The sequence below is a fragment of the Aythya ferina genome (assembly GCF_964211825.1).
Source record: "Aythya ferina genome assembly, chromosome: 1".
In the NCBI taxonomy this organism is placed as follows: Eukaryota; Metazoa; Chordata; class Aves; order Anseriformes; family Anatidae; genus Aythya; species Aythya ferina.
In genome coordinates, this window is record NC_140296.1 from 133,296,784 (window position 1) to 133,439,691 (window position 142,908).

At 41.6% G+C, this 142,908-nt stretch overlaps 2 protein-coding genes and 1 long non-coding RNA gene across 10 annotated transcripts; all 3 read left to right on the forward strand.

Moving 5' to 3' along the window:
* The first annotated feature begins 5,571 nt into the window (after window positions 1–5,571).
* PARVB (parvin beta) lies at window positions 5,572–85,198 on the forward strand. Of its 5 annotated transcripts, XM_084505779.1 has the most exons (14): window positions 5,685–5,917; window positions 21,371–21,429; window positions 34,192–34,281; window positions 36,962–37,032; window positions 47,428–47,530; window positions 53,454–53,594; window positions 54,451–54,566; window positions 61,839–61,897; window positions 65,056–65,075; window positions 69,785–69,846; window positions 72,568–72,636; window positions 74,978–75,079; window positions 78,330–78,402; window positions 81,526–85,198. In XM_084505779.1, exons 2-14 carry the CDS (start codon window positions 21,384–21,386, stop codon window positions 81,600–81,602), a joined length of 1,029 nt encoding a protein of 342 aa, XP_084361905.1. In that variant the 5' UTR covers window positions 5,685–5,917; window positions 21,371–21,383; the 3' UTR covers window positions 81,603–85,198. The 5 variants fall into 5 exon arrangements, with proteins under 5 accessions (XP_084361903.1, XP_084361904.1, XP_084361905.1 ...); XM_084505777.1 differs by lacking the exon at window positions 21,371–21,429 and having other exon boundaries at window positions 5,572–5,917; XM_084505780.1 differs by lacking the exons at window positions 5,685–5,917; window positions 21,371–21,429 and adding an exon at window positions 22,588–22,667.
* A 1,896-nt stretch (window positions 85,199–87,094) lies between these two features.
* Window positions 87,095–108,670, forward strand: PARVG (parvin gamma). Of its 2 annotated transcripts, XM_084505801.1 has the most exons (13): window positions 87,095–87,292; window positions 91,972–92,074; window positions 92,609–92,673; window positions 95,307–95,409; window positions 96,436–96,576; window positions 96,985–97,100; window positions 99,279–99,334; window positions 100,240–100,262; window positions 101,732–101,793; window positions 101,907–101,975; window positions 103,051–103,152; window positions 107,047–107,119; window positions 108,291–108,670. In XM_084505801.1, the coding sequence occupies exons 2-13, from the start codon at window positions 91,996–91,998 to the stop codon at window positions 108,368–108,370; spliced, it is 969 nt and encodes a 322-aa protein (XP_084361927.1). In that variant the 5' UTR covers window positions 87,095–87,292; window positions 91,972–91,995; the 3' UTR covers window positions 108,371–108,670. The 2 variants fall into 2 exon arrangements, with proteins under 2 accessions (XP_084361927.1, XP_084361928.1); XM_084505802.1 differs by lacking the exon at window positions 96,436–96,576 and having other exon boundaries at window positions 87,096–87,292.
* Window positions 108,671–127,388: 18,718 nt separating this feature from the next.
* Window positions 127,389–133,275, forward strand: LOC311429696. Of its 3 annotated transcripts, none has more exons than XR_014688350.1 (3): window positions 127,389–127,552; window positions 129,359–129,440; window positions 133,074–133,275. It is a non-coding gene; the product is annotated as an uncharacterized lncRNA (long non-coding RNA). The 3 variants fall into 3 exon arrangements; XR_014688351.1 differs by having other exon boundaries at window positions 127,389–127,542; XR_014688352.1 differs by having other exon boundaries at window positions 127,454–127,504.
* The last annotated feature ends 9,633 nt before the right edge of the window (window positions 133,276–142,908 follow it).

Sequence of the window (142,908 nt, forward strand, 5' to 3'; positions counted from 1 at the left end):
TTGAATGGAGTATCAAATGCTAAAGTAGAGGAAGCAACAACAACAACAAAAACCTATAAAAAAGACTATCAATGTTAAAATGAGCAAATGTCAATCCAGACTAAGTGTTCAGCAAAATGTTAAACCTAACAATTCTGGGATGAAATTAAAATAGATTTTTGAACTAGATTTGGTCTTTCCAGTGTAATTTTTTTTTGAAAGACGTGTTTTCTTAATGACTATACTCTCACAGAAATCTCCTGACAGAAGAGGGTACCAGAGAGAATTTTCTGGGTCATAAACTGCTGGTATCTCATTCTGTGTGGAAGGTTTCAATGAATAATGTAACTGGCTGCCTCAGTACTCCTCTTTACACAGAGCACAGACTTCAAATGGAAGGCCATTCAACTCATGCAGCAGCAGCTGTGCCACTCAGAATGGCTATCAGCCAGTTAAATTATTAAAGACTAACAAACACGTGATGAAAGTCCTCACATAAGCTCTTCATATCCTATTTAGAAGAGCACTGTTTGTTTGAACTTTGTTTTGTTTTCTTATTTTGAAGTGTAATACTGCTTTCTTTTGCCATAGACACTCTCTTCTTGTCTCAAACAATCCAGGGTCCTTTTATTTTACAATAGGTTGACATACTTTTCCTACTTAGGCTGTAAATTTAAACATTTCTGTTATAAACATATAGGATATCAAAGTGAGGTGAATTGATGTATTTGTGTGTTTTTCTTTAAATTATTGAAAGATATTTGCATATAAGTCTTTAAATTTCAAGTGCTGTACTTAGGTTGGTTAAGTTTTATATGCTGTTTGGACTGTGTGTATAGCTTGTGAACCAATTTTTGTGCTTTCTTGGTTGGAGTTTGTACTTACAGATTTTCAGATTACAATTTCATAAAAACATTCTGGTATGTGAAGTGATTGATTTTTTTTTTTTTTTTTTCTCTAAAGGTTGGATAAAAAGTTTTTTCCACAATGCAGTAAAGCTAAGTGTAATCTAAGACTTCAGTGTTAATTTTATGAAATGAAACAACCACTGTGGTAGTCCTGCTGTTAATTTAACATTTGTATGTGCTGCAGTGATGCTAGTATTTGTTTTATGGATTCAGGTTATTTTCTATGCACTGAAAATTGCATTTGTAAGCTATCTCACTTGGGCTATGCCTGTTGAATGCAGGTAAATTCCTTGCTAATTACATAATTTTGCAAAAATATATAATATCCTTAAATGAAATGGGCAACTTAATCAATGAATAACTTCGTGTACCTCTTCGGCATAAGTAAGGCTACCACTCTATTTCCCTCCCACCACTGTCTTTTTTTGTTTGGTTTGTTTTCCCTTCTGTTAACCCAAAATACTTATTTTAACATTAACTTACAAAGTGGAAAGAACTGCATGGACTCTTCTCTGTGGATGCAGTGTATGCCTGGTCTTTGTCCTGAGCCATCTGCTGCACAGGAGTTAATTTTACTGCCAGTGCTTGTATTGTAACACAAGTCTTATAGATCATAGATCTTTCACTCTGTGAAGATTTTGAGAGCATTCCCCAAAAAAGCTGGAGGAGCTGTGTTTAATAAATTATGCAACTCTTCAACACCCACAGTACTGACACTACCATTGCTAAACGATGCAAAAACACTTGACTGGCCAACTTGGTACTGAGGGATTTAGGCAGCTGCGGTTTTGGATAAGTACACTCAGAACTGTGTGAAAGATGCATCTATTCATACCGTAACTGAGTCTGACTGGCAAAAATGCATCTTGTTAATGACTCTAAGTCTTGAAATATTCACTGGAAAAATGTGTATTAACTGAATTGGTTGTAGTATTCTACACAGTAAAATACCTGAAATTTTTGGAATGTTAATCCATTTTTTCCACTAACAACTGAACAGGGTAAAACTCCTCTGCTATGGGCAATACACTGTTGTTTCAGGAAAACAAACTTATTTGTCCTTCCCAAGAAGCCATATCAATAAATAGTATTCATCAAAAGATCCTTCACAGGCAAACACAAGACAGGTTTTTCTTGCTGTGAGGTATAAAGATCAAGTGTTTGCTGGAAAGAGGATGTTTGATTAAGGCTGGGGCAGTGGGCTGTCTAATCAAGAACAACTTCCTCAGTTTTTAGTTTAGATTTACCATACATTACAAAATCAGAGTAGCATAGCATAAAGTTCACAGATTTTCAAAGGCAGGGTAGGGTTACCCATGAATTAAGACAAACACTTTTGTAACAAAGCATGACACAAGTGCCCTGGTGAAGCAGTAACCTTTAAAGAAAATATGAGCAGATTAGGGGAGAGGAGTATTGGTAGACACGTACATGGAGCCAGGATGTTGTGGACATGATCGTGTGGTCACTGCAATTTGTATCAGCTACGTGTTAAACATTGACTGCGGGCAGATCCTTATAAAATCCCTTTTGTATGCTCCATGCAACATTGATCACAGGATGCTTCCTCGTATCTTGCAATAAAAAAAAAAATAAAAATCAGAATTGAAAGCCACTGGCAGGTCTGGGACATGCCAAGGAAACTGGAAGAGAAGCTGAGGTTATAACCAATGTCTTAAGCAGGATTTCCACTTATTGAAATTACTTTCTGAAATCAAGAGGGAAAAAAAAAAAAACACTTTTGACAGGAATAAGAAAAAAAAATCTGTGTAAGTTTCAGGACCGACCAGTGCTTAAAGAAACAATTTAAATATGCCCTGTGTTTGTGCTCTGTTTGGACACCAATTTATCATGTTACTAGAATCACCTTCTGGTTGCTGTTCCTAGCTTGTACAGCTCTTCAACTTGGCAAAGTGTTTTTTTTTGTTGTTGTTTTGTTTTGTTTTTGTTTTTAATGCCAGGCAGTGCAACTCATATCCCAGGGCTGCACATGCCTCCTCACAACTGTTAAAACACTTTGTACCCTTCCAAGGCAGCTCACAGGCTGAGTGAGTTGTGTCAGTGATGGGTGCCTCGGGAATTTGCTGTGTGCAGAGCGTGGGGAAGAGGAGGCGGGCACCACTGGTCCACCCTGGGGGCTAGACCTGCTGGAAGCTGGAAATTGTGCAGAGCATACTGGTGGTGCACTGGTACATCAGGGGACACCTCACAATGCTCCCTGAAGACCTGGGAGGGAGCAGGGCCGCTGAACACAATAGGCCAAGTAGGCCTCATTTCTGTGCTCTTTGTAAAGACCATTGCTTCTCTTTACCCAAACAAAAACATAAAACAAAAATGTTTTATGACAGTTTTTGTGATGGAGTCTGTGATCAATCAGAGTGAATCTATACTGACTCACAGAAAGCTGACTCCACAATCAGTAAGATCGTAAAGTAGGTATGTTTATTCAGTGCTGGGCAGCAAGGGGGCAGTCCCACCAAAGTCGTGCGCACCTGACGTGGCAACTTGCCATGGTTATATGCAGTAAAGAGTTACATATGCATGAAGTTTCCCAATATGCATATACATATGCATAACTGGTCCCCGCTTAGTATTAAAATTAGCTACAAGAAGTCATTTTCATAAATTCCTCTTGTCTGTATTTGCTCAGTGCCTTGTGGTGGTGGGCATTGAGGGTCATGGGGATGAAGTAAGATGTCTTCATCAGGGTTGAACTTTTCACCTCATCTCTTTGCGCATGCTCTCTGAGGCCTTGGTCACAATCTGGGCCATAAGGTTGGTTTGATCTGGTTCTTGGGGTCTGAGGGGCTCCTGTTATCTTGAGGCCTTGTATGTTTAACATTCCTTATCTTGTCCCTTTGTAAGCAGTCTCCTTATCTCTGACCCCTTTGTTAAAGTCTGAACCATGATGGGCTCCTGTTACCTGGAGGCCTAAGTGCAGCACAGGCGCAGTACATTGCAATATAGCATTTATTCATTCGTAATCAATCGCTCTCTAATTTCTAATCCCAATGATTCAACACATTGTACTCATGTTTGGGCCAGAGGTGAGGGGTTGCCCTAATGTACAGTGGGACTCGCTGTGCTCCCTGAAGGTCTCAAGCATGGGGTGTTAACAACTTTGTTTTGCCTCATTTGTTTTTGGAGGAGTTGTACTTTCTTCAGAGAGACTTTGTTCAGGATTTCCTCAGAATTTTGTTTGTCAACAACCCATTTTTAAGCTCAGAGTTTCCAGGGCTCCTGAATGGAGAAGCTCAGCAGCCTGGCCAGAGAAGCTGAATGCAAGAAGCATTGCTTGCAGGAACAGCTACTGCTGTTAAAATCCGCAAAGCATATTATTTTGTGAGATATTTATTGTGTGTGGAAACACAGAATGTAATGTTAGTGTGGGAAAATTAGAGATGTGGCAGTATTGCTCAGAGAACTTTATTAATCTGAGGAGAAGCCCTGGCTCAAGCTATCTGCAACACAGGACATTGGCGACACATGGCCAGCGCTCCCAACTCCCAGTTGCTTTTGCCAGCGATGCACAGCAGTGCTGTGGGTGACTTTGTCCCTCGTGCTGGAGCAGTAGCTGGCTTGAGCAGAGGGACATTATAGCCTGGAAACCTAATCCATTACAGGCTAACATTCAAAGCAGGTCCTGCTCCAAACCTGTGACTACCCCTTGGTTTTGTGCGTTGCCAGTCTTTGTTTTTCACTCTCCTGTTGATTTGCAAAATGCAACAGCAGGAGTGGAGACCCTAAGGCAACCCATGGTTCAAATGCAGACAGAAAACCAATTAGACACAATGATGTGAGAAAGCATTGTGTTCTTCAATGTCATTAGCTATTGTATTAAATAATACTTTCCACACACAAAACAAAAACAACAACAAATATTTTTATACAAATGCAATATAGGTAATTAATGGTGTCTCTGTGTGTAGAAAACCATTCCAAGTAACAGCAGTTACAACAGAAATGCAAAACACTCAGTCTCCTTTCTTGAAAACACAAGGCAAAGTCAAGGATGCGTTGTGTAGTGCTGCTCCTGCGCCGATCAGGCAGGAAAATGTGTCCTGCAAGCTGCCCTAGGCTGGGTGTGTGGACTCTGTGTCAAGTCGCCTTGACTTGACAAGTTCTGTGCTGGAGTAAGGGCTGCTGACGGGGAGCTGTGGCAGGAGCATGGCCAAGGGCATGTGCATAACTTTAGGTACCCAGTAGTCTCATTAAAGTCAATGGGATCGCTTCAGGAGCTTAAAGTTAAGTATGCGCATCAGACTTTGCAGGATCAGAGCCTAACACTAGGAACTCTTTTAGGATGTTTCTAATGCGTATTCTACAGAGCCCTCATCACGCCATCTGGTGCCGTAATGAAAACTTCTTTGGGATCACAACTAACTGGTTTCGGCTGTTTCTCTGCCTATACGCTTTGCTTACGGTGGCGCCTCTCAGAGGAGCCCAGGGAGCCCCTCACACCCTGCACCAGGAGGGGAAGCCACAGCTGCAGTCCATTCACCCCCCCTTTTCTAACCCCTATCAGCACAGCTCTCCTCCTCAAATTTGAACATTCGAAACCTCAAATGTTATTATTTATTCATTTTTTATCCTCGAGGCTCTCCGGGTGCCCGGTACATCCCACCGGAGCGGCCGCCACCCGAGTCGCATGTCCATGTCGTCCCGCCCCCGCCGCCCGCGGCCTTCCCCGCCGTGGAAGAACGCTGTGTCCGGCGGCAGCGGCTCCCACCCCGCCCCCTGTCCTCCGCGCCTCCGAGGCTCGCACGCCCCCTGCTCCCCACCGCGGCCAGACGGGAGCTTTCCCCTTCCTCGCCTCTCGCAGGGCTTTGTTCGGCTCCGCGGGACGCTCCACACTCCCGCACAGGGCACGGCGGGGCTCGGGCCGGCTGCCTCGGTACTCCCTTTCCCAAGTCCCATGTCCTCTGCTCCCATCCGCTCGCCGACGCTGCGGCCCCACAGGATGAAAAAAGACGAGTCGTTCCTGGGCAAGATCGGCGGCACCCTGGCGAGGAAGAAGAAAGCCAAGGAGGGTGAGTTTGCCCGAGCGGGCGGGGGGGGCAAAAAGTGTATCCCACCGGAGCCCCCTCAGCAGCCCCCGAGCAGGGCAGACACCCTCTTTGTTCTCCGGCCGGGCAACGCCGTCCGGGGCAGTGGAGAGGAGGGCGAAAGAGCAGCTGGGTCCGCGGCGTGCCCGCCTGCCTGCTCACCCACCCGCCCTCAGGCCTGTGAGCGGGCGCTGCCCCGGCGGGGCGTGGAGCCTCAGCTGGACCTGAGCTGGGGCCGGGGTAGGCGCGAGGCGCGGAGGAGGAGCGGCCCCAACCGCCGCGGGCGGTTGCTGGGGGGCGGTTGGTCGCCGAAGTCCGGTCGGTCGGTCAGTCAGTCAGAGGGGCGCCCTCGGCCGCTGCCTGACTCGGCCGCTCGCTGTTGGGAGGGGAACCCGCTTTACTTCTGTAAAATAAACTTCTGATGACAATGTGGGAGTCTTTTTTTTTTTTTTTTTTTTTTTTTTTTTTTAATTTAGTTGAAGTGTGAGGATTGTAAAAGCTGCGAGGGAATGATTAAATCCACCTGTGTTTTGTGCCTGTTTTATCCATGACTTTTATGTTGGCACAGATATTTTGCACAGGGGATTTCCGTAACTGACTGACTAACTTAAGCAAAAAGGTGTCTCCCCCCCACACGACAGAATGAAGGTGTTCGCCTTCCCCTTTGGCATGGGGCTCCTGGAAGAAGCTCTGTCAGCCACAGTACCAGCTGATGCTGCACCCATCTTAGGGGCATGGAGCTTCATGGGGTGCATGCTGCTAGCTGCCCACAGCTGGCCTATCATCTAGATACTCCCACAACGTGTTTTCATAGCTGTCTGTTTACACCAGAGGCTGTGCTGAGATAGTACTACTTGCACTGAAACAACATGCCTCCCTATCTACACAAAAAAGTTGTCTTTGGCTTTCTGGCTGGTTAAAATTGGCCTTGGCTCTGTTGTGGTGCTAGACGTGTGTAGGGTAGGAAGCAATTCTAATTTCAGTCTCCTTTTGACTGGCTGTTGAGTGAGCATGCTTTGCCCATGTTGAGTCTATTAATTGCCTGTGATGTTTAGAAGGCAGATTTTAATACTTAAAATATTTGGCCTCAAAACCCATCTCAAGGAAATTGCTTCCCTTTCCTTCTCCTGGTTGTTCTGGTGTGGCTTACTGGTATTTCCTCCATTATGTATTTTAAATCAAGTTTCCGTGTTACGGTTCTGCTGAGGAGCAGCAGAAGCAGTCGTGCCTTTACCATGATGTCATTTACTTCTGAAGGAAGATGGTGGAGAAAACACATTTCTAGCAGGGGATGGCAACTGCGTGCTTGGGAAGAGTAGTTCATTCAAAGGTGACTTTTAAACCTAAACAGGTTGGAGGCGCCTCTTCAACAAGAATTGTCATTGTTGTGAGACCGTGTTTTTAAGGAGACTAGTCACGTGGTCAGAGTGCTGCAGTCACTCAGCTGGGGCCATTTTGCTGAGTTTGTGTATTATTTTTTTGTCAGATCCTGTGGCCACAGCTCCCCTTGCTGTAGGATGGCCTGTTGTAGTTGCTGCTTTTGTGTTCACTGCGGAACTGATGCTGTGGTGATATAGAAAGCATGGCTATGCTTTTGCCAGCATGATGTGAAGGAAATGGAAACGTGTGACTCAGCTTTTAATCTGAGTATTCCTTCCAGTTTGACAAGGGGAACAGAGAAAACACAGTCCCCACCCTGGGAGCTGTCTTTTGGTCATGATGTGCTTATGCACAGCACTATGGTGCTGTGGGCCATTGAAGCCCTTCATTTTAGAGGAAAATTGCTTACTACCCTTCTACTTTTTCCTCATTTGGAAGATTTAAGGCCCACGGAAGGTGTTCTTTGAGCTGTCTTGTGCATTGTGTCTTGTGCATTGGTGGCTCTCATGCAGGTCATTAAGACCGCAGCCCTGAAACTGGAGGGGACCCAGGGCTAAGCTGTGAAGAGGTGCTGAGGTGGGAATCAGTGTCAAGGGAGAGAGGCTCTTCAAGCCTTGTGCTAGGACTTGACGGGCCACCAGAACAAAGTACAGGGCTAGAAGCTAAATCTTGGTATGAGACTGTGAAACAGAAGCAAATTGGAAGTTCACCTAAGTGACAATGAGTTGATAGACCACATAAAAACAATATGGTCAACCTTTTCTGTGCTTGGGAACCACTTCACCCTTGGGGACTTCGGCCTCCCTTCAGGCAGTTTCTGCTCAGCTTCTCTGAGTGGACCAGCAGAGGTCAGAGTGATCTTCCAATACTGTAGACTGCCTTTTACACCAGCTAATCTCCACAATAAATAAAATGTTGTTTGCTGACTTGCCACAACCAAACTATCTTTGCCTCCTCTTCCCCTAATAGCATGAGAAGTAAGCAAGCCAGAGAGCTCTTAATAATTCTTGCTTTTGCTGGCCTGTCTTTTTTATCATAGTGTAAATACAAGCCTGTTATCACCATCTTGACTGTGTGTATATACAAGACCTTTAACTTGGTCCATGCAGCAGTTGCAATGCAGTTAAATTAATCCTTTTAGTCTTTGTGCACAACTCACCTGGGAGCTACATAGCTTAGAGATCTGTAGAATAATACTGATTTTTTTTTTCCTTCTATGAGTGTGTTTTTTTTTTTTATCATAGGTGGCAGCCATGTCATAAATAACCATAATATGTGGCTGCTGACCTATAAGCAACTAAGTGTAAATATTTTTTGGCAACCTTACATGCTGTGATCTATTTTTAGAGAGGTTGTGTTTAGAGAGGAATGTTCATTAGGCTTATCAAAACTACCACTGTAAGCTCATAACCTTGCTTTATGATGGGACAATAAATACAATTCCTAGGTATCGTGGAGATAGTAACTGTGGTGGTATTCAAAGTATTTACTGTGACATGTAAGCAACTTTGCTGTTACTCCTGCTTTAACAGTATGGCATGATATGATGCTTTGTAAGCAGGTGCCTGGAGATCAAGTGTGGTTAAGATTTCAAATTCTAAAGCATTTTGAGATTCAAAGTCTATACGTTGTTTAACTGTCCAAGGAAGTCTTTGAATTTGTACCTTGAACTTTTGCTTTATGCTGTTGAATGTTATATTCCTGTTTCTGAATTTTTATGGATGAACTGACTTACGTTCAAACCTGACTTAAAAGAAATAACAACCACAGATGTTTGTTGGGAAAAAACATTTTTAGTCTGATTTCCTATGGCCATGGTATATGTGATCTCACTGTCTGACTCCTTCCTTCCTCTTCCTTTCCAGGAATGTTTTTCACCCATCATTTGGCTAAAAATGGCCCTGAGAGAGAACTAGCATCAGGATTATTAAATGACTACAGGTTTTGTCAAAATGAGCAATGCGGTTAGAACAGAAAGACCTTAGTGGATCACCATTGCAGGAAAAACTGCAAATGAACTTGACCAACTTGACCTGTGTAAGATATGAGAGTTTATGTGGGAGTGAAGTGATCAGAAAAATGAAGTCTATGGGGAGACTGTGACAGTGAGCATTTCTGTATGTTGCAATCAGTCATGGCACACATCCTGGGGAAAGTGGGATGCATTAGTTCCAGTGCTCATGTGACCATGTGGTTTATTTCCCCCCAGCCCTCCCATATTAGGTTATATGGAAATGCGTATGAAGTCTAAGTTTGCCTGGTGTTACTGTGAAATGGTTCTGTCTTGGTATATCTTGGGCTTTCAAGACGTGCCAGATCTGCATTGTGATTAATAAAACTTCAGCACAGCTGTTCAGATGCTCCAAAATCTGCTTTAAATACCTTAGGAAACTGTTGAGGTCCTGGCAGGGCTCATAGCAAGGTACAGTTTTTAAACGTCTTTTCAGACCCTGTACTAGATGCTGTTTTGGATAATGCTCTATTTTATCTTGATCTATAAAAGGAACTTTAAAAAACTTCCCCTTTCCTGTCAGTCAAAGAGTGATGTCCTTGAACTGAAATAAAGGAGGTGTTTTGCTGTAAGTGTCACTTCTGGGTTACTTGCAGTGCTTTTTTTTTTTTTTTTTTTTTTTTTTTTTTTTTTTTTCTCCTCGTAACACACCGTAGGAAAGATTTGAGCAGCAGGTGTTTGGCTAAATAAGCCTTCTATTATTATCTGTGCACGTGTGTCTGTGTGTATATTTATATATAGTCTATATGGAGGAGTCATCCAGAGAAATACAAGAGACTCGATTGCTCAGTTGTTTTCTAGTGGAATGATGGAGGATGAGCACAGAGATTTGCAAAGTGCTCCAGAAGAGAGCAGTTTGTTGTGCTGCCTGATGAAATCAGTGGTGGTGGGGGAAAGGAGGGAAAGGAGCCCAAACTGACCACTACAGAAGGCGGCAGCTGCAGGATGACATACAGATTTTATGCATATCAGAGCAGGTTAAAGCACTGTAGTTAGGGTCTGTGCCTCAGTGTAACAGTCAGATGGTGCGGTCCTGCAAAGTTTCCTCCTGTGTTTGCCTGCAGGCATGCCAGCTTGGTACATAGGTTGGTGGGTGTTTCACTAGAGGGCAAATTCCTTTCTCCCACAGAAAGGCAGCAGTCCTTCCCTCTGCCTTGCAGCAAGAAAAGCTGGAGGGTGAGTAACTGTTGGGTTTCTTGGGCTAGCTCACGGTCAGCTGGCGAGCCAGTGACAAAGCTGGGGAAAGAAACTTTTTGTGAATCCTCTCTGGTGCCGTGGTAGTTAGGTAGAGATGCTGCATAATCTGCATCTGCGCTTCCCACAGGTCTACACAGGTTAAAGCCCATCTTCAAATTATTCAGATGGAACTGTTGTCCGCTCAATTTTGGCTTTCTTGAGGGAAGAACATGAGGAAATAGGCTCTACAACAGAATTAAATTGGAGCAAATGCTTTTTTTTTTTTTTAATCATTCCTATAAAATTGATGGAGCTGATTCTGCATGTAATTGTTCTCTGGAGGGAAAAGAGGTTCAGAAATAGGTTCCTCAGATCTACTTAATTGCCTTTATATGTGATAAGCGCATCTCAACTCAAAGGCATCCCCTTGAACACAACAGGATAGGAGAATCGGACTTAGCTTGGAAAACAGATCTCATCTTTCACTGGAAGAGGGTATACTGAAAATTATTAAAAGCTCTTTTTTTTAATGCTATCTGCTGTGTAGTCTCCAGAGATACATCAGTGTGAATGCTCTGCAAAAAATTAAACTTCTCTGTTTCAACATGCTGCAGCTGTGCTTTAGCCACTGCTTAGTGTCTGCTTGAGACTTCTCACAGACGTACTTTGCTTGAAAATCACCTAATCACCTAGGTTGGAAGAGACCTCCAAGATCACCGAGTCCTCTGACCTAACACTGACAAGTCCTCCACTAAACCGTATTGCTAAGCTCTAAATCTAAATGTCTTTTGAAGACCTCCAGGAATGGTGACTCAACCACTTCCCTGGGCAGCCCATTCCAATGCCTAACAACCCTTTCCATAAAGAAGTTCTTCCTAATATCCAACCTAAACCTCCCCTCGTGCTCCTTGTCCTGTCACCAGGCATGTGGGACAACAGACCAATGACCACCTTGCTACAGACTCCTCTAACGTATCTATAGAGTGTGATAAGGTCGCCCCTGAGCCTCCTCTTCTCCAGACTGTCTTCTCGCAGAAAATCCCAGCTCCTCCAGCTGCTCCTCATAAGACTTGTTCTCCAGGCCCCTCACCAGCTTCGTTGCCATTCTCTGGACTCACTTGGGCACCTCCATGTCCTTCTTGTAGCGAGGGGTCCAAAACTGAACACAGTACTCGAGGTGCAGCCTCACCAAAGCACAGCACAGGCGGACAATCACGTCTGTGGTCCTGCTGGCTACATGATTCCTGATACAAGCCAGGATGCTGTCGGCCTTCTTGGCTGCCTGAGCACACTGCTGGCTCATTTTCAGCCGACTATCAACCAATACTCCCAGATCCTTCTCTGCCAGGCAGCTTTCTAACCACTCATCTCCCAGCCTGTAGTGCTGCTTGGGGTTGTTGTGCCCCAGGTGCAGGACCCGACACTTGGCCTTGTTGAACTTCATACAGTTGGCCTCAGCCCATCGGTCCAGCCTATCCAGATCCTCCTGCAGAGCCTTCCTACCCTCAAGCAGATCGACACACGCACCTAACTTGGTGTCATCTGCAAACTTACTGGGGGTGCACTCCATCCCCTCACCCAGATCATCGATAAAGATATTAAAGAGGACTGGCCCTTGTACTGAGCCCTGGGAGACTCCACTAGTGACCGGCCTCCAACTAGATTTAACTCCATTCACCATGACTCTTTGGGCCCTGATATCCAGCCAGTTTCTAACCCAACAAAGAGCATGCCAGTCCAAGCCAAGAGCACCCAGTTTCTTGAGGAGAATGTTGTGGGAAACGGTGTCCAAAGCCTTACTGAATTCAAGGTAGACCAAATCCACAGCCTTTCCCTCATCCACTAAGCACGTCACTTTGTCATAGAAGGAGATCAGGTTTGTCAAGCAGGACCTGTCTTTCATAAACCCATGCTGACTGGGTCTGATCGTCTGGTTGCCCTGCAAGTGCCACATGATGACACTCAAGATAATCTGCTCCATGAGCTTCCCTGACACTGAGGTCAAACTAACAGGCCTATAGTTTCCTGGGTCTACTTTATGGCCCTTCTTGTAGATGGGCGTCACATTTGCTAGCCGCCAGTTGACCGGGACCTCCCCTGATAGCCAGGACTGCTGATAAATGATGGAAAGCGGCTTGGCCAGCTCCTCTTCCAGTTCTCTCAGCACCCGCGGGTGGATCCTACCTGGCCCCACTGAGTTGCATACATCTAAGTGCTGTAGCAGGTCGCCACCCATTTCCTTGTGGATTGTGAGGGCCACATTCTGCTCCCCATCTCCTTCCACCAGCTCAGGGTACTTTGTATCTAGAGAACAACTGGTCTTGCCACTAAAGACTGAGGCAAAGGAGGCATTAAGCACCTCAGCATTTTCCTCATCTCTCGTCGCAAAGGTTCCGCCTGCATCCAGTAAAGGATGGAGATTCTCCGTAGTCCTCCTTTTGGTGTTAATTAAAACATTTATAATGTTTTTTATAAATACATTATTTAGCATAATAAATACAAAAAAAAAACCATTATAAAAATGACATTTATATTATTATAAAATAAAAAAACATTTTATAATGTATTTATAAAAACATTTTCTGTTATCTTTAACAGCAGTAGCCGGATTGAGCTCCAGATGAGCTTTGGCCTTTCTAATTTTGTCCCCACGCATCCTTACAACATCCTTATAATCATTCTGAGTGGCCTGCCCTCTTTTCCAAAGATCATAAGCCCTCTTTTTTTTTTCTCCTAAGCTCTAGCCACAAGTCTCTGTTCAGCCAGGCTGGTCTTCTTCTGCGCCGGCTCGTCTTTGGGCACGTGGGAACAGACCACTCCTCAGCCATTAAGATTTCCTTCTTGAGAAGTGCCCAGCCTTCCTGGACTCCTCTGCCCTTCAGGACTACCTCCCAAGGGACTCTGCTAACCAGTGTCCTGAACTGCTCAAAGTCTGCCCTCCGGAAGTCCAAGACAGCAATTTTACTCATCCCCTTCCTGACTTCACCAAGAATAGAGAACTCCACCATTTTGTGGTCACTCTGCCCAAGACAGCTCCCGACCACCACATCTCCCACCAGTCCTTCTCTGTTTGTGGTTGTATTATTTTTGCCCAGTATTTGACGTAGTCACAAGTGTTTTTCACCATTGCAGATGGCATTTTGTGCTGGCTGTTCCCAGGCGTTCTTTATGAATGGGTGCTGGCGGAGTAATTGCTCCAAACTCTGACTGGACTTTGTCATTCATCTGGTGCCCAGAAAGCTCAGGATGGAATGTGCTGCTGATGTGGTGCCTGAGCTTTTGTCATGAAGCATGTCCATATTTCTTAATAGCAGTAAAGTGCCAAGTAACTTGCAGGATGTTGGCTAGTCTCATGGTGCTTCTCACCTACCAGGAAGCTTTGGGAGCAAATCAGCCTCTCGCAGATCCTTGGGGTACAAAGTGATAAAAGCTTCAACTGGCTGCTTCCTACTATCTCCTGACCTGATACTCAATATATGTTCAGGCTGTTCCCTTCAATAGATATGTGTTAGAGCTCGCCCCCACCTGAACTTACTCTCAGTGTCCATAGTATGGGGCAGTGAATCCCATGTTGGCTGGAGAGACAGAGTATGTGGCATTCTGGTTCTGTGGTTCTGGTTCACACAGGTAATTTTCTTGTAGCCGGAGAGGTTACTTGGCTGGGGAAGTGTATTTGTGCATCATAATGTGCTTGATGCTGAAGGTGAGATGAATGCCGGCTAAGCAAAACTACTTGCTTTTTAAGAGAGGAATTTGCATATAATTATTTTAAATAATTATAAATTTATATATATATGTCTGTTAATTAAATTATATACCTTTCTAGATATGTCTATATATCCATGGGAAGACTGTGCGCAGACATATGCAAATTCAAGTTGAACTTATTATCCTTTCTGCTATTAATTTAAACAGAGACTTAAATTTCCAGTCAGAACCTGTGCAGCCCAATTGCTGAGTTTTTCCTGAAGGGCTCATTTGTTCCTCTGACCAGGTCTGTCTTCAGTTTTGTCTTGCTGGAGCAGTGCCAGATTGGGCTCTAATACTGAGTTCTGTTCTGGCAAAAGTTTTACTGTAGATAGTTTATGTCAATGTCTCCACCAAAATAAGCTTAATGTGCACAAGAATAATCTTTTTTACAGTGTCATAAAAACACATTTTGCTCCTGTAACTGCATCAAGGCTGGGATCATTTGCCCAACACAGCTCTAGGCGTAGTCTCTCAGTGAGACGGTAGAGTTTTTAATTACAGTTGAAAATTTTTCTCCCTGACAGGATGCAGCAAGTGTATGCAAAATAGCTCTGTAGCTCTTCAGTCTCAATTGAAAAAAGTGACTTGCTTTTATTTAATACAACCAAACATTCTAAAATTGTTAATATTTAATGTTGAAATCATTAAAATGAGCATAATTGTAAGAACATTGGTATGCTTTATCATAAAGCCTTCGCAAGGTGCTTATAAAGACTTCTAGTTTTACGAAGCCAGATTCCAGAATTTCTTAAAAGTACTAATTCAGGGAACTGGACAGGTAGTTCTCTTTTCCTTAAAAACTAATTTACACTTAAAGGCAATGTTTCAGTGATACCTGTTTCTTTTCATTACTTCTAAAGGATTTGTGAATGTTAATATCTTGGGAGAGGCTTCTAGACGCAGACATCTGGCTGTTTCTGTTTCAAGGAGTGTGTGTGTGAGTCTTGTGAGACTTAGATGTGTGGAGGGCTACATGCAGACCTGACAGGAAGCGAGGCAGCTGCGAAGTTGTGACTTCATGCAAAGTCCATGCAGATGCTCTTTGCTGGACAGTGTGAATGGGCCATTCCTGGTCCTGTTGGTGAACCTGTGTGGGGAGATTAGGCTGTGTGCTGCAGTGCATGGCATCATACTGTCTTAAGTGTTTGTTTTTAAGAGTTGTGATACTTCAGAGCTCTGTATAAATACAAATGCATCCTACTGATTTGCATGCTGGCAATAGTCCAGAAGTCTTACTATTCTTAGGCATAACAGTGCTAAATGTCTTTTTGTGTACTTTAAGAACTGCTACAGGTCAGCAAATCAAAAAAAACAGATGAAGCTGGTGGAGTTTTTCAATGCAATGCATGGGTTTTGGATTAAACCTTGATGTTAGAAGATTTGGGAGATTATCTGGCAAGCTCTTTCCATTGCAGAAGCATGTCAGAACGACTTGTTGCTAAGGGATCCAAGGTTATGTGGCCTGCAGTCAGACCAGGGTAAGGCAGAGTCTTCTGTTTACAGGAATTGGTGTTCCAACAGTTACAGCTTTGCTGTTCAACTGAGATGAGAAATTTTTGTGTGTTCCTTATGTGTACAGGTGTTATCATCAGAGCTGAGGAGACTCTAGTTTGTAGCTGCAGAAGCAGCAGTTGTTGCTAGTACTTCAAAGCTGCTTACCAAGTGGCTTAGTTTTCAAAGGAAATTGTGTTCAGATTTCTTGGGTACCACTGGAAGTACTGGCCTGTCAACAGGTACCTCTGAGGTGTAGTTTCTGTCAGTGTTCCTGGGACATGATGTCTCAATGGATACATAAGAGAGTACTGACATACAGACATAAGACACTAACATAAAAGGAGGGGGAGTTTTCCACCTTTCATATAGCATAATGTTTTGTTGTTGCCCTAGGTGCTGCTGGTAATGCAGAAGGCTCTGTACTTTCCTTATAACCTTGCAGTCTTGCTCTATTTCCAGCATTTTCAGCCTTTCTGTGCTCTTATGCCAGTGAGCCAAAGTCTTTGCTGAAGCAGGATGCCAAGGGCCAGTCCTCAAGCTCTGTTCAGTTATTTCTGGAGACCTGAAGGCCAGCAAGAAAGAAAGAAGGGGAGGCTTGTCTCGCCAAAGGCTTTTTCTTATGCTGACCTCTGTTCATTGTAGCAAATGTCCATGTTCCTTGAACAAATGGGTACTTTAATGTAGAAGGCAGTGACTTAAAAGTCAACCACATGGCTCCAGAGAAAGATCTGATCTGCTGTCAACCTGTGCCAGTGCCTGGATGTGGCTGATGGTACTGGTCATCTGTGACGGTGTCCACTGAAAGATGCCTTACTGCCCTTCACTTGAGCTCTTTGGTATGGTGGCTTCAGTAGTTGCTCATCCTCTTTCTTGTACATTCTGTTTGCTCTGTGAAATTGAAATGTGCTGTACACGTGCATTGTCACTGATGAAGCTTAGTTTGACCCCCAGGGGCATTGCAAAATCAACTGACGCAGTCATCAGAGTTGTTGAATGTATCTTGTAAAGTATGCATCTCGGTGGCAGGTGTTCTCCTCAGTGTATGACACATACAGGGAATGGCCCTTGCTTTATGTACCGCTTGTGTGGCTGCGGCATACCTGCCTCAGGCAATGACCAGAGGTGATGTTTACACTTCTCCGCCTTGGCTGAGGGACAGGAGGTGGAGGGAAGTGTGGCATGTGCTGTAGTGCTGCTGTTTGCCAGGGGCCCTTCTGGGCTGTTCTCAGGAGCGCTGGCTTCCTGGGAGCTCTGCTGCAGGACAGGCCACCCAGTGACAGCACACACTGACCCCACCATTGCAGGCAGGGCTGTGGGCTGGGGAGCTAAACCAGCATGTCTCTTGGGGGTGATGGTGACCCCAGTTTATCTTTGGGAGCAGGCTGAGAGTGGAGGGGAAGTGGGAACAGGAACCTCTGTATTGCAGAACTTGCAGGTCAGTGGCCAAGTGATAGCTCTGGGGTGTATTCAGCCTACTCAGGTGTCAGCTTCCTGATTTGGACTCTTTCATTGGCCAAGTAGAACGCTGCAAGCCAAAATTCATAATTTCTGTTTTAGGTGCATGTATATATATAGATAGATATAGTTTAACTGGAGAAGTATTGTGGCTAATATATGTGGTTTTAGGGTTTTGTAGTTTGAATCCATATAAGTCTTGCTCTGAAAACCAGATGTGGAGAGAACATGCACACCTGGCAGAGTGTGCTGGCCTGGAGCTCTGGGCTCTTAAATCACTGTCACTTCCTTGTGGGGGAACATACACCCACAAAGAAGCTTCTAATTATAAATGCTGGACATGCAATTTGTTTCCATACACCAGCTGTGGACTTCTCTCCGGAGCCTTTAGACTCAGCGGCGCAGAACGTCATTCTGTATGTGGCATTGCCAGTGGCAATCAACAGGATGTTTGGGAATTCAGGTTTGCCTCTCAGTGATTGTTTCTCCAAGTTAAAAGGCTTCTTTATAATCCCTGAGATGTGTCTGGTGATCAAATATAGCTTGCATTTTGGTTGTAAAATAAGCAAACTGTTCTGGCTCCTGGAATTCCAGTTCCTTCTTTAGTCCTTCTTTCTCTGAGTAGCTGAACCATAATCATAGAATATATGATTATGCTATATATATATATATAAAGAAATAGTATATTTTCTATTATAGCTGCCATGTAGCCCTGCTACTTTTTTTTTTTTTTTTAGCTGAGGTGGTTGCATACACAGTCAGTGAGAGCTGGATGAGGAGAGTGATTCTGATGGCTACATGGAGCATGGTGTCTTTTTCACTGTCGTTAAATAGAAAAATGTGTAATCCTCAGAAAGTGTCTTTCCACTAGGTCTGTTTGGCAGATGTATGCATGTGTGTTATTAAACAGATGCAGACTCCTGTCACTTTTAAAATAGAGTGGTGTTATGTGGTCTCAGGCTTGCCTAGTCCAGCACGTGGACAGCGAGGCTTCGCAAGGTTGGCAATGTATTGATCAGAAATGGTAGAATAGGAGAAAGTACCAGGGCATCCAGGTTTGCTTGTGCTGCTTAATGTTCTTCTTTCAGGTACAGGGTTGAAAATTTGTTCCTCATAGCTATGGTTGGCCTTACTCCCTGTGTATTGCTCCCAGTATTGTTGCAGTGAATTGGTTCCACTGGAAAATCAGTCAGGACACAAGAATGCTAACACTGTAGATATGTCTTGGATCTGTACTGAATTTGGTGTATCAGGTATTTTCACTCTAATTAGGTGACCAAACAGGCACGTATAATGGAGACCCATCATTAGGAAATTGTATGTTAATTGGGTGCAGGATGTCGTGTTCAGAACAGGTGACTACACCTGGGAGAAAACCAGGCTGCTTCCTCTATAGCAGGTCTGACATTGTCTGTTTTACAAACTGATACTGTTTTTTGGCATATGAAAGTGGAGACTGGCCTTGAGTATACTTTGAAGGAGAAAGGTATGTATATTTGTTTCCATGAAGTGTCTGGGATAACTAGGTACTTGTGAGGTTTTCCTCTTACTGCTCACACAGATTCAGATTAATAGGTTCCCTCTTGACCATTTACAAGATTGTGCTGAGATTAGACCACTGTCTTGAAAATGCCCATTTTTACTGCAGTACTGCAGATGCAGTTGTATTAATGTAGCGAGGGGCCAAAGTTTAAATCATCACCTTGGATCCTAGGTATCATTCAGCTTAGTATTGTTTAATATAAAAAAATTACCTGTGGTGGCTGTTCTCTGCTGACATTAGTATTATGAGTGGTAAGAAGGCTAGGGAGCGATGTTTGACCAAGCCATGATTCTGACATATAAGGTGTTTGTTTTATACTCTCTTTCCAACTGTATATTTCTGTTTCCTTAATTCCTGACATTTACACATTACTAGAGAGCTCACAGGCACCAACATTTGCTGATACAGTTCAGGACCTGGCAAAGAGCCTTAATCCATCTGCTCTTTAACCAAGGGGGAATGAGCATGTATTTCTTTTTCGTAACTGTAATTTTTAGTGAGAGACTTTTCTTCCCATTAATGGTGTCACATGCCAGAATCCTGGCAGAAGCATCCTCGCTCATCTCCATTATTTAGTCAGCAAAGGTGAAGTTGATCCAGTGGTTGGTAAGGGGATTGTCTGAGAATGAAAGTGCAACTCCTTTGAAACTGTCTGAGCTGAGGAATTCCAGTTTTATGCTGAATGCACAGGAGATGAGCATCGCTGTCCCAGGGAGGCTGACCAATTTGCTGTGTCACAGCATAGCTAGTGAGATGGGGTGGTACTGGGAGTGGGAAAGATTTAATATCTATTATATTGGAAGAGTAAAAGTAGAACAACCGATTGCTGTGCAAGAGAATGGGCATAAAGGTGTCTGTCTGGGGAGCAGCTCTGCTGACAGGCTGTGGGGGTCTTGGTGGGCAGCAAGATGACCACAGGCCATCAGTGTGCCATTGCAACAAAGATTCCTATTAAACAGAAGCACAGCCAGTAGTTTGAGCAGGGTGGTTACCTCCCTGTACGCAGCACTCATTAGATTCCAGTTCACAGAATCACAGAATCACTAAGGTTGGAAAAGACCTCCAAGATCATCTGGTCCAACCATCCACCTACTACCAATGTCACCCACTAAACCATGTCCCTAAGCACCAGATCCAACCTTTCCTTAAACAACCCCAGGGATGGTGACTCCACCACCTCCCTAGGCAACCTGTTCCAATGCCTGACTACTCTTTCTGAAAAGAAATGTCTCCTAATTTCCAACCTAAACCTCCCCTGGCACAACTTGAGGCCATTCCCTCTAGTTCACTAATAATTCCACTAGTTACCTGTGAGAAGAGGCCTACCCCCAGCTCCCCACACCTTCATTTCAGGTAGTTGTAGAGAGCAATAAGGTCTCCCCTGAACCTCCTCTTCTCCAGACTAAACAACCCCAGTTCCCTCAGCTGATCCTCATAGGAGTTGTGTTCCAGGACCTTCACCAGCTTTGTAGTCCTTCTCTGGACACACTCCAGGGCCTTGATGTCCTTCTTATAGTGAGGGGCCCAAAGCTGAACACAGTACTCGAGGTGCAGCCTCACCAGAGCACAGCATAGGGAGACGATCACATTTGCTGGCTACATGATTCCTGATACAAGGCAGGATGCTGTTGCCCTTCTTGGCCACCTGAGCACACTGCCAGCTCATTTTCAGCCGAGCATCGACCAACACCCCCAGATCCTTTTCCTTTGCACAGCTTTCGAGTCACTCTGCCCCAAGCCTGTAGCGCGCTGATGGGGTTGTTGTGACCAAAGTGCAGGACCTGGCACTTGGCCGTGTTGAACATTGGCCTCTGTCCATCAATCCAACCTGTCCAGGTCCCTCTGCACAGCCTTCCTACCCTCTGGCAGATCGACACTACCCCCCAACTTGGTGTTGTCTGCAAAAGTTGACATACATGTACTGCCAGTTTTGGGCTCCTCAGTGCCGGGAAGACACGACTAAATTGGAATACATTCATCAGCGAGCTGCCAGGATGGATGGTGGCTGGAGCACTCCTCCTGTGAGGAGAGGCTGAGGGAGCTGGGCTTGTTCAACCTGGGAGAGGAAGGGATTTGGGGAGATCTTCTGTAAGCAGTCTGCTAGTACCTCTGAGGAGATCACTGGGAAGATGAAGCCAGCTGTTCATAGTGGAGGAAAGAGACAACAGGAATAAACTACTGCAAGTGAGGTTCAGACTGGATAAAGGGAGAAACTTTGTCTTGATGGGGGCTATGAAGCAATGGGACAGGATGCTCAGAGTTTGTTCAGTCTCTGTTCTTGGAGGTTTTAAGATGTTACATGATAAAGCTCTGAGCAGCTGAGTTTGATCTCAGAGCTGACTCTGTTTTGAGGAGTAGGGTCCGACTAAGACCTCCTGAGGTCCCTTCCACCCTGATTTTTTCCCTATGAACTTACGTGGCTCTCTGGGAAATTAGATCCTTCTAAGGCTGGAGTAAGTACATTTCTTGAACAGCATGACAGTGAAGAGCCTGTGGCATAGTGATTTCTGAGTGTGTGAATACAAGGATGTGCAAGGAACTGTTTTCTCATCATGGACTGTTGATTTTTTGCACTAGCATACTAGTAAGACTACATTTTTTTTTCTTTTTTCACTGTCTACCCTTTTAGTGGGAAGGAAAGCATGGGTTCTACTGGACTGCTGCTGTGGCTGCTTCTTTATGTGAAAGGTGAGTCAGAGAGGCTGTGTTGTTATAATTCTCTTTAGGACTGACAAGTAGATGAACTTGAAGGTTTCTAAGATGTTTGGCCCCACTGGCAGACCATGTTTTCTAGGTCATAGGACCTGATACTGGCTGTGCAGTCTTTAAATGATACCACAGAAAGCTAGAACTGCAGACTGTGTGAAATGTTTGCGTGCTGTTTAAATAAACAGATAATATAGCTATAGGTCCTTTGATACTAGGCAAAATGTGACATTATCTTGTGCCTTGGACTTGTTTTGATGTGATTCTTGGGCTGGCTGTTGTTTCACGATTTCGTTTTGTTATTCCTTATGGGCTGTGTTTGGGAGACTGGACTGGAATAGCAGTCAGAGGCCTGGGCTCCTCTTTCTGTGTGGTCTTCAGCATCTTGGTTAGAACGTGATAGTGTATTTCTTTAAGTATTTCTTACTTAACCCAGGCAGAGTTAAGCATCTGACTACTTCCATGGGAGACATTATTTTCACTGTGCTTTTCCCTCATGGACTGGCTTTTATCTGTCTCGGCTCTGAGATGCAAACTTTATTTTACTGTGAGGTTTGTAGCTCTTTTCACTGAAGCACTTGTCCTGGCAGGCTCCCTTGGTGCTGTAAGCAATGTGTAAAATAATTTTCCACATATGGCTGGTCTGGAAACCATTGAGAAAACTTATTTGTATTCTGCAGAGTCTGCTTGTTTAGTGAGATATTTCAGTTCATTTTCAGTACACATCTTTGGTACCCTGGATGTAGATAGGAAACAAAAGGTAGACGTGGGCAAGAGTAACCTTAGTATATAAATACTCTGAAAAGTTTGTATTGTTTTTTTAGGATAAAGTTTCAAGTCTCAAGTATTGCATATCTCTCTGTCGTTCCTGTGTGTTCTCTTGAACTGAAATCTAATATTCACTAGAACATCCTAAATATTTGTGTTGTAAATATATGAGTTTTTTTTTTAAATGTTTTCCTTATCTTTCTGGGTGATGTTTGGGCAACTCCATTAATTAGGCACATGCGCTTTTTGTGGTTTGCATTTATCTCAGCTTACTCTTCCTGTAGAATCATGTTGCACAAGCAAAAAAAAAGTACTTTTTTTTGAATTGCAAGTCACAGATGTATCCTCCTTTCCGTTTGCGAGAAGGCTGCTTGTTGAGCTCTGTACCATCAGCTGGAGAAGACTGCCTTTCTGTTGCTTCTCGTGTTCATCTGCCATCACTGCCTTCAGAAGTGAGTCTGTTCCTCTTTACTGCTTGTGACATGCTCAGAAGAAAAGGTGACAGCAAATGTTGTGTTTGTACAGTGAACTGCTTTTGGTGGTTGTCAATCTTTTGGTGCCTTTGGAAAGTAGGGTGATGGATGTGGGGAAAGCAGTAAGCTGAAGCATGTAAAACTGCTCAGGTCATTAGTTGACTGAATTGGTTTCATTCAGGTACCTGCAAATGAAGCCTCAAATTGTGAGGAGAAGGTGGAAAGAAGGCAGTGGAGGGATGGAAATGAGCTCAGGTGTAAAACATATTACCATGTGCAGTAGTGGTGACTTATTTGATACCAAGTGTTTGCTTCATAAAGTTTGGACGGTTTGATATGTATGGGGGATCAGAGAAAAGACTGTGGGTGGTGGTAAACTTCAGTGCTGTTTTCTCCCTGATTTTGTTATGCTAGAGAAATAAAGAACTGAATGAGTGGACTAGGCATCTTTATGCCAGAGTAATGCTTTCAGCTCTGCTGCTGCCTTTCTCTTGTCAATTGGCTTTGGCTGGACCCATCAGACTTGGATACCTTACGTAATGAGTTGATTCTGTTTTCTTCGAGTTGCTTTAGGTTAAGGAAGATTTTTGATGCTTGGTGCTCATTGAAATCAGTCTGCTTAGGTAGGGATCTCAGACCAAGTTCTAGATTGAATGTGTGTTTTCCTGCCTACTTGTGCCTGTTATATTTGGCTATAGGAGTACACAGAAGCCTTGAAGTACTAAGTGCTGAATAGTGGAATACACTATTTCATGGAGAATTGATAGCAGGAAATTTAAAATGCCTTGCAGGTTTTCCAGTGGGGGCATATTAAAGCCAGAAGTCCCCTTTGGTTCTTTCCTCTTCTCGTCAGACTTTGTTACTTGTATTCTCATCTGACAGATTTGATTTTGCATCTTTCTTTCAGGTGGAAGTTGTCTAGGCACTCGTGCAACGTGTGTGGGAGAACAAAATCCTCCAACATTGCTTCTTGGGAAGAAATGACCACTTGTATGTTGTGATGGAATTTTAACTAGGGGGACTGAGGAAGTGCATTTCCTACATTTTCAAGTAGAATTTGTGTGCAAAGGGAGTGTAGCTTTCCCTAGCCACTTTTAGGGTACAGTTACTACCTATGATATTTGAGGACGCAGCCATGTCAAAGAACGCTGGGCATCAAAGCAATCTTTTTACAATCTCAGCACAACACAAATGTCAAAGGTACATCCAGTTTATGTCCTGGAGTGTAGAAGCTGTCTAGTTTTGGTTTATATTCTGTTAGTGCTTAAGAGAGCCATGCAGTTGCTTTAGAAATAAAATACAGACTTGAGGGCTTGAGACCACCATCTCTTTACTGGAAAGATATTTTCATTTGTTAGCAAGACTGTGCAAAAACTAGTGCAAGAGGCAGGAAACAGGAAGGAAATCTCATGTAATGAGTGGATAGATGATATTTAACTTAAGGAGATCTGCTCCTACCCAAATGTTAGTTCCAGACTTCAGAAGTGCACATGTGATCACAATATTGAATTGTAGCAGTCAATATGCATCCTGAGAATACTGAAAGATACTACAAATAAAAATTCAGTTTGTTGTCCTTTCCTTGCTCAACTGCATGAAGGGGAGCATTGTTTCATTTTGGGCAGGGAAGACAAAATGTCAGAACTGTTTGCTGTGACCTGCTTGAAAATATACTTGAAAATACATAAATGTAATTGAAAATACATTCCTGTCCTTGAAAATATACTACTATCTGGCAAAAAGAAAGGTATTAAAACCTTGTGCTATTTTCAGAGCTCTGGGATGCTGCTGTACGGCCAATGCAGGGAGGGTGAAGCAGAGCTGACCAGGTCGGCATATCTGTTCAGTGTGCTACTGGGTGGCTTTTTTCATTCTTGAAAACCTGACCTCTGGAGCTGTAACTCTGTAAACACTTTTAAACACCATTCCTTTCTACAGTCTTACTTCTGCAACATTTTTTTTTTCTCAGCCACTAGTGTTTGCGCATCTGTACAGTGAAAATTAAATTACTATTTTTTTCTGTCTTAGCTGGTTGGTTTTCAGCCATGCTGTGCCTCCACACTGTGTCATGGCATGGCTTCCGTAAACAAAGAGGAAGGGGTGAGTGGCAGCTAGGGATGGAGGGGAAGTCTGGAGTGCCCGTTGGATGACAGCATGGATGCCTACCAAAGAAAACAGTTGCATAGCTATGGCTCAGGGCAGTAATTAAGGAAAAAGGAAGCAGGGGCTTACCGAAAAATAGTGAATCTTGACTTATTAGGTTTAGCTCTACAGCTTTCTATATGCTTCTGTCAAAGTCTGTGTCTTGCTTTTCTGCCTTGCAGAACTGATTTCTGAGGATTCCTGGTTAAGTTCTTACTGTGTGGGTGTTAGACCTGTTGCATGAGCTGAGCAGAAGGGGACTGAAATAGATGAGATGAGCTCTGGCCTTGTCCTGTGGCAGTTGTGAAGCTTGGGAGGATCGATTTGACTGCTTTGAAAACCTCAGCACTGTACCGATGCAATGGGCTCACCTTGGCTCATAGCCCTGCTGATTTTTGCCCATGAAGCTGTGGTCTGGCTCTAGCTTTGTAAATTGTTATCAGAGCCAGATTAATAGTGGGTCAGGGGGCCCTTCTCAGATACCTCAGCAGCAGTAGCAGTGGTGGCCAGCTCTGCTTTTTCTGTTCTGTTGCCCACGGAAGGGCAGGAGCTTCCATTCAGCCAGGTAGGGCAGTGAACTGAAGCAGAGTTGGTTCAGCAGGCAGCAGCTTGCTTATTGTAGGATTCTGCTTTCCTGCTGTGTTGAAGTGTGCTGTGCAATTAGGGCTAAAAATCTTTCTACTTAGTAATAACAGTTTCTTATTTTGTTTGGTTTGGTGTTTAGTTGCCAGCACTGGTGATGTTGAAAGCTCCTCATAGTTGCTGTGGTCTGCTTTGGTCTCTTTTCTCCCAGGCTATTTCTTCTCTCCCCCTTCTGCTTTAGCACACCCTTTTTCTTTTGAGGAGAGCTCATACACGTGAAGGGCTTACCCAGGACAGCTGCAGCAGTGTTAATATTATTTGACTCAGCACAGGTGTCACCCATCAAAAATGCAGATTTTCTTTTTTCACCACAATTAAAAACAGCAGCACTCATAGGTAAGGATTTTGATGGTAAAAAACTGAAAACAATATTTCATCCTCCAAATCAACACAAAGGCTCATTTTTTCATAAAAGTTTCTGGCTAGCTCAAATGTTACATGTGCTGCTGCCACCGTAGATACGTATTTTTCCACTGACAAAAATACAGGGGTGATCTTTGTTCTGTCAGTCACAAAATAGGCCACTCATCTTTGTAAGTTTAACATGTCCATATAAGCAAGTGTGGCTTGCTCTTTGCAACTAAAACAAAAAGATTACTACAGCTCTTTTCTGAAAACTGTCTTTAGCTGTAAATTTCTTCAAGTGACAGATCCTGGCCATTGTGAGTGCTTTCTTTGCTTGCTGAGGCATATCAATAATTTCCTTTATTACTTTTCTGGTTTGAGTGCAGTCCCTTGATACAGTGCCATTATGTGAATGAGATCAAATATTTGCCTTTGATCTACACAGGGATTGTTAATTCTCTATTGTAATTAATGGAGGCTTTGTCTTTCTCCTGCATTCTCCACCAAAAGATCTCAGAGCCTTTTGTAAATGTTAAGCAATTAGTAATGCAGCAGCAGACTGGTGAATTGCGTGTGCGGTTTGCCCCTAGAAAAGAGACGGTCTAAAGTGTGTCAGCGCACACCATGTTTGGGTCTGGTTTGACGTGTGCCAGTACAACCGTTTTTATTGGAAAATGCCAGTTTTTGCAAAACTTTTTTTTTTTTTTAAGCATTCCTAGAAAGCTTACAGTTTTGAAGACTTCTTTTTAAGAAGGGCATTCAGGTGTCAGGTAGAATTTTGTGCTTGTGGCTGCATGTGTTGGTATGTGATGAGCAAGGGGAGGAGCAGGCCCTTGCCCCACAGGGCACCATTGCCCTCTTGTCTCAGACCTCCCATGGGAAGTGGCAGCTCCAGGAGATGTTTGATCTTTTGTGTAAGGCTGGTCAGCTTCCTCAGGAGGAATTGTCTGGTGTCTACCTTTCACCTGAAGTGCATACAGATGGGGGTCATGCCACTGACCTGAGTTGGGTAGAAATGGAGTTTGACATTGTTATAAGTGAAGTCTCAACTCAATCTGAATTTAGTAATATTTATACTTATAAAAGGTATAAAACCTATAAAAGGTATAAAAGGCAAGTAAACAGTGCTGGGTGTGCGGGGAGTCTACGCTCCACCAACATGCACACGCGAACATCAAACATTCCAAATATACAGAATGCAAGTATGCCTATACATACTTGCATATACATACTAATCAGGAAAGGTAACAAACAATCCTTTAAGATCCATGACTTAACAGTCTCCATTTTCCATTCCTTTTCTTGATTATGGCATAAATGAAGTCTCAACTCAATCTGAATTTAGTAATATTTATAAAAGAAATATTCATAAAAAGTATAAAAGGCAAGTAAACAGCGCTCGGTATGCAGGGAGTCTACGCTCCACCAACACGCACACACGAACATCAAACATTCTAAACATATAGAACATCGCTTTTACATATTAAACCCGAGTACGCCTATATATACGTACAATCAGGAAAGGTAACAAACAATCCTTTAAGTTCCATAACTTACTAACTCGAGTACACCTAAACATATGTACAATCAGAAAAGGTAACAAACAATTCTTTAAGTTTCTCCATTTTCCATTCCTTTTCTTGTACAAACAAGTCTCCATTTTCCATTCCTTTTGAACAATATGTCTCGCTTTAAGTTGTCAAGCAACTCGGTCTTCAGGCCTTATGTATGCTGTTCTTCCCGGATCGAAGAAAACCATATCCATCTCCTTGTGAAGGCCAAGAGGCCTGGGTCAAAAGGCACGTCCAGGTCAACAGGGGGCGTAACAGCAAAGGCCTTCGATGGCTGTAGCAGCAGAGGGACTGATGGCATAGCAGTCGGATCAGTAAAGGAGCCCGCAGATCCCTCACTATCTGGAAAACCACACGTTTGTGATTGTGGCTCCACATGGCTCTTTAAGGCCTCAGAGATTGCTCGCCAGGTGCTGAGCAATCCCACTGCAACCTTGTCATTTTTAGTTGCAGAGTCCCACACCTTGACCTCAGTTTGGTCCCATATTTCAGGCTCATAAACTGTCCAGTTGTTAATAAGGAGAATAAGCTGTAAGGTTACCAGGACAGTCTTTGTTCCTAAGGACGTATGATTCCCCATAACATGCAACTGCTTACCAGCGAGAGGCAGTTGTGTGCACGGGTCCACTTCTTTCAGCTCGAGCTTCTCTCTGTGAGAAACACTCTGTAGCCAATAATTTAGGCTCAGGTGAAGTAGTAATTTATTCGCGATTGCAATGGCGGGTGCCCCACAAGCAGGAGAGAGCGCATCTACTAGTTCCAAAACACAGTTTATATACTTTTTGATGACGGGACCCTCCCCTGTGTCCCCACCGAGTTGAGTGGGTAATCCAGGTTCACAATCTATCTGATGCTTCACAAACAATGCATGGCCTTCAGTTGCCGGCCTGTTAAATTTCAAATTTCTTTTGACATTTTTACTGTTTGAAGTGGTAATGTTTCTTCACTTACCTGACTTGACTTAACACCGTGATTTTCACCTAATTGTCCTAAGGAGTCTGTTTGTCTGCATTTTACAAGGTCACCTGCTTAAGCTTTCTTATCACTGTAAGCATATCTCAGTACCACATTCCTTCCTTCTAAACAATGTAACTCTGCAAAAACAACATTTATATTCCCACATCTCCAGCTCCAGTGTGCCTGTTTCCAGCGACTTTCTGTACGAGCTTCTCTGAGCAGTTTGCTGAGTTTGTCCGAACTTATGTTCATAAGGCAATCAAAGTGCCTGTTCCTGTCCTGGTCTCCATTCTGCCAGCCTGTTCCTCCTCACTTCTTTTTCCTGCTTCTTTATTGATGTAACTTCATCGTGCTGCCTTTTTCTTTTTTTTTTTTTCTTTTTTATCTTGAGGGCAGGCTCCCCTCTTATACCCTTCTCTCCACAGCAGTTCTTTTCATAACAGCTTTTCATTGGTCAAACAACCTTGCATATAACAACAACAGCAAACACCCAGAAACATCCATACCTTAACGGCTGGAGAACAAGAAACCATCTGGAGAACAAGAAACCCTGAGACTGCATGGAGTCTCCTGAATCACCCTTCTTTGTTCCCTCTAAACTCTTTTATATTCCTGATGGCCTCGTCGTTAAGAGTCTAATGTTATTTCAATCACGGGGTTTTCCAACCCCCATGGCCACATTCCCAAATCTCCCTCTTCTTTATTAATATCAACCATTTTCTCGACACGAATTACCACTCCATGTATAACAAAGGAAAGCACCATATCCACAGTCCCATGATGAGCACTACAGCAGCTGCTGCTTTCTGTGGGGTGAGATTCAGCCCTGCAGTCAGAAATAACTAGAGCTAAAATTAAGTAGCATTTGGTTTTGTAAGAGGCAGAAGCTTGTGGTCAACTTTTTAGTAACAAAGCAGTGAACAGTAAAGATTTAAGAGGTGAGCTGCGCTATGTACTTTTTTTTTTTTTTTTTTTTAAATCATACTAATATTATTAAGAGTGAAGGTAGAAAGGATCCAATAAGTTGACAATGGCTTGCTCTTTCTTATAAAAAGGAGAAAGCAGGGACTTTTCTTCTTGTCACAGTGCTCCTGCTGACTTTAAAGATCATTTATTTCCCTACTTGTGAGAAATACTCAACAGCCTTGGTGGTGCTTCCAGCTTTCTGCAGCTAATTGCTGCAGTTTGCCTGTACTCCATGCACCGAGGCAGCCTACCTGGTTTAAAGATGTCATACTGTGTAGCATGTGTGTATACGATCTGCTCATTATATTTATTAATTTTTTGGAAAGGCCACAATAACTGCCACTGTGACTAAACCATGTTGATTGCCAATACTGCCAGGAGCCTGTTAAAACATTGGAGAGCTTCCAGGAACCGTTGCTGCTTTCCAGGGGACTGGTCAAGAAGTGACCTTTTAGATGTGAATTTAAATTTCTGATTTAGGGAGAAGATCAAGGCTGTTGCTGAATACCTTGGCCAGTTGCCCATCCCACCTTGCACTTGGATGTTGCTAGTGCTGGCTGCCACGGTCCTGAGGTGGTTCAGAGGACTGGCGCTGCCTCCTAAGTGAGGATCAGCTCAGAGAGGGGATCCCAAGCCAGAAATGAGGCAGGCTGTAACAGACGTCTGGGAGAAGTCCCTGTTATTTCTGCCAGAGGTCTTTCCAAGGCCGTGGTTACACCTGGCCCACCCTGTGCAGGTTCATGGCAGAGTCATTAGACTGTCTGCAAGTGTTAAAGTGTTAAAGCTGTGACCATTCAGCAGGGCCTTGTGGTGGGTCATGGTGGGTTGAGGTCCATCTGCAGGCAGGAGAGCTCTCCCGGGTTGCTGGGGCTGCTCGCAGGAAATGTGCTGGCACTGAGACATCTGCTGGTGGAGTGATCAAACCAGCCTGGAGCAACAGATCCGCATCGACTGGAACCGGTCTGGACTAAGTGATTGCTGTCCCAGCCTGTACTCAAACTACCTCTGCTGTCTTCCCCTGCTGCAGCTTCCCTGACTGACCTATGAAATAGAATTATGGGGCATTGTAGAAAGATGTTTTACTCAGATCTCATTTAGAGAGCATACAAAGAATTGCTCCAGAACAACAGGAGAAAATGTTTCTTGCAGGAAAGGGCAGAGGAAAAGAAGAATTCCTGCAAACAGGCAGGTGGAGAGCAGGCAAGGCGCAGCAATGTGTCATGGGGGACTTAACGTGGCTGAAACCTGGTATGCAAGCCGAGCTCTGATCTCGCAGTAAAATGCCGTTTTGCATAGATGGATCCTTCCCTGTAAGCGTCCAGTGTAAGCCTTACAGCTAAAATCACTGTGGCTGTTACGAAGTAGGAGAAGTTGGTGTTTGCCAAACTAGGTGTATTGGCATCAGTCTAATCATTTGGAGTACATCATCTGGGTTTGTGAAGCATGGGCTGAAACACATTCTTTGATGTGTTGCATTAAAGCATCATTCAGGTTCTTTTCAGAAATGTACCTCTTGCTCCATCCTGGCTAAGTTTTTGTTTGTTTGTTTGTTTATCAGTTTCCATTTGCTTATATTTGGATTCTCTGTTTTTTCTCCCAATGATGTGGGGCACTTTCCTTTTACTGCTCTTGTTTCTTTGTCTGTTCGACAGAGATAAGTGAGTACTGGGGGCAGCGAGCAGGGAAAAGGTCCTTAGCATTTCTTCAAATGCATTATGGAAAGGTTCTGGAGTTTGACAGGTACTGAGAATACCTGGGCAGATTTATACTCCTGAGCATGACTGCTTTTCTGCATGCTGACTGTTGCTGTGTGAACCAACGTGTCCTTGGGGCAGGCTGTCAGGGTGGGGAACCTGGCCATGCTTTGGTCAGAGGATGAAGGGGGCTTTCACTATCCTCACAAAATGCTGTCTTGAAAGGACTTGTCTCTGTCCTTGCCCTGAGGCAGGCAGCAGCAGGCCAAGCCAAGCACGTGGTCATCTGCAGAAGTGACGGGGATAGGAAGGATCCTGGCTGGCAGCAGCGCTCTGCTTGCTCCCTCCTCTGTGGCTCCTGCCCCAGCCTGACAGCTGGGAGGCCATCTGAGTGTCTCCTCCCATGTCAGTGTCACCCTGCCTGAATTAAGCTGGGGCTGGCAGCATCGAGGTGTCAGCCCCTCATCCAGTTGCTGTTGCCCCTTCAGCACGCAGACTGCCCACGCAATTCATCTGCAGATGTGTGTGATGGACCTCCAGGTGCTGGGGGGCTGAAATGGCAGGGCTCCTGTGTAAACGTCACAAAAAAGGAGGTATTACAGATCATGTTTCCAGCAAGAACCTCTTCATAAGCTTAGGACATGGCGTATGGGCTCTCTGTGGCTAGAGCTTTCTGGGCAGCAAGCACTGGAAGGCTTTCTACCAAAGCGGCTTTGCTTTGCTGTTAGCAGTAGGGCAGGATGCTCTGCTCTTGTTCTAGACAAGTCTTGCTGGATCTGAAGGCAAGTATAAGGGTTTTACGTGGCTCTTCATGTCGTGAGTGACTGGAGGGAGGGGGCTTAGGGCACACATCCGTCTTGATGTTTTCTTTTGGTTTAGTAAATTGCTCAGAAACAAGGTATTTGTGTTAGGAAGAGTGTGGAGATCATTTTGATATTAAAAATAAGGGGGGAAAATGTATCATCTTAAATGAACATTTGGGAATAAAAACAGTTTAACTGCATTTAAAATTAGTCTGGCTTGAAATGTATGCAGTATTTTATTTATGTAGCATGCACTGAAGACAATACCGTGCATTCACTGCCCTGAGGAGCTCAGCAGCTCTCTTCTGCATTTGCAAAACATTAGGTACACCAATGCTCTGACCTTACCAAACACTAGGCATTCCCAGAATGACAGAAGTGCTTTAATAATGAAAAGGAAGTTACATCTATAAGGAATGATAATTTAAGTGGAACTTCGGCATTTATAGACCTAAGAGTACTTCAAAAATCTTCCCCTTTAATGTCTGTTTCCCACACAACTTTCCTTATGCCTCCTTGTGGCTGTATTCCTGTTGGCATCACAGTGCAGGAGCTGCTTGAGGGAAGAAGCTCTAACTTGGCAAGTGCAAGCAGGGCAGGGTGAGGCATACTGTGAAAGCTGTTTGGTCTGATGTGTGATGTCTCTTAGCTCCCTGACCTTTGGTTGGAGAACGTTCCAAAAATACGAACGAATGCAGAAAAGGTACAATTACAGCTTTGCTAATAATGATGTTTATTCAGGAGGCTAAATCTCAGCCTGCAGACCCTGTTCTGCTCCTTTCCCTTTTCAAAAGGAGTACAATACAGAAAGCAGCTGTGCTGGTGGCTGGCAGGCCCCCTGCCCCCATGCTTTGTGCCACCTCAGCTCTGACTGGCCTCTTCAGCACAGTTCGCAAGCTGTAAGGTCTCAAAATGCAAGACTGGTGTTTGCAGCTTGCAGAGCACAGGAACAGCTTTTCGTAATTGAGGATTTTAGTCATGCTCAGTATCATGCTGTGAAACAGAACTAGCTAATATCTTCAAAATGGAGTTAAGAGATGTACTAACTCGTCTTAAGTGCCTTCATTTCAAGTATCTGTGAGAGGAGGAGTGGGGACTGCAGTATGCTGTTGTTCCTGGCCTCTTCTGGGACAGTAGGATTGCTATCTTTTCCACTAATATTGAGCTGGAAAAAAGTGAGTACTTATGCAGGATTTTGTAACCTTTGCAGAATGCATGCGTATGATTAGTCTGTGATTTGATTTTCAAACAGGAAAGGGGAATGCTGACTATTCTTGACAAAAGTGCTTATTAGTACACTGTGAGTATTAGTTAATTGCCATCCTTTGCTTCCCTCCCCCCCCTCCCCACAGAAGCTTCCCTTGTAGATCTTATAATTATGTGTCTGGAAATCCTTGCTTTACCCATGAAAGAATATGGGACTTGGACCCCTCTCCCAAAGGAGACTGAAATACAACAGTGCTTCTGCATGTGATTTTAGTCCGTGCTAACGCAGACCTGTGACTGAATAGATGGGGTTACTGCAGTCTCCTTTTATCTCCTGCTTCAGATGCATGTATTTTAATAGGTTGCCTTATAATAAGTAGTTGCTATCTGAGTTTAGGGGGAGATAGACCAGACCGTGGAGAGTGTAGAAATGTTATAGTACTGTTACTGATTTTCTTACTGTTGAGCTCTATAATACTAAACAATTTTTATTTATTTATTTTTTACTCAAATTCAGTTTCTCCCATGTAGCAACATGTAGGGAAGTATTTTAATATCCATTTCATTGATGCAGCATACTCTGCTGACTTGCCCAACTGTTACTGAGTGGTACATTTGGGAGCTTGAAAGATTCCAAATTTGTGTTCACCAGACCATGCAATATCTATCTTCAGCCAGTTGCAATGCTAAAATTAAATATGTTTTCATCATTTGGTAGGTCTCCCTGGGATTCTCTGAGGCTTTTAACGAGGCCAGTGGCAAATAGTTCTTGGTGTTCTGCAGTTGTAAAAGGTGGTAATGAGTGATGGTGGTGGTATCAGAAAGTGAGTTTGGTTTTACAGTTTGCTGTCTGCTGTAGATCTGGGCCATTCTGCAGACAAAGCTTACGTGCCTCCATTCTAGAGAAACAAGCACTCTGACACTGCTTTTACAATAGGATCGAGTTTCTTGCAAAATATTTTCAGCTGGTAGTCTGGTGGCTCAGTTTTATTAGCTATAGAAGGATGTTCTGTTGAATTTATTTTCTATTCTAGCTGCAGTTCTTCATTCCATAAACTTTGGGCACATTTTGAAATGGATCTACCAGATGTTTGTTCTTACTATGTCTTCTACCCCTACATATACAGAAACTTTGCGTTTATTACAATCTTTCTTTCTGTTTTTTCCTTCTCCTCAGTGAGTGACCTGCAAGAAGAGGGTAAAAATGCAATCAATGCACCAATGAATCCAAGCACTGTGGACATGCATCCAGAAGATACTTTCTTAGGTATAGTATTCATGCTACAGAACTCAACTATGTTATTATTAATGAAGGCTGCCACTGTGACTCCATATCCACTTCTTATTTGTTGAATATAGATGGCTAAGTTGAAATTGAGAGAATTGAGAATCATTGTATATAGACATAGACTAGGAAATAGAGATGCTAAAATGGAATTTAAAGAGCAATGCCACCTATGCAGCTACACTTAAAGTAAGCGTAGAAGAAAATAGTCTTGCTCAAGGAATTGGCAGAGGACTTGAATTTTTCTATGGCCATCCTGAAAACATAGAAAATTGGGATTTGCAAAGAATTAGATGGAAAATACTGCTGAGTTTGTCTATTTAAGAGTTGCTTCAGTGTCGTTAATCCATTGTCTAGTTGCATTTCAGTCTCTATTTGTCCTTTATTTTGACATCCTTCTTTGGTAAGGAAGTAGTATCTTTCCACATATAGATGCAAAACTGAAGGATCAACTGACAGAAAGTCTGTAGCAGAAGTGTGTGTTGTGGTTCCTATAGAACCATTAAACTGCCTCAACTCAATGTGTGTGCTACACTTTTGTTAACAGCTGGATGCCAGGTTCTGACTTTGGTTACTGCTGGCACTTTGCAAGTGATGTTGCAGCACAGTGGGACCTGATAATGAACAAATCAACATTTATTTTGTTGAAAACAATAATATGGGAATATGTAAAACGAGGAATGCTTTATAGAAAGAAGGCAGGTATTCAAGTTCCAGTTCCCCTCCCTGCCAAGTCCATTAAAGAGCAGCAACATAATGTAATAGCAGTAAGTGTTTAAAGCTTGTTGGAAAAAAAAAATATTTTTTTTTCTTTCCTGGACATAACTTCCTTAACCTACAGAATTAATTGAAGCAAGCTGAAGCAAGCTGTCATGGTGGCAAATAATAAAATCAGTTTTGAAGACCTGTCATGCAAAGCCATGACCACTGGTGATCCTTAAGCAAAACTTCATGATGAATTGTATACCCTTACGGGTCTTGTTCAGGATTTCAGTTTGCAGCTTTTTGGATGTGTACTGGGTGTCACTTCCTTATAGCTAGAGTGCCTGACTCATCCCAGGGGGTAATGAGGAAATAAAGGAACAAGGGAGGAAAAAAAAAGAACAAAAAACAAAACAGCTGAAGAAATCATGTGTCTTCCTAGATTTGTGGAAATTTGTCAAGAGTGTTCAGATAAAAGGGTCTTATTTTTATTAATATTAAAGGCCCTGCAAAATACCAAACCCAAACGTCTGGGAAAAGCCTAAGGTAACCCAGTAGGATAGTATAGTTTGCCGTGTGATTTGCGAGGGTCATGTTTCCCACCTGAGAGCAGTGAGGTCTAGCACTGTATTAGCAAGTCATGGTATATTGGTCATTGTCAGATTTTGAAGATTTCCTCTATGCAAAGTAGCAATGGCCCAATCTGTGGTCATACCCAAGACCCTCCCTTGTCATCGTGTTGGAAGGAATTGGGAAATCAAATGGAATATAGGATTTCAAATTGCCTCTCTAGACTCATCAAAAGATAAATCTACAGGGTCTATAAATTATTATTTTAGCTGAAGGCATGTGGATCTCCTCATTCGGTTTTGACACTACCACCTGTTCTTGTGTTCCTGTTGTGTAGTAGCCAAGGTTTGTTCTCCACTTGAACAAATCCAACCTTGATCACAGCTGTCACTTAACTACTAAAGGAGCTAAAATGAAGGGTGCAGGGAGAGAGGTCTACTACTTGAAAGCAAGCAACAGAATTTAAAATACAACACTTGTTCCAACTGTTTCTTAAATACTGATATACATAACTACAAGAGCATATAAACATTGAATGTGATGCATATATTCACACATGCTATTGGGAAGATAAAAAAAGCTGCCAAAAGCTGTTTGGTTGTTAGCTTTACAGATTTAAAGTTGATTTTTCTACCTATTTTTTAGTATGAAATCATCCATTCTAAAAGTTAATCTTTACATTCCTACCTCTTGTAGTTGAATGGTTGGCCATTGGAGAGCATTTTCCACATCTTGCCATCCCACAGTAACAGAAGAAATAGAAGACTGTATACCTGAGAGATATATTTTATGTCCTTCCGGCACACATAAGCAGAACTGATGTAAATTGGGGTAATTTTCATTTTCTGGGTTACCCAGAGATTAAGCAGTTCCTGCACCCAGGGCCACATGTGTGTGACCCTTGCTACGTGTCAAGTTTTAGGGAAGCACAGACTGTCAGTCTGGGTCTCAGCAGCTGCACTAAGTGCAGTGTCATAAGCTTGCTTTACTTTTCAAGGTAGAGTAGTTTGGAAAATATCCTTATATTTTCAAATACAAACTACATACAAATTGAGGAGAAAGAGGAAAGTAATTGGCTGCCCTTTTTGGTTTGTTAGTATTAGTATGCCCTGCAGTATAGAGAATGGTGATTTTTCTGATGTATTCTGCATACACAGAGCGGGATCTGATTTGGAGGAGGTCAGTGGAAACAATTTATTTTAGGAAGTCGTATTATCTTTGACTGTTAAAAAAAACCCTAATACTTGATCATTGGATATTCTCTTGCCAGGGTGATGACTGGGCACTGTCATTTCGTAATCAGCTGACAGGTCACTTCATGAGTAGTAATTGTTGCAGTATTTCAGCAATGTATATTTGATCTAACTCGTTTCCCATTTCACTTGGACAGAGGAGAATGAGGAGCGCACTATGATTGATCCTAACTCCAAAGAAGACCCCAAGTTCAAAGAACTGATCAAGGTAGGATATCAGTACTTGGTCTTTTTTCAGATCTTTAACCACTGAGCCAGAGCCATTTACAAGCTGGTTACCATGAATACAATGAGGAGGAACAACTTGTAACTGAAGTACATCTGTGAAAACTGAGGAGACAAACAAGGATGCTGTTGGTAGGGCTAAAAGCAACAATGAGAGAAACAAGAAACCCTGAATGTCAGAGCACCCATGAAATAGAGCACCGCTATCCACTTACATCCTTGTGATTATTAAAGGGAGGATCAATACTTAGCTTTGATCTACTGTAGTCATTGCACATAAATGTAGGTTCTTCCTCTCTACAAAGACATGAAAGGAGCCTTGGAAAGATTTAGAGAGTTTTCTGGGAAGGAAAGAGTAGGACTACATGTAAAATGAGCAAGCACATGGTAGGGTAGACTAAGGAGACCTATGATGTTATAGGAAGGTTGGAAATGAGATTCTTCTTCCTTTATACTCTGTTGTTTTCTTTTTTTTAAAAAAAAAAGTAGAAAAAGGGTAAAGAAGGTTGCTCCTATATATTATTAATTAAAGCCGTTAGAATTTTTCAGTTTTCATCCTGAATAGCATACTGATCTCCAGAGCATGGATGTAGACCAACAGCTGAGTGAACTGATGGACACCTTAGCTAATGTCTACTTTCTGCCCATTGTGTATGAATAAGGCATTGAGCAAAACAATGATTTTGAATTTCATGAGAACTTGCTAACTCACAACTTGATAATTTAGTTTCTCAAAAATTATTAAACATGAATTTGTTCTGATTATCTTTTGTGCAATTCCTACTGTTCTTACTTTAACAATGGATAACTCAAGATTTGTGAAAAAGAGCCTACTGTCTTCTAGAACTTCGGTTACGTTTTTTTCAGTGGCTTCTTGGAACAGAGAATTATATCTACTCTACATTCTGAGCAACAGCACTGCAAAGTGACTTTGTTTTGTTTTGTGTGGTTCTGCCTCTCATGATTCTTTTTCCCTGGTTATTGCTGTGTCTGTGTTTATGTGGCAGGGAGGTAGAAAGTCCCTAGTTTACTTGTAGTCTTGGGCAGGGACCAGAGCATCCTGAGTCGGTATTGTTGCTGGAGACACTTGCCCAAGGTGCTGGTGATAATGTTCCCCCAGCTGTGCTGACATGAGGTGTGGCTTCATCCCTCCTGGCAGTGCTTGTAGTTTCCGCCAGCTATGATGGAGGGTTTGGTCTTGAAGGACTGCTATTTTGGAGAACCTTTTCTATCTGGCAGGTTGTTGAAATTAGCATAGTGAAAGCTTGGGCAGAAACAGAAGTGCTGGCAATTCCGAACAGATATGATCTCTTCCCCAAAAGGGTTTGTGCTTATGTCATAATTCCCGGTACACTTCCTCTTTATTTTTTTTAATAATTAAAATTATATATATATATATATGTATGTTTTAGAAACAGCAGTTCAACTGTGGCTAGGTGGGTCAGAAAAATCTGGCTAGTGTTTACCCACTCCAGACAGGGGAGTGAGCTGTGGCACATTCCTTTTAGGATACTGTCATGTCCTCTGTCCTCTGTCTACTGTCATGTCCTCTGTCTTCGCAGAATGCCTCAGCAAACTGTTCACCTGCTAGATCTTTAAAACAAGCCCAATGATCTGTTATTAACAGTGCAATAACATGTTTAGGATTACAAAACCACATCAAATAGGGTTTAGCAAGGAGCTGTGTTCAAATTTCTTTGTTATTCTAATTTACCTGGAATACAGTGTGTTTTTAATTTTTTTGCACATTCTTTCTTTGTTAATACCTAGATCCATTAATTCTTTCAAAATGTACAGTGGTCTTGCACCACTCTTTCAAAGTACACTGTGGTTTCTTTGCTAGTGGAGCGGTAATATTACCATGAATAATTCAGTTGAACCATGTTTTCTGCAGTGAAGAAACCAAATGTACTCTGTGATACAGGAGACTTGATACTGAAATTATAATTGCTTTTAAATTGGAAATTTTGCTTTTGAATTTAATATAAGGTGGTGAGTCTTTCTTGGATGTCACAGTCTAACAAGGTTATGTTTTTCTTTTTGAAAGGCTGAAAACCTTCAGAAGGAATGAAAATCAAACTTAGAGCAGGACTAGGGATTGTGTCTGAGTGCCTGAAGTGCATTGCAGGACCAGGCTCTGGTTCAGTACGCCAGTTTGCACTTGCATGAAGTGAGGGTACCTTATTACCAATTAAACTGCAGCAGCTGGTGCAGGGAACAGCATGTAACTTCACAATGTTTCCTTGGGATCATCCTCCAAGGAGAGAGATGTGTCCTGCAGAGTGCCTACTTGAAAAATTATGTAATTTAGGTAATTGCTGAACGTTTGCATACCTCTCTGCAGTTGAGTTTTTACAAGGATGTAGTTAGAAAAACATTTCACACTATGTTGTTGTGAATCTGTAAGGCAAGGAGAGGTTTGAATCATGTTGGCAAAACCTGTTTTATGCCACAGAATGAGGGTAATACAAGCAAATGAACAATTTATTCCTAATTTTGTGTTCCTCAGTGGTTAATGAAATTTTCTGGCAGCCCCAGTGCTGGATGAGAATTAGCCATGTTAATACTATACAGCAGCAGCCAGGAGAAGAGACTGTCTGCCCCACAGAGCTTGAAATCAAAGATCTCCATGGCCTCGCAAGGAGCAGGGAATTGAATAGATTGAGGTTGTTGTATTTCAAAGTAGTTCTCTCTTTTTCCCTCAAAGAGGGAAATATGTATCAATAGCAGCAACAGAGCCTGATGCCTCTTCAAATTTGGCAGTATAACATAGTTTCATCGGTGCCAGCCCAAATCTCTTTCAACACCAGAGTAAGACATGCCAATGGTTTGCCATCACTGATTTTGAGTGTTTCTGTTCCCCTGTCAATCACATGCAGTTGGGGTAGATAGAACTCAGTGCAGAAAGGAAGCAGAGATATCTGTTGCTGACACTGATTTAATACCTCTTTGTCTCTGCAAAATGTTGTTTGAATTTCTACTAGCCTGGTGTCATAGGAATTATAAGCATAGTGAATTGTTTGGTGTAAGCTTTTGTGAGCATTTGGAAGCGATTTTGACAGAGCTGCTGGGATTCAAACTGTGTAACACCGTGGTGATGAAGAATCCAAAAGGAAAAAAAAAACAAAACAAAACTCGTTCTTCTTAAAGCAAATATAGAGTAAATCCCCTCACTGAAGGCTGCTTTGTTGGGGATGCAAAAATACACTCTTTAAATCCTATTGCTCATATTAAAATCACTAGGAACTAAAATTACACCTTAAAGTGTTGTTTGTTATCATCATTGACAGTGTTCTAAAAATAGTTCACCACAATTTGTCACTATGAAGTGATATGTTCATATGTGTTTAGATAAGTTCCCTGCATGGCCTTGTTTGCTCTGCATGCAAATGCAGTTTGGGACATGGCTAGACAGACCCAAAGCTGAAAATTCAGATCAGGAAAAGATGTGTTGTTACTTATATGTATAGTATAAATAATTTACTCACAAAATACTCTGTTTCTAGTGTCTGAAATACGTGAGCTTCTTTTACATATCATCCAATATTTGCTAAGTGACAAGAGAACAACTAAATGAAAGAGTTTGAGTTTTGCATTTGGGCTGTTTTGTGACTGGATCCTGAAGTGTATCCTGTGATGTATCTGGAGCAAACAAGAAGAAACAATGTCTGTGATACTTAGAATCAAGTCTAGTTTGCTATTATGTTATTGCAAATCTGTTTACAGTTCAGTTTCCATTAATACCTATAATACCTTAGCTGATCCATGTTGCTAATTCTAAAGAGTGTTGGTGGGCTCTTCTAGCTCTCTTTTTAAATGTGTTCAAAACTTAGGAGGCTGATCTGTGTGTGCTTTCCTTGTTGTTCATGGATTTTTCTTTGTGTATGGGATGCAAAGGTAGAAGGAATCTTTTTTATCCCCTTCTGGCTCAGATGTGACTGAGGTAGAAGATCCGAAACAGTTGTATTTAATAGGCTGTAGGAATTGAATCAGAATCTTAGAAATATACTCATACATTTCTGATCTGACAATTATGCCACCAACATAAGTGACAGATTCCCTAGGCTTTTCTCATGTATTTTGATAGATACAATATGCTTTTACCATTTGAATCCAAAAGTATACAATTGGAGCTTGCAAAAATTGGGTTCTGTTAGTAAATGCCTTACCTTGACCAAAGACAGCAAGTTAAGAGTTGCAAGGTGACTTGGTAAGATCAGAGACTTGGTAAGATCAACTGATGCTGCAACAACCTTTGGCCCTTAAAGCTAAACTTCAATGTCTAAACTTTGCATGGATCAAACACTTCTGCTCTAGGTACTATCTGAAATGTGTAAGCATTCTGAATTTGTAGTAAATAAGTTACTTTCCAATAAATTACCACCTTTTCAATGTCAACACTTACGGCTTTTTAAAATTCACTGTGGTGAAGAGAAAACCAAAATGAAGCTGTTTTGGTAAGGTTTCATGTGTGACCAAATGAAATCTTGTTTCCTGTATGCTCTTTCAAAGGCCTGCCTTTAAAAACAAGAAGCCTTCTCTCTGTTTGCAGCTGGCCAGTACTTTGTACTTATTCAACAGTTTCCGGACCTGAGTAAGAATTTCTAATATTAATTTATATGTTCAACCCTGAAGTCACTTAAACCTTCATACTTTTGATTTGTGCTTCCTAATTCTCCCTGGGTCATTAAAATCAGGGCTTCCTTTCTTTGCTGTTTTTGTGACTGGGGTTCCCATTTTCTCATTGTGCCAGATGCATTCATGCAGCTTGTCTTGTTTTCCATTTTGTTCATTAATCTGTAGAGCGGCCGTGGGGTCCTTATACCCTTGAACTCTGCAGATTCACTCTGAATGTGCCTCGCCACTATGGCAGTAGCAAACCTGCAGAATAAAATACTTCACGGAGCTGGTGAAGTTTGATATAAAAACCCATTTCGTGAGGATTAAAAACTAAATAGGCCAGGCAGATGACTTATTTTTCCTTCTGGATTTCTACCACTCTTTTCTCAGAGCTTTCTGCCTCATGGAAAATTTCAGTTTTAAACACAGTGTTTAGTAATGCAATATGGCTCATTAAATCAGGCATATGTATTTGGCCAAAAAAGGATGTAATAAGTGGATGTGTCAGAATTTAAAGCATCACTGGAAATTTTACAACTACAAACACGTGTCTGAGCATTTGATGCAATTCAGAGATGTTTTCTATGAGTGTGAATATGTGTGAAAGGACAGGCATGATTTTGAGGACACAGGGATATATAAAAGTTTTAAAATCACTGCTAATCCCAAATACTATACTGCCTGCTCTAGTGATTTGCAACCCTTTCCAGAGCAGGGGAGTTGAAACTAGATGATCTTTAAGGGTTTTTTTCAACCCAGGCCATTCTATGATTCTATGAAAAATTCATAGAAAAATAGCTTTTCATAAAAGTGTGCTCTAATTAAGAGACATAACGAACATTTCCATGTACCAGTGTGCTACTTTGTGAGCCTGCAAGTACTGAACAAGGTGAGGCTGAGGTGAACTCAAGATCGTTAGCTGTATATGGGATCTGGTGGTGGTTTCACCAGCCAGTGCATGTAAGGAGAAGCATGGTGCTAGGGCTGACACTGGGACAACAGGCTTTGCAGTCAAGCAATTCCTCAGTCCTGCAATGCATCTCTTACACACATTTTAAAGGCAGCAAATATAGCCCTACCTTAGAAGTTAATATTGAAGTGAAGATACGTAAAGTACAGACACACAGATGTGAAGGAATGGGTAGAGGAGTTTGAGGCCAGAGAGATCCAAGTTAAGCATATTTTCACACACAGGAAAAACTCTGGCTTCACCTTATGTCTGCTTCCCACTCTGTGCCTGTATGAAACGGTTTAAATTTTTAGAAATCCAGGTTATTGAATATTTTCTGCTTCTGTCTTTGCATGAAGGAGCAATTGTAAAGAGCTGGAGCATTGACTCTCCATGAAAAAAGAGTCATAATGCATTTCTGTGTGTTAGTCATTTCAATAAGCAAAATGGTGCTTTACATCCCTTGCAAAAATTAAAAGTTAAAAATAAAAATCGGTGCAGAAAGATTTTCCAGGCTCCTGATTAAGACACACGCAAGAAATTAAGAATTACAGCAGGAAAACCGGGGGTGTGTGGAGTTTGTTTGTTTTAAGTTGCAACATTTGTCACTCTTCAAGGACGGTATAAAAACTTTTTTTTTGTTGTTTAAATATAAATTACAAATTTGTTTTCCCACCAGAGCTGGAGTTGTAGTCTGAATACTAAAGAAGTTAGAACAGTCTTTAGGGTATTTTTCTTTCATTCAGGTGCTACTCTATTAAAAAAAATAATTATGGCTAGACCTCATATCGTTTGTATCCTTTTATGTACTTTTTTCCCAAAATTTTTTCAGTACTAGATTTCTCTGAAACATTTAAGTACTACATAGTGTAAGTATTTCCCTTTTTAAACAATCTATACCCATATGAGAATATTTCCAAAGCTGCTTCATAATTCTTCTGTACCTAAACTTTTGGAAATAAGATGTTGGCTCCTATATTAGAAGATACTTCTAGACTTTTGTTTTTAATTCCTTGGCATTTTGTGGATTTTGACTTCAATACTATTCAGCACAGGAGAAAATAACATGTTAAGTACAGGTTTCAAATAGTTTAGCATCCTAAGTCATATTTAACAATGCTTTTGAGGGCTTAGGGAAATGAAGCATCTTCATATTAGGGGATTTGATTGTCATATGATAGTTTCAGCTTAATTTCAGGTGATTTTTTTAAATCACAGAATCACAGAATTTCTAGGTTGGAAAAGACCTCAAGATCATCGAGTCCAACCTCTGACCTAACGCTAGCAGTCCCCACTAAACCATATCCCTAAGCTCTACATCTAAACGTCTTTTGAAGACTTCCAGGGATGGTGACTCCACCACTTCCCTGGGCAGCCTGTTCCAATGCCTCACAACCCTTTCAGTAAAGAAGTTCTTCCTAACATCTAACCTAAAACTCCCCTGGCTCAACTTAAGCCCATTCCCCCTCGTCCTGTCACCAGGCACGTGGGAGAACAGACCAACCCCCACCTCACTACAGCCTCCTTTAAGGTATCTGTAAAGAGCAATAAGGTCACCCCTGAGCCTCCTTTTCTCCAGGCTGAACAAGCCCAGCTCCCTCAGCCGCTCCTCGTAGGACTTGTTCTCCAGACCCCTCATCAGCTTTGTTGCCCTTCTCTGGACCCGCTCAAGCACCTCGATGTCCTTCTTATAGCAAGGGGTCCAAAACTGAACACAGTACTCGAGGTGCGGCCTCACCAGAGCCGAGTACGAGTACAGGGGGACGATCACCTCCCTAGCCCTGCTGGTCACACTGCTTCCTATACAAGCCAGGATGCCGTTGGCCTTCTTGGCCACCTGAGCACACTGCTGGCTCATATTCAGCCGACTATCCACCATCACTCCCAGGTCCTTCTCTGCCTGGCAGCTCTCCAACCATTCCTCTCCTAGCCTGTAGCTCTGCTTGGGGTTATTGCGCCCCAGGTGCAGGACCCGGCACTTGGCCTTGTTGAACTTCATGCAGTTGACCTCAGCCCATCGGTGCAGCCTATCCAGATCCTCCTGCAGAGCTTTCCTACCCTCAAGCAGATCGACACACGCACCTAACTTGGTGTCATCTGCAAACTTACTGAGGGTGCACTCTATGCCCTCGTCCAGATCATCGATGAAGATAGTAAAGAGAATTGGCCCCAGCACCGAGCCCTGGGGGACGCCACTAGTGACTGGCCTCCAACTGGACTTGACTCCATTTACCACGACTCTTTGGGCCCGGCTATCCAGCCAGTTTCTAACCCAACGAAGCGTGCGCCAGTCCAAGCCAAGAGCAGCCAGTTTCTTGAGGAGAATGCTGTGGGAGACGGTGTCAAAAGCCTTGGTTTTGGAATTTTGGAATTGGGTGGTCACTTTATTGAAAGACTTCAAAAATCTCTTCTGAGATGATCTACGACAAGAAAATACCTCATTACTTAGGAGTTGCTTTTCTGTATCACTGGTGAATAGTTTTCAAGGCCAACAATAGCATTCCTCTTCTCATTGTTTTTCAGATAAGGCAGTCCTTTACTAATTTGTCTCATGTCTCTCTCCAACCATTTACCATAAATGTCCGTCTTCTGAAAAAGATTGAAAGAGACAAAAATAGCTAATTGGAGTTTTCTCTTCAAATGTGGTTGTGTTTTCCCACCTGCAGAGCAGAACTCTGCTGCTTTATTTAGACTGCATCTTCTTGCATTTAACTTTTGCTGGCTATAATCTCCAGTGAACTAGTTTTCAGGCTAATGAACTAATTTGGGCTACCCAGAGAAGTGGTTGAGTCACCATCCCTGGAGGTCTTTAAAAGAGGTTTAGATGTAGTGCTTAGTCATATGGTTTAGTGGAGGACTTGTTAGTGTTAGGTTAGAGGTTGGACTAGGTGATCTTGGAGGTCTCTTCCAACCTAGATGATTCTGTGATTCTGTATAAATTGGATGATCCCCCTGCCCAACAAATGGCATTAGGTGGGTGTGGGAGCATGGGTCTTGGATGCACAATGTCGAAACAACAGTGGTAACTATAACCACACAGAGGAGACCGTCTGATGGAGGGAATGACCCAAGTAATAGATAAGGCTCCTGCAACATTACAGGGCAGCAGTAGAGCAACTAAACTGGTGTGGAGCTTATCCTTTTATATCCACATCTATTTTTTGATGTCACTTTATCTTTCCTTTACCTGCAGTAGAGAGGACCACTTTTGATACTTAGAGTTATTTTTATTATTGAGAGTTTTCCTCCTTCTGTGCACTGTAGGGGGCAAAAAGGATTTGAGTTACCTCTATATGCATTGATGATGGTCCTTGCTTTCTGTGATGGACTGGTTGCCATATGACCCAGCTAAAATTTGCTGCTTATGCTGTTTAGAGCTGAGTTTCAACCCTGCACTTTTCAGCATGCTTTGTAAGTGCTGAAGATACAGGTTAGAGATGAAGCATAAGAATTTCATATTTGGATTGTGAACTTACTTTTGAACATTAAGCCTAACAAAGCTTCCTTGAAGTTGGTAGACTCAGTGAACCTCAGTAAGTAGGCTGAATTACTTAAATATCCATGTTACCAATATACTCAAATATTCGTGTTTGTAGGATTGCCAATGCATGTGTGTTTCAGTGCAATCCTATCTGTGTTTTATTTACCTTTTTTTCATAATGTCTTGAATATTAAACAAAACAAAACAAAAAGTTCTTAGCTATCCTGACTGCAAAAAAGATGCAGAATTATGGGGCCTAGTCAGAAAGTGAATTTAAAGCATCCACAAGTTGTATGTGAAGCAAATTAAAAACTGTAGACTTTTTAGTTGATGCTCATTTTTTTTAACGTAGCTCCCCTTAATGTATTTTGAACATTTGTGATTGGCAATACTCTTCTCCCCTTATGAATCAAGGATTTAGCAGCAACTTTACATCTCTTCCCACAGAACTATATTATTTTGCAAGTAATTTGATTTTCCAAATAATTGATCGGAGGAAAACATTCCTGCCAACTTAAAACAGTCAATGCGTTTTTTCCTGTAACTGTTTGGAAAATATTATCTTTGGCACCTGGAAAACTTAACTCAGTTCCTTTTCTTTTTAAAAGTTCTTTACATTCATTCCTGTTTTGCAGGTGACAATGATTTTTATAGTTATGGTGGACTATAAGAGGACTATTACATACATACATTTTTGAATGGTTATCAGACCCAGTTAACCAAAGTTTTAATTACAGTCTTCTGTAATAGCTGAAGATAAAATGCGTAGTCCTTTTGCTTAATGGCAAGGATCTATCTAGTGGGTCTGTTTAGCTCCTATTAGTGGGAGCATTCACTGTTTCCTCTCCGAAGCTCTTCTTCCTGGTCTACTACTCATGTCTGTTCAGGATAGGGATGACAGTGGGAGTGCTGGGAGCCTTTGTGTTTGTGGGACTCTTGTTCTCTACTGGCAGGTCTGCTGATTGTGTAAAACAGATGACAGGAGTTTTTGGACTTGGAGAGCAGGTTTGTTAGATACTAGCAAAGATGATTGCTGTAGAGCTGCTAGTTGCTATTTGCTTTAGCATTGGTGGAATGAGGAGACATTTTAAAGAGGAAAAACAGAGGGCACTACAATTGCCATGTTGCCAGACCTGAATTAAAAACAGAAAAAGCAAAAATATCTCTGTTTTTTCTCTGTAACTTGGAAATACATAAATACGGTTACTCCTCCTGTTTACTATTCCTGGTTATTTCATGGAATATATTTCTGTTCCTGATTACTGCTCAAAGGAACATATTTCAGTATTTTTTTTTTACACATTTGTCTCCTCTTTCTGTACTTGCAGGTTCTAATTGACTGGATTAATGATGTGCTGGTGGAGGAGAGAATCATTGTCAAACATCTTGAAGAGGACCTTTATGATGGGCAGGTGCTGCAGAAGTTGCTAGGTGAGTTTACACAAGAGAAGGTGGCCCCAAAGACTGGAAGTAGTCCAAAATTGATCCCTTCCAAAGCTGCAGACAGTAGGGAGTCTGTGCAGTAACTTAGCATCTCACCAGGGATACCGTTTGTTTCAGTGATAGCTACACTGTCAGGTTTTCCATCTGTTCTTCTCAGGCAGACTGCTAAAAGGGGTGGAAATTGGGATGAGTCTCAGGTAGCTGATTTGTGGACTAAGAATAATCCAGAGATCTGAAATGTGGCAGAAGAAAGGTGAAGAAATTTGTGTTTACAGCGGGAGACCAAGCAGGAGACATGTGGCCCAAAATTTTTTCTGCAGTTTGATCCTGAAAGCTTTTTGGACCGAAAGCTATTCTTGAGGCCATAACTGAATTACTTTTAAGGGAGAAACAAAACAAAACAAAACAAAACAAAACAAACAATCAAACAACAAACAAACAAACAAACAAAAACAACAACAAAAAAAACAAGGAAAAAAGAGAATGCATGACACCAGGCACATATTTACAATGTGCTCTTCTATGCAAATAATACATGAGGGGATATACTCAGTTAAGCAACTGTGATTTTGCAACCCCCTTACATCTCTGCAGTTGGTATGTGTGCTTATGCAAGAAGCACAATGGAGAAGAACTTTAATGAAGTTGCATTGATTTATAGGGGTATTTTTAGCAAACAAAGAGACTTGAAGCTTCAAGTGCCAATGTAGATCCACACAGTTTCTTGGAAACAGCTAAATAAGCTGAAAGCCATCTGCCTATGTTATGTTTTCAAGAGTGGGCTGGGTTATGGATACGTGTGTCAAAGTGGGGCAAGAGGACTTGGTGTTGCTAATTCCTTTGGTGCTAACTGATGCTTCTTACTGAATTTTCTGCATATGCTCCTTAAATAAGATTTGCAGTGTTTTGCTGAACATAAGCTTTTACAATTGGTTAATAACAATTTACGTGCCATTAAAAGTAGCTTGAGGAATGAAATGACAGTACTTCTAATACTTTTTGGTTAGACTGTAACTGGGACCATCCAGCCATAGTGTGGTGAGGTAGAGTATTGTTAGTTTAGCTGAGGAGTATTTGTGTGAATGCAAATTAGTTCCAGGTCTGGGATAGCATCTGGTGGTTTTTGTCTCTCACAGAGAATTTCCAGTTGAACATTGCTCTGGTACTCTTACATAAAGGCATTCAGAAAAAGGAGCTGAAGTCTTACCCTGTTACATAAATCTCTCAGTAAATTACCTTGCCAGTCCTAACATTGAGGTGTTGTGGATTTACATGACAAGGTTTTGGTAGCAGGGGGACTGCAGGGATGGCTTCTGTGAGAAGAATCCAGCAGCTGCCCCATGTTAAATAAGTGCCAGTTTCAGCCAGCTCCAAAAGGACCCACTGCTGCCGAGAGCTGAGCTGATATGTGATGTTCTTTGCACCTCTGTGAGAGAAGATTTAAGAAAAAAGGGGAAAAACAAAACAAAACAAACAAAAAAAACTGCTACACAACAGCAACTGGGAGAGCAAAGAGTGAGAACTAGCCCTGCAGCCACCAAGGTGAGTGCAGGAGGTGCTCCAGGCATGCAGAAGAAGTTCCTCTGCTGCCTGTGGAGAAGCCCCTGATGGAGCAGGCTGTCCCCCTGCAGTCCATGGGTCCCATGGTGGAGCAGATCTCCATGCCTGTGGAGGAGCCCCCAGTGAAGCAGGTAGACCTGCACTGAAGGAGGCTGTGGCCCATGGAGAGCCCCTGCAGGAGCAGGCCCCAGGCCAGAGCTGCAGCCCGTGGAGAGGAACCCGCAAAGGAGCAGGGGGTCTGGGGGTAGCTGCTGCCCGTGGGGGACCCAGATTGGAGCAGTATGGTCACGATGGATAGAGCCTGTGGTACCGACCTATGTGGGAGCAGTTCTTGAAGAGCTGTTGTTTGTGGGCAGCCCACGCAGGACCAGTTCGGGAAGGACAGCATCCTGTGGGAGGGACCCCACATGGAGCAGGGACAGAGACTGACCATGAAGGAATGGTGGAGATGAAGCATCAGGGACTGACCGCAGCCCCCATTTGCCTACTCCACTTTTGGGGGGTGGAGGTAGAAGAGGGTGAATGGAGGGGAAGGTGTTCTAGTTTGTTTTCTTTGTTTCTCACTTCTCTAGCTTGTTAGTAATAGGCAATAAATTTTATTAATCTCCCTATGATGAATCTGTTTTGCCCATGACGATAATTGTTGAGTGATTTCCCTGTCTTTATTTCAACTCTTGAGCCCTTTGCATTGTATTTTCTCCCCCTTTCCCTTTGAGGAGGGGGAGTGAGAGAACAGCTGTGGTGAACCTCGGCTGCCCACCTGAGTAAAATCACCACAGGTGTGTGCCTTCTTACTGTTGCTTCTCTGGAAGCTCTTTGAAATAAGAGGTGAGCTGGCATTGCTCCGAGTCCTTTCTGGGATGCAGGGTGAAGTATTGCAAATGGATTTGCAAATTGGTCTCAGTGCTGAAGATAGACACTGGTGTGTGACATCAGTCTGACATTAGAGGATAAGAAGAGGGCAAAACTGTACTTCCTGTGCTTACATGCCGGTGTTTGGGCAGGTGGTAATTTATTTCATAAAAGCCATTTGCTGTTGGGAACGTGTCTGTGGAGGCCTTGATTTCCACCCTCTGGCTTGCATATGTGTAGAAAGAGCTTAGTTGTCTGTACATACATGGCCATACAGTTGGACTTAGCTTATCTTACAGGAGGAGAGGTGATCATATACATCTTGCAGGCCTGAGACTTTTGACTGGACTGACTTTTCTTTATTTTCTTACTGTTGGGCATCTGACAGGAGACCAAATACTTTTCCCCTAGCCTGAATCCATCACAACTCAGCCCCAGTCTCTCAACATGATTTTTTCAGTGGTGCCTTGATTTCTTCAGCAAAACGTATATTCCTGAATTTATCTAACTTCATACTTTCTCAGTGATGCAATAGGCAGCAAAGCATGTCATGCTAGTGGTGCTCCTGGTGCTTAAGGCCTCACAATTAAGTCACCCCACTGTTTTGTAACAAGTCCTTTATACCTACAGGAAGGGCTGACAAACCAAGATCATTAAACCTCAAGTAATAGTTACTACTTCTTGTATGTGAGAGATGTTTCCAAGAAGATCTGTCTTGATGGGCAGATGAAAGACAACAGTTTGTTAGTGGGTTTACTCTGAAGCTATTTGGAGTATGAGATTTGCAAGTGACTGTTAGATTGATTCAGGTGGGGCTCCTTTCTTAGTTAATTTTATCAAGGTACTGTGGTGCAATTGCCTAAAGTAACTACAAAAATAAAACTAACATTCACATTTTAAAGAAAATGTACAGCACTGAAGAGGCTTTCAGGGTAGGTCATAGCTGCATTACCTGAGCGTTCCCTAGGCTTCCAACCTTAGATGCTATTGCACTGGGGGAACCTGGTGGAACTCTAAGGAACAGTACGGAGCATAGAGTGGAGTGGAGACACCACAGCTAGGCTCTGTGACCAGGTGGAGCCTTGATTGTTCTTGTGCACACCAAGACCAATAAGCTGCACTTTTTGCTACCCTAAACCAATGACCTGTCGTGTTTTGACAAACGCTGTATCCTAGTTTCCTTTTGCTCATTATAATATCATTATAATACCAAAACACACCTCCATCTCAAAAGCTACCTGCCTCCACAGTGCGACCACCCCTCACAGAGCACGCACTCTGAATTTCTTGGAGCCTATGCCTTTAAACAGAGACGGGAAAAATTTTTACCAATCGTAAGTAAGATATGCTTGACTAGAGTCACTCAGGCTCCACCTACAAGATAGAGAATAGTATAAATTGGCCTAAGAGAGAGGGGATGTTAGGGAATACACCATTCTGAGGAAATACACCATCCTGAGGACCTCCCGACTCCTGGGATCAGTCAATGGGCTGAGCCTCTGTTCTGCCCCCCCCCCCCATTGGGACACCTTTGGACCTTTGGGTGAGATTGTGAGATTTGAACACTTGGTTATACTGTGTGGCTCCGCAGAAACTTAGAAATTTCTATAGAGTCTTTGTGCCTTTTAACATGTTAATTTCCAAGCTGTGCAGTTGTATATTTCATGCATGCTAGCTTGCTTTTGCAGACAGTAACTATCACTAGCAATACAAAGAACCCGTGTACCTGTTGCTGTAATAATTTGTGCATTGTTCCTAGCTGTGGTAGTTCTCATTGAATGCAACTAGAGTAAGGGCGGTTATGTGTTATTGGTGAATCTGTGACTCTGGTAGTTCAGTGCTCTGAATCTGACCAGACCCATGACGGTTAATGCGTTATTGGTGAATCTGTGATTGTGATAGTTCAGTACCCTGAATCCTACCAGACCCAAAACGGTTAATTGGCTACACCCCTTAACACAACAGGTACAAGTTGTGCTACTGAGAGTGGCTAGAGTGGCTTGGTGCACATGGTGTCAGGGTAAAGAGAAATAAATTTCTTCCTGCTGACTGGAAGTTCACCTGGGCTGAGAGTAGATAGGAACAATAACATAACAAATGAATCTTCTAGGACAGATTATTAAAAAGAAAAATAAAATCCAAGATTGTTTAAAATAATACTTAAGTGTTTTGGCAGTCAGCTTAAGAAAGGCTCAGAGATGCCTTGGCTAAAGAACTTTTTTCCTATTAAGAGTATTTTGATAATGATAAAAATTTCTTAATATAGATTGATAGAAACATTCAAAATGTTAAAAGTACTCATGAATTGATAAATTACAAATCTCTTCTGTTTGGGTTATTAAAATGCTTCTGTTTTTCTGTTGTTTTAAAATATACACAGCTATGAAAAATGTTTAGAGGACACACTCTTGAACTTGAGACCAGAAGTATTTTCATTATTGGAATAATATGTCTTGACAACTTAGGAATGTTTCTGAAGCCCATCCCATTTTGTGAAAACTGCTTTGATTAAGTATGTTATTTTCTTTTTTGTTTTAAATACTTGAATATATAGTTGGAATATATTGATCCAGTCCTGATTTCCTAGTCCCAGGAGCATAGTGAGTGTGACTCTCTAGAGTGGAAGGAGAAAACAGATGAGTGGTCTACATCACTCTGGCAGCTGGAGAACTCTCTGCACCTTCCACAGCTTTCTTTTTTTGTGAGAGGGACATTCAGCTCCTATGTCTTTGGCAGGAGGGCCACAGTGGAGAGGAAGAGAAGAACTGGCTTGTCTATGAATTTGGCAACTAATAATTATATTACAGAAACAAAGTTCAAATCTTAGTAATGGCCTTTTACAAAATTTGCTTCTTTAGTTCATTTGTGGAATTAATCAACTATGATGTGACAATGTCATGACAACATGACCATATTGTACCAACGTATTTCTCTAAATGGGTTCCAGTAAGTCACTATAAATCTGTGACTCTTCATGAGTTGAGAAGGCATGCTTTCCTTTAGATTCCTTTAGACCTTCAGCTAACCTGAAATAGATCTCACTAAGCTGAAGTAAATGTCCACCCAAGCACTTTTTTTTTTATTTTTTCCTAAATTAACTTCGTTTATTAGAAAAGTCCATTGAACTAGTGGAAGTCCCTTGTGTAGAGAAGGCTACCTTGTGCCACATGTTTTTCAGCAGGGAAAGAAAAGAGGAGGCACAGTAAGTATTACTACGAACTTGTTGCCTGTCTGAAAGTTTTTATATTTTTTTTTTATATATTTTGACACCTGATTGGTGAGCATGTTCTGCCAGACCTTACCAGTTTTCTATCACAGGGTTTATTGGAACTGACACACTTTGATGAAAGGTTTGCTTTCAGTGGAAAATTACTCTGCTGAAAATATTCTATCAGAGCGCAGCTTTGATCCCCACCATTCTGTGGTTGTTATTCCCACCCAGCTCCTTGTTTAATCTGATATTGCCTGTTTCTTTTTTTGTTGCTTTCCTCAAATACAGAAAAATTGGCTGACCGTAAACTGAATGTAGCAGAAGTGACGCAATCTGAAATTGGTCAGAAACAAAAGTTGCAGACTGTTCTGGAAGCTGTCCATGATTTACTTCGACCCCATGGCTGGACAATCAAGTGGAACGTTGACTGTAAGGACATAGCTATGCTTTCTGTCTCAGCTTCACAGGCAGAGGAGGGCGTGATAATCAATAGCTTGATCATACTCTTTACGATTTACCATGTTTTTTTATTTATTTGCATGTATTACCAAATCCATGTATGGATTGTAACTGGTACCTTCTTCTGTGATCTTTGTTTAAGGACAGACAAACATGGCTGTGGGATAATTGAAGTGCTGTTTCTTTAGGCATATGCTTTCGTTAGGCATTTTTTTGTTTGCTTCCTGAATTTGAATCCTACAGACATGAGAATTTTTTTAGTCATTCAATTACAAGAGGATGATTTAAGCCTTCAGGCCACCACAGTGAGAGTCAAAAAGATGCTTCATCCTGTGTAAGGATATTGTTTCTGACAGGCTAAGCAGAAAGTGCCCTGTGTTCCAGCTTGGCCTGTTATGATCCAAAAGTGAGAATGAAGTTTGGGAAGTTGGTTCACGTAGGTTGTGGGTGCTTTTTGTCTCTTACAGCCAGGTAATCTTTTGTTAACACCTTGAACATTTTCTAAAAGCAGAATTATCTAGTATTCTCCAGTACAATGGAAGGAAAGTGATTGAGTCCATTTGTTTTTATTTCACTGACTAGGGAGGGAGCTGAAGTGTCTGGAATCCTAAATTTGTTATGTAGCTTGAAGGGAATTAAATCTAGGCTCTGCTACCTGTAAAATTATTTCCTAAACTTCGTTAATTTAGGAAAAGGAAGAAGGAAACAAGAAGACTGTCTTCACCAAAAACATATTTTTAGTTCTTCTACCTTTTTCCCAGGGGTATTAGTTTAAAATAAGGCATCAGTATTCTTTTATTTGCTTCCTTTTCATTGTTCCCCGCAGCAATCCATGGCAAGAATCTGATTTCCATTCTTCACCTTCTGGTAGCTTTGGCAATGCATTTCCAGGCTCCCACTCGACTGCCTGAACATGTGTCTGTACAAGTGGTGGTGGTACGGGTGAGTATAAAGTCATATGAAAATTTGATCAAAATAATCACTCTAATTTTACACTACCAGGCTGCTCCTATCTGCTCCTGGCTTATTTAGAAAATTATTGTCCTAGTTGTTACAGAATCACAGAATTTCTGGGTTGGAAGAGACCTCAAGATCATCGAGTCCAACCTCTGACCTAACGCTAGCAGTCCCCACTAAACCATATCCCTAAGCTCTACATCTAAACGTCTCTTAAAGACTTCCAGGGATGGTGACTCCACCACTTCCCTGGGCAGCCTGTTCCAATGCCTAACAACCCTTTCAGTAAAGAAGTTCTTCCTAACATCCAACCTAAAATTGCCCTGGCGCAACTTAAGCCCATTCCCCCTTGTCCTGTCACCAGGCACATGGGAGAACAGACCAACCCCCACCTCACTACAGCCTCCTTTAAGGTACCTGTAGAGAGCGATAAGGTCACCCCTGAGCCTCCTTTTCTCCAGGCTGAACAAGCCCAGCTCCCTCAGCCGCTCCTCGTAGGACTTGTTCTCCAGACCCCTCATCAGCTTTGTTGCCCTTCTCTGGACCCGCTCAAGCACCTCGATGTCCTTCTTGTAGCAAGGGGTCCAAAACTGAACACAGTACTCGAGGTGCAGCCTCACCAGAGCCAAGTACAGGGGGACGATCACCTCCCTAGCCCTATTGGCCACACTGTTTCCTATGCAAGCCAGGATGCTGTTGGCCTTCTTGGCCACCTGAGCACACTGCTGGCTCATATTCAGCCGACTAACTGTTCAGTGAGTCCCAGTCCTGGGATGCATTTTGTGTACTTAAATGTGATTCCAAGAACATATCTCTCATATGCTTAGGACCGCCTTTTTAGGATGTGAGGAAATGGCCTCAGGTTGTGCCAGGGCAGGTTTAGACTGGATATCAGGAAGGATTTCTTCATAGAAGGAGCATTGGAACAGGCTGCCCAGGGAAGTGGTGGAGTCCTCATCGCTGGAGGTATTTAAAAGATGTGATTGTGGTGCTTAGCGAAATGGTTTAGAGATGGACTTGGTAGTGTTAGGTGATGGTTGGACTTGATTTTGGAGGTCTTTCCTGACCTAAATGCTTATGTGATTTTCTAATGCAATATGAAGCCAAAATCATGTGGTGGGATTTTGTGTAAAATAGTTGCGTCTCTAACTTTTGGCACTTCAGAATTTTTTTTTTTTTTTTTTTTTTGTTTGTTTAGAGAAACCATTGACACAGATAACACAGAAAGGATTTTCAGCACATAGAATCTCCTCATTCTGGGAAGCCTGTTACTGGTGTTGTTTTTCCCAAGTGGCTTATTATTCAGACATGTTGTTTTCCTTGGTTTACTAATGGAGTTTCATAATTTTTTGCACAGCCTTGCGTTTTTGTTAGCTTTCCTTAAATATGGAGAATAGATCTGACCTTAGGAACCTTGACTTCTTCCCTCCTGCCTTAGATATTGCTATAGTTCTTCCTTTCCCTGCGTGGTGTTGACCATTTCCTTTCATTGTACTCTGCTTTCGGAGTATACTTACTATTGCTTTTTATTTTGCCTTCTATCCCAGATGAAGCTGGGTGGTACCATCTGCAGCATGTGAACCCAGCTTTTCTGAACAGCTGTTGGAACTCTAGACAGATCTGTTGCAGCTGGCTACTCTTTCTGATCATGCCATGACTGTTTGCTGTGGTGCTCAGCACTGTTGTCGCGAGGCAGGCTCAGCTTCTGGCAAAAGGCTGAGGAAATGCTCCTGTACGTGCCAGTTGCTGTTAGAGCTGTCAAGCTGTAGTAGGATTCCTTTAAAAAATCAAGAAGATAAAGTGATATTGGTCTCTATTTTGCAAATGTAGATCCCCTTACAAGATGCAATTGCATTGTGGTTGGTTAGGCAAGCCCCATTTTGCTTTAAGTTTAAATAATGGCATTTTCTAGGCTGCATGCCTGAATGCTCTAGAGGTACAGGGTATGATGTAAGTGGGTAATTGACAGATATTCCCTAGCTCACAGTAAATATTATGCATTCTCTTTAAGAGAGGATTTTGAGCTGCTTTCAAGCTCCTATAGTTCTCTCCATTTTAAGAAAGGTGAATTAGGTATAAAGTAACATGAATGTAAATAGAAGACTAGTTTGTTTTTTTTCTTGACTACCTTAGAAAGGTAAGGAGGAAATACAAATATAAAGTGGTCTACAGTCTTCTGTCACCCTAATGCCTGAAATTTCCTTCTGCCCAGTACAGTAAAGTGTCTTCTGTAGCTGCGATTTGTGAGGGAAAAAAACAAACAAATAAAAAAAACCACTTAGGTAAAGAGGGAAAGCTGCTCTTTCCTCATCCTTATTTCACAGCTTCAGGACTCTCCATCTCTGTAGTGTTGGCAAGTCTGTGGAGAACATATTTTCACATCCTTTCCTGTTATATATAATGTTATGTGTGTATATGTTATGTATATATGTTATGTATATTTATGGGTGTGGTGGTTTTACTCAGGTGGGCAGCTGAGCTCCACCACAACCGCTCTCTCACTCCCCCTCTCCTCAAAGAGGAAGGGGGAGAAAACACAACACAGAGAACTCGAGGTTTGAGATGAGAAAGGTTTAATTAAAGGGAAAGGGAATGGGGAAGAAAAACAGAAACAAAAGAAACAATCAGTCCGCGTGGAAGCACAGAGAGAGAGAAAAAAAAATTATTCTCTACTTCCCATCAATGAGCGGTGTTCGGCTACGTCCTGGGAAGCAGGGCCTCAAACGCATAGTGGTTGTTCAGGAGGAACAGCCCCCTCCCCCATGAGAGCCCCCCCTTTTATTGCTGAGTGTGACATCAGGTGTTATGGAATATTCCTTTGGTTGGTTTAGGTCAGCTGCCCTGGCAATGTCCCCTCCCCATCACTTGCCCACCCCCAGCCTGCTGGCTCTTGGGGGCTTGGAAGGAGTCCTGATGCTGTGCCAGCACTACACAGCTATAGACACAACACTGGAGTGATATCAGTGCTGTTCCAGCTACGAGTGCAGAGTACAGCACTGTGCGGGCTGCTGCAGGGAAAAGGTGACTCCAGCTCAGACAGACCCAACACAATGGGGTATAAAGTGGACACCTAAATGGAGGATCTTGTTCCCTGGGGCCTCTGAGCCTCAAGATTAGACAGGGCTGAGATGAAGATGGAATGCAATGAATGCTGACAGGAGCTAGGGAAAGAGAAAGGGAAGAAGAGAAGGAAGGGAAAGAGGAAGGGAGGAAGAGAAGGAAGGAAAGGGAGGGAGGAAGGAAGGAAGGAAAGGGAGGGAAGGAGTGAGGAAGAAAACGCCCATGTTATTTACAGGGAGGGTTAATTTAAGCTTGAGAGCTGTAAACTCTCACTCTTGGACCTAGAGCCTTGAGTCCTGGAGATGGTTATGGCAACTGCTGGTTCTGAGCTTACCTTAGCTGGGCCTGTGTAAGAGGAGACTTGTTTCATTGCTAGGCTTCAGCTTGTTTATTTAAGTGGAAAGCAAAACACAACGTATACTGAAACATATTTCTTCTGCAGTGTTCCTGCAGAAGGTAATTATTTTGGCCATAGAGTTTGGTAAATTGAATTTTTGTAGTTCAGCATTCATAATCTAGTCTAAAAATGCATGCTGGTTTAGTAACACAAATCTCTTTACATGTTTTTTTTTTTAGCCTTTGTTACACTGACAAATAGAAAAATGGTAATGAGGTTAGCATTATTCCCAATTCAAGTAAGAAAACTATTATTAAGAAGATTATTATTATAATTACCAATTGTTAAATGATCTCTTATTACAGATCCCAATCATTATTAGGATTCTGTCAAACTAGATCACAATTAATATAAGGTGGCTGCTCAGAGAGGTTTTGGGTAAATGCCTCTTCTTGCCTGCATATGCATTTAAGGGGATTAATCAATAGTTTGTAGAGAGACTTTTTTGTTTTCTTTGCAGAATTGGCCCTTGAGCAAGAAAACCTTGCACAATACAGAAGTATTGTGCAAGAATGCACTTATACTGAAGTTTTCAAAACTAGATCAGTCTCACTTTCATGGTTGTCCTTGGCACTTAGAATTAACATTATCAGTTTATTTGAGCTGTTCACACACTGTATAGATCTGTGAAGTGCTTCTTGCCCAGAAGGGCTGTGTTTACACTGTGAAAATAACTGTCATACTGGCTTATCAAGTTACTGCTTAATGAAGCTGTGTACATTTTCATAGCCCATCCAAGAGCAATGCCAAACACCTTTTTAGCTTGTGGAAACACGGGCTTTCTCTTCTCTAATTTTTAGTGACCTGGTCCACAAAATGAAATAGTATTATGATAGGACCGTCCTACATGAGAAGTATTTATCAAGATCTCCACAGGCTGGTTGTGCTTCTGCCTTCCCTTGAATTCTATCCTTTCAAGTCTTGAGGTGACAGACAGAGACTTTCTGCAGTCGCTGTTCTGAGAAAGATAGTTGGATCTTTATCTGTCAAGTAATACACTGTCTTCTTTTGGTCCTGCACAGTGTAGTTTGCTTAGAAAATCCACAATTGTTTTGGAGAGCACTTTCCGTTTTACTTTCCCTGGCTGGAAGAACTTTTATCTATGTATCTGTCTACCTACTGTATTACCCAGAACAGTAACAAGATTAACCCAGCAGAAAAACACTACATTGTTTTATAATGGGCACCATGAGGTAGCCCCTCTCAAGAGTGAAGCTTCTGAAACCGAGTTACTTTCAAACCTGTTTTGAAATCAACCCCCAGATTTGTGTTTTTTATTTATTTTATTTTATTTTTTATTTTGTTTGGTGTTGGCTGTTGTTCTTTTTTGAGTGAAATAGAAAATGTGAGAATGGCAATAGAAGTCAGAGTTATATCTGAAGTGTCCTAGCAGAGCAAGGGTTTAAGTGGGTCTTTTACTTAAGATCCTGTTGACAGCTACTTCAAGTGCTAAGTTATGAATCTAAGATGGTACATGTTTTAATACTGGTATCAATGAACATTTTCCTGTTCTAGCCCTCCTCAGTGAGGGCAGGAAGGGTTGAAACTTTATTATTTCAGTGAGCGGCTCCAGTGAGAACTGAAAATGCTGTGATTTTTCTTCCAGCTGACTTTACCTTCTGATAACTGAAACATGAACTTGTATGATGATGGAATGCTGTAATTCAGGAAAGCAAAAATGTTCTCAGGAGTAAGGGTAAAAATTGTTTTTAAGGCTCTCTGATTGTTGCTTATTTTTGCAAGGCTCAGTAATTGCTTTCTTTTACACTTAGCTTTCCTCTTCCCCATTTTAAAAGTTGCAGCATGTCCCACCTTGGTGCTGCTGGGAGATCTGAGGTATTTTTGCAGTAATTCCCTTGTAGTCTGAGTTGCAGACTGAAAGGTCAGAGGCAAGGCAGCATGAAGAATAAATGTGTCTGGTGGTGCTTATGCAAAGAATCCAACTTTTATCGAAGGATGACATTTGTTTTTGTATTGCAAGGCCAGGGGAGCTATGCTCATACTAGCAGCATGCTCAGCTGCCTCTGAGAGAGTTGCATAGAAGTGCTGTCATTTTCACCCACTGGGAATCAGAGTGGGCATCCCTTTCTCTTTCTTGTCAGCTGCTTGGAGGCATTACTCACTGGTCACCACTCACTGAGCTTTTTTTCACAGGGCATAGCATCTTCTCCCTGAGGTACACAGTGAATGGAAGGTCCAGAAACTGGTGCAAGTACAACAGAGACTCGGTGGAATGCAATAAAGTTCCATTTGCAAGAAAATATTGCCCTGTCAGACACTTCCTAATTTTCCCATCTATACTGTCATCCTGGCTTGTTTTACCAAACTTTCTGGTGCTGTTCCCCTGGCTCCCTCAGGGGAGCAGAGTAAGATGCATTTGTAATATGGAAGTAAGACATTGAGAAGACACGGCCAGCGGGCTGGATTCAGCGCGGGGCCTGGCTCAAGTGGGAAGCTGCCACAGCACAGCGGTTGGAGACAGCAGCTCCCACCTTGCTTTCAGCCAGGCTCCCTGGGTGGTTTGAGAAAGCAGCGCTGCGTTCTTCTGTTGAATGGGGAGTGGCAGGGAAGAAATTCTTGTTACTGTTTTTTTGATTTCAATTTGTATTTCTTAGATTGCTTGTGGGGAAGGATGTGCTTCTCTTCAAAGCTGTTCTCCATAATAGGTTCTTGTTTGGGGTTCAGCTGGTGAAAATGATTGAGATGGCATATGTGTAAAGAGCTGTGCCTGGGGGTGGTCGTTACCCTGCTTACCAGAGCTAGCAGCTTTCTTTATTAATTGTGTTGCCAGTTATTCTGACAGGACCCAGTTCTTAGATGCCTGCTGAGATTTGAGCTCTTGTTGCCAGCTTTTTCAGCGTAAAGAAGGCAGGGAGAAATTCCCCCTTTCAGGCATCAGGCTGTGTCCCATAATTTTAAAAGGGACCTACTGACTCAGAAAGAGATGCTGAGAAGTTTTTTTGAGTTAGGTAACAACATTTCCAGCCTCCAAGAGGTGTGTCCCATGTGTCCAATACTTTGGGGAGACTCAAAACCATTTGAGTCCCCTCATATCATGGGTCTGTGTCTTACCATGGAGGAAGCTGCTTTGAAACTGGGTCTCAGTACATGCTAACTCTGTTGGGTTGTAGAATTCTTACTCATGCAGAAAACTATCCCAAGGAAACAAAATCCAGTAACAGGGGGATGCTATCTATCATGAAATCACTGGTCAGGTCAGTCTTTTTGTGTTCCTTGTGTTTCCATGATGGCTCCTGACAGGGGTGTGACTGGTGGCCTCAGTAGTCACACTGGTGGCCTGCTCTAGGAGAGCCCGCTTTGTGCATAGAGAGCTTTGCCAGCACATGAAGGCCCTGGCATGGGGGCAGCAGTCTGTTACTTCAGCCCCAGACCTGTCCTGAGAGCCAGGCTGCTGGTTGTGTCAAATTGTTGGTTGACACTGACACAAACAAATATCCTTGGGGACTTTAAGATGGGGCTCACATACTCTCTCTAATTTGTGTTCCAGGTATGATGTTGACTCTGGTCTCAGGAGGAGAATTGTTAACGAGTTTATTGGCTGCAAATATATACACATTTCCCAAATACTCGTTTGGCTGTCAAGTCTGATAAATGCCACTGTTGTAGAAGTGAACCCTCCCAAGTCAGCTGTTTCACCTCTGTCCCTACAAATGTTCATCTTAGCAAACATATTTTACTCAGTTTTCTCCCCCAGGACTCTGAAAGATGATGAATGCTGCAGAGTCCTTGTTCATCTTCTCCTATACTAATTCAGTCTCTGTTTCTATTATCACTTCCAGAAACGTGAAGGCCTTCTTCAGACAACTCATGTTACAGAGGAGCTGACGACTACGACAGAGTAAGCACAAAATGCTTTAGTTTCAAAGTGTGTTTCTGTGGTGCGTGTTGTGAATTTCCTCACAAAAACAAAATGGAGGCATAATTTGCATCACCTCCCCCTGCTCCTGCTAAATTAACAAAATCCCTTAGTGTGTTGCTTTTGTTATAAATGAGGTCTGAAATCAATCTGAATTTTGTAAAATTTATAAAACAAATATTTCTAAAAGGTATAAAAGGCAAGTAAACAGCGCTGGGTGTGTGGGGAGCTCCACCAACATGCACACACACACAAACATTCTAAATATACAGAACATTGCTTTACATACTAAACACAAGTACACGTAAGCCTATATATACGTACAATCAGGAAAGGTAACAAACAATCCTTTAAGTTCCATAACTTAGTAAAATCGAGTACACCTATACATAAAAGGTAACAAACAATCCTTTCAGTTCCGTGACTTAACAGTCTCCATTTTCCATTCCTTTTGAACAATATGTCTCGCTTTAAGTTGTCAAGCAACTCGGTCTTCAGGCCTTATGTATCCCGTTCTTCCCAGATCGAAGAAAAGTGTATCCATCTCCTTGTGAAGGCCAAGAGGCCTGGGTCAAAAGGCATGTCCAGGTCAACAGGGGGCATAACAGCAAAGACCTTCAATGGCTGTAGCAGCAGAGGGACTGATGGCATAGCAGTCGGATCAGTAAAGGAGCCCGCAGATCCCTCACTATTTGGCAAACCACACATTTCTGACTGTGGTCCCACATGGCTCTTTAAGGCCCCAGAGACTGCTCGCCAGGTGCTGAGCAATCCCACTGCAACCTTGTCATTTTTAGTTGCAGAGTCCCACACCTTGACCTCAGTTTGGTCCCATATTTCAGGCTCATAAACTGTCCAATTGTTAATAAGGAGAATAAGCTGTAAGGTTACCAGGACAGTCTTTGTTCCTAAGGACGTATGATTCCCCATAACGCGCAACTGCTTACCAGCGAGAGGCAATTGTGTGCACGGGTCCACTTCTCTCAGCTCGAGCTTCTCTCCAGCTCCAGTGCGCCTGTTTCCAGCGACTTTCTGTACTTAGTACTTTCAGTACTTCTGTACTGAGCTTCTCTGAGCAGTTTGCTGAGTCTGGCCGAACCTGTCTTCATGAGGCAATCAAAGTGCCTGTTCCCGTCCTGGTCTCCATTCTGCCAGCCTGTTCCTCTTCACTTCTTTTTCCTGCTTCTTTATTGATGTAACTTCATGGTGCTGCCTTTTTTTTATCTTGAGGGCAGGCTCCCCTCTTATACCCTTCTCTCCACAGCAGTTCTTTTCATAACAGCTTTTCATTGGTCAAACAACTTTGAATGTAACAACAACAGCAAACATCCGGAAACATCCATGCCTTAACAGCTGGAGAACAAGGGAACCATCTGGAGGACAAGAAACCCTGAGACTGCATGGAGTCTCCTGAATCACCCTTCTTTGTTCTCTCTAAACTCTTTTATATTCCTGATGGCCTCATCGTTAAGAGTTTAATGTCATCTCAACCATGGGGCTTTCCAACCCCCATGGCCACATTCCCAAATCTCCCCCTTCTATATTAATATCAACCATTTTCTCGACACGAATTACCACTCCATATAAAACACTTTTTAACTATATAAAAATCACTTTGTCTCTGGAAATACGTTCCAAATTACAGAAGTATCTTCTTGACGTTCTTGCGTCACAAAAGCTTTTAACTGGATGTTTCATTGACAGTAATCCTTGTGGGCCTTTTTTCCTGCCTTCTGCAGGTCACCATTTTAAACTCATTTCTGCCTGGTGCTGTTGCCTCACCTAAATAAAGGGCTATTGTAGATAATTTGAGGGCAGATTAGTTTGACAAAAGGCAGTAACTCTCAAAACTGAAATGATACTCTAATAAAGTTATAAGGAGAGATGAGATTGCTATTTTCATGTAGTACCTGAGGACTAGAGTTCAACAAAAATAAACAAAACTCTTCATTCTCCAGATTTTGCAGTGGGTTTACTTTGCTTTATATTTTTACAATTCTTTTTATAAGGAGAAGGCAAGACATATACTTTGGCTGCAAATAAAAGCTGAGATTCTCTTTCACGTGGTCTGAAGGCAACTTATGTCACAGGGGCTTACATGAGCCCTCCTTCAGTGTATCAGTGCATTGGCTTCCTGTGGAGTTGGCTCAGCTTTCTCTGACTTTGAAGATTAATGAAGTACCATGTGGCTTGCTCAGTGGGGAAGATCTTTCGGATGGAAACATTCAAAAATGAGATCATTGTATGTATGTGTGGACATTAAAGTTCCATAGTGTTTTTTGTAGGATCTAAGTTCTACCTCTGTATTGTGGGCCAAAATTCTTCCCTTCTCTCCCATGCTCTTGAACAGTATAGTCAGCACATCCTCTCCTTCTGATGTGGTTTGTGAGATGTGATCTGTGGAGTGGGGCTTGGACATTTCTTAGCAAGAAAGACGTTTACAGATACTCCTGTATGTTTATGCATGTGTTTTATTCTGAATGTGTTAATATTATAGAAAAGGAGGTTACTGTTTAATGTGTTGCATACCCACATAGGTACAGAAAATGCAGTAATCAGCAGAAAACAACATTCATTGAATACTTTAAAAATTCCTCTGTGCAAACTGGGGCCTGATTCCTAGCTGATAAATATCTGCATATGCCTGGTGATGTCACTGGACTGTATATAATTCATATGTGGCGGTATTGTTTACATTATATTCATATACAATAGACATTTTATTTCTTCAGATAAAACAGACTAAAGTGAGATAGGTAGCCTTGCTCTTTGTGAGCTGTGTGGTTTAGCTGGTGTGGTTTCTGCTGACCCTGTATGTGGAAACTGTCCACAGAAACATATATATTCATTCACTCTTCATCATAAAAATAGTTAAACATAAAAAAATCACAATTCTGTATAAAACACAAGTATGCATTTCCATTCATTTCAAATGCATCTCCCTGACATCACTGGTGGTCTGCTGAGGACATTCCTGCAGCACGTTGGGTCTGGTCTGCAAATACTCTGCCTCTTGACATGGGGAGGAGTGGTTAGCCCTCAGCATCTTGCAGGAAATAGCCCATTAAGCCCATGGTCTGGTCTTTTCAAAGTGATTATTCATGAACTAACCCAATGTCTTTGAATGCTTTGACTTGCAGGATGATGATGGGAAGATTTGGTAAGTAACAAAGTTGACTACTTTTTTTTTTTTTTTTTTTTTTAAATTTAAGTCAGGCACAGAAATCTTGTCTGCTTTCCTTCAGCAGATCAAGACAATGAATTAAGCAATTGCACAGGGTTGGAATGTATTGTGGGGGCAGGTTTTCTTACTCCACACAAATGTGGAGCATAATGGGCAGAACCAGATCATTCAGTGTGCTGCTTTTGCTCTTTAGACTCATCTATGTTCGTCTGTTTTCATTCATATGTAACAAATAGCAAAAATGCTACACAGGGCGATATTTCCTAGTACCATTGTTAATGGCTTTCAAGCAAAAATCTTTGCAATCCCCAGTAGTAAGTGACACCTTCTTTAGAATGTGACCATCTAATTTATATATAAGTGAACATGTGAAAATTAGTTAAGCAAAGGTACATGCTATGAGGTCTAAGAAAGCTCTTTTTATCTGTCTGTCTACTTTCAACAACTGGTCCTAATTGCTTTGCAAGGAGTACTGTCTTCTCTCCCCCATGTTCACCAGATTTTAGAGACATTACCCGCCATAGATCTGGTCTTCTAAACAAAAATTAAGTGTTTAGTGGTGCTTCCGAGAGATCTTCTCTTTCTTTTTCCGTTTAGTTTTGTTAGCAGTGGTAAATCACTTACTATTCACTGGAGAGATATGGATTTCTCTGAGGGACTGCATGTGATGATGAATAGGTCATTTAGTTTCTGTTTCCCAGTCAAAATCTGTGAACAGTACCTGCCTTGTAGAATATCTACATTAATATGTAATTAGGTACCTGAAGTATAAGTAATGGAAGGGGGCTAAAAAACATATCCTTGGATACAAAAGGAATGTGAATAATAAATATGTTTATTTAGCAGCAGAGAATCATCAAAATCTACGCTAATGCACACAGCATGGGCAACAAACAGGAGGAGCTGGAAGCCATCGTGCAGCAGGCAGGCTACGACTTGGTTGCCATCACTGAAATGTGGTGGGACACTCCCATGACTGGAGTGCTGCAATGTCTGGCTATAGGCTCTTCAGAAGGGACGGGCAGCACAGAAGGGGTGGTGGTATGGCTCTTTTAGAGAGTGCTTTGATGTTGTGGAACTCAAGACTGAGACTGGGAATGATAAGGTTGAGTTCCTATGGGTTAGGATTGGCAGGAAGGCCAACAAGGCAAGCATCCTGGTGGAGGACTGTAATAGACTACCAAACCAGGATGAGGAGATAGATGAGGAGTTCTACAGACAGCTGGCAGAAGTTGCAAAATCATCAACTCTTGTCCTCATGGGGGAGTTCAACTTCCTTGGAAATGCAATACAGCTCAGAGGAAGCAGTCTAGAAGGTTTCTGGAGAGCGAGGAAGATAGCTTCCTGATGCAGCTGGTTAGTGAGCCTACCAGGGGAGGTGCCTCTCTGGACCTTCTCTTCACAAACAGAGAAGGACTGGTGGGAGATGTGGTGGTCGGGAGCTGTCTTGGGCAGAGTGACCACAAAATGGTGGAGTTCTCTATTCTTGGTGAAGTCAGGAAGGGGATGAGTAAAATTGCTGTCTTGGACTTCCGGAGGGCAGACTTTGAGCAGTTCAGGACACTGGTTAGCAGAGTCCCTTGGGAGGTAGTCCTGAAGGGCAGAGGAGTCCAGGAAGGCTGGGCACTTCTCAAGAAGGAAATCTTAATGGCTGAGGAGTGGTCTGTTCCCACGTGCCCAAAGACGAGCCGGCGCAGAAGAAGACCAGCCTGGCTGAACAGAGACTTGTGGCTAGAGCTTAGGAGAAAAAAAAAAGAGGGCTTATGATCTTTGGAAAAGAGGGCAGGCCACTCAGAATGATTATAAGGATGTTGTAAGGATGCGTGGGGACAAAATTAGAAAGGCCAAAGCTCATCTGGAGCTCAATCCAGCTACTGCTGTTAAAGATAACAGAAAATGTTTTTATAAATACATTATAAAATGTTTTTTTATTTTATAATAATATAATTTTTTTTTTATAATGTTTTTTTTTTGTATTTATTATGCTAAATAATGTATTTATAAAAAACATTATAAATGTTTTAATTAACACCAAAAGGAGGACTACGGAGAATCTCCATCCTTTACTGGATGCAGGCGGAACCTTTGCGACGAGAGATGAGGAAAATGCTGAGGTGCTTAATGCCTCCTTTGCCTCAGTCTTTAGTGGCAAGACCAGTTGTTCTCTAGATACAAAGTACCCTGAGCTGGTGGAAGGAGATGGGGAGCAGAATGTGGCCCTCACAATCCACAAGGAAATGGGTGGCGACCTGCTACAGCACTTAGATGTATGCAACTCAGTGGGGCCAGGTAGGATCCACCCACGGGTGCTGAGAGAACTGGAAGAGGAGCTGGCCAAGCCGCTTTCCATCATTTATCAGCAGTCCTGGCTATCAGGGGAGGTCCCGGTCAACTGGCGGCTAGCAAATGTGACGCCCATCTACAAGAAGGGCCATAAAGTAGACCCAGGAAACTATAGGCCTGTTAGTTTGACCTCAGTGTCAGGGAAGCTCATGGAGCAGATTATCTTGAGTGTCATCATGTGGCACTTGCAGGGCAACCAGACGATCAGACCCAGTCAGCATGGGTTTATGAAAGACAGGTCCTGCTTGACAAACCTGATCTCCTTCTATGACAAAGTGACGTGCTTAGTGGATGAGGGAAAGGCTGTGGATTTGGTCTACCTTGAATTCAGTAAGGCTTTGGACACCGTTTCCCACAACATTCTCCTCAAGAAACTGGGTGCTCTTGGCTTGGACTGGCATGCTCTTTGTTGGGTTAGAAACTGGCTGGATATCAGGGCCCAAAGAGTCATGGTGAATGGAGTTAAATCTAGTTGGAGGCCAGTCACTAGTGGAGTCCCCCAGGGCTCAGTACAAGGGCCAGTCCTCTTTAATATCTTTATCGATGATCTGGGTGAAGGGATGGAGTGCACCCCCAGTAAGTTTGCAGATGACACCAAGTTAGGTGCGTGTGTCGATCTACTCGAGGGTAGGAAGGCTCTGCAGGAGGATCTGGATAGGCTGGACCGATGGGCTGAGGCCAACTGTATGAAGTTCAACAAGGCCAAGTGTCGGGTCCTGCACCTGGGGCACAACAACCCCAAGCAGCACTACAGGCTGGGAGATGAGTGGTTAGAAAGCTGCCTGGCAGAGAAGGATCTGGGAGTATTGGTTGATAGTCGGCTGAAAATGAGCCAGCAGTGTGCTCAGGCAGCCAAGAAGGCCAACAGCATCCTGGCTTGTATCAGGAATCATGTAGCCAGCAGGACCACAGACGTGATTGTCCGCCTGTGCTGTGCTTTGGTGAGGCTGCACCTCGAGTACTGTGTTCAGTTTTGGACCCCTCGCTACAAGAAGGACATGGAGGTGCCCAAGTGAGTCCAGAGAATGGCAACGAAGCTGGTGAGGGGCCTGGAGAACAAGTCTTATGAGGAGCAGCTGGAGGAGCTGGGATTTTCTGCGAGAAGACAGTCTGGAGAAGAGGAGGCTCAGGGGCGACCTTATCACACTCTATAGATACGTTAGAGGAGTCTGTAGCAAGGTGGTCATTGGTCTGTTGTCCCACATGCCTGGTGACAGGACAAGGAGCACGAGGGGAGGTTTAGGTTGGATATTAGGAAGAACTTCTTTATGGAAAGGGTTGTTAGGCATTGGAATGGGCTGCCCAGGGAAGTGGTTGAGTCACCATTCCTGGAGGTCTTCAAAAGACATTTAGATTTAGAGCTTAGCAATACGGTTTAGTGGAGGACTTGTTAGTGTTAGGTCAGAGATTGTACTAGGTGATCTTGGAGATCTCTTCCAACCTAATGATTCTGTGATTCTGTAAATGTGTTCTGTTCTGTAAATAAAAATAATTTAAGTGCAGAAAAACTGTTAAAGCTGTGTTGAATAATTTAACAGCTTAAAACCAGCACACTTCAACAGTGTTTTTGATATCTTTTTAAAACATAAATGTAATTGGCTATAAGTGGTTATATTTTTAGTTTTTTTCTTGTTTCACCTGACGATGAGAGTTCAACTTTAAATATCATCCAAACAACTCAGTATTTGGAAAATTTCAGTCAGCCTTGAAATGCCACTATGTGACACATTGCACAATTCTTTTCACTTTAGTAGATTTTAAGATTGGATTAGATGTTGTGCAATGGTAAGGCTTAACTGTTCTACAGTAATTTAAATCTTTATACTGTATGTAAGCTTTGCTCTTTAGAGAGTGCTGAATCAGGTTTTACTTATGTGGTCAGTTTTAAGCTTTGATGAAGTCAGTGGTACTAAAGGTAGGCTTAAAATTAATCATAGGAGCATCTGATTTTGATGCTGACCAGTGGGCACAAATGTAGCCATGATTGTTTCTGTAGTGCAACAAAACCAGATGATGTTTCAGTGGCTCAGTGATTAGGTTATGATTGAGTCAAAATTTGTTTTTACGTTTTCTTCTACCTACTTTATTTTGTGTAACAATTATGAATAATAGGAAATGGCAATCAAAGAACTATATGTTTATTTGCAGTTACTCCTAAAATTCCCAGTGCAGTTTGCTTTGGTGTTTAGACACCAAAATGGGGTGAGAACTTTTAGCTTGAGTCTCTGGCTTTCTGAAACTGGCACTTAAGCTTGTGACAAGTAACCTGCTTCTCATACTTGGCTATTAGAGGTGTATTGATTTTTTTTTTTATTTTTTTATTTTTAATTTTTTAAAACCAGAGCGTGATGCCTTTGATACACTTTTTGATCATGCGCCAGACAAACTCAGCGTAGTCAAAAAGGTAAGAAAAATAAAGTAAGATTTTCTACTTTTTTTTTTTTTTTTTTTTTTTAACTTTTAGTAGAATATCCAGAAAGATCTGGAAATGGCAGAAAATGATTGTGAAGTAATAAAAAGGGTCGCTGTTTCGGAGCCAGGTGATACCTGGATTCATTGGCTTCAGTCAGGCTCTTCTTTGATTGCTCTTGTTAATTGATACAGGCTCTTCTGTGCAGCACCGATAGATACATTGACTCTTAGATTGCAGCCACAGGTTATTTTGGCTGCCCCTGGGGCGCAACAACCCCAAGCAGAGCTACAGACTGGGAGAGGAATGGTTGGAAGTCTGCCAGGCGGTGAAGAACCTGGGAGTATTGGTTGATAGTCGGCTGAGTATGAGCCAGCAGTGTGCTCAGGTGGCCAAGAAGGCCAATGGCATCCTGGCTTGTATAGGAAACAGTGTGGCCAATAGGGCTAGGGAGGTGATTGTCCCCCTGTACTCGTACTCGGCTCTGGTGAGGCCGCACCTCGAGTACTGTGTTCAGTTTTGGACCCCTCGCTACAAGAAGGACATCGAGGTGCTTGAGCGGGTGCAGAGAAGGGCAACAAAGCTGATGAGGGGTCTGGAGAACAAGTCCTACGAGGAGCAGCTGAGGGAGCTGGGCTTGTTCAGCCTGGAGAAAAGGAGGCTCAGGGGTGACCTTATCGCTCTCTACAGGTACCTTAAAGGAGGCTGTAGCGAGGTGGGGGTTGGTCTGTTCTCCCATGTGCCTGGTGACAGGACAAGGGGGAATGGGCTTAAGTTGCGCCAGGGGAGTTTTAGGTTGGATGTTAGGAAGAACTTCTTTACTGAAAGGGTTGTTAGGCATTGGAACAGGCTGCCCAGGGAAGTGGTGGAGTCACCATCCCTGGAGGTCTTTAAAAGACGTTTAGATGTAGAGCTTAGGGAGGACTGTTAGTGTTACGTCAGAGGTTGGACTCGATGATCTTGAGGTCTCTTCCAACCTAGAAATTCTGTGATTCTGTTAAAAGGTTACCATCTCCAGCCAGCTGCTTGTCCTTTTATCCCCCTCCTGCCAGAGATCAGTGCTCCACGTAACTGTATAACTGCCTCAGCAACTGCTCCTTTATCAGATTCAGTCAAAATGGTGCAGGTTAGAAAAGCTACACTGCACAGTATTTGCAGTTATCCAGATCATTCTGGCTGGACAGTTTTACAGGCTTTTATATCCCAGATGCTGTCCTCCATCAAGGAAGGGCTGGGCTGCAGGGTGACAAATATCTGGTGGTGTCAGAAAGTCTTCTAAAAGAGTGTTGCCAATGCTGGTAGAGAATTAACTTAACTGTATCCGTGTGATAGAAATGTTAACTTCCAACTGTGTGTCTGTCCCCTTGGAAGTGTTTTAAGCAGACAGATCTCTGCTTTGATATGTTATCACCTGTCTGGCTAAGCAGGATCTTGCATGTACAGACTGGGCGATGAGACGCTGGAGAGCAGCCTAGAAGAGAGGGATCTGGGGGTCGTGGTAGACAGCAAGTTGAATATGAGCCAGCAGTGTGCCCTGGCAGCCAGGAGGGCCAACCGTGTCCTGGGGTGCATCAAGCACGGCATCGCTAGTAGGTCAAGGGAGGTGATTGTCCTGCTCTACTCTGCGCTGGTGCGGCCTCACCTCGAGTACTGTGTGCAGTTCTGGGCACCACAGTATAAAAAGGACATGAAACCGTTGGAGAGTGTCCAGAGGAGGGCTACGAAGATGGTGAAAGGCCTGGAGGGGAAGACGTACGAAGAACGGCTGAGGTCACTAGGCCTGTTCAGCCTGGAGAAGAAGAGGCTGAGGGGAGACCTCATCACAGTCTACAACTTCCTCGTAAGGGGGTGTCGAGAGGCAGGAGACCTTTTCTCCATTTACACCAGTGACAGGACCCGTGTGAACGGGGTTAAGCTGAGGCAGGGGAAATTTAGGCTTGACATCAGGAGGGGGTTCTTCACAGAGAGGGTGGTTGCACACTGGAACAGGCTCCCCAGGGAAGTGGTCACTGCACCGAGCCTGTCTGAATTTAAGAAGAGATTGGACTGTGCACTTAGTGACATGGTCTGAACTTTTGGGTAGACCTGTGTGGTGTCAAGAGTTGGACTTGATGATCCTTAATGGTCCCTTCCAACTCAGGATATTCTATGATTCTATGTCTGTTTCCTGCAGGAATTGAAATGTATAGTACAGATTTGGGTTATATTGTGACTGTCATTTGGAAATTTATAAGCGCACATCACTCCAAGAAGAGAGGTGAGTGCAGAACCGTGCGCTGTTGGTATCTTCTCTTGGGAGTCTTAGGTCAGTGTTGCTGATGCCTTGCTTCCAGGCAGTGGATCTTCTCCAACAACCTGAAGAGATTAGTGTGGACAGTAACTGCACCTACTGCTGGCTGCATCTTCACAAAGAACTTGCAAAAGAACCAACGTCGTCAAGTTTTTTTTTCCCCACAAGACAGAAGTATGCTTTCTGTACTAGAAAAATAACAAATTATAAGTATGTAATAGCACCACCTGGTGGCTTCTGGCTTATGTTGCAACAAAAATAACTACTAAGCAGTTTTCAGTTTAAAGTACTTATTTATGCCAAAGCAAATAGCACACAGTCATATTTATTAAGCTTAAAAATGCCTTATAAGAGTATGTTAACCCTTTCACATAAGCATTGTCTGTAATTTCAACATCGCTGGTTCTGGTGTTCTCTTTTTGTAGTCTCTGATCACCTTTGTGAACAAACACTTGAATAAACTGAATTTGGAAGTAACTGAGTTAGAAACCCAGGTAGGAGACTTGGTCTTTTGTTTGTAATCTAACTGTGTAAATTACAAATGTAGGTCCTTTCCCCATAAAACTCTGTTATAGGATTGTTTATCTTTGGGCATGTTAATTTATAGGATCAGGGCTCTGTCTTTTAAGTAGTAATGATGTTGACTGATGTTTGCTTCCTTTACTCATGTCTACGTATGCTTCATATTGTTAATTTGCATTGTAAGGTAAAATTATTGGATATTTATTATGTCTATATTAATGACCATAGAATATGGCTGGATCTCCAGGCAGCTTGTCTCCTGGATCAAAGTGGTGTGGTGTAAAGCAGTTGCTATAGTTATGAGTAGATGGTGGGTTTGTCTTTCTAGCAGTGAGGGTTCATAATGAACTGGTGTGAGCTCTTAATAAATGCCTGGGGCTCTCAGGAGGAGTTGGCACTGCAGTGTGCAGTTCATCATAGAAATACCAGTGCTAGCTTTAATCGCATCAAAGAGGGATTGGCAAATATTTTGATGTTGCAGTGAAGGCCTTCATGTCCTCCTCTTTATCCTGCTATCTTGTGAGCATGTGAACTGTGCTTGCTTCTCAGCAGTGTGGATTAGCAACTGAACTCATGTACTGCCATGGCTTGACTGTCATTGGTATCCAAGGTAGTTTATTTAAAGCTAGCTGAGGTAACTGTCTACCACCACAGTCAGCTCTGTAGGAGTTCCCTCCCTCTAGCACATAACCAGGCATGGAATATGCTTAGAAACTTTAAGCAGGTGTGAAGTGGGGATAGTTCTCAGTGAAGTGTCAGTGGGGTTAGTTCTCACTTTGCAGGTCAAATTATGCAGTTTTCAGACTGGTTCTTTGGCTGAGTTTTACAAACAGAAACAAATATTCTTTCCAGAGTTCAGTGAGCTGTGGAAAGGAGGTTACCTTATTGTCCTGGCAAAAAAAAAAAAAATAAATAAATAAAAAATCTGAAGAATTATTCCTTAGATATTGGTAATTGATTTTGAGTCTGACTTGGTTTAGTACCAGTCATCCACTGCTATTTTATAGCTTTGCTGAAGTAAATGGGTGACTGGATCTGATTTGTCACAAGAAATTGTTGCTTAATGCCTTGGAAGTACCCAGCAATTTACTTTTGAAAAGGTTAGAGAATGTCACATACACCATATCAGGATCACAAGTGAGAATTCTGTTTAAATACAGCCCCCTCCTCCAGACAGTAAATAGTCTTCCTGTCTGGTAGGGATACTGAACAGAATTGCTGAGAGTATTTGGTATGGTATTTAGTATTTACAGAAACTGTGAACATTTTATTTTGACTTGAAAGAATTTATTTTGTGAAGTTAAGCTTTTTACCTGTGACAGGGGAGATTTAATTTCAAGTTCAGATTAAGGGCAGTGTATAGAATCTTCAACACTCACAATTTGAGAAGATAGATTGTGATTGAAACTGTCATGTACTATAGTAGTAGGACTGGAAGTATATAATATGGAACAGGGTTTCCCAGGAAGTCTTTTTTTTTCTTTACTTTCTTTTTTTTTTTTTTTTTTTTTTTTTAATGAAAAAAACTTTGTTAAATACTGCAGTGAAGTTGGCAAGATTCCTCAATAAAATAAAATGAGCAAAAACTTATTTTTGAAATGAACTTTTTTTAAAAAGTGAGCAAAAGCAAGAACGGGTATATGTACTTTTACCTCACCCCAACATATTCAGTAACCTAATAAATGGAAAACTGGCTGGAGATACAGAAGATTTTTGCTTTGGTCTATGCCTGTTCAGACTGAATATTCAACACCCCTATGGAGTGCAAATTGTATATAACTCCTAGGTGAATTGCTTCTAATTTCTACTGCCTGGAGTTATTCACTACGTATAAGTAATTTAAATGTTTGTTGGCACATGCTCTTGAATGGGTTAGGGTTATAGCTAGTGGGCTTGTTTTATTCAGGAATTGAGGGTAGAGGAAATAATGCTATCATATATAGGGAGAAAGCCTTGTATCCTGTTTTGTTATTGTTTAAGAACTGATAAGAAAGCAGCTATAGGAACAGGCTCCTAAAACAAGTCTGATCCAGCTTGCCCAGCTGCAGTGATGATTACAAGGGTATTGGTGAATCCAGGGAGCAGATGAAATAAAGCCTTAAATGCTTGTTACACCTGCTGTCGGTTTCTTGCTATGCCTGAAAGGCGCAGTCACTGACTTCTGAACTGTCTTACGCCTCTGTGCTAGCAAACAACAGTGCTAGAAATCAATGTGCATAATTTGGTCCAAGTATTCATTGTTCTGCATGTTTATGAATGCTTATTAGAAAACAGATGCTTCAACCTAGAAATGTCACTAGTGTTTCTATTTAGTTTGCAGATGGTGTTTATTTGGTTTTGCTCATGGGTCTTCTTGAAGACTATTTTGTTCCACTTCACAACTTCTACTTAACGCCTGAAAGTTTTGATCAAAAGGTGGGTAGAAATTCTAGGTTGTATTCCTTTTTGCTTTATTACCTCATGATATTTTTCAATCATTGTTTGCTTTCTCTTTGTGCCCAGTAGATATACTCTTCTCTTCAGGAGCTGTAGCAAAGGTGCACTGGTTGTGACACTTGATAGTTAATACTACAAAAAGTTGCTTGTGAAATAAATAGGTAAATTCCCCATAGTTAAGCAAAAAAAACATAATATGCCACACAAGACTCGTGAACATCCAAAAGGAATAAATCAGTAATAAGTGCTTTGTACTGTATAGTACTTTTCATAATCAAAGTTATTTATTAAATTGCAGTACTGCCTGAAGTCTTTTTGTGCTCAGGGATGCATTACTATGCTAGACAGTAGAGATGATGCCTGGCATTGCCTAGTGTTTACCACGTAAATAGAGAAGAAAGACAAAAGGTGAGAGTTGTGAAGCTCCTCTTCATCTGCATTTTGTACACTGGGATTGATGTAAAGATAGAGCTTCTTCCTAAGGTCACAAAGTGCCAGCCCTAAAAACTAACCCCTGATATCAGTAGTGTCAGTTGCCTAACACCCAATGGTTCTTTTTCTATAGTTTATTTGATGTTCTTAGAAACTAAATATCACTAGTTAATATGCACTTGATAGGCTTGATATGCGGTAGTGTAAGAATTGGTACATGGGCCATGATCTTTGGTTGAACTGGGATTAGAAATTGTATGTTGAGTGCCAATGTGTTTTGTAGCTGATCTAAAGCCAAGATGGAGGCCCTAATCCTGCTAGGGAGGGAGTTGCCTGTCTGAAGCCAGTCTGTGAACACAGACATGTTTTTGTGTCCAGTTCCTAGCAAGGTCATTGCCAACATCGCTGTCTTAAATTTTTGAGAGAATGTACTAGCTTGTCTTTTTGTTGTTGTTTTCTTCTCTTTGGTCAGGAGTGAATGACTTTCTGTCTAACAGTACCTTAGACATAATGAGCTTTGTGGAAAAAAGAATGGGTTACTTGAAGTCTTGGATGGTCTTAGTCTTAATCAGGGTATTAGAAATGGAAGGGGACAAAATAAGTGTCTTGCTTTTATCCATGCACTCATTGCACTATTCTGTGTCATTCCTAGCATTAGTGATGAGAGGCTTAACACAGCATGTGTGCTTTATTATCATATGCAAGTTTGCCTCTTTCTGCAGTTGTTCCTGGACATGCACACATATCTGGGTATATTCAGTACCTGATACTGGAATAGTCTGAGCCTGATTGTGCTGGAGTAATGCTTTGGCCCTTTGCTTTTCATTCTGCTAGGTTCTGTAGGGAGGATGATACAAGTCTAGTGTTGGCTGAACTGGAGCCAGGATGTGCTTAGGTCAGGAGTGGAAGCACTGCAATAAGTGAGAAGATTGAAAAGGCTTTGTATGGTAAGGGCTGCTTACAATGGTGGGTATTTTGTACAACTTCAGCGTGCCCCTCAGTGCCAGTAATGCTCCCTGAGGGACAGGGTTTACCATTGGTACAATAACCCATCTTTGACAATGTGGATCATCTCAGCGTTGCAGGAGGAAATTGAGGTGTGCCAAATGAGAGCTGTTATGGACCTAGCCTAATGCGTTGAGCCTGCTGATTCTATGGGTTATATAGCATTTTTTTAATTCATTGGTAGGTGACTAGTTGCTATTTGGGAGCTTAAAGAGGTTCTCTGAAGGCAGACTGGCAAGAGAGCTTCTTTAGGTGTTAAGATTGTGGACAGAATGGGGATTAGTTCATTTAGAATGTTGTATACTGTACGTGAACTTGATAGAGCAGTGGGAACATGTTTGTCTACTGTCTTCTAAACAAGCTCGCCTTGATAGCTTTCTCTTGCTTTTTTATCCCAATAGCTTGAGTTTTCTGCCTTTTAGAAATGCAGGATGCTGAGTCATAGCCAGTACTGGTTCAGTCAAGATTTTGTTGTTAATAGTTTAAATTCATAATAATTATCCAGTATTCCTGAAGTAATGTGGTTTTGAGTGGAGACTTTGCCTTGTGGAAAGGGAGTTTGTAAATCAAAGAGTTTAGGTACTGTGTTTTGGGAAGGGAAAAAATATCTTCATCTGCAGAATTACTGTTTTTGTTCCAGTGAATGAGGGGAAACTGAAGCAGGTAAAAAGAGATTAATAAAGTCCTGAGCAATAAGTGCCAGTGAAGGGGGCCTGCCTTCCTTGTTGCAGGGAGCTTTGTATGCTAAAGTCCCTGATTTCCAAGATAACTAACTTTAATTAAATCCCTTCCTCTTGCTATGTATTTCCAGAACTGTCATTTGCAGAGACAAAACTGCACAGAACTCATAATCCAAATTACCTGTCTTAAATTTCATTAAGCTTCTGACTCAGAAAGCTTCTGTGCATAAGGGAACTCTAAGCTATACAGTTCCCTCCTCATGAATATTTTCTTTTAGCCTCACCTCTTTTTTTCCTTTTTCCTTTTTGTCTGTTTTCTTTTCTTTGACTTTATGTTCATGTGTGGTCCTTGGAGGCTTGCTCAGGGTGCTGTCTCCTTTTCTGCACAGTTGTGCCTAGATTGTTTTGCAAGTTCACTGCACAGTCTGCCTAGCAACTGTCACCACGAACCGTTTCACTTACCTTCATTTGAGAAATCTGATTTGAATGTTGTCTCTTCAAGCAGAGGAAGCTAAAGTACCAAGATGCCTCACTCCCTGATGATGTGATGTTTATGTTGCTTAGTATACAGCTGATAATGCAGAAGAGTAATATTAATTGAAAATACTTAGTTTAGTCTTCTTATTTCTGACATACCCATGTGTATTTTGTCATCTCTGTTCAGTTGTGTCACTTCTGTTAATATTGCTTGTTGCCAGGATTGCAACAGAACTCCTGCTTTGTAGTTGGAAATGCTGAGCTTTGGGTACAAGCAGAAAGATCTCTGAAAATGCATCCAGTTGTTACTGGGAGCTCTCAGGCCTGTGCTGTAGAGACTGAGATCAAGGCTTACTGGGCTTTTTTTTTTGGTATTTTTTTACACTTGGAAATTTGAAATTACTTCTTGTGTATCAAAAAATCAATATTTGCCCTATAATGATACAAGCTTTAATTTCTTATTCCCTCAAAAGTACTTTCAGTCATGCATGAACATGTAGATGTCTTTTATTGATTTAAATGGAATTGTCATTTCATATTCCAGTGTGGAGAGAACAAAGCATTTTAAAAAATTTCATAAAAGGTTTTATAATGCCTGTATAACTTCAGGGTTCTAAGCAGTTTTCCTTTTTCAGGTCCACAATGTTTCCTTTGCTTTTGAGCTGATGCAAGATGGAGGACTCAAAAAACCAAAAGCTCGTCCTGAAGGTATGGTTGTGACATGTGGCTTTAAACCATATATAAATACATAATAGTAGATGCATTTCAAGTGCAACTGCATTCAAGATAATGGGAGTATTAATTGGTGGAGAGTAAATGTGAACCTTGACAGTTTTCCAAAGGATTCATCGTCTGCATCTGGGGTATATATTTACCTCTGTTTCTTGTCTGGAATAGGTTTACTGAGGTGTGCACATCTAGTTTTAGTGAATGATTCAGAAGCTGTTCAGTGCTATATTATACATTTATCTGGTATTCTCAATCACAGTCCAAGCAGGAAGCTTTGCGTAGTCTAATTCTCATAATTGTTGCTCTGATTCTCTTAACTATTGTGTATGCTAAAAAGAGGAATTAAAACTTTCTGACTGCTAATTTTTATTCCTAGGGTTACAAACTATTATATGTATTAGAGGCTTCTACAGAACAAAGTGAAAAATGAGGAGCCCCCAGGAGATGTTCAGTCTGACTTAAAATAAGACAAATTGGTGATAGCAAATAGATTAGTGGACAAATAGTGGAGCTGGTTGTAGTGGTTAAAAAAAGACAAAAAACAATATTAAGTGAGTACATATCCTGTCAGAGTGCTGTTCTTTTACATTTGGGAATGAAAAGTGCTCCTGAAAAAGAATTCCATGAAGCAAGACATTAACTTGGAGTTGAGTCAATAGCTGTATGTGGAAAACAGGGAAAGTGGAAAAATATGAATGCAGGATTGGGAAAGTAAGGTTTTTGAGTGGAAGGGTTAAAAAGACGACAAAAAGAAACCAGATCAGCTAGACAAGCCTGTCTCCAGATACAGATTTTGTTAAAAACCTAGAAGATAACTTGTCTAACTGAAAACTTGCCCCCCCCCCCCCCCTTTTTTTTAAATTATATTCTTATCAGTTGTTCTAAAGAGGAAATTACCTTCTTGTAGGTCTGTTTTATATCCTTACCCTATCATGACTGGTATTCTACCAGAGCAGACTTTTTGTTTGCTCCAGACAAGGTGTGTAGATTCAGTAGGCAGCAGAATATATTTGTGTTTTTTCTGACTGAAAATGTAATTTCTAATAGAAGTCAGAGCCAAATTAGCTCAATGAACATGCCTCTTTTGCTGCTGCAGGGTTTGTGTGTATTCCTTTCTCATCTGTCTGTGTACCCCTTCCCATTAGCAGTGATTCACAGCTGTTAGTGAGTTTGCTTGTGTGTGTGGCTGGAATTTCCTGTAGAACTGACTGCTTGAAGAGCTCCTCCACTGGGCGAGACAATAATGTATTGGGCTCTGCTTGTCACTGTATTTTTTATCAAATCCTCTGTAGCATCAGGATCTTGGCAGTACAGTCATGTAGTACATGACTGCTGGAGATTAGTAGGAGTCAGCTGTATATGCCTCCTGCAGCATTGTGAGGGTGGACGGACAGTGTCTGCCCAGCACAGTGCCACTGGTCTGGGCCCCTTCCAGCTCCTGCTTGTGCTCCAGCTGAACCCATAGCTTTTGCAGCAGCTCTTTGCTGCCACTTAATCCCATCACATCTTAGCATGTGCCCTGGTTTCTGTGCTTCTAGCTGTGTTTCTGTTCTACCCTTTAGATTTCTATTTCTCACCATTAGCACCTTGATCTTGGTTTATATCATAGGCAGTTCCTGCCTCTGAAGCTGGATGTCAGCCAGAGGAAAGAACTGAACCCCACCAGGCTTGATCATACCTCTTCATGCTATGGCAGCTGAGCTGGGGTTAACAGTGGCTGAGGGAAAAGACCCACCTTGCTTTCAGTGGAAGACTGAAGATGTGTGGCATGGGGAGAAGAAAAACAATTAGAAGGAGGGGGACAGATTCCCTAAACATCTCTGACCACTACATTCTCACTTAAGGCTGACTATTGGGGCCTTTATATATATATATATATATATATATATATGTGTGTGTGTGTGTGTGTGTGTGTGTGTGTGTGTATATGTATATATATGTATATATATATATATATGTATGTATGTATTATATATATTCATAGTGCCAGGAGTGTTTGATTTAATTGTTTTGCAAACAAAAGAGGCTGTCAGCATCCCTGGTCAAATCTGCTGATAGATGTCCCTTAGAATCATAGAACCATTAAGGTTGTAAAAGACCTCCAAGATCATCTGGTTGAGCCGTTCCCCTACCACCACCATCACGAAATAAACCATGTCCGTAAGCTCCACATCCAGCCTTTCCTTAAACAACCACAGGGGTGGTGACTGCAGATACTTGCCTTGATTTGCCAGCTTTATAAGTGCATGGCTGTTGCAAGGTGTTGTTTCTCATTTGGGAATGGTTAAATTTATGTATACATTCAAAATCCATTCAGAGGGAACTGGGTTTTGATGCAGAGGAAGCAATGATTGATTCTGGCTCATGTCTCACTGGGAATGCTATGGTAGTAAGCAGCTTTCTGTGATACCTGGAAAACTTAGAAACATATTTCATACATCCAGGTAAGATCTCTCTTTTTTTTTTCAGGATGTATTACTTCACAGCAGTTAGGATCTTACCTTTCTTTAGGACAGCAAAAGATTCTTTTGCAAATGCAAAATACAGAATCACAAATAAGTTAGGTGAAACAATACATGGAAAAAGTTTGAGAGGTTACTGAAAATACCAGATGAAGTGTGGAGGTTATAGACAGTTATCCAGTGTGGGGTGGGGGGACGGGTGGGGAGGTCCTGGCATTGATTGTGGGTGTATGAGGTTCAGGATCTACTAAGATGTGTGTGGCTACTTTGCTTCTTCTCTGGCTAGCAAAGTCATTGGTGAAAACTCAGAAGGTACTCTACCTATGATGTTGCCAGAAGGTAGCATTTCCCAGAGGCTTTATCCCAGGTTTCAGGCAGAAGCAGGCCTTCTCTGTAACCAGTATCAGATGAGGAAGGGAATTCTCTTTCTTACATTTCCCAGAGAAGTTAGCTGTGACTGTAATATCATGAGGGTGTTTTGAAGTGCATCATGCATGACATGTAAAAAGCTTGGCTTAGGGAGATCAGAACATTTTTGTAGCTGTTTCTGCAGGCTCAGAGATGTGGGGACTTTTGTTCCTTTGAGGGTAAATGGTGGAGAACAAAAAGCAAATTAAGAATTTCTCCTTTTCTTCCACAGATGTTGTCAATTTGGATCTGAAGTCTACCCTCAGAGTTCTATACAATCTGTTCACAAAATACAAGAATGTGGAATGATCGTGGAATCTGCTGAGGTCTTCGTCATACCAGCCTCTTTAGACAAAAAATACAATAAAAATGCCCTCTGCACACTCCCTTTGTGCCTTATGCTATACTTCATGCATTCTTTCTACAGTTGATGTGGTCTCTCTATAGCTGTTTATATGACAATCCCACTAAAAATAATGCACATGTACTCTCTAGGTCGATTGAAAATGTGTAGATATTTCACACTTTTACCAGAAAATACTGTTGGGTCTGATTTGCTATGATCAACAAATGTTCTTTTGATAAAAGAAATATACCACTAACTACTTAAATAAGCAGGGACAACATGAGAACTTATTAATATCTGTCTGTAGACTCTGATTTTATAATAACCTTTCTTTAGCAAACTTCTTGGTTACCATTACCATTTGGAGATTTTCCAGGCTTAAGCATTAGTAATACAAAATCAGCATTGGAATTTATTTAGAAGCTGAGCCCTTTCTTTTAAATAAGGTTTTGTATGTTCTGTTGGGTGGGTGGGGTCAAATTACAGGCACTATCTGAAGCTACATGACAAAACCTTCAGTTTTTGTGTTCACCTCATAATAACCAGTGTTATTTCCATTCAGTGTTTACACAGAATAAGTCTTGCAGTGGGATAACCATCTAATCTTTTCATGTCTATTTTTATTTCTTCTCCATTCTAGGAGAAATTTGGTTGATAGAACCACTACCATCCTTTAAGCATGCAGCTTCTATCCAGTCAGTCAGTCAGGAGCTGGTCAGATATGCCCAGGTTGGATTAATGCATTTTGCCCCCAGCCCTTTTTGAAATGTACATGGGGAAAAATGAGTTTCGCAGTTTAAAGACTGGCTCTTCGTTTTGTGTAGCTAAGGTGATGGGTCAGATTCCTCTTGAAGTTACTGGCAGCTGTACAGTTTTTGTGATCATGCATTTATAAACAGTTTTTATGTATTTTCCTTCCTAAAGAGTGAAAAACTATTTCTGTATAAATGAGAGATTGCCTTTACTTGAGCATTGCGCTGGGTTGTGCTAGACAAGGTGTATCCAGTGCAAGCCAATGGTTAGTGCTTCAAATCTGAAGCTCTTCGGTGATGTTCAGTTGTGCTTTAAACTAATTTCATTGAGTTGCCCTGTGTCATCCCAATAAATACTCTGCTACACCCTGGTCTAGCACTCTAGTCTCTAAGCTGTTACAGATTTTAGTGGGAATGCCTTTTAAAAACAAAAGGATTGTGAGTTTTATCTGATAGACTGAAGTTACCTCTTAGTACTTAACAGGTTTCATCTGCAGATCTGTTCCTGGCTGGTGGTGTACTCGTTATAGCTGTGTGTGCAAGGAGGCTGTGCTGGCACATGAGCTGTCTGAGTAGATTTTGGAGAAGAACTGTGCCAAAGAAATGGAATTGTAATTTCCAGAGTAAATTATTTGTGGAATATGTATATAATAGCACTCCTTTCCTTGGAGTGCCTAGGGGAAGGATTTGACTCCTGCTTTTATGCATCATAGAATCATAGATCCTATGATTAGAATCACAGCAGCAACTTCTCTTTTATGGGCAGCCATGATTTTGTGTGAAACATAAGGCAGAGTACCCCAAAGAGGAAGCAGATGGCATTGCTCTGCTCTTTGGAATCACTTGAGTCTTGTAGGTTGGCATTTTTTCCCCCCCAAAATTGATTTCTTCGGCTAAAAATCATTTACCTTTCGAATTCAAGAGGAAATGTGCTATTTGAATTGTAGAATTTTACATCAGGAATTTTTTCCTTCCCTCCTTAAACATTTTTTAAGTTTAGGAAGATGGGAAATGAGCTTCTGCTTCTTTGTTTCATATTTTGGGGTTCTGAGTTCTGGTGATGAATTATTTATGCCACCTCCCCTCATGCCTCCAAACCAAAGGTGAAGAGAAGTTTCCCCCTATTTTTTTTTTCTCATGAAAAAATTCAGGCCCATCTCTCCTGTAAGGCTTTGTGGGAATCAGTGCTTGTTGGTACTTTAGGAGGAAGCTGACCTCTTGCTGTTTATACAATGCCTAGTACAATATGACTTGAATTTCAGATGGGGCCTTTAGACTCTACCATGGTGCTGGCAATTATTGCAGAGACTTGCAGAGGCACTAAGGCCAGGTGGGTCAGCTCTGCTGGCTAGCTAATGAGATCAGTCTAACTTCTGTGCTGTGAAATAGGTGTATCATGAGGCTGGGAAATGATTGAACCAAAGGTTCTCTCAAACTTTTTTTTTGTTTAATGCAATGTACTTGTGGGAAACAAGTCTGTTAAAGAGCTCTTACTCCTCCTACTTCCCTTCAGCTGATGTGGAAGTGCCAGTGCTATTTATATTCTCTGAGATGTTGGCAAAGACTTCCAGAGAATCTAGTTTTAAAATTGCTGGCAGTATTAATATCAAAAGCAAACAAAGTAACAAGAGGAGATTGATTAGAGCAGTTTGGGTTTGGGAGAAGGAATGGCTATTTCTGAGATGGAAATTTATGGCCGATATTTAATTGCCTATGAGCAGATGTGAACATAACACATTTTAAGAGTCTGTATTTTGTTCAGTTAGGTGTTTCTGGTCACTATGCAGAAACCCAAATCCCTCCTCTGCAACCTGAGGCATGGGCCCCTGCTAGCATTCCTTACATTAACATTCCAGTCAGTCAAGACTGCAGGCTTGATGCATTGGACAGGCTGGGGGCAGGTGTCATCTTGTGGGTTGTGTTATGTTTTTAAGTCTATTGGTAAATGTTGCACGTGGAAAATGCATTGTTCATTCCCTAGCTCCTTGCTGTCTAGCCAGGTCACTCTTAGATGCTGTCTTTATTGCTAACTGGGCTGGGAAGGGAATGGATTTAACTGAACTGGAGCTTCATCCCAGGCAGTTCAGTTTACAGGAAAAGCAATAAAGGTAGAGCCATCTCTGAACACCTGTTTTTGGCACGACTTTGTTACATAGCCGTGATACTTACTCTCAAAAGGTAACTGAATGATAAGAATATTATTCATGAACTCTGCATTTCTACTGAAATTTTACGTATGTTTCCTGAGGTACCAGTGGATAGATCTGAATCTGGTTGAGTTCATCTGGATTGCTGAATGCTTTGCAGTGTTAAAGTGTCCATATTTCTAAGTACTTAATGGATGTCTGTCTTTTCAAGCCCATACAGCTTTGCCTGTTAGGTGTATCTGCTTGACGTACTCAGTTCCAGTAAGCTGTATTACCACAGAAGAAGCCCAGATATTCTTCAGCTGCATCCCGTTTCTCAGGCTGAAAAAGCAGCAATGGCAGATTTTCTTTGATCAGCTTAAACCTTAAAGGGCTTCTTACACCTCCTCCCCCAACCCTTGTGCTTTCAGTATTAATGTATTTTTAAAGAATCTTTTCTACTGTTTTTAACAGTGTTTACTCTGGATTTCATACTTAAAACTAGCCTTGCAGATAAAATTCTGGACTTGTCATATGTTGGACACATCCAGCTTTGTGACAAGAGTTGTGTACTGTAAGCAAATTACAATGCAATGCTATGTTTGCTAGAGATCACAGTAGGAGTGTTGTGCATGGTTTATGATAATTGTACTATTTATTCAAATAAATAAATGATGATCACTTGGTTTTCTACATTTTTTTTTTTTTGTCTGAGTGGGCAAATCAGTGGGAAGAACTTTTGAAAGGTGGGCTGTAGCTGTCTTCTTCATCAAGGGGGGTCCTAGATACATGGTGATCCATGTAGACCTAGCAAAGCAGTGCTCTCAGGTTTCTGGCTTTGGTGACGCGCAGGCAAACCAAATCTGTCTGACTCTTATGTAGGTTTCATCAACTGTTTTTTTGGTATTTCCCTGCCACTGGATGTGACAGGTGATCAAGTTGTTCACCTTCTCCCTTCCACGGGAGAAAAATGAATTACACCCTCTAATACCTTTAGAAGGCTCAGGGCCAAGTTCTGCAGCCACACAGGAGGGAGGCCTGGCCTTACAAAGCTGAAGTCCTGCATGTGTCTGCAGAGCACTTGGGAAGCCAGAAGCACAACCAAGAGTGGCATGACATTGAAAATGCCTGTATGCTTGCTCTGGTACGAAGGGAACAGAGAGTGGCTCACTTATAAAGCAAGGCCATGTGGGAGAACAGGAAAATGCATTATCAGAACTTGTTATTAGTGAGAGTACTGCTGATTGCTTGAATTGTTCTTCAGTTGCTATTTTTGTATGAGGGCCAGGTGTATGGGGGCATGTGCATGTGAGGTGTGCTTTGGGAGCGTACAGAGTTTTGTGGGGGGAGATGGGCATAAAACCAAATGCAGCTCTGTTACGGAATTTAGTAGTGTTGTACTACAGAAGACTGGCCACTTCATGCACTTCTGACAACATTTTAGAGGAAAAAAGTGCCTGTCTACCATGTGTGCTTGAGACTGCTGTTCTTTTAGTATTGTCACATTGTACTGTGAATGAAGAAAGAAACAAGATAAATGTTGAAGCACTGAGAGATCTAGTAATTAGAGATCAATTTCCCAATTTTTAATTATTCATATTTCCTCTGCCTGCTGGTATGAAACTGAATTTGTCTAAAGGTTGCAACAACATCTCCAACGGTACCTTCTTTTTGGTTTTGCTCTCTACATTTCTAGGCTGTGGCAGGCACTCCTGCATAAATAAGAAGGTACTCTAGGTCTTTTCTGATTTGCTGTAATGTTGTGCTTATCTGCTTAGAAAATACAGTTAAGTTTTCACTTCGACCTTTAGATGAAAGATTTGGAATTAAATTCTCAGTCACTAGGAATTCATGGCAGCTGGAAATCTGTTTTCAGCCCACTTTCCTTTATCCCATTTAGCTCATGCAGAACTATCAGTTTTCATCTATGGTGTGGAGCTAAACACAGGAGTCAGTTTCTTAATAGCATTAAACCAGACCAGCTTAGTTAGTGTGATTGTCTGTTTCATTCTGGGATTTCATGGAGGACTGCAGAATCGTGTTTTCTTTCCAGAAGAGTTAACAACTGTCAGTGATACCTGAAGGAGATGTCCAGGGAAAGTGATGGCTGTGGGGAGCTTTCCCTCTATAATCTGTGATAAAACAGGGAGTGCAGAGCATCTGCACTACCTAGTAAAGGTAACTGTTGTAGCAGATGAGCATTTTGGACCCTGGCGTGGCTAACTAGCTATTCAAGGACAAATGAGTTCATTTCCTTCTGCCTAGGCTCCCTTTGCCAGGTAGGAAGAAAAATGACAATCTGCGTTAGAAAGTGCTCCAAGGACCAAGAGTTAAAGGTGTAATGTAGCACGATAATTTTATCTGCTGTTGGTTGTTCAATTATTACATGCAAAGAAAATTTGCTCTGTGAGTCACCCCCAAGAGGCAGACTAGTAAACAGTGCAGTACTATGGAAGAATGACAGTATCTCAGGAGTTGTAGGGATGCATGTTTCCTGCATTTGTATTTCTGTTTATTCCAGTCTCCAGCAGGGACCAAGCACACAGACAATGAAGTTCCGGATGCAAATCTGGTTTCATTTTTGAGCACAGTCAGTATTGCGCAGTGCAACTTCCCTTGTGCACAGTGTATGTACTTCCTGCTGCCTTGCACAGGAGCTGCAGCTTCAGCACGGAGCCGAACCTCAGGGGCAGCCTCAGCTCCTGGCAAATTGCATCCCACTTCCTTTGAGAAGATCTGCAAAGAACTGCCAGAAAATTACTGAAGGAGAGAATAGTAAGTCTGGGCAAGGGACTCTTATGGGTGCGGTTTTGATTATTTTTTTTATCTGTAAAACTTCCTGCATCCACGTGGATTGTTCTTGCTGAGACAATGTCTCTTCTGATGCTAGTGAGCAAAAATAGCTCTTGAATAGTCTGGTACTGAATGAGGAAGTAAAAGTAAGTTTTAAACTGGATGGACAATGCATGTTCTCCTTTTTTTTCTTTTTTTTTTTTTTTTTAATTCAGGTTTTCTGAAGGCAGAAATATTATGATTGGCATTCAGAATTGTTTTTTTTTTTATTCCCTGTTTTGTCTGATCTACTTAGAAAACTGTTCCTAGGAAATGTGTTTGTGCTAACGCAGAGTAGGGCTTTTGTGTTTTTCAAACAGGAAATTCAACAGTTGAAACAACTTGGTAACGTCAGTAAGTGTCTTGCATACATTCTATGGTCAGTTTGGATGTCAGAGACTGCTGTTCACTTGTTAATGCTTTATATCATATGTAAGGGGTATCTGGGAGCCGGACTGTGTGAAGGGTCAAGGAGAAGTGAATTGATCTGGCCCACTTAGAGAATTAATTGTTTTATCTGTCATTGTTGCATTGCAACATTATGCAATAGCCTAGTTCTTGGCTAAATAAAACTCACTTGCTTGTACCTCAGCAGGTGGCACAGGAGAAAGACAACACCTGTTGCCTTTAAAATGGACAAGCGTGTGTACCTGTGATGTCTCAGTAAAAGACAATGAAGGACCAAATTAAGCCATTTCATTTGAACAATTAAACAATTAAATAATAATTTAATTTGAATAGTTAAAGCTGAATGTTATTTTAAAATTCAATTGTGAAATGCCACTACAATCAATATTCAAGCAGTTGTCTACTACAATGATCACTTCTCCAAGTAGCCGTAAATAATTCATGCAGGAGGCTGGAGAAAATAGCACATCAGTAACAGGCATGGGCAGTGAATTTAAGTGATGATCTGCAAAGGTTAGTTGCAGCCAACACAGAGGCTTGTGGTTAAGAACCAAATCTCCCATCCCTTCCTATTTCTCATTAAGCAGCTAAATTCAGGGAGGAGTCCAAACCCCGTCATGTTCCATTTCATGCTCTTTCTGCAGCAGGTTGTCTTTTGAAAGATTACTGCCTTGGATCAAGCCTCACAGCAATGAGTCTTGCCACATGAGGGACTGCTTGAGAACACTAATTATTAGGAATAAGTAATGAGTCTATTAAATGCTAAGGAGCTGCAGTTCTTAGGCCCTGAAATGGCTGTTGAAAATCAGTGTGGATAAATGTGAGGAGGGGGAAAGGAACAATACAAGCTCAACAGACAAACAATAAGCTCAGAGTGGAGTGTTGCTATTTAGGAATAAGATCTTGGGGATATAATGGAGACTTCCATTAAAGTGTCAGCTCAGCAGCGATCAAAACAGCAAATGACATAAGGAATTGGGAGGAAAGGAGTGCAGAATAGTGCAGTGAACATTACAGGGCATCTTCCTAAATCTGCATGGTTCTCCTCCCCAGCAGTACAAAAAGCATGTGGTAGCACTGGAAAGGGTTCAGAAAAGGGCACCTGGGATGACCAACGGGTCAGACTGCAAAGGATGACTAAGACATAGGCTGTGTTTCTTCCTCAGCTTTGGAAAGAGATGACTGTTGAGGGTGTAGGGTAGTAGTACAGTAACAGTGATGCGAAGAAGGTGAATCAATGGGTCTCCTTTTCACATGCATAGTGGGAAGTTTCAGGGGGAGCTAGCCCTCGTTCAGAGTGAGCTGGAGGGGGTGGTTCCCCATGGCATGTGAAGCCATGCTCCAACTCCTTGCAATGATGAGAGATAAACGCCTTCAAGGGCTGGCTGGGAAGTTTGTGGGAAGTAAATTTATTGGCAGCATCTACTAGGACCCCACTTCTGCTTTAGGAAGGCTGAACTGCAGGCTGTTGAAGCTCATGAGAGTGTTTTAGGGAAGTATCTTGTGTATGCTCTGTGTTTTTTGTTTGTTTGTTTTTCCTAAGCATCTGACTTTGGGTGCTGTAAGGGTCTGGGTATGAGATACTTTGTCTCACTCAGTATGGCCATTTGACTATTCTGACCAAGTAGGGCACACGGGACTGAGGCCCTGGAGTACGTTAGCTTTTGTTGCTGCAAATTCTCAATTTCAGACCATTTTCTACAGGTTTCCAAATGTTAAAAGACTAGCTTTCTGATGTTTGGGTTCCTTAGCCCAAAGAGACCAAGGATGTGGCAGGCAGTATGCATTATTTTTATGTGTAAATATTCAAAGAAAGTGTAAGAGAGACACAAGCTTAGTATTGCAGCAAAGCTGAGTTGGTATAAGCTGTGGTTTACATGGACTATTACATAAGGCTTATCAGCATGACTTCCCAAGACATAACAGGTGTCAGAAACCTAATTTAAAAGTAAGTTGGACTTAAGTTTCTCTGTATTAATTACTTTTTCCCTCCCAGTTTATTCCAGCTGGACAGTCTTGTCTCAGATTGTTCAGCTGCTTCTCAGGCACTAAATGACTCAATTTGTCCTAACTATTTTACATTACCAACCATGTTTCTAGACACAGCATTCAGTTTTGCAGCCGCTATAGTGAAAGATTCTCTTGTGACCCTTCTTCTCTAGTGGTTTGCTGGGTATTTGTTTTATATTGGTTTGTTTTGCGAGACTGATATGGCAATTAAATGCTTTTTCATTAGTCTTGTCATTAGTCCCAATAGTCTTGACTTTGCAAAATCTGTGATAAAATACATGTTCATAATGCACTTTGACTGGAGCCTTTAATGAATACTCAGCCTGCAGAGTGGCACTGTGCTTTTTGGAGTATAAAGCTATCAGAGAAATGCCACTTTGGGGACCATCTGTGGGCAGTGTGAATAGCAATTGCAGAAACTCTCTTGCTCCACTATGTGTATAGGGCTGGGTAGTCCTCGTGTCTAACTGCAAGCACCTGCCTTAGCAACTCAGACTGTCTGGTAACAGCATGAAGGAGTAGTTGAAAAATGCAAGGTGGGCCAAGACCCTCATTTAAATGTTCTGGATTGCTCTTTAAAGGTGCCTATCCATGGCTACTGACTACATAGGGGGCCTTGAGAGACACAGCTCCTAATTTAGGTGTCTGAGGTAGACAGTAGAAATTCTCTCCTGTGTGACCCTGCCACGTGAGGCATCTTGCTTTCTTTTAAAAAGGAACTAAACCTGCCTCCTCTCTCCTTCAGAGGCCCTGCAGCACTGAACCTCAGCAAGAAGAGAGTGTTTCTCTTCCATAAGGAGGTGGCACTATTGGTTAGAGAGCAGCATTGGTTAGAGAGCAGTCCATCCTGCTTGGAGCTCCACTTCCACCGGCAGCTAGGAACGCATGGTTCAGAGGAGTGTAAAAAGCCTTCCTGGTGCTCATATTGCTGTCTGCTCTGCTCTGGTTTTCATTAGGACTGTAAGGAGGGATGAGACCTCTGGCCTGTGCTAGTGCATATGCTGCCATGATAGTCCGGGATTCAGAGACACAATCCGTCTGTAGTCCTCTCACCTCTCTGCTTTCTTCTGCACCGAAGTTAACCTACCTTTGGTTTAATGAAGAGTCATCCCACTTTTTTGCATCTATTTTTAAAAGAGACTACTCAGGTACTACTGTCCCTAACTTTTACACTTTGCCAAGCTGAAGCATCCTAGTTTTCTTAGTCCTGTAGGCTTGAACGAATAACCTTTACGTGAACATGAAGACTACAAAAGCAAGCACTTACAAGTGAACATTTCTTACTCTGTAAGATGCCTGTAGAGCCTGGCTCTAACTTTTGTGCTGTGTAGGCAGCATGGCACAGCCTTATGCATGGAAATTTATACATGTGGTTAAAAATTCAGACTTGTCATTGCTTGCACTGTGGTTGGATTTGAGACTGAGAAAAGTAGGAGATAATCTTGCCAACCTCTTATTTGTGAACTTCTGTTTGATGGGACTTATTTGGAGGGTTATGTGGCTTCTGCCCTGCTCCCACAGCCCAATTCTCTGGCTTCTGCTGTCCTTCTGAATGACTCCTAGCCATCTTGGAAAACCTCACCCATAGTTTGGGGTTTGTTGACGAGGAATTTTCATCTCTGTGTTATGTAGTGCTGTTCTGCTTTCATTTCAGGACAACTGGATTGGGTAGGAAAGTTGTTTTCCAATCTGTGTATGAAGTACAAATCCTGGAGAGGCTGTGCAATGGCTTGTACTTCTAACGTGAAGTTGGAGTTGTATACACAGAAGTATGCCATTCTTTTTCCACAAATATGCCAGATGGTCTAGTAGCAAAAACTGTTTATAAGCTTGTCTCTAATTTAACTACCACATTCTTGATTTAATAATTCTTAAGTATTGGTCATTTTTATAGCATATGTGTATTGATAACAAGAAAACAGGTTTTTCTTTTCGGTTGAAATAGGATTTTACTAATCTAATTCAAATGAAATGGTTGGAATTAAGGCGAGATTTAGTACTAAAGGGCTTTTTTCCTCCTATTGTCTGATTATTAGCAGAAAAAAATGAAGGTATTTTCAGATTGATGACCTATGGATTACTTCTAAAAATAAATAGTAACTTAAAAAAAACCCAACCCTTCAGTTTGTTTTCTTCCTAGCATTCACTTTGATCTTTTCATGTATTCTTTACTCGTGTTTCCTTTTCCCTTTATCTTTTACCAGTTTACCAGGAGTGAAAAATATACAATGGATCCAGACATCTTAAATGTGTTTACACAGCCTGCTGCCCTTAATCAGTTCCTTGTTGAGAATGTCATCACTCCAGGTACATACTTTGTGAGCCAGGACAGAAAAAGGTCCAAGGAATGACCTGAATTGCTAAGCAGAAAACTTGCAGTACAAATGAATTGTTTATTTTTCAGCAGCATTCCCATGGCTTTATCAACAACAAGTAAACTCTGTGTGTGTGGTTAATTTAGCCTCTGACTCTCTCGAGGCAGGTCATTAAGAAATGACACAACTCACAACTTCTAGCTGATCCTTTAACTGAGATTTAAATTTTATACATGCCCAAGGGTTTTTTTTGTTGTTGTTGTTTTTTGTTTTTAATTTGTTTCCAGAATTGTCCCTGTAGATTTTATTGATTTGAATTAAATTGAAACATAATTTCTGACAGCAGTCATAATAGTCTGCTTAGCCATTTTCTTCCTCACAGAGAATCAGTTAAAATAAAAAAAAATGACAGTTTCTACATATGTCAGTTAGTGATACTGGATAATGTAAAACCAATAGCAGATTTTATAGAAAACTTGAGTCATGTCTGATAATTGTAATGGATCTTGTTTACTTCCTTTCATAGGAGAGAAGAAGAAACTCATAAAACCCACTGCAAGCAATAATCCGAAATTGGAGGAGTTAAAACTGGTACCGTTTCTTTTGCTATAGCACTTAACCCTCACTTTGTGTTGCTATCACCTGCTGCCTGGTTGCTCAGCCATGTAAATTACCTGGCTCCTTGGCCCCAGTCCCACCCACTCTCAGGACGTGGACATGTCCTGGTGCTGGCACTTGATCTGTGCACAAGAGTGCCAGGGCTTTTGCCAAGTGCAACACCAAGCTTTTGAGTGCTGATAGTGCACCAGAGTGGTCACTGCTGTGTGTGAAATGGAGGGTAGGTTTAAAATCTGAGTTCTTTGCATAATCTCTCTTGTAACCTGGGACATATGGATGAGTTGCACCTGAAGTACCTGGTTGTGACTTCACTGTATCAGTAGCGTAATGGCAACAGGAATCCAACTGAGACAGATGGATTTGAAAGCAAATCCATGTCAGCACTTGCTGTGACTAATGGGAGATGTTTGAATACATTCAGGTTGGCTTTCCTGATCCCATGATAACAGGCTGTCGGATTGCAGTGCTGATTGACAGCAGTCTTCTCTTTTGTCCTCTGCCTCCTGTCTGCTGGCTACCAGTGACCACCAGCTTGGGGCAAGCTGTGGTGCAGCCTGAAGGGGATAAGACAGCAGAGTAAGAAGGGGTGAGGGTGTGCAAGTCACCACTGGAATTCAGGAGTAAAGCCTTCAAGCAGCTGTGCAGTTCATTGTCTGCTTGAGGTAGCTGCGAAGGAATCCTATTTCACAGGAAAGTGCTTTATTTCTGAGCAATTTTGAAAATTCCCCCGTGCATTCAATCACTGCGTTTTTCTAATGCCATAGCCCGGGGGAAACTAGCATACTGAAATTTCCTGGAAGAAAAGTGGCATGTCTCTTTTGAAACCGGCACTTGTTGCATTATAGAGATACTAAAAATGTTATGAATGTTGCAAAAACAAGCTTAAGCTTTGTGTTGATGTGTGTGTTATATGGCATTCATAAATCCATAAATATGTGTGCTTCTATATTACGTTTTCTTAAACCTTCATGCACATTTGATCAAAAATATTTAATTTTTGTGTCAGGCTTTCACAATGTTTTTATATTAAGGAGAAAATCTGAAAGGTAGTGCTGCAAAATGCAATTATGTTGTCTACAGCGTCACTGAATTTGTTCTTTTCAGACTGACAAAAATGAAGAGATTTCCTCACTATATGAAGATTTCTGTTAGCTTCAGTGCTTAATCCATTTTCTCTTAGAGACTCCTGAAAGACTGTTTTTCATTGTCTAATTTCCTCTCTGTGGAAGATGGGGAGGTAGAAATTGGGACCCAAAGGAGGGAATCCTATGGGTGCCCACCAGTGCCACCACTAGCCTTCTTGATCTGAAGAGTTTGTGGCTCCTTCAGAGAAGAGGTTGGAGTGTGGGGGGACATGGAGTTACTTACCTTTGAGGGAAGAAAAAGGGAAGCAAAGAAACTCACTTGGGAAAATAACCGTATTGCATTGCATTTTTGTTTTGAAAGGTTTTTGGGAACTAGGAAATGTGAAATGGCTCGCTGTAGTGACTATAAATATTGACCAGCATGTAAAAGAGAATATGGTTACATTTAGAAGCCAGTAGCAAATGTCTTTAAATATTCCTTTTCTGATTTACTCATTTTAGACACAACTCTGCTCTACAGCTGAGTAGAGCCCCAATAACTGGGCTTGAAAGAATTGTTCACAGTCATGTGGCCATGGCTGTGAAGAGCTGAGGTAGCCGACGAGGAATCTCAGATATCAATGTCTAGCAGTACTTTCTGCTTTTCTGACTTCCACCTGCCTGTACTGTGACACCTGGGGTACAGGTTTATCCCTTGCACATCTATAGCATCACCAGATCTTAACCTGCAAGCTGAGGAGCACAGCTTTCTGCTTTAGAAGACGGTGTATACTTATTAGTTGAGGAAGTATGCTACACATGCTTTGTCAGCTCCTCAGTTCAGGGAAGTGCCTGAGCTAGGCTTTTTTTTTCTTTTCTCTTTTTTTTTTTTCCTCCTCAAGCAGTTTCAAGCATCTCAGAGATTTATATTTTATTTTTACAAACAATTTCTTATACTTTTGTTACTGTTGGCTAACTTACAGGGGTTTGCTATGAATTGTCTTCTGTTTACAGCAAGTAAGGAAGGTGTTGTCCATACAACAAACTCCAAATATTCATTTACAGTGATAACAATATCAGTATGAGCAATATCCATCCCTTTGAAAGTGGTTCTTATTTACAGCCAGCTGGTGCTGCTGCTTTTCAGTTCTGCTTCAGCAAATCCTCTTCCCTTTCCCCTTCCCTTTCCTCCAAATCCTCCTTCCCTGAAGCCTTTTCCCTAATAGAATTGGGAATAGGGTCTGCTTCTCTATCTGTATATCTATTTCTACAAAATTCATAGGAATATAACTTGAGGTGTATACCACACTTAAAAATTTGCCTCAAATTGGCCAGCGAGCCTTGTGTTACTAGGGAGAACTAACTGCCACTTAACTTTCCTTTTCTTTATAAAAGAACCAAGAAGCACAAAGGAAGTAGAGGTTGAAGGCAAAATGAGATGTGAGATAAGGGATGAAAGAAAGAGGTGAAACACAGCATAGCACTGAGGACTTGTCCAAACAACAAGAGTCTAATTCTCAGCTGCTTTGTTTTCCTCCACAGTTATTGATTGACTGGATTAACACAACTCTGAAACAGGAGCACATAGTAGTTAAAAGTCTGGAAGAAGATCTGTATGATGGACTGGTACTTCATCATCTCTTGGGTAAGCTGCCTCTTTGGCTTGAGCTTGCAAATAAATCTTGGAGGAACTTTTTGAAGAAAGAATAAACATCCTCTTGAATGGAAAAAGCTATGAACATTGTGATAATGGTAATTCTGAACAAATGCCTGATGATCCACTATTGTTTTATACAATTATTTTTCTTCTCAGAAAGTCTTTTTGTCTGCTAGTTAACATAATAAAAAAGTTAACTTGGAAGTGTGAAATTACAGTCCTTCTGAAGGTGACTTGTGATGCTGCCAGAAGCATTGGATGGGATCAGGAGATCAGCACTATAATTCATGTTTTCCAGCTTGGAAAAAAAAATAAAAAGGAAAAAAAATGAAAAGAAGGAAGTAAAAGGTTCCAGGTCTAATACACTGAGCTGGAACTGGTGAAAATCTAAGAGGCTCCGTGTGTATACTACAACGTGCTTTTATATGTGCTTTTTATATGTGCCCTCTTGGAACGGCCTCTTGAACCATTTCTGTTTCTCTGTCTCTCCCGTTTCTGCTTTATTTTTCTTTCTCCTTTCACTCTCTTTGGGGATGCCTTTCAAGTCATATCTCCTTTTTCCCAAGGCTGAAGAGAGCAGTGTGAATTGGATTAGCTTATTTTCACAGTTTTCTTGCCTGAGCTGGATTTCTTCTATATATGTGAGTTGGTATGGCCTTTGTGCAGTATCCCCAGGAAGGATTCACTTGTCAGATTCCTGTAGCTTCCACTAGGAAATGGAGCAATGTGGAGTGCAATGTGTAGATGGGGGATGCTGCTGTAAGGAATGGGCTGAGTACTTCCCCGTGAGTAGAGCTTCACTGATTTTACTGAGGCTTTCAGAGAGTTCAGGAGTTTAACAAGGCATATGCCTGTGGGTCATGGGTCTGTGCCATGGAAGCTATTAAATGGTACTGGTATTTAATACAAGACTTTGTGTGCTTTATTATGACTTCATATATATATATATATATTTTTTTTTTCCTCTTTGGTGGTGTTAAATGCAACCTTATTGATATGGGCTCTCTGTCAAAGAAAAACTAGGATCTTTCAAGCTGGATGTTGACAAGATTGCATTAACAGAAAAAAAACAGCGGCAAAAACTCTCCGTGATTCTGGAAGCTATGGATAAGTGTTTGCAACTGGATGAAAGTCAGCTGAAATGGAGTGTGGAATGTAGGTTCCGAAGTGAAATGGGACAAAATTACTCACCCCAGGGCTTCCCTGGTTATAAGACTGCTGTGAGGCAAAGGGGTGCCAGACCAGTAATTTAATGATCTGTTTGCAATTACTATTTGAATCACAAGTGAGACAGGAATATCTGATGATGACTGGGTGCAACTCCATCCTCTGAGATTGTGGCTTAACAGCCCTCAACATCCTTGTGTATGTCTCACAGAAAGGACTTTTAATTTGTGTTATTGCTGAATCGTCATATAATATAAACTCCAACTCAGTGTCCTGCCTGTGCTATAGCCCTTGATGATTATGGGATGCTCCGCACAGGGATATTACTTAGGATATTATGATGAGGTTTAGTTGTTTTGCACACTAAATGTTGTTTATTTTCTTTACATGGAATAGCTATCTTAACAAAGGACTTACTGAGCACCCTGCATCTTCTGGTCGCAATAGCAAAGCACTTCCAACCCAGTCTGGCTATTCCTCCAAATGTTCAAGTGGAAACAATCACCATTGAGGTAATCATAGTTTTAATATTTGTCACTGAAGATCCTAGAGACTTAGTTTGTTTAGAATTAGGGAGAATTGTGTGTGCAGCTGTAAAAGAGAGATTTTTATTTTCTGTGAACTATGCCCTTTAATTTAATGATAAGACCATCATTTTATACTCAGTTCAGATACTGTAACTTTAAAAGGATGGAAACACTATGCCATTTTTTCTCCTTGATCCAAAAATGGATGGTTCAAACTGAAAACAGCTGTTGATCTCTGTAAAGAAAAAAAAAAAAAAAAAAGAGGAGGAAATTTTGCTTGTGCTATCTCTAAGTGTTTTAAAGTAGAAGCCTGCACTCCTTGATCATGACATTAGTTTAATGATGAGGATTTGTTTCTATAGTGAAAGGGTGTCTTTACTGTCCATTAGGGTCACATTTTGATATTTTTCTCTACAAGCTGAAATCACCATGATTTCTTCCTCTGTTGTGTTTCTTAAAGTCAGCTCTGGGACTTCAAGAGAACATCACATAGCCCACAATTTGGGATACAATTGCGAAAATTAGCACCACTGTGTCACAGTTTTAACAGTACAGTTGCAATTCATTCATGTTGGAAGCTCTGCACACTGTATGGCATTACCTAACACTTTGCCTCTTTGGAGGATCATAATTGGAACTGGGACCATGTATGCACTTAAGCTGTGTATTTCACTTTAGGAGGTTTCAAAGTGTCCAGCAGGACAGCCTTGTCTGGGACCCCATCCCAGCCTACCAGTTAAGCACAAATAGACCCTCAGATGTCTAATTGGAGTCTAACTGCATGCTGCTGTGCCACAGTCAGATGCTCTTGTCATGTGGATCCATTCCATCAGTGAAAAGTCAGACTCTTTGTAAAGGAGCACTTCCTCTAGTGCCCTGTGTGGCTCCAAGTGCCTCAGCTGCGCAGAAATCAGGAGGGATTACCTATGAAACTGCAGATTCAGCAATGGATATTAGCCCTGAGAGATAAACAGAGAGAGAGAGAGGAGTAGCTATGGAAATGATGGGGTTACGGTTATGAGCTGGTTCTTCATAGGAGAAATTAATGGACCCAGTGGAACAGTAATTGTTAAGTGAAAAGTGAGGAAAGCCCATGAGGCATAGGCTTGGAAGAGGGGATTGAGAGTGTCTTAGGGCAGGAAGGGAAAATTGTTGAGGAAGGTGATAGATGCAGAGGGAAAAAGGTATAAGGACATAAACACGTTGTGCCCAAAGAAAGGCAATGAAGCTGGTGAAGGCTCTAGAAAACAAGTCTTACGAGGAGTGGCTGAGGGAGCCGGGGTTGATTAGTTTGGAGAAAAGAAGGCTCGGGATTGACCTTATTCTGCTTTACCTTAAAGGAGGTTGTAGCAAGGGGGAGATTGGGCTCTTCTCTCAAGCACCAAGTGATAAGATGAGGGGAAATGGTCTCAAGTTGCACCAGGGGTGGTTTAGTTGGATATTAAGAGAAATTTCTTTACTGAAAGGGTTGTGTGGCACTGGAATAGGGAAGTGGTTGAGTCACCATCCCTGGAGGTCTTCAAGAAACGCTTAGATGTAGAACTTAGCAGCATAGTTTTGTGGTGGACTTTAGTACTAGGTTAAGGGTTGCACTAGATGATCTTGGAGGTCTTTTCCAACCTGAATGCTACTATGATTCTGTGATTCTGTAAACAAAGGCCCAAAGTACCTTCAGAAACAGTGAGAATCACCATCTTAAATCTAAGCAACCCACCAAACCTAAGTCCTGTGCAAGAGGATTTGTTGATGGGTGGTAGGCTATGGAGCAAGGTCGTCACAAGAGAGAGGTGAGCATCTGTGGTGCTGTAAAACTGAACACTTAATGCAGGGAGGCTCACAAAATAAATCAGTGTCTGCCCTGAACAGCTTATTACATTCATCAAGGCTCCAAGTGAATGGGTCAGTCTCTGAACTTCACCAGCTGAGGGGCCTCATGCTTTTGCTTTGGCTTCCTCTGCTGGGGAAACAGGTCATTTGTGGTTGAAGAGTGAAGAGAGCAGAAGGGAGCAGTAACCTCTGAAAGTGCCTATACTAATTGTACTGGACTTCTTAAATAAATGCTCTCTGGTAATCATTTAAGACAGCAAACAGTTTGTGAAAGTGTGATTAATGCTTTCAGATTTTTGTGTGTAACTAAACCAAAAATACTTTTTTGCTTAACAGAACACCTCCAAAGGATTAAAGACGACAAGTGCAGTGGAATATATCACAGGAAGCAAGTAAGAAGGAATGTATCTGGTTTGCACACTGTCAATCAGAAAGGAAATACTGTGGGTATTTTTCCCCTTAGAAAAAACAGCTGGGATCACGATGATGACAAAAATCATGAAACCAGACATGTATATATGCATGTGAATTGTTTCTGGTTTCTTTCCTTTTTTTTTTTTTTTTTTTTCTCTTCAGATTGGGTATTAGGTTATAATACCCTCCTGTTCTACTCTTTATTTAAACTTCTGCAAGAAAATGTATATAAGTATTTCTGAGGTTGATATTGTCAAGGGCTATAGTAACATATAGTAATAGACATCTAGTACTGTAAATTTGTACAAAAAAAAGTCCCCAATTAAACAGGAAATTTTATAAAGCCACAGTAGTTTAAATCTACTATTAATTCATTGCTATTGTGCCCATAATTTAAGATAAATTAGTCAGTTTTTTCCTTATTTTACTGTTGAAGAAATAAGGTTTGAGCTTGTTGAGTTTGTGAGGTGCTATCATTATTAAAGGAGTTGAATAGTAGGATACCATTTATACACTGAGATAATACAGAGATCATTCCAAGAACTAGAAGCAGATTTTTCTACTGTCATCTTTTATACATTAGAACATCTTCAAATTCTAATATCATGAACAGCTTATTGAAAGAGGTTATTATAGATTGTGCTTATAAAATAGATGTTCATTAGGCCAGTTAAAAACTCATATGCTTCCAGATGCCTACACAGATACATAGTGTGTTTAAAAATGTCTGTTGGAAAGTTACTCTAACATAAAGTTAATGGCACTTTGTACTGTATCTCCTGCTTTACAAGATGCCTGATGGTCCAGATAAGCTTTGTTTATGAATAAGATTAGTTCTGCTGATTGCTTTTTCTAACTCTTTTTCTTTTTATTGCATGTCTAGAGAGAATTTAGAAGAGCAGTCAAGTAAGTATTGGCATTGCCAAATTCAGTGTTGCTCTGTCTGAGATTCTGACCCATTTTTACCTCATGAAAAAATCAGCGTGTTCCCACTACATTTAGTGAAGATTCATGGATTTCTCCTAGCACTTTTTTTCCAAATGTCTCCTGTTAGAGTATGTTGAGATCAGCACAATATAGTTTGGAAATGAGGTGGTTGCTTTGCTCACAGATTGCGGGCAAAATATGGATGGGTTGTGAGACAGAGAATGATACAGTGGGTTGATGATCCAGCAGAGAAGCCCCGAGTAAGGGACAAAGTATGCCTTGAATTAAAAGAAATAATCAGTGTGTACTGATCACATTCTCTCTGTTGGAACTACTTATGAGCACAGTGCCATGAGGATTGTGCTTCTCATTGCCTGTAAATAGTTCCAATGTCATTTCCTTTCTGCAGCTTGCAGATGAGATTCTGGAAACCGCTGGTGGGAGGCACCTCAGTAGAACAAGCAGCCTCCACAGAGATTTTACCCTTAGGGCTTTTGAGGGGCATGAAACACCTGAGGTGAAAAATGGCCATGTGTGCAAAGCATGCAGGAGGTATGGGCACTGCTTAAGCTTCAGTGTGAGGCTTTTGGTTTGTATACCATGAGCTGCTCCTCCTTTCTGGAAAGGAGCACATTTCATCCTCAATGAATTAGTGCAACTGTTTAATTCTCTGCTGTGCCCTTTATGTTAGCATTTTAATCCTTCGCAGAGGTGCAAAATGTATCATTTAATATGTATTTATCACTTATTCTGCTGAGTGGCCTCTAGTGTAGGCTGATACAGTGAAAAAAAAAACACTGTAATTAGGTATTTCTTCTAGTAGGCTGATTCTGCTGGAAAGAGAAATCTGAAATTCACTCTTTGGAATGCTGTCTCTATTTTTAAAGCAGCTTGCTTAATAAGGAGCAAAGTCCCAGAGCATGGCTCCAGAAGAGGACTCTCTAGTTGGTGAGACTATTGCGGGCTGCAGACTGTGGCTCAGAGCTGTGATGAATCCACCTGTTTCTTAACAGTGCTCCTGCAGCAACACCCTAACAGGGAAGGAGGGCAAACCCAATGAAGCTTCTTCACAGCAGGGGTTTCTCTGTTTCTGGCTTTTAGGAGGAATCTTCCTTAAGCAAAGCTGTGCTTGCTTTCCTGCACTGTAGAAACCCATTCTCCAATTAGTTTTGCTGCTAGAACTGGTGCAGCACAGATCTTGAGAATCTCTGCAGGTGAGAATGGGAGAGCTGAATGAAGCAAATTGTTTTTTACTGATGTAATCAGGCCGAAAGGAAGCTTCTACTACTGCCCCGTGTTAAATTCAAAAGTAGGATTTTTCCCCTTCTCCCTACAGTTTTTGTTCTTTCCTGGCTTATAAGGTGTGATCACCTTTTTCCTCAAGCCTTCTTAAACCTTTGATATGACAGTTGTTCCAAATAATACCAATTAATGTTGTTTTGATACAGTGGATGATGCCTTTGATGAATTATTTAGCCGTGCTCCAGATAGACTGGATGATGTAAAAAAGGTAATTTATTTATTCTTTAACAGACAAAATCAGTAGGGTAAAACATAATTCATAACTTCACTGAATAAAATTCTCCTTCCTTCCCCTCTCTCCTCCCCTTATTTTTTCTTTAGGTATTTTTGCAATTCGTCAACCAGCATGTTGGAAAATTAGGATTAAATGTGAAAGACATGGAATCTCAGGTAGCCTGCTCTGAGCTGTATGTCAACATGTTTTGTCATTCGAGTGTTTCCTCTTGCCATTAGGTTTCCTCCTTTTTGTTGTAGCAATTTTTTCTTGGCAACATCACAATTATATCTAGCTTTGGGTTAGGATGTGAGGCTTCAGTCTCTGAAGTTTCTGAAGCTAATAAGTAGTGGTAAAATATAACGTTGTATTGAACAGTGCATGGTCCTTGTAATGCTACAGGGAGTAATTTTCAGAGTCCAGTTTTCAGAGAACTCCTGAATACTCTTTCTGTCAGGATGGAAATGAGGCTCGTTCTGACAATTACACTGAAAGCCAGGTTGGTTGCTGGTGTTTAGTGATCCTTAATGCTGGATTTGCTTTAGGGTAGGAAGGTCTGACTTTCATTAAATTTCAAAGCCCCATCCTCTGAACATCAAGCTTCTTTAGAGTCCATGAAGTTGCAGTCCATGAAGTGCTCATTGCACACCTGAGGATCACCTTCCCAGGTCCCATAAACACACCTATGCTGTCTTTGGGGAGTGAGCAAACATGAACTCGGGGACATCCCCAGTGGCATTTTCTTTCTCTGCTTCTGCAGACATGTGCATAGTAATGACAGAAGAAATCAGCCATCAAGTCCTGCTTTGCTTCAGTCACTCAGCCCCTGGATGCAGTGTCAGTCCCTGTGATTTACGCTGCATAGATGAGGAGTGTGGCCATGCTCCATCGCTCTTCTGGGTTTTTCTGGTGGACAGCTGTGAGGAAGGAAATTCTGAGAGGGTTTTGTCATAAATCTCAGCCCCTAGGCATAAGTGTTTGCTGCTTGTGGTTGTCTGAAGTCTTTTCACATCTGGAACAATTTGTTTTAATAGCTGGTCTTTTGCAAGGTCATATTTTTACTAATATGAGATTAGCAACATTACGTAAGTACATACGAAGCTCACCGTCTAAGAGGTCAAGAAAGCTGTCATTGGACCATCTGGTTGCTAGAGTACCATTGCAATTCTTTTATCACTAGAATGGCATTTATCTGAAGAATTTACTAAAAGTCCACATAATAAATAATATTCACATTGTTCCTTTTTTTAGTTTGCAGATGGAGTTCTCTTACTTTTGTTAATTGGACAACTGGAGGGTTACTTTCTGAATTTAAGGGATTTCTTCCTGACTCCAGCCAGCACCACAGAGATGGTAACTTGTTATTTAATCATTTAGAGCTTGAAGCTTCAAACATCTTGTGTATTTATTGCTTCCATATGCCAGTGAAGAGCCCTATGTCTTACTGTTACTCCTGCCGCTTAGAGTCATATGTGTGCATGGTGTTTGCTGGTAGTTCTTTGGGACAATCCAAAAGCAGGCTTTAGGTACTGTTGAAGTACTTTGGGACAGGTTGTTTCTCCTTCAAAAACTAAATATTGTCTTATGTGAGGCAAACTGTTATTACTTGCATTTATTTAGGTAGATACATGCTTCTGAAGCCTTCCAGTGAAAATCAGAGGCTCTCTGTGGCAGGGAACTGATGTGCTATCCTCCTACAAGTCTGTCCTACAATTGACATCTTTAACCAGATGACATATTGTGCAAAACAGAACTGGATCCATATAGCTTTCCTTATGCCATACCTTAATTGAGACATGACCAGAACATTTTGAAAGTCCCCTCTGTGCTTCAGAAGCTTTTGAGAATCTTTTCCTCTCCCAAGGCTGGGAGCTGTAATCTACCCAGCCAGCTTTGCCTGGCTCCATTCTCAACCTCCAACAGGCATATTTTTCAGTGCTTCCAAAGAAAAAAAAAAGGATCAACCAGAAGGTAGTGGATGCTGGGATGCTGCTGTGAAAGCCTCATCCACAGATCCATGATATTGAAATATTTTGGGATATTTGAGATCTTTTCAAGTTGTCTGTTGTGTGGCTAGGATCACAGAGGAGACAAAAGCTCAGTTGCTGACCATGTTGGATCACTGGCACTTCTAGGAAGCTGACCAATGATGACCGTTAGTTATGTTGATGGTTTTGTATGCCTGCTCACCGTAAAATCAGTGAAAGCTGTGGAACTTTTTTCCCATGAGTCACTGGACAGCTCAGAAAAATATCAAACCCTGGCTGTTTTTTCTGGATTGTGTGAATTTAGATCTCTGAAGGTGAAATGTGTCAAATCCTTTCTGCTTGAGAGCTGGCTGAGATGGGAATCTCTCCTCTGATGTGATTTGCATTTGGGGTTTTCCCACACAAATGAATCTTTCTCTTGATTCCCAGTCTAACCACAATTAATCACCTTGGGCACTATTTATCTGTGATGAAAATTCTCAGGGGTCCCTTACTAAATAATAAGTACTTCTGCGGGGCTTTTTATTAAAACATTTAAAAGCATGACTATCTGAGACCTAGGTTCAGATTTTGTCAAAAAGTCACTGTTGTAAGCTGATGATTGTTAAAGGTATTAAGAAAATTTAGGTTTTATATCTAAGATGATTCAGAACAGGAAAACATATTTTGAAGGGTTGAGTCAAATAAAATCAAAGCACTTACTTGCATTGGTTTTCTTTCCCTTTCTCTTCCTCTGCCCTGTTTCCAAAATTGTGTGCTCTGGTTCATTGAATTAAAAGTAAACTTTTAACATTTCTAGTAACTTCATTCAGAGGAAGTTGATTACTGTTTTTTTCATTTAATATTTTGTAGGTAATCTTTTTCTTTTTGAATTAGTCTTATTCAGGCCTTACAGATCTCTTTCAAGAAATGAGATGTCCTAAAATGTTAGGTACAAACCAGAGCTCAGACCTTCTAGCAGTTCTTACGTTGTTGCATGTGCTGTTCACTGGCCCCAGAGAACGGGATACAATGAGATTGTGTACTGGTTTGATACAATAATACACATTCTAGCAATGTTTCTTTAAAGTATTTGACTTGCAGTTGAACATTTTGCCAAATGTTCAACTTACCATTTATTTCTTCTCTATTTGTTTAAAAAAAAAAAAAAAGAAAAAGAAAAAGGCAGGATGACAATATAGCTAATATAGCTAAAAATATTGAACTACCATTGTTCAGCTGTCATATGTACATAAAATATGTCTTTCAATCCCCATGTGGCGTCTTCCTCCCTATCATTTTTGATGTTAATTGGTACAGTAAAGTGTGAAAATATAAACTTTGCTAAGATTTAAAATATCTCATTTGTGTTATAAAAATGGTGACAACCATGCACGCAATTGAGATCAGTGCGGTGCATCAACTTTTACTCAAGCTGGAAGCTTGAAGCTGATACATACACCTTGTGAATCACAAGGAGAGGGTACTGGGATGAAAGCAATGGTACTGAAGAGGAAAACAAAAACAAAAAATGAAAAGGGCAAGGAGGACATTAGAGGGACCGGAGAGCTGAGGAAAGAAGGAGCCAAAATCCTGGAGGTGACTGGCCTGCAGGTGCAAGAAGTCCATGTTGTGAGTGGGTAGATTTGGTGCAGGTTTTCTGGGTGTTTGTTACAAACAATGAGAATTATAAGAAATTGTAAATAAGGTCTAGACCTGTATTCTCATGTTGATAGAAAAGCATATGTCCTGATACAAAGGATATAATTATGAAATATGTCAGGCTGGAAACAAGGGTGAACATTGGTAAGGAGATGAAACCTGGGAGGGCGCCTATGTATATTAAAACTGCAGACTTAGTTTATTTTGTCAAAAGAGTCCTGGAGTTGAAGTACCCCGAATGTCCCAATCTCTGTCAGATTGTAAATCCTAGAGAATTTGCCAGCTCTTTATAGTCTGGAAATGCAGCTGGATGGAACAGCTTATTTTTCTAGGTTGCCTTTCTTGGTTTATCAGTATTTCTGTCTGAAGGTTTATTTTGGAATCTGCATGTTTTCTTTCCTTGTAAATCTCATATGCTTACAAAGGGAAAAACGTGACCCTTTTACTTGTGCCAATTAAATAAGAAAATATTTTATTTATTCATTCTGATCAGAAAATTGTTTAGATGTGTATGAGCCTAAGCTCTCCCATGTGCTGACTATGAAAGGAAGAAAACAAGCTTGAGTTCAAACTGTCAGTTACAGTTACTGGTATATCACAGAACCTGGTAAAAAAGAAATCTGTTACTTCACTTCAGAGCACACAGTCTTTTTCTTGGCTTATGCAAGTAGGACCCCAGTGCTTGTTGTCAGAAGATAATAGGGAACAGCATGGCAGCGTTTTATGATGTACCTCCTGAAGGATAAATTGCTCGGTAGCCTATGGAATGTATGAAGAAACAATTTGAAGTTCTTACAGGTACTTCATTAGAGCAAGGGAGCCTGCTAATTACCATCCAAATAAACAGCTGCCCTTAAACTAGTAAGAAGCTAGTAAGTGGGATATTATATTATTTTAAAATATCATTCATAATTACTGCATATGCCTTTGTTGCTACTTTTATGTGGGGAAGTGAAAAAAAAAACAAGAGAGAAAAAATAATCAGGAAAAGATCCCCAACCTTTATTCATAGAGGTGTGCTTGATTTCTCTTGAGTAATATTAAGTAGATATCATCACTACTGTTACCATGCATATACATCTTCATACATTAAAGCAGAAACTTCTACCTCACAAATGTAGCTAATCAGAAGATTTCTAATCTTTATAATTCTTAATGAAATATAGACATCTTTTTACTTCATTTATATATAAATATATATATAGTTCCAAATGCAGTAAGCATATGGATATTTTAAAAATTATTTTAATTTTAAAAATAAGTAGACATAAATTCCATGCATCTATTAGATCCAGTTATGAATCTAGCCTCTTTTCCCCATGGAAACATCAATTAGCACAAGGCTTTCACATGCAAGGTCTATTTTTAAATAAATGGATTGTTCTTCCCACCTCATGGGATACATTTTGTTGGAGATGGATTTTACATCTGATTTTATGTGATAATTGATAGAAGTTCTGAAGAGCACCTCCATCAAAACTAATGCAGTGAGTACACATTTATGAATCAGTATCTTACTCCAGCTATTAGAGAAATGCTTTTGAAAACATCCTGGCCACTGTGCTGCTAGATGGAAAGTACTTTCTGTTATATTGATCTGTCCCTCTCTCATCCACAGCTTCACAATGTTAACCTTGCATTGGATTTGCTGACAGATGGAGGTCTTCTAAATTTTTCTGTGAACTCTGAAGGTGAGTCATGACACACAGACTTGTCTGGAATAGACTTGCTAACATCCTGACTTGCAAAAGTTAGAGTAATTGAAGAAAGTAGGTTCTGCACTGTGGCTCTTGTGCATTTTATGACTGCCCGATAGCTCCTCATTCAGAATGAATAATAATAAAGCTGAAAATTGGTTTTGAACAATTTTTATTCCTATGCTAAAAATGTTGCATTGCTATAACTTTAGTAACTTTACACTAAACTTCAACCGTTTAATAAGTTAGTGTGTTTTACAGATTTAGAACAGTGGCAATTTTTAGTGAATGTGCAGCAGCTGAAATGGAGGGAAAGCTGTTTTCCTATCTCATAAAATGTTTTAGTGATTTAAAAACAAACTTGTTTCATATGGGAAGACACATTTCAGAAGATGTCCTGAGGATCAGAAAGACTGACTGCTCTACCTAAAGCTAGAATAGCTGGTAGGTCATAGGGAAAATTCTCAGCTAGTGACTGAATTTAGTATGATTTAGAAGTACTTATTACAGCTATGCTATTTACTGTTAAAGGATTTCATCTGCTGGTGTTTCATTGTTAGTGTTTCTTCTGGTGATTTACAACAATGTAAGAAGAACAGTAAACTTTCTAAATCAGTTATCATCTTCCTTTGTAATTATTAAACACAAGGGCAGGTTGCCTAGCAAGAACATGGAAGCTGAAAACTAAAAGAAAAAAAAAAAAAAACACAACAACAACAAAGAAAACAAACTACAGCAGCAAAACGTGATAGAAACATTACAAGCAAAAAATAGTGTAAGGTAATTCCCAACATGAGTTATGCCACAGGAGAATCATAAAAAAAAAAGGTGTAAAGTCCTATTAAATTATCTACTCTGTCCTCTTGTTCTGAGCTAGCTAAGAATTATTTATTACTATGCATTATTTATCTTGTCTTCCAGCAAGATAGTGCAGCGAAAGGTCCCTTTTCCTTATGTTCATTTAATACATACATAAATTGCTAACTCTGTGGTTCCTGTTTTGCTTTTTGTTGCAATTGGACAGTCCACGTTTGTGTTATAACTAGGCAAATGTGGAAGATTCTTTGGCAGTTGCAGCTTCCTCTTCTTCCAGGAATTGCTAATACTTCTCATCTTTTTTTGTTTTGTTGTTGTTGATGTTTGTTTGTTTCTTGTGCATCCACAGATATTGTGAAAGGAGATATGAAGTCTACAATGCGGATTCTGTATTGCTTGTATTCCAAATACAAGACTAAAGAAACATGAAGAGCAAGACCAAGAACTTGGATACTCTGTTTGCCACTGTGTATGCACTTGTGTTTGACACTTGCTGTATTAATATTGTATGTTCAAATACGTATTTGTGCAAGGTTTCACACACCCTGAGTAACTGAAAGTTAGTGCATGTCCAGGGCCAGTAAATTGTGTAGTTCTGTGTCTGTAGCTCCTTGTCTCTCTCTCTCTTGTTTGTTCTGAGACTCCCTAATGCTGCAAAGTGTAACACATGCTTGTAAAAGATTCTGGAATCTTTGCTTCTGGAAATGAATATGGAAGATGTTATTACAATCTCCCTGTGTTTCTGCTTCTGGTTTGCTCTGGAAACAGGAGAAGGGGAAAACCAACCATGGCATCTCCAGGAAGACTGCATATAGTATGAAAATTCAGGTTCAAAAACTTATTTACACAGGTGGCCAGCTGTTCTCAGACAGGAGACTGTAGATTGGACACCAGATGAATAGCTAGCCAAAATGAAATTGGAACTTACCACAGTCATTGATAAAAGTTTCATCACTTGCTCACTTGAATCTGGAAAAGGGACCTAGGATCACACGCTGATGTGAGACAGTAGTTACAGAAGGATCACCTGCACAGCTATGGAAGGATGCCCTGATTTTCTTGCTAAGCTAATGCCAAACTGGCCAGCTTCAGCCTGTTGCAGCCCTAGTGTAACATGCGGCTAGCAGAAATGTTGATGTCAAGCATGTTACAGGAGAGACTGACATGACTGCATTTCCTTCCAGACAGGGGTGGACTTGGTTTGGTTTACTCTGCAACTGGTAGAAGAGGGAAGCATTGCTGGAAGTAACAAAACTCAGTTTGTGCCACTTCTAACAGCATACTCATGATGTGGGAGCTCTCAGACTCTTGTGGGACTTTCCTAGCTGCATTTGTCCGGCAAACACCCTCACACAACTCAGCAGGCCCCCCTGGATGCAGCTAGCTAACCACAATTCATGTCAATTGTCACCCTTGCTCTTTCTCTAAGGTTTTAAATCTGAACTCCTTCAAAACCTTTATCTGCTCCCTTGACCTTAAAATTATGTCATGTTTGTGTTACATAAAGCTTGGGATGTGATTAAAAAACAAAAAATCTTGATATTATTTTGGCTTCCATCTAAACTGATTTAGTTTCCTGCAGTCAGTGGCTCTGACAATTGATCTCTGATCTGATCCTCCATCTGTGTATTAACAGGACACCAAAGCACACTAAGTGCAAGTGGTGACATTAACAGATGAGAATTTGTTGTGTCTAGTTCTTGATCACCTAGCCAAAGAAAGATCCTTAGATAGCAATGATGATAAATCTTCAAGTCCTGCCTTTGAAAATGGTAATAATGCACAGCTGCTAAATGAAAGCATTCTGCAAACTGCTGTGAGCGTACTCCTTTTTGCACCAATAACTACCTTGTTATATTTTTACAGAGAAAAAAACAATGTGTGGTGCAAATAAACTGCAAGATCAAATTGCTTCCCTAACACAAGTTAGTTGTATGTGACATTTTGAAAGACTTAAATCAGAAATACTTGTACTTTCATGTGCAAGTCAAGTCTCCATAGGTATCTTGCTTTATTCCTTAATGGGCTCAAACAGTTTACCGGGAGACTTTTAAAGTTTGTTCTGGCTTCACAGATCCCTGCTGCCATTGCTGTAATATCTTAAGTAGGTTGCGCAATATATCATTACTGAGCAGGTAAAATTGGGCTATCTCTGGTGGAGGGTAGGGGTGAGGGAGCAGAAGAGCAATTTGCAGAGATATGGTAGCAGTGCAGCCTTTTCCACCAAGTCTGTTAACCTGAATTTCATCCCTGTTGCTTGTGACCAGAAGTCATTTCCAGTGTGTGGCTTTTTTATAGCCTCTGGGCTATGCCTTGGGTAAAGGTGGCATGGGGGGAGGATTAGCTGGTGCTGCCTGGTTGGGAGGTTATCACTGCTCAGGGAATAGTTGATTTTTCTCTGTGTGCTCTGAGTTTTGTGGCCCACACCTCTGGTGTAAGTAAATCTGGTGCTTGCACTTCTGCAGATTGTTGTCAGGGGAACCAAGTCTGATTCTTGATATTTAGTAAAAGAAAGGGTTGTATTCACTTCCCAACATCATTTTGTCTAACCCTGTTATAAACAAGTCATTCTTTAGAAAACAGATAATGTGCTTGAATAAAAAATACAGCAAGACCAAATAAGAATGTTTTAATCTGTTTTTCTATTCTATGAGCCAATTTATAACACACTTGATGTCTCTGAACATTTTGATAAGGAGCCTGTGTTTGATTCCTAAGTCATGCTATGGAATTTTACTAATCCATTGTATAGGCACCCACTTCATAAACCAGTGCAGAATATACAAGTACATTACATTTGAGATACAGTCACAGATTTGGTTTGAATAGTAAATATAAACTGACAGAGGTAAAAAAGAATACTCCAACAGTATGAAACTGGGGAAAATGGAAATATATATTATTGTTTTCAGATATTACTTTTGTCTTACATCAAGATACCGTGTTTCCATTTCCTGTTTGAAGTGTATACATGTATTAATGAAAAATGAAAATTAATGAAAAATACATGTATTAATGAAAAGCAAAGCTGCTTACTCTTTAAGCTTGAAAATTAACTATATTTGAATGAACTAAGCTTTGAGCAAGCTTTTTCATTAACATATAAAGTTTGCAATATTCATGTTTAAGTACCAGACAGTAAACCATCTCTGATGGAAAATGGGGGTGGACTATTAAGGTGTTGAGGTTTTAATTTATTGTGTCTGTAGCTAGGTTAGCAAGTTTACCTGCAGTTGACTGTTCATTTTTACAGTGAGGTCATTGACTGACTGTGTCAAAGTTTTGCTGAGAAAGAAATTACAGCCTGTTTCACTCTTAAATGGCCAGTATGTTGTCCAGGAATTTTGGAGCCAGAAAAGAGCCCTACAGCAGCTTCTGTTGTTGTCCTTGTCTCAAAGGTAAGTGACTTGTGGCCGTGTAGCAAGGCCAAGACTTGGAAGAGATCCGAAGTGTTTCTGACTCCTGCTTAATTTCATTTTTCTGTTGTCCTGCCTTTCCAAAACACTCTGCCTTGTAAATATAAAGGTGTCTTTGCAGAGGTGAAGTGGTGTCATGGTTCCACTCGAGTGGGCAGCCGAGCTTCACCACAGCCGCTCTCTCACTCCCTCTCAGGGAGAGAACGGGGGAATGGGGGTTATGGTCAGTCTACAGCACTTCTTCTCTGCCGCTCCTTCTCGGTCACTCTCGTCCCCTGTGCTGTGGGGTCCCACCCACGGGATGCAGTCCTTGATGAACTGATCCGGCGTGGGCTTCCCACAGGCAGCAGCTCTTCCAGAACTGCTCCAGATATGGGTCTGTACCACGGGGTCCATCCCTCAGGAGAAAACTGCTCCAACCTGGCTCCCCTACGGGCAGCAGCTCCTGCCAGGTCACCTGCTCCTGTGTGGTCTCCTCTCCACGGGCTACAGGTCCGGCCTGGAATCTGCTCCGGCAGGGGTCTTCCACAGGTGGCAGCTTCTGTCGGTGCAGGGCCACCTGCTCCACTGTGGTCTCCTCCACGGGCTGCAGCGTGGAACCCTGCTCCACCGTGGTACTCCATGGGCTGCAGGGGGACATCCTGCTTCACCATGGTCCTCACCACAGGCTGCAGGGGACTTCTGCTCCGGTGCCTGGAGCTTCTCTCCCCCTCCTTCTACACTGACCTTGGCACCTGCAAGGCTGTTTCTCACTCCCTTCACTCTCCTGGCTGCTGTGTGGCGCAGCGTTTTTTTCTCTGTCTTAAATATGCTTTCACAGAGGCGCAAAACAACATCGCTTATTGGCTCGGCTCTGGAAAACAATGGGGCCCTTCCCAAACATGGGGCAGCTTCTAAATCTTTCTCACAGAAACCACCCCTATGGGCCCCTGCTACCAAAACCTTGCCACCTAAACCCACTACAAGTGGTAAAGGTCTATGGAAAGAAGAGCAGGTGCAGGGGGCAGAGCTACCATGATGACTTCAAGTGAAGTGGAAGATGCACAACAGCTTTAATTACAGCTAGTTGACCAATTACAGCTAGTTAATTACACGTAGTTGACCAATGGAAGCCAGTTGATGTTTTTGGGTTTCAGTAAAGCTTCTCACAATATCCTTAGCATACAGCTAGGTAAATACATAGTATGAGTGGTAAACAACCTGCTGACGGGTCAATCTCAAAGAGTTAGAGTATGTTGCAGGAAGAACGGCTGAAAACACGACAGACACAGGTCAGATCATGCTCCATTTTATTACCCAAATAGCCTGACTTTTATAGTGAACTTAACAGGGGCGGATAGTGTCTCACACAAGATTATTGGTCAAAAGCACTCAGACAAACAACTAAAAGAAAACAACCCCACCTGCAAGAAAACAACCCCCTTGTGATTAGCAGTCATGTAGACCTTGTCCTTGAAGCCAACTACTGGCAACAATATTTTTCTAAATTCCTCAATTGGGCGATGTGGGAACACTGTCATGGGAACTTCTCATAGTCGTCCTGGTAGCTAGGTTTGCTCAGCTGCAAAGTCATGGGATCTTTGCTGTTTCAAAAATCCCTCAACAATTCTCCCTTTTTCTTTTTGAGCAAACCAAGCCCGATGTAACAGTTTTGCAAGTAACCCTTTAATCACATTTATTACAATACAACATGCAATGATGGTTAACACCACAACAAACAATCCTTAATCCCTCTTTGACTAATCCCAGTAAACATCTATGCATCGTTTCAAACAAATCAGTGAGCCATCGATTGAAAGGATTGATATCATCTTGAATCTTTCTCATGTGCTCTTTCAGGAAAGAAATGGATTTGTGAATTGACCCATTATGATCAAAATGGTTTAAACAGCACATTCCCTCAAGGTCCTCACACCCATGCCTTTGAGCCAAAAGCAAGAAGTCAATAGCAGCTTGATCCTGTAAGAACACGTGTTGCAGGCGATTTTGATCTGGCAACATCTCCTCAAGTATCTCTGTTGTGGTATGGGCTTGCTTCTCGGCCCAGCATACCAATTTTTCTAAGTTGTTAAGTGTGGCCGCAGATGCCACTCCTGGCACTGAAATTGCCAATGCCGCTCTAGCTGCAACACCAAGCAATTCAACATTATCGTTGCAATCCGGTGCGAGCAATGCCCATTTATGTCTGGTGATCTCACACAACTGTGACAAGCTAGGAGCAAATATAGTGAGTTTATCTAAGTAACATGGACCTCCAATAGCATTTACAGGGATACCTTGCCAGGCCCTATCCCCGCAAATCAGAAAAACATCAGGAGGTAAGGCCATAGCTGTACGATTGTTCCAAATGCTATAGTTGTTGCCCTTTGTCTCCATGCCATAAGCCCCGAAAACCTGCCTAGCAGTGTCATTGTAATCACAGGTGTTAATTGTATTTCTGTACCTGTATGGCCCTTTCCAAGTTCCTGTAGCAGGATCTCGGTAATTCATTCTTACTTGTGGTAACACATTTGGTGCTGCTATATTTATTGTCTGAAAATGAATACTTGCAGGAGGGTCTTAGTCACTAGTCAAACAAGTGATTCAAGACAACCAATGCCTCGGACAATTGTTCATCAATGTTCTTGATCTCTTTTAGTCTCACTAATTGTTCCTTTAAAACCTGATGTGATCGTTCAACCATCGCTTGGCCCATGGGAGAATATGGAACACTAATTTTTGGCTGATTCTGTAGGAAAATCAATTCCAGAACTCAAAAATGCTGCCCTATCATTCCACCCTTGCCATCACCTGTGTCACGTATACTACTCCTATTACCCATGCTATTAGTGTCAGTGGCATCCTCCTGATACCGTTTCTGTCTTTGTCGCCCCTTACTCTCTCCCTTCTCTTTTTGCCACTGACCAATCACTGCAAATTGAAGAGACACATGATTGCTAATTATGAAAGAGAGCGCAACATCTACTATACGTCTGCAAGCAATGCTGGCTGCAACCTTAGAAGCTATTTGTGAAAGAACCTGCTGATGGTCATTTGTAAGCGTAATCTGCGTCTTCGCAGTCCTGCACTGCAATAAAGGTAGTAATATAGCTAAGTCGTCATTGGTAATCCGTACAATGTGGCAACCCCACTGAATATTATCCAGGAACATTTGTACATTTATCAAGTTATGTAATACCATAGTTATATCACCTATCTGGGGATGAATAGTAGAGTCTGATATTTTCCATCTCAAGTATAGCCATGGCTGTTTCTGTTGAACCTTCTCTAGGGCTATCTTCAACCCTTTTGGTTCCAAAGTATCCCAAATAAAGTTTAAATCTGAATCATGGAAGCATTCTGGCCTACCAAACCGAATGTTATCCATATAGTGGTAAATAATTACATCACACCACGCTGTCTGAATTGGTTGTAATGCCCAGGCCACATATAATTGACATAATGTAGGGGAATCCCTCATCCCCTGTAGAAGCACTAGCCATTCATAGTGCTTTGCTGGGGCCTGTTTGTTAATGGAGGGTACCGTAAAAGCAAATCTCTGACAGTTCTGTGCCACCACATCTGGTTGCCTGGACTGATTGATAAATTTAGCATATGGTTCCCCAGGGGCCTGTTCTACAGATGCAAATGGAGGTGCTTTCTTTTCCCCTGGGAGACTAGGAGGAGCCCTCAGTGCAAGCTGCACAACTGTTTGGTGAATAATCGCAGGGAACTGCGACTGAATCTGCGTATTGAGATAAGGACCTGTTCCCTTTACCATCTCTGCAGTAATCCCATACAAGGGGTCCCCTGGATGACGCTGTTGACCCGCTTCTCCCTGTGGTAACTACAACCATTCTCTTTCGAACAATGACAATGGGGAAGGAGTTAACAATAAGCACGCCAAGTTTCAACAGTCAAGTGGACACATTGGTTTTGCCTGAAAAATGCATTGAATTATCTGTCGAGCCACCTGGGATTGTAATCCATAGTCCAAAACCATTTTTCAAGCTTGTTGTACAAGCTTGCAGTCATGCGGCTGCCACAACCCAGTGCCTTGCACAGGGTTGATAATAATAGGGCAGGCCAAGAATGTAGCATGCCTATGCCCCTCTATGAAAGCATCACGTATGACGTCGGAGCACCTGTCCCTCCTTGGACAGATGGAACCTGCTGTAACAGCTGACGTTGACATGGCCAGGGGTGGCCCAGCAGTCTGGAGGGTGCCCTCAAGCATGGTCATTATTTCTCCTAAGGAAGTGGAATCCAGGTGGGAACGGAACCTGGCACTCAGATCATCAGAGGAGTCAGCTCCGTCCAAAGACACTTGTTGCAAGGTGCTCACAGTGCAATGGTTTCCCTCTAGTGAAGACCGGAAAGTCAAAGCCCCAAGGACTTTTGTGGGCTCAGCTGGAGGGTCCAGAGACACAGGATCAGAGCACCCTAACCTGTGTTCAGAGCTTATGGTTGAAAATATGTCTTTTTCTGCAGAGAGATTCCAGCTTGATGGGTCAGACATGAGTTTCAGTGTGTTCTGAGAAAGCAGAGATTTGTCCGCTCCATCCTCAGTGAAGGTGTCATTGGCAAGGACGATGCATGTTGTAGAGAAGACACATTTGGTAGGTCTTGTTTGCCATAGCTGCCTGAAAGCAGGTGCAAGAAGCATAGATTTCTGGTCTATCTTCTCAGGTAAAGAAGTCTGTGTTGCTCTGGACTTCAGAGAATTACAGCTCCAAAGAGATTTAAAGGGAGAAATGCTGGTCATACCTTGCAATGTATCCTGAAGGGCTTTAATTTGCTCTGTCAGCCTCTGATTACAGTTTTTCAGGTGGTAGTTTTCTAGCTCAAGCTCTCTCAGCTTAAATGCTACCCACTCTTTGATCTTGGCAGCTTCCTCTTGAATAATTTTGAGTTCCTCAGTCCTTAGCTGTTTCTGTTTTGCTAGCTGAGTCTCCACTCCAGTCTGTTAATCAGGTCTTGTTTTCTTTGCAGTGTACCCATCAGCTCCTTCAGTGAAGGTCAATTTTCGCAAGCTGCTGCTGCACCTCTCATTGGCAAAGCATCCCGAGTGGATTTATTGCTGCCTGGCAGCGGCACCGATGCTGGCAGCACAGCTTTATCAAGATTTTCCAGCACAGGGGGTGGGGAGGGCAGCCCCCACTCCCCATCAGCACTCCTCTCCGATAGTCCCTTAGTTATTTCTGCTGCTGATTGATTTACTGGAGAGGTCATACCCCGAACCGGGGTAGGAACCAATGATAAAGATCGTGTCAGCTGCATTTCCGAGGTCTCAGGTTTCATACTCGGCGGTCTGTCAGTCCCAGACAGTACTGAGAAAGCTTGCGCTGCTGCCATAGCCGGCTGCTGTTCGGCTTTTATACCACACAGCGCGTTAAGCACTGCAAGCCAGGTCATACATAGATCTTTATCAAACTTTCCGCTTATGATGGTTGTATCCCGTAAATGATCTCCTACGAGCCGCCACTCAACTGGGCTAAAAATTAGAAGGATTTCCTTTAGAAAACCCTCCACCTGGGCCCAGTGTACCAAGGATTTGATCTTTTTTACATTGCAAGATACGCCTCTTTTAGAGAGAATGCTAGAGAGAAGCTGCACAGCCGCTTCCTCCATGGTTACGTCAGACAGGCTGCAGGGTCGTGATCTCCACCCCTCTGCTATGTGCCAACTCGCCACACGGTGGGGGTCGTCTGCTGTTGTTTACTGACGCCTCCGGTCTCCCGTAGCAACTCGATCCCGGATGTCCCGCGTCTCACCGCGATTACGTCACTTTCCCGCGTCTCACCACGATCTCGGTATCAATCAATTAATCTCCACGTCTCACCGCGATCTTTATCAGTCAATCAATCTCCGCGTCTCACCGCGATTTCTATCAATCAATCTCCATGTCTCACCGCGATTTGTCCCCGCGTCTCACCGCGATTTGTCTCCGCTTCTCACCGCGATTTCTGTGTCCGGGTCGGTGCTTGGAGTTTCTCAATGTCTCTCAGGTGTTTTGGCTTCTGTCAGGTCTCTCCATGTCTCTCAGGGCTGTTCATGTCTCTGAAGCGTCTCTCAGGGCTCTCCATGCCTCTAAAGTCTCTCTGTGTCTCTAAGCGTCTCACAGGGCTTCTCCGGGTCTCTGAAGTCTCTCAGCTTCTCTCAGCGTCTGTCAGGTCTCTCAGCCTGTTCGGGCACCATATGTTGCAGGAAGAACGGCTGAAAACACGACAGACACAGGTCAGATCATGCTCCGTTTTATTACCCAAATAGCCTGACTTTTATAGTGAACTTAACAGGGGCAGATAGTGTCTCACACAAGATTATTGGTCAAAAGCACTCAGACAAACAACTAAAAGAAAACAACCCCACCTGCAAGAAAACAACCCCCTTGTGATTAGCAGTCATGTAGACCTTGTCCTTGAAGCCAACTACTGGCAACAATATTTTTCTAAATTCTTCAATTGGGCGATGTGGGAACACTGTCATGGGAACTTCTCATAGTCGTCCTGGTAGCTAGGTTTGCTCAGCTGCAAAGTCATGGGATCTTTGCTGTTTCAAAAATCCCTCAACAAGAGTAAATAGGGTTACATCAGGCTGGTGGATGGTCACTAGTGGGGTTCTACAGGGCTCCAAGCAAATAGCATGAATCTGTGACAGATTAGGTTCAGGGTGGATATTAGGAGAAGGTTCTTCACCAATGGGTTGTCAGGCACTGGAACAGGCTCCCCAGGGAAGTGGTCACAGCACCAAGCCTGATGGAGTTCAAGAAGCATTTGGACAACGCCCTCAGACATGGCTTTATTTTAGGGTGGTCCTGTGTGGAACCAGGATTTGGATTCAGTGATCCTTGTGGGTCCCTTCCAACTCAAGATATTCTATGATTTGATTCTATGATTTAATGGCTGGAGAACGTGCAGTTTGAGACAGCAAGACATCTCCGTTCTTTGTTCCTTCTAACTTATTTACATTCCTCCTGGCCTCATCATCACCAGTCTGATGTTATCGCCAACCACACAGCTTGTTGACCCCCATGGCAACACTCCCACATCTCCCCCTTCTTTATTAACAAAGAAAGCACAATTAACACAAATCAAGACACAGAGAAAAACTATCAGGCATACTAATCCTATCTTTAACAATCTTTGTAACCACTTCCCTGGGAGAGGCAGGCACTGAGTGCTGCCCAGCTTGTGGGTTCTGGCTTCCCCTTCAGCTCCTGGAGCCCCTGTTTGTTGGTCCTGCATGTGCCAGCGGGACACTCCCATATGTTGTGTTTTGGTTGAGCTGGAGTCCAAATCGCTGAGGAGAGTGCTGTGATCATGTTGAGGCAGATGAGACTGATGACACCCATCTTGGACTGGCTCCTGTTGAAAGCCAGGCATAACCTCAGCCCCAAGTGATTAGAGAGTAGGGCCCTTTCCATTGATTGGTGCTTATTTTTTTTTATCATGACTTATGCCCTTTCTTTAACTGACTTTAACATAGTATGATTAAAATGTCTGTGAATTGGAGGACCTTCCTCTGTCCATTGATTAAAAAAACTAAGAACATAGCATGCTTTAGCTATCCTTTCCTGGGGGGTCATACCCATACTCCCCCTTTTTTGTTTTTGAAGCATAGCTATTGTGGTTTAACCTCGCTGGCAGCTAAGCACCACACAGTCATTCTCTCCTCCTGCCTCTCTGGGATGGGGGAGAGAATCAGGAAAATGAAGCCTGTGGGCTGAGATAGAAACAGTTTATTAGGACAGAAAAGAAAAATAATAATGATAATAGTACTACTACTAATAATAATGTACAAACAAGTGATGCACAATGCAGTTGCTCACCACCTGCTGACCGATGCCCAGCCTATCCCCGAGCAGCCAGTACCCGCACCCCATCTAGCCACCTCTTTATATTGTTCAGTATGATGTCAGATGGTATGGAATACCGCTTTGGCCAGTTTGGGTCAGCTGTCCTGGGTCTGTCCCCTCCCAGCTCCCACTGCACCTCCAGCCTGCCTGTTGGCAGGACAGAGCGAGAAGCTGAAAAGTCCTTGGCTTAGCGTAAGTACTGCTCTGCAACAATTAAAACATTAGCGTGTTATCAACATTATTCTCATCCTAAATCCGAAACAGCACCCTACTAGCTACTAGGAGGAAAATTAATTAACTCTATCCTGGCTGGAACCAGGACAATAGCTTTTAGGGTACTGTGGACCCTTTTATTTTTATTTTTTTGTCTTGACCCGTACTTGACCCATGGGAGGATGGGGTATACCTGTCAGATGTTGAATGCCCCACTCTTGAAAAAAAGTGGGTTGCGTGGGCCACATATCCTGGCCCATTATCTGTTTTAATTGTTTTGGGGATTCCTAATGTCGCAAAAACTAACAGAAGATGTTTACACACATCCTTTACCCTTTCTTCTGCACGGACAGATGCAAACATGCAGGCAAAAAGGTATCAATTGAAACATAAACATAGTGAAGTTTTCTGAATTCTGGCAAATGTGTAATGTTGAAAAATAACCCTTTAAGTTTATTATTATTCATGTCCATGACTGGGGGAACATAGTTGGAGATGGCAATCCTGGTTGAAGTGCTCCCATATCTTCCTTGACTTCATTAATTTTTCTCAAATCATGTAACAGTCTCCGCTTTCCATTTTTTTTCTTGATTACAGACACTGACAAGTTTCAGGGGCTAGTCATGGAAACAATATGTCTCACTTTGAGTTGTTAAGCAACTCAGCCTTCAGGCCCTACATATGCTGTTCTTCCTGGATCGAAAGGAAACAGATCTGGCTCCTTTTCAGGGTTTATATGGCCTGGATCAAAAGGAACGTCCAGGTCATCAGGGGGCATAACAGCAAAGGCCTGCTGCGATGGTGGTAGCGGCAGGGGGGGCAATAGTGTAGCAGGTGGATCAGTGGATGAGCCTGCAGCTCCCTCACTATCTGGCAAACCAGATGTTTCTGATTGTGATCCCACATGGCTCATTAAGGCCTCAGAGATTGCTTGCCACGTGCCGAGCAATCCAGCCACAACCTTATTTTTTTTAGTAGCAGAGTCCCAAAGCCTGACCCCAGTTTGGTCCCATGTTTCAGGATTGTAAACTGTCTGATTTGTAATAAGGGGTCATTCGTGGTAGCCCATACAAGCATTTGCTTCAAGGCTGCAGAGGGCACTGGTTTTCCCTGTTTTTTTGGGAATAAGCTGGAAAGTTCCCAGGACATTCCTTGTTACTAAAGCCATGTTTCCCGTGGCTTGCCTTAGCCTGGTGAGAGGCAGTTGTGTGCACGGGTACACTTCTCTCAGCACGCTTCTTTCAACAATGCTTCTTTCAGCTTGAGTGCACTTCCTTTCAGCGCAGAGTCTGCTTCTCTCAGCGGCAACCAGAAGTCACTTCTTTCAGCTTGAGCTTCCTTTCAGTTGGGTACGTTTCCTTTCAGCTTGCTGGATTCAGCTGAACCTATCTTCATGAGGTGATCAGTGTCCCTGTCCCTATTCTGTTAGCCTGTCCCTGTTCGTTCATTTTTGATTTTGTCCCTGTTCTGTTAGCTGGTCCCTGTTCATTCATTTTTTTTGTCCCTGTTCATTTAGGGAGTCCCTGTTCAAGCACCATTTGTGGTGAAATAACCACATGAATACCAGGGTAAGTTTAGGGATGGTGATGCTCCCACAGGCCTGAGATCGGGACCTATCCTCCTCCTTGGGAGCTGCCTCCTGCAGGTTGACATGGCCATTTCTTAATGCACTGGGCTGGCTAAAGCTCTCCCATGGGGACCTTGCTGGTGTGCCTTGCTGGGATCTGACCAGCAGAACTTTGGAGGGCAAGCTCTGGCAGATCCTAAATGCTTTTGGCAAGAAGGAGAAGCACCTGTGCTCCTCGGAGGGGATGCCTATTCTTTGTGTCTGTCCTTCCCTTATTCTTTTTTTCCTCTTGTTCTTTTCCTATGATTTCTATTGTGTTGCTTCTTTCAGGAAGACATCCCCACAGTTGCTTCTAAAAGTCTCCTCAACAATTAGGCTTTCAAACCATGCAAGCAGCTAATTCAAATTCTTCCTATGTCTTTGAAGGGTGCGTGTATATGCGTGTAAAAAGATCTTGCTGCTCTGTCTCAGGCTTCTAAAATCTCCCTAAAGAATAACAGCCATTGTCAGTTTTTACCCACTTTTTTTTTCCTTTTTTTTTCCTACTCGATTAATATTATGATAAAGAATAGATGAAATTGACAGTTTTTACACACTTCTTTTTCCTTACTTGATTAATATTACTGTAAAGAATAGATCAAATTTTTACTTTGCAGGCTTCACAAGCAAAATAGTGTCCATCTACTTGCCATGGAGATAGATGTGTTTCTTGCATTATTCTATATGTTCTAGGATTATGACAAGGTGAACAGGACACAGAGTAAAATATGGAGAGATGAGTTTAGAGCCTAGAGATAATCAAATCAAGAGAACAGTTCTGTAGGCTGGAACATCCTCTCTCCCCATCTTCTCTGTCAGCTGGTGGTACTTTCTGTAATTTTAAAATAAAACCCCCACACTTCTATTTCATTGGCACTTTGAATTTGAAAAAGGCATATTGAGGCACCTTTTGCCCCGATATCTAAGTGCCTCCAGATATCTATACCCTTTTCCTGTGCCATGCCATGACATCTGGAGTCCCCTAAGCCATTCTGTTCCACCCACGACCTAAAATTAAAAATTTTAAGGGCATTATCCACTGATGTTCTTTCTCAGGGTGTACTAGTTTCACACACCTTGACAGGAAGTCAATGTAATAATATGAAATAACTGATAAATGTCAGAGGTGAAGGGAGGAGTTTGGTCAAAAGCTGATGAATTTTATCTGGAGAACAGCAGCCGGCTGCTAGGGTGAGAACTGTCAGGTTTGGGGTTCTAAAATCCTCCTGTCATATAATTCTGGGGAATTGCAGTTGAGGTGTTTTATGATCGCCCCTTCATTTATATCCCAGGCACCCATCAGGCTTTACTTCTTCTGGGGAGCTACAGCCCACACTGGGCGCTTCCTCATGTTGTGGGGAGGAAGGGCTCCACAGCAGCTGTATGGTTAAGTTTTTCTTGTGAAATGGAGCCCAACTACAGGGTTGTGCCCATGATGGAAAGATGGAAACATGAAATATAAGAACTCAGATGTCTGTGGTGTACTGCAAATACATTCCCTTCTTCATTGTTCGTCTTTCCCCTGACTCCCTCCCCTCCTTTTTCTGTTTAAAGACCATTTTTCCCATAGGAGAAGTATTTTTATTTTAATGATGAATATCAACCATCACATTCAATCATCCCCCTCCTTCCAGGACAGTCCAGGGCATTGATGGGTGCAAGGTTGTCCCTTGGTGTGGTTACCTTTCTGAAACACTTGTTGCATAGCCAATTGCCAGCTCTAGGCTGGAGAACATGACAAATATTTTAGAATCTGTACACACAGCACTAGCCTAGCTTTTTGAGACAAAAGCCAGGAAAAATAAAATGTGTAGAGTCAAAAGGCCACAAGTTCTTAGCATGGATGTTTTTACTAGAAACAGTGTTGCAAATATATCATATGACCTTAACTAAAATCTAAAGTAGTCTAAAGAAATGTGTTTCTAGTGCAATTTCACCTCTGTTATGTCATAGAAAAGAATTTAGATAATTTGGACCATGTTAAGTTACAATGCAGTTGTAAGAATATCAAGAAGTCTTAGCGAAACCAGATGTATATATTCTGTCAGCTCTTTCTGCAGACATACCAACTAAAGACATGCAAAAACATGAATAAACCTCAAATCACAGACTCCTTCAAGCATCTAACTTTTCTGTGTGTTCTTTCTCCTTCATATTTCAATATTTGGGCATTCTGACTCCTTACCCCCCAAATTTCCTTCCATCTAGTGGCCCCCCTGTGCTGCTTGCCTGGATGGTCAAGCAGCTGCCTTTTCGCAGTGCTTATTCCTTCCCCTCTCCATGTTCATTGCTTCCAACGTGTCACTGGGAAGCTGTCTTCTAGAAAAGTCACATTTGCAATGCAAAAAAGCTGTGAAAAATTTCTGGAAACACCAGCTACCTGCTGTGTATAAGAATTTAAAATGGTTCTCAGTGGTATGCAAGAATAATACCTTTGTCCTTCCTCCAACATAAAAAAAAATAAAAAATTAAAAGTCATAGCATTTTGACTGAACCAGTATGTTAGGGATGCAGATCACATGTCCAGATCACGCTAATGAGCTAATTTTCCATCCCCATTTTACCTTCTTATTCAAGGTAGCGAGCATGTGTGCATGTGTGTACTTTCCCAGGATGTGCTCTCTTTGTGGCAGGAAGATGTTGAATAAGGAGGTGTTGAAAAATTCTGAATTTTTGAGAACCCCAGCAGATTGTACTCCTCTTATGCAGTTTGTTGTCCACCAGGACTTTTTGTGTGTAGGATTTCTGGATGCTGTGAGAAGGAACAAGATAAAAGATGGTTATTCCTCGGTCTTAGCTAACACAATTATATGTTAACGACCCAAAGATGAGGGAACAGAAGACTGTATGAGTCTTCTGTTCCAGCAAGAATGGAACCAGCAAGAATTGGCTTGACTGCTAGGTCTGTCAAAGACAGGAAAGGCCAGAAGATAAGCAGAGAGGAAGACTTCTGGCCTTCGACAGAAGACCACCAGAGTATGCCAGACAACCAACCACCCAAGAATGCTAGTACACATACAAATAGAGATGGAACCTATGTTAATGATTCTTCGGAGACCTGATGAATATACAAGAGACTTACAGGAAATTAAATGAATATACATTTGTCCCACTAATATAAGCACACTGCCAGTACCCGTTGGTGCACAAGTTAGGTGGAGCTACCCCCTTGTGCTCAGTGTGTGTGTGCAGTGCCGAATAAACATACTTACTTTACAATTTTATAGGTTGTGGAGTCTGTTTTCTGCAAGTCAGCTGGTCTCCCACTGATGGGAATGTACCTTCTGCTGTATTGTTATGTGTAGTAGTGTAACTTCTAGAAGAGTCAGGTTTGCAGTGTAGAGTTTGCAGTAGAGTTAGGTATGTGTAGAATGTACCTCAACAGCTGACACCTCTCGTTTACTGTACACTCTGCAGATTTTTCGCATGTTTACTGTGCAAGAAATCTTGTAATGACAAAGGACTTTATCAATATCAAACAGTAATGCCAGGATGGGTATCTCCAAGGCAAAGCTTTCAGGTTGTTACTGGGACAACTACAGCACAGACAAGAGGAATATAGCTCTCACACTAAGACTCCTCCCAATTAGAGTGTCTTAGGTAAGAGAAATCTAAGCATGTAATTTCTACACCCAACCACATGTAAAGCTTGTGTCCTTACAGCATTTCAAGAGCCACAAGTTTAGTCTTAGTGCTTTCTTAACCCTTAGAGTTACTCATGAGATCACCAGCAGAGATACATGTATGCTTTGAACCGTATTTTGGTCTCCCTGAGGGTATAGAGTCTGTAAGGAAGGGCAACAAGTCTAAATGGAAAGGGATTTTCTAGGATCTTGGACATGAAGCCAAAAGGGCAAGAATTGTTGATAAAATTTCTTACAGGGAATCCCCACTGTGAAAGTGTTGACTCTGGTTCATTGCTAAGTTTAGAAACCATGTAAAACATGTACCATGCACGTTATATAGAGCAGATGGTACAACAGGCTGGTTGCAGAGTGTCAAATAACAGATTGTCTAAAAAAGTTTGCTTGCTTTTGGCAGACAATTTAATTCAGCTCATAGTATGTTACTGAAGTTCATTTTGCATCTCTGCGAAAGTAGGCAGCTAATGCATTTTATGTCATCTGCTATAACCAACATTTCTTAAATAATGAAAATGCTAGAAGTTGTGCTCTTGAATGGAGGTAGAAGAAGGACTCTTGAGTGTGTGAGTAGAAAAAGCAATCTGAAATCCATGAAAATGATTCACGTTCCAAAGCCTCAGTCTCTTTCCAGTTGGTACAAAATTGTATTTTCATTACCTTTTTTTATACTTTTTGAAATAATTCCTCCCTTCTATTTTGGAATGGGAGCAACATAAAACATCTCAGAATTTATTGCAAAAAAATACATTTTCTACAAACTCCTCATGTCTGTGCAGGTTGGTATATTAGATTCAGTACCAGGTATGATCAGACACATTCAGTAAACCGTATTAAGAGCTAAGCATGCATGGATCTTAAACGAATATTAAAGAAATCTTTGTGTACAGCTTGATCATACTGAGCATGAATGATCACATTTCTAAGGGATCTTAGGAAAGACTAGTTTCTTCAGGTCCTTCTCTGTGTGTCATTGCATGTTTTTCCCTTCTCTGAAAGTGTTTCTTGAAAACACCATAATGTAATCCAAACAAAAGTACTTAGTTGAGTTGGCCGACACCTGGACTGGTCTGATATATCCAGAAAGCACACTCAGCTGTTCTGGCTCTCGTAATCTTTTAGCTTTGTCAGACGAGTGACAATATGTAGCTGCTGTCAAGTTACCTGTTTGTCCTGGAGCTGAGCTAATATATTGAACATCCCAAAGACCAGGTCACAGTAATGGCAGGCCAAACGCAGTCTGCTTTAATGTCAACTTATACCTGCTACTAAGGGTCTCATCTTGTACTGCTCCTGCTGGCCAGAGCCTGAGAAATGTGTCTCAGGTCTGAATCTTTGCCACGGTCCTACCTTATATAAGCTGACTTTTCAATAATGTGGCTGTGACCACATCATTTGCAGAAATGATCGCAGACAACCAGTACTTCCAAAGGAAGTTTTTAACTGATTTATAATCACATATGGCAAAATCCATCAGCAAATGAATTTATTTAGTGTGCTAGGAAATTCTCTATTCTCTGACTTCTCACAATCTTGCTCTGTGTGAGTTTTTTCCTATAGAAACTGGGTATGGTGCCAGCACATAAGAGCAGTAATTCACAGTCAGCTTTGCACAAGAGTTAAGTGACCTTGCAATATTCAAGGCAGAAGAGAAGAAAGTCTCTCAGATAAGACCATGTGCAAGAAGAGATGGAGTATACACTGGAGCATGCTATGCTTTCTGTTCTCCTCCCTCTACCCTAGGGAAGAATTGATATTGTCCAAAACTTGTACTTTCTGGGTCCTTTGGATGTTTTTTTCCAAGACACCCAGCATTTACTTAATTTTAAGTTCAGTGGGAGTAGAGCCAAATTTAGAAGACTTTGGAAAATCTTTTTTGAAATATGCAGTCTGCCATTCATAGGGATGTTGTCTGGATGTCTTCCAGAGCAGCTCCCAGGCCAAACAGGACTGTCACTGAGTGCTTGTGAGAGTGACAGACACCATCCGTTAAATGCAAATGTAGCAAACGTAGGATGAGTGTGGAAACCTGGGTGCTTACCTGTTATGAGGGGAGCTACTAGCGTGGGTGCTGAAGGTGATGCCACCTCCTACTCGCAACTTTCCTCTGGAACAAAATCTGTTATAAACTTTGCAGCTCTAGAAAATCCATTTGTTGCTGGCTTGGAGCCAGTCAAATGAAGAAACACTCCTTTGCAATACTAGTAGCAGCATGAAATGTTCACTTCAATTTTACTCATAAGCTATTTTTGATTAACTGCAGACATTTGTGCTGACTTTGCTGCTGGAGCCTATTCACATATGTAGCCACATTTGCATGTAGCAAAGGTATTTGGGCATGAACAAGGATATTTCCTTATTACTTTCTGATATCTCAGATTTACTCTCATCTGAGTGCAGAAGCAAAACCAGTATTAGTGGTTTAAGAATTAATTGTCTATCAGGCAGCTGAAGAAGTTTATAGAAATCCTGTTTGCATTATCTTTGGAGAAATGGCTGTAGACAACCAGTACTTCCAAAGGAAGGGGGTGGGTTTTTAACTGATTCGTAATCAAACATGGCAAAATCCTGCAGCAAATAACCTTTCTTAGTGTACTGGAAAATTAACTGATAGCTGGAGGTATGTTCCTCTCCAAAAGTTTTCTTTCTGTGATTTGACAGCTCTAGTAAGCCAATTGCTGCTAGTCTATTTTTATACCTGCCTGTCAGTGAGGATGGATTTTAATGGATGCTTTTAGTGGTTGCTGCCCTCTAATGAGGGATTTTATTTTTTTTAAGGAAAGTGCTTTGCAAGGTGGATTGATTTTGTAGCGAGTGACATACTGGAGAAGACAACTGATGTCTCCAGATGAGGTGTGGTCCCCCTGCCCAACTCCAGGGGTGGTGGCAAGGTCTCTGAAGGTGGTGAGCATGGTGGGCTTGGTAAAATGGGCTTGGTAAATGAACCAGCTTTTTAAATACCTTAAGACAGTTAATTGTGCAAGAGAATGGTTAAGGCAGATAATAGTAGCTTGTGACTTTTGTAAGGAAGTTTTTACAGATGAAAGTTTGACAGATGAAAGGTTGGTATTGTACAGCTAAGATTCTTGTTGGTATTGTACAGCTAAGATTTTAAACGCTGAAAGAAAACTCCATGTTTTTTTAGCACTCTCATTGGGAAGTGAATTAACAGGGAAATACTCCATAAATCAAGGAGAGTGTTGGTGAATGCTTATTTTTTTGTAGACCAACAACCCAGCTTGATATGCTTAGTGCAAGCTAAGGATGCTAGATTTAATAACTCAGTATGATAATTCAAGCTTCCCAGTACTGGAATCCACTGTGTGCTATAGGTGCTAGAACATGATGAGATGTTGTGAAGACCACCTGAGAATTTCTTTGTCCATTTTTAAATGACAGTCCTCAGGTAGAGACATAAAATTCTATGATGGAAGGATTTAGGGGTACCTAATTTTTTTGCTCATGCCAGTATGAGGCATAGGATCCAGTCTTAGGTGATTGAACATAGACCTGGAGCTGTGCATACACAGCTCTGTGCAAGGCCACCAAGTGAAATTCATCCTGGCTTGAGGTGCTGTGTACATGAAGTGAGGCATGAGACATCATACAGTTTAAGCTGAGTGTGTTCACAAGTACATTCATTACATATATGGCACTGCTGTTCTGTACAGGCTGATTGTGTCTTGGTACATAGACCTAACATTCTTCTACCTGTCAATTTATGCCTTGGATCAGCAGTAGGTGGTCTGAATAGAATTGGTTAGTTTTAAGACTTATCCCTAGTTTTTGGGCGGTGTGTGTGTTGTTATTATTTTCCCCAAATATATATTTTTCAGACTGCTGGAAGATGCTCTGCTGACTTTTCTTCTCTAGATTTAAAGGAGATAGACAATTCTGCTGGAGAATGTTTTGCACTTTTTTACCCAGGAAGGACAGAGGCACTTGTAGTTTAATGGAGATTGTGTTATTTAAAGACTCCCGATGGTACTCACTACCTTGAGGTGCACTCTGCTTTTAGTAGTTCTTGACAGTAACCAGCTATCTCATTAAAAAATAATTTAACCATGTCAGCCAGGGATGTCCAAAGCATGTTTATCTGGTGTGGTCCGCATCCTGCAAGAATGTTGCCACTACATTAACTGTATAGGGACTAGCTGACTGTGCTCCCTGGCCTTTTTGCCATGAAGTCCAAATGGCATCAGCATTGATATGGCTTTCCTCTGCAAAACTCTAATCAGCTAAAATAGGCAGAATCCTCTTAAAATGATGCTGCACTTTTGAGAAGGAAATGGATGTTAAAGTGATTTCCTTCACTCCAGTCCTGGCCCTGCACTGATTTGAGGGCAACACCTGATGCTCCATAGAACCCACTAGGGGTCTTGCTGATTGCCACTGATTTCTTTCTGGGGGGTGCTTGGATTGCGCCATTGCCCTGAAGAATAGAAATAGTGCAAGAGACAGATCAGTATGGGCTTCATGTTTAATGACAGGAAAGTGCCAGGGTCTCTGCACAGGAAAGAAACAGATGAACTTCAACCACATTAAAAGCAGCATAGCAGACACTGATCTAGCAGCCCTCCTCAGATGTGCCCTCAGGGTTTTTTTCAGGCTGGCCAAAGCCCAAAAACCTCTCCCTGAGCTCCTTTAGAAAACAGTGATGAATAATGCTGTGTGCCTTTTATGCCTTATTTTCTCATTTCCACGTAGGACTGAGGTACAAGAGCTGATTATGCCACACAGTGAACTTGAGCCATGTCAGCTGCACGTATGCCACTCTTCATGAACACAGGTAAGATATACAGAAGATATACAGATATACTTATGTAGCACAGAGTGGAATCAAGTGGTAGACATGCAGGAGATGAGCATCTATTACCTGGTTAGTGATGTGCTGTTGGCCCAAGGACTGCTGTGCTGGGAAGCAAATGATTGTAGTTAGGAAACAGTTTCTGCTCACAGCTCCTGTCTGCTTGCTAAAGCCATACTTAAAAGGCAGCACATTAATGACTGAAATTGTTTTTTTATCAACAGGTGAATTATCAGAATGATCTGTAATGCATCCCCACTGGAGTAGGGTGGTTAGTGAAGACAAAATCCCCTTGTGAGTCAAAACAAAGCAGTGCACCACAGCTAGACAGGGCCAGACTGATGGTGATGGAATTATTTGAATTAGCCTTTACAATGTTTGCTTGAGTTACCTTATTAAAGAGCAGCAGAAAAAGCAATTTCACTATCAATGCCTATTTCAGAGTCAGGTTCCCAAAGGCATGTGAACAAAACATGGAATATGGCTTATTAACTTGCTGGATAGAGGGGGAAACAAAATCGAGAATGAGTTACCTCCAGCGAGGAATTACAGAATCAGTTCTTTTGGCATATTTTACTGCCAGAAGAGTTCTGGGGCCTCAAAGAACTCCCCCCACCAGTTCAAATCCTCCACATGGAATGAGAATGACCTCAGTGATGCTCTCCTTTCCTTGGGGCCTGTGGCAGCTATGGAAAGTAGGTTTCTCCTGGCATAGTATGAGGTCAATTTTTTCAGTGAGTCCCTGCCAGACTGTGGCAGTCACTGAGATGAACATCACTGCTCCCATTGGCTCTGCAGAGGTTTTGATGGCTCATTGCCACATGCATTTTCCTCTTCTGTTACAGGTGTGTTCATGTGATCCATTTACTGTCCTTTTTCTCAGTATCCAAATGGCAAGTGTGGAAGACACACTAGAGTGGCTAACCACTGCCAATCTCTGTTTCATTATTTATGTTTGCGTAGTAATTCCCCCACACAAACACCTTACATAACAAATTCCATTTTTTCTGAAGCCATAAAGTGCTTCTTTAATGTCAGTTAACTGGTCTGCACAATTTTTTCATAACATAGTCTATGAATATTATGCCCATGATATTTACTAGCAACCTGTTGAAGACAGAATATTATTGTACCTACATCCAAGTTATGCTGATTTTGTACCCTACTTATCTTATTTATTTATTTATTTATTTTAACTAGAGATGCCCCAAACACCTACCTTCCACTCATTGAGCTTCTCACAGGGCTTTTCTCTGCTGAAAGTGGCCTGCATAGAGGACTTCACAATATAATAAATTTACACACACACTACTCTTTGCAGTTTTTCACTGTCTGTTTTCACTGTTACTTTACATGCTTTTTATTTTTTCTTGGGCCTAACATATTTAGCTAGCTTATTTTTTCTTAAGAAACAAGTTCAGTCTTCTCAATTGCTCCAAAACTTGGTCACTGTAATTTCATTCCTGCTTCATGGGAGACTTCATACTTCAAATGAGACTCTAAGAGGGGAGGAGATACAAAATATGAATAATAAAGAATAATGAAAGGTAACTGGACGTATTAAATTACATAATTGGTCAAGAGTTGCTCTGAACACCTGATAGAAAGGTCATTTGTTGCTTGTTGCTATACAGATCCAAGGGATCTGCAAGTATCTTGTTGAATATTCATGTGCTACACCACATCGATACCCGTGAGAGGATTTTGGGTTGTGTAATGGGAGACAAATAGCCCCTCGTGGTACACAAGGTGTTTGGGTGAGTAGGATCTGCAAACAGGTGTGGTAGAGACTTTGCAGAGCAGGAGAGAAATTAAAATTCTGCATGTGTTACTGTCACCTGCCAAACCATTGAAAAGAACCCATACATGACAGGAAAACAACTGGGAGTTTTAAAACAAAAGGGGAAAAATGTTTTAGAGGAATGTTTTCACGAAGGATGAAATTTTGAGATTGAGTATTTAATCATGAAATTACAGATGGTTTAGCTGGAAATGGGATTTTGAGGTGGATTGCTACAAGGTACCCTAAGGCCTTGCAGTGGCTTAGCTCTTTACTCACTTATAGACATTTTTTTTTTGTTGTTTTTAATGCAACAGGAGAATAAATCTGTTCCATAGAGAAAAATCACCCTGGGAGTGAGGCAGAAATGCACCTGGAATCACAGTCACTTCCTGTAACTGAGTTAATCATGTTACTTCATGAAGTTTATCATGTAAATAAGTATTTTCTCTAGTATCAGTTTAAAACAGACTTCTGTGCTCATTCAGTACTGTATTAGCAGAGATGAAAGTAGAAAGGATCCAAACATAGTCAAAGCTGATTATCTGAGGACTCCATCTGTCTGGTTCTTTTTACTCTGGGGCTCAGCTTCTGTAGTTTGAAAGATATAATGAAAAACCTTCCTCAAAGCCTGTTCACTTTCAAGGGTTTATGGAGTGAGTTCTATCCAGTTTCTTTTACTAATTTGCAGTAAATTCATGGAAGAAGCACCTAGGTACTTCAGTTTGCATATCTTGTAAAGTGGGTAAACTAATAAGCCTTCAAAATGGTGCTAGTAGTTTGAGTTGCTACTTCTAATCTTTTTTGAGATTTTTTGGATAACACCAGAAACTATTTACATTCAGTTCACGTTTGTCTGATTGTAGGTTTCTAAGTTTCCTATAACATGGATAAGAGTGAAAAGTATTGCTGGTATTCAACAAATAATGATGACTTACTATCACTGCAGTACTATCAATAACAATCTCTCTCCATCTCTAGGACTCCCTTTTTAATATATTTAAGTAGGAATATGTGCTAAAGCATAACTTTGCATATCTCAAATGCTTTACTCCCATGCTATGGGAACCCTTCCAACTTGTTGTAATCCAGGGAAATCACTTCAACAGCAAAAAGCGTATTTCCATGATGATGCCTTCTGTCTCAATGAGGCGTGCTTTCTTTGCTGTGCTTTCTGTATCTGCTGTCTTATGGAATTAAGTATTTATAAGCATGCTGCAAAAACAGTATGTTGACTTAGCTCTCTCAGTTTTATGTAGAAATGGCTTGGAAGGAGGAATTAAATTTTTGGATACTGACAGATACCATTACAACAACAGAAACTCTAAATTGGGAGCCTCGAGGCATCAGATGATGGCTTCAGGATGTTTTGTTCACCTTAATTCTTAGTCTTTTCTCACCACTGCAATGATCAGTAGAAATCTTAGGCACTGGTGGTCAGTGTGACAGTCTGTTTGGAGAATCCTGACAGTCATTTGTGTGACCACATTCCTAATCTGCAGGTTAGGGAGTGAATATGATGCTTCACTCATGACACACTCTTTTTGCAATTTGTATATAGCCAAATATATACAAGCATATACATATATTTATGCACACATATATACTTTATATGTATATATGTAAAATAAATATTTTATATATAAAATCTCTCTATTTTTTTCTGTGATTTTTTTTCCCTGTGAAATATTGGAGTTTTGGAATGGGCACAGTGAATTAGATTCCAGAGGTTCAAAGAGAGGCAGTGATAATCAGGTTGATTGGAATGTAAGTAGCTTTGATCTTCAGTTCTTGTAGCTGCATCTGATTGTTCTTTTTCCCATTTGCTTTCACAGTGACTCTGTGGTCAGCAAAAGCCTAGAGGAGGGTCTGAGTATCAGAAACCTGTGCTGAAGGATGTGGAGCATTCTTTGATGGAGACAGGATGATATGCAGCTTTCTTGTGCTGTGGTTTTGTTGGGATCTGTGATTATCTTTTGTTTTCCTTCCATACTGAGAGTTTCACATTTAAGTTTTACACATAAAATCAAAAATTGCTTCAACATCAGACTTGTCAAGACTCTTTTTGAGAAATATCAGAATTTATAAAAAAGCTGCAACTTATTATAGAAATATAAGCACAACAGTGGGTTTCAGAACAAAACCTCTTAAAGTTCCAAGGTCAGGGGTTGCCATCATTTAGAAAGCTTGTTCAATTATCATGCTGTTTTATGTGTACAAACTACAGAAAGCCTAACATAATCACATAAACGTATTTTCCCTTGCTGTAGTACTTCAGCAAAATAAGTTATCATGCGTGTGACCCTTGCACATTTGTTGGATACTTGTTGAAGCAGATGATTATCTAATCGTGACAGTTTATTTCTGTCCTGGAGCTGTGGATTCTGTCCTTTCCCACGGAAAACACTGAAAGAGCTTGTTTTCTGCAATTTTGTGATGAAACTTACTGGCTTCTTAGTATGAAATGTCATTTTTGTTGAAAATTGACATATACTAAATGAAATTAAAAGGTCTTCAACATAGTTATCCTGAAAGAAAATTAAACTGATCATTTCTTCCTGAAAGATACTGTGTAGGTTGACTAAAAATGATTATTTTTTTTTTTTTCATGTTGAAAACGTTTGCATCTGGTATATCTTTTCAGATATACCAAGTAATATTGATTTTATATGTATAACTCCTAGCTCTGTCCACTAAAATATACTACTACTACTACTACTACTACTACTACTACTGCTACTCATCAAACATGCCAAATTTTCAGGGATGGTCACTGTCTCCTTATTTGAGACCTTGGTATCTGGAATTACAGATATGCTGAGCACAGCTGGAGTCAAGCTACTCTGTGTGTATATTGATTTTTATATTCATTCACCAAGTGGAGGCTATTTATTTAAAAATGGATACAGTACCATTGGTGGCAATGTCGAAGAGAAACCATAGAAGAACTAATTGCTGCAGTTTCAGCCCAAGCTGTGAACAGCGGGTGGTGCATAGAGCCTGGAGGCACTAGAGAAGCAGAATGACTGCCCATGCAGGACAGCCTGTGTACACAGATCTTTAAAGGTGATTTGTGGAAAAACTGCCCAGGATCAGATATTTAAAGATTGTGCTTCCTGTGCATGCATGAGGGAGACAAATTCAGATTCCCCTCTTTGCCTCCAACTTCATACACTCCAACTTTTGACTGCCAGCTCCTTTGATTCAGAATATATTTTTTAAACTTTTTGTGTGTGTTTTCTGCAGCTGTGGAAGATGAAGTAGAAATATTGGTGCAATGCTGATGTGGGTCATCAGCAGGACTGAAGGTCCTCCACCAGGAGCCAGAAGGCTAAGGGTGGGCCAGTAATAGTGGTGGGTGGTTACACTCTGTGAAGCAAGACCAGCAAGGGATGATATAATGCTCACCAGCAGAGCCTGGGGTTTACAGTTCCATGCCTTGCACTGGAGGGAAATGGTCTAATGTGCACAAGTGCTTTGGCTTTCCCACTGCTCAGCTCTCCTCTGCTCTTCCCACCCTCTTGTTCCATTTTTGGCTCCTCTCTGCCTTTCTTTACTTAGCATGATCTTGTTCTTCTCTAGCCCACTCCAGGCTTTCGAACTTCCCATGTGGGTTTCCTTGCTCAGCAAATGTAGGTTGCCTTCCCTCCTGCCTGGCTGTGGTGCCAGGAGGCTGTGTCAGGGACAGGCTGTGTGTCCTCTGTCAAGAAATGTAAATGCTTGGTGGCACCAAGCTGATTGTGCATGTGTGGGATGCTCAGCCATAGAAACCTTGTGAGATGTGATGAGGCAGAGTGTTTGGTTGTTTGTTAGTTCTTACATCTTAGCTGTTGTACTGATTGCCAGGACAACATGGGATGATGAAGAGGTACCTACTGCCCCAGCCAAGGTGCTGACCAAAAGCAGAAAGCATCAGTTTGCCAAAAAGATCACCAGAGAAAAACACATCCCATTCACAGGCCCACTTTTTCAGGAGCAATTAAATTATCTTGTTTCAAGCTTTAAAATAAAATAAAATAAAATAAAATAAAATAAAATAAAATAAAATAAAATAAAATAAAATAAAATAAAATAAAATAAAATAAAATAAAATAAAATAAAATAAAATAAAATAAAATAAAATAAAAAAATCTCCTTAAGGAAGACATCCCACATCCATCTGGATGGCTTAAGGAAGGCACAGCTCTATAAGCAACTGCAAGTGTGGCTCTGTGTGGGTGATGCTAGGCAATATTAATAATAAATGGTATTATCAGCCCCACCTCCAACTGTTGAATGCATAATTTGAGATTACAGTACAGCACCGTTATTCAGCTGTTGCTGAGACAAAGAGAGAGACTACTGTCATTATGCATTTGAATTATGGGACATGAAGATTAATGATGTGCAAATTAGCAGCATTCTGCTACAAGTGATTTTGCTTTTGTTTGCCACTGTTATCCCTGAATGCCAACATTTGCTTACAGTTATAATGTTCAATGGTATATTAAATACCAAATTAGGTATTGACTCATCTAATTCTCTGTGCTGAAATGCATCTAGTATGGAGAAAGTTTTTGCTTCTAGGAACCTCTGCTGCCCTTTTCTCAACAATTTGTATCAGATAACATTCACAATGTACAACTTTATTTGATTTGCAAGGATCTGTGACTACCTGGTTTTCCTGAGCTTTTCAATTAGAGGCAAAGCATTAGTTCTGTCTGCAGTTTGTTCTTTCTTCTCAGTAATTCTCACCTTATCGTCATCATATCATCATTTTCCATGTTTGCTGAATTCCTTAGGTCAAACAGATTTTTTTCTTGGGGGTTAGATAAAGAAAATTATTGCTTTGACTGCCACAACAGATTGTTAGCTGCTAGGCATTTTTTACCATGTGATGCAGCTACGAAGTGGCAGCACTTGCCTTCTTCTCTCTCCCCTGAATGCATTGTCCATGGTAAAGGAACAGTCTTTCTCTTTAATTTAATTGTTAATTCTTCCCCTTCCCTCTTAGTATTAGTATTATAAGTGGTATAATCTTTAAAAGCAAACTCAGTGGGCAACAGATTATAGCCTTTATCCAGTAGTGCTAATCTTGGTTATTGGGTGAGACTAGATAGAAAACAGACTGTGATGGTCAGGGGTAGGGTGGTTGTTTTGGAAGACAGAAATTGTTGGGGTGGAGCTCATTTATGTATTTTTTTTTTAATAAATTTTGAAATGTGTCCAAGAAATAAAAATCCAAAGGAAATTTGGATTTAAACAGGCTAGTTTCCTAAGAAAGATGATAATCTCTTCCTTCATGTATAGACTTCTGAGTGGAAGACAACCAATAGCTCCTAATGCCAGATTCTAAAACTGAAATCAGGCCACTTCAGCAACCTTCTGGAGAAGGCAAGCATATCAGAGGGAGCTAAGGTATGTAATGGAAGTACTGTTTTTCTCTAATGTCTGAATTAACTTTGAGTATACATGCCAGCATTTCTGCTGGCTTCAAAAGGAACAGAATCAGTGCTTATGGAGGTAGTGTTGGCAGTTACTTTGATGTGTTATGACTTTTTTCTTCTAATTTTTGATCTTATTTTTAATTAAACCACTGGAATCGTGCATTATTTGCATGACTAAAGATGACAGAGTATATTTGTAGCAGAGAGGATATTTTCTGAATCAGTAAATCAAGGAGGGAAAAATAACCAAAGCAATTAGTTGAGCGATCCTATAGGAAACACCAGCATTGTTACCAGCCAGCGTACTGGCCTGTAGCAGTTGCAATGCCACACTTGGGTCATGGCCTGGCGATTTAGTCTGGAGGTTGTATGCATGCATTTACAAGTCTCTAATTTACCACATAGGCTACTGTATAAATAAACCTGAAAAGGAGGGAATACTGTCTGATTTTCATACCCAGGTCTGAATGTGCAAAGCTGGTAATTAGAAGAAACTATACTTGCCTTTGTGAAATGATGTGGATGTTGCTGCACAAGTGGGTGAAAGGACGACATCTTTGGAGTAGAACCTCTCTTTTAGGATTAACTCCCTATAAAGAGCTGTAGGTACTGTCAGAGTGTAGGTATTTATCAGATACATGTTTGTGTGCATCTCCAGCAAAGTGAGTTCATGTAACTCTGGATGCAGCTGGAATTGTATTTTTGGCCAGAGCCTTAGTAACACGTACAACCATTCAGTTAATCTGAATGAATTAAAAATCAGCCTGGTAAAAAGTATCTAAGTTGTATCTCGTAGCTTCTGTACAACCAATGCTTTAATCTCATGCAAATTAGCACTAATTAACATGCTCCTCCTTAATGTACATTCAGCCATTGTGCAAGATGAACAAGCCAAACACAGTTATTATCATTTTAATTTGGTCGTACTGTAGAAGTTTCAAAATATTAGCTGAAAAAATTAATTCCTACAATCAAACATATGTTTTCCTGAAATGAAATCAAGGGTAGCAGTCATCTTGCTTCAAGTTGTCCATCATATTGCAGGAATTCTCTTCAAAAAATTGACCTGAAATGTTATCATGCACTTAACTAGCAGGAAGTCAGAAAATATTTACATTGATATATTCCTTTCTGAACTTCCTTTCCAATGAAAGCACAAATAGGCAGGAAGTTGCCCAGAGGGGTGGTGGTGCCTACATTTTAGAGAGTTGAATGCTGGCCAGACAAATGCCCTCAGGCACCTTATTTTGGGAGCTGGCTCTGCTTGGAGGAACAGGCTTGGCTTGGTGACTGCCAGGCATCCTTTCCAGCCTAAGCCATCCTGTGATCTTCTGTGGTGCCTTCCTGTGCTGAATGGAGCTGGCAAGCCAGCCAGGATTTGCATCTTCAGTGCAGCTTGCTGTGGCAAAGCAGGAGACAATTCATGCTGCAGCTTTCCAACAGTGGAGATGTTAATATGGAGCAAAAGCAGTCTGTACCTCACATTGCAAGACAAGGTGAGAAGATACATGTTTTACTAAGGACAAAGTGAGTTCAGCTCCATCTGAATTAGCCATGCTTCTCCTTTGTTAAGCTGCAGCCCAGTACTCCCTAACAGCACTTCAAAAGCAGTAATGCTTAATTTTACGCTGTCCCAGCCTGCCTCTTCCACAGTGTTGGTTTGCATCTTTGGAGAGCTAAAGGTGAGTGTTTCCAGGAGGGCCCCTGTCCCACACAAGCTTCAGTTCGTGTCTGGAGGGTCTATGTGCTGTTAGAGGGGGGAAGGGAAAGAAAGAGAGGGTATTTCTTCAAGTCTGAAAGTTTGGCCGGTGAATGAATACCTCACTTACAGGCACTTAAAACCTAATTTTAGCTACTTAACTGAAAGAAAAGCTGTGTGTTTTAATAATCAGGGAGATTGATGCATGTGACAAGAGGGAATGGCCTCAAGTTGTGCCAGGGGAAGTTCAGGCTGGAAATTAGGAGACATTCCTTCTCAGAAAGAGTAGTCAGGCACTGGAACGGGACCTGGTGCTTAGTGGGTGACACTGGTAGTAGGGTGAAGGTTGGGGGTCTTTTCCAACCTTAATGATCCTATGATTGTATGATTCTCTTGGCCTCCCATTTGCACACAGCAGCTGCCTGTATCAATGGTACAAGAGCAGCCCCTGCCACTGAGCAGTCCTACAGCTTGACTGGGTATTTGAAGAAAGAATTGTTGCCTCATTATTTTTCCATACAGAAGCTCTTAGAGTTGGAAGCTCTTAGTGTATGCTTCTCTCAAAGTGCATTATTTCTTTCTGGGTCACAAGACAGGCCCTTTTAAAACTGTATTTCCTTTTGTTACTTCCTGTGCAAATATCACAACTGTTTCAAGGTCTGGTGCACTTTTGTCCTAGAGGTGTCATAAATGTGGACTTCTTTGTGTGTGTTCACTATATATTGGCAGAAGTCAGAACTTGGAGATAAAAAGCATTAACATAATTTAAAAATCACAAATATCACATTAGAATGTTATTCAAAGTGATTATAGGGTTTACGTGCTAATTAGAACAATATTGGTTGCAGAGGACAGTTTGTGCATAACCCTTATGACACATGGCCCAACTGAATGCAGGATGCGGTAGGAGCCTTTCTCTATAACAACCTATGAATTGTTGTAGCTTTCTCTATGAAAGAGTGTTAAAAACTTGCCGGATCTTTAAAAGGACTGTACACAGTGGTTTGTGTACCCCGTCCCCCCTCACCCCAAGAATGAGCAATGCTGCCTAGAATTGACTTATGGCATCTGTATACATGCATCTTCATTTCTTTAAGCATGAAGACAGAAGCCTGTATAGATATGAGCCAAATGTGAATCTCTCCTGTATGATCTCTTTTTAGTACAGGACCATGGAATATTAGAGAGGGAATTGCCCAACACTTCAAATTGTAACTGTGGAGATTTGTGACCATTCAATTGTTGGCAATTTATTGGAGTATGCAATTTGAGTTAATTACACTTATTTTCAAGTGTTTTAGGAAGAGGACAAAGACTGAACCTTCTATCAGTTCTCTCTTCTATCACTTTGAAAATTTGCCTGCAGAAATCAAGTATTGCCTCCACTGGGAAGAGGCAAGAATAAGGAAGGTTCAATCCAAACTAAAGGAGTCTGTTTCCAAATGCAGACATTTGGGAAAACAGGATTTTGGCAAACTGTAAATAGGAGGCTTTGCTTCTTCTAATTGGTCATGTGCAGGGAACGAAAACTTGCAGGTGTAAAAAATACACTATTGAACAATTTCTACTCAATGTGCACAGGAACATTTTGTGCTGCTGCAGTGTTCACTCTATTGCTGTTCTTCCTGCACATATAACAAGCAGTATGCACCTTAATTCTTGAGAGGAAGATATTTATTCAAAATTCAGTGATACTATCTGAGCTATTGTTCATTGAGAAACACTGAGAAGGGTTGAAATCTCCCTGGGAACAGGTGGCTGAAAAATTAAGAAACCGAACTCCAAATTAATTGGAGTTAATCAACTGATTGGGTGTCTGATCAGTACAAATTATCTGACCCTGTGATTTTCATGGTTGCTAGGTAGCTAGTTGACGACAATCTTGAAACTGCAGCATGATATGATAAATAAATCTCTGACCAACAGATGTGTATGTAATCAGTGATACTTGTAGGGGTCTCTGTTGTCTTAGTCTGTGGAAGGAATGTATGCAGGCACACACAACTATTCATTTCTAAGGAGTGCTCTGGACTTGAGAAAGGACATTTTGCAATGCAAAAGATACATTCCTTTCCAAAACCATTGCAGTTTATCAGAAAAAAACATGTGAGGGAGTCACTGGTTGCTCAAAATACTTGCACAACACTGAGCAATGTTACATAATTTCACTGCTGGGGAGAAAAACCCAGGATACAAATGAGTATTAAAGACTGGTGCACAGATGTGAGGGGGAAGGTAGTCTGGTATATTCTTACGCTGTTGTCCTGGAGTGAATAGAGGTGGGCAGTTAACAGGGTGTTTTGTAAGAAAATGTGCCAGTTGGACTTCATCACTTGCTTTTGTGATTATTTTTATTTAGTACTTATTTAATGACACAGGCAGAAAAAGTAAGAATACATTAATGGAATTTGCTGCTGACACAAAGCTGGGAGCATATATTTATCTATCTGAGGACGGAGGAGTAGCAGGCAGCTGGATGGAGAAAAAAAAAAAGCTGCTTGTAATGGAAGAGTAACTAACAGGTGCTTGCTGGGTATGCATGTATTTTGGTTGACAATTAGAAGGTTTTCAGCTGCCAGGACAATAAGGTTTTTCAGTAACCTTCCTGCAGCAGTAGTGGAGGAAAAACTGTTCTTGAGGTGGAGGTTGGTCAGCTATAAAAGTATTTATATAGCTGCCTGATCACAACAACCTTGACGCAGGAGACAGTTCTAGTTCAATGTGCCTGCTTTTCTAGCCATACCACCTCAGCTCCCCTCTGACCACACAACACCTTGTGCTTGAGGGACACAGGCGGGGAAGCTGGATTTGCCTCTGCAGACCTATAAAGAGTAAGCTAAGAGCAGATAATACACTTGGGGAATGAAACTTCCAAACTCTCTCTCTATGTACCTATAGCCAGAGTGGCAAAGGCACAGAAAAATACTGGAAAAGTCTCTGCAAATTTGTCATATAATCCTTCAAATTGTGGGAGATATCATCTCAATAATTTCTCAATAAAACACTTTTTCAAAAATTTTTAATAGCAACATTTTCCCCCAGCTTTATGCTAAGAAGCAATATTTTTCTTGTTGCTTTCAAAAAGCAGCCTTGGAGCTTCCTCTTCAGTGCTTTAAGTTCAATGAATCTGTATATCAGGGAAGAGTTTTTTAATAAGAGAGTCAGGTATCACCACCTCCACTATCAATAAAAAGATGATGAATGATGTATATTCATTTACTAGTCATCTATCTGTCATTAATAAGGAAAAAAGTTAAGCTGCTACTGCTTGTCTGCCACATTCTGAAAGTACTGAAATCTATGGGATTTAAGTGGAACATTGATATGAAATGCATGTCTCTGTGATTGGTTCAATAGGGATAGATATAAACTTGGATATTTTTCTGATTTAAAGATAAAAAGATTAATATGTGAACATGGGCACGTTAACAGAGTTGTTGAAAATGAGAAAGGAAAAGAAGATGGAAAACGATTTAAGGTAGAGACTAGAGACTTTTTTTTTTTTTTTTTTTAGTTTCTCATGGCAGAGCTGGAAGCCATGTGGAATTTATTTTTCATTGGGTGAAGGTGAATTAGTTTTATGTCAAATACTGAGAAGTCACTGGGAAGATAACATACTGGGTAGAGTTGAGGGAGGGAAAAAGGTTATATTGTGGTGTTTGGCTCAGTGACTTTGAGTGGCTTTGGTTTAGGTGTGTCAGAGACATCTAAAAACTGTGCTGCAGTCTTTGGATATTTTGTCACACAAGGCTGAATGTTGAAAGAAGACTGTTAGAAATGTTAACCAGCTGCAGGGAGCTGTTTCTGCATGTCTTGGAGCTTTGGTTTCTTAGCTACAAAGCGTGAGGATTTATTTCTCCTTTTTTTTCTTCATTTCTATATTTAGGCTATAACAGGGAATATTTTTAATCTTGTGAATAAGCAGGGCTTGTTGCAATGAGGCCTTAGCTGAAACTGTGTTTTCTACATGCAGTTGTACTACAATATTTTCATAATTTCAGAGCTCTATGGGAGCAATGAGGAGGAATTCGGACATGGTCAGTGTGGAAACGAAACCATTTTTGATAGAAAAATTCTGAAATATGCAAGCCGTAGAAGGCTGTGTGATATTTGTTTTTTTTAATAAAGACATCTTGTTGAATAGTCAGGTAGAGTTAATAACCCAAACTGCAGTCTGTCAAGCCTCTTACACGTGGCTCCTCAGATTGCTTGTCTGTTTGTTCATGATAGCATTAGACTGGCTTGTGGAACCTCCCCCTGAAGGACTTAGCATCTAGCCATGGTATTAAAAGTGGTTGCAACTCAGTAGAAAATGCGGGAGAGACAGAAATTTAATTCCTTAGTTTCTCTCAACTAGAAACATGAACTAGAGAAGGTAGAAAAGATGCAAACAATACTCAGGTTAAGACCTCTGGAGTATCTACTTCATCCTTACTCACCAAAATTACCTAACAGTGTCTTTCAGAATTTACTCACAGAGGAGATTAACTGATGTCTGCAAAATGGTATTTTACTTATGCTCCTTTAAACCTGACCCTTTCAGTA

What these genes read in the sequence shown, in the direction of transcription:
- PARVB (XM_084505777.1), top strand. Translation starts at nt 5,803, where the DNA reads ATGTCCTCTGCTCCCATCCGCTCGCCGACGCTGCGGCCCCACAGGATG. An exon ending in GAAGAAGAAAGCCAAGGAGG is followed by an intron (nt 5,918 to 34,191) that starts GTGAGTTTGCCC and finishes CCTTCTCCTCAG; the next exon opens with TGAGTGACCTGCAAGAAGAG. An exon ending in GATGATGATGGGAAGATTTG is followed by an intron (nt 65,076 to 69,784) that starts GTAAGTAACAAA and finishes TTTTAAAACCAG; the next exon opens with AGCGTGATGCCTTTGATACA.
- PARVG (XM_084505801.1), top strand. Translation starts at nt 91,996, where the DNA reads ATGGATCCAGACATCTTAAATGTGTTTACACAGCCTGCTGCCCTTAAT. An exon ending in GAATTTAGAAGAGCAGTCAA is followed by an intron (nt 100,263 to 101,731) that starts GTAAGTATTGGC and finishes GTTTTGATACAG; the next exon opens with TGGATGATGCCTTTGATGAA. An exon ending in TTTTTCTGTGAACTCTGAAG is followed by an intron (nt 107,120 to 108,290) that starts GTGAGTCATGAC and finishes GTGCATCCACAG; the next exon opens with ATATTGTGAAAGGAGATATG.